This window comes from Eulemur rufifrons, chromosome 14 (assembly GCF_041146395.1).
Source record: "Eulemur rufifrons isolate Redbay chromosome 14, OSU_ERuf_1, whole genome shotgun sequence".
Taxonomy (NCBI): domain Eukaryota; kingdom Metazoa; phylum Chordata; class Mammalia; order Primates; family Lemuridae; genus Eulemur; species Eulemur rufifrons.
In genome coordinates this window covers 16,947,225-17,087,469 of record NC_090996.1, presented here as the reverse complement: position 1 = coordinate 17,087,469, position 140,245 = coordinate 16,947,225, and the positions used below count along the sequence as shown (strand labels likewise).

Here is a 140,245-nt window from a genome sequence, read left to right as displayed (position 1 = left end):
GGGAGGCTTTTGTTCAGAGCATTCCAGAGTGTGCTCAGGACTCACTGTCGTGGCCCAGCTGGGTCCATGTGCCCTCAGAGAAGGCCCTGCTCACTCTTGCGCATGCTCTGGCGCCGGGTTGGGTTACGGTGTGGGTGGTTTTGGTTCCTGGCCTTTGACCAGCACAGCTTCTAGGACTGTCAGCACGTGAGGCAGCTGAGCTTGGAATTTGCCCTTCTCAGGTAGCGTTGCAGTGAGTACGGCTGCGTGGATGCCGTCTAGTTATGGTAAACCGCAGCCGTCCAGGTCCTTGGACCTCTAGTCAAGTGTATTCTCAAGTGCTTGGGAGAATCTCTTTTCCCAGGTCTCTATTTGTATTTTGGTTGTTCATAAGGCTCTCATGCCAGTTAATAATAACCACCTTGGTTTTTCAAAGTAACTTTTTATTTAAAACAGTTTGACTCACAAGAAGTTGGAAAAAAGCACACGGAGCGTTCTGTGCTCTTCAGTGGCCCAAGTGCCTGTCTGCGTGTGGGAGGCAGTGGCCTGTGGGGGCACGGGGTGCTGCGCCCTGCAGTGCCAGGTGCTCTCCGCTCACTCACCTGCTCATTCCTTGTTCCGTGGCGGGAACCCAGTGCCGCATCCTGTTAGTCCTTCCCATTTTCAAACGGGAATGAGCCCCCTCTGAGTCCAAGTGAGTAAGCACATAGTGGACACTGCCGATGTGCAAACCCCTTCACCTGGGAGCTGCCTCGAGTGTCAGGAGCGGCTCGCAGCCTGGTAGAGCCACCTCACCCTGAAATGCCAGGAAGAACGTTCCCCTCCTGCTCCCCTGGCCGCCTGCTCTGGGTGGGGCAGCCCCGTGGTGCTGCACATGCTCCAGGGCTCCCGAAACCAGGTTGGGGCTGGGTTCTTCTCGGGCTCTGCTGGGACACCTGGTGTGTTTTTAAGCTGGTTTCTTCCCCTGTGGGAGGTCGTAGGTAGAGGCCTACATGTAACTTCTCAGACAGCAGCAGGACTGGGGGGCCCTGCTAGCTTCCTCCAGCATCTGTGGGCTCTGGGACCCGAGGCCCTTGAGGTATGGCCTCTACGCCAGCACTTCCTGGTAGCCAACAGCTTGTTGAAACACCCAAGTCGAGACAGTTCCCAGCCTGGCCGGGAAGTTTTCACGCAGAAGACTTTGTAAACATGCCTGATCTCTGAGGCAGTGGCCGAGGATCCTGCTCTTGCCAACACAGGACCAGGCCAGGGCCCAGGGGACACATGTGACCCAGCCAGACTCGGCAGTGTCGTCTCTGCAGGCCTAGCCAGAGGTGCACTGGTGGGTCAGCTGGAGGGGAGGGGCCCGGCCCTGGGACCTCGGCTTGGAGGCTGGCCCAGGACCCTAGACTATGCATTTATTTTAGGACGATGTCCACAGGGTGGGACTCGGAGCTGCCTGATGAATTCTTTGCTCAGTGCGAAGCCTTTCTCTTGCACATAGGTCCGCCAGGCGGTGACCTCCGTGGTGGGGAGCTGGCTGCTGGAGCTGCGGGACCGCTACTCCTTCTTTCACAAGCTCATTCCCTTGTTGCTGAGCAGCTTTGAGGACGAGATGCCTGGCGTCAGGTGAGTGGCCGTGGTTCTCCAGGGGTCCGCGGCCCTTTGTGCTCAGAGGCCTGGAGTCTGTGGCCGGTTACGCCCTGCAGGCTCTGGACAGAGCTGTGTCTTCAGTCAGCAGCAGCGGTTTATCAGGGACTTGTTTCCCTAAATTGTCATTTGTGACACTCAGAATCTGTCACAGATTCCTGCCCTTCTCCCTCTGTCTGTGTGTTATAAGACTGTGGCTGCACAAAAGATCTCTGTGATTTTTAAAATGTTATTTTGTATCTTTTTAATACTTTGGGCCTGTGGAGAGGAATCAAGCAGTCACCTTTTAGTGCTGTCAGGAAAGTGACGAACAGAATTTCTGGTCTCCTCGGGGACGGGGGAAACACCCACTCGTGTGCCCAGTGGAGTCTGCTGACACAGCCCCGCACCCTGGCTCAGTGAGGAGCGGTTCTCTGGGTCCCCCCACATCTGCAGGGGCTCCCAGAGCTCTTCCCGCAGTGCGCCGGCTACACTGCAGGTTGCATCTGCCTGTCTGCTGCAGGGAGCTGGCCACCAGCCTCTGGGAGAAGGTCGGCCTGCAGTGGCAGAGGGAGAACGAGGACGACCTGAAGGACAAGCTGGATTTCGCCTCGCCGCCCCCAGCCCATTACCCTCTGCATGGTGAGTGCCGCCTGGAAGGGAGGGACGGGCTGGGAGGTGGCTCCCTGTGCAAGAGGGAAAGGCGTTTCTGGGCCCTGAGGGAGTCGTCAGCGCCCGCAGTTCTGTTGGCCCAGGCAGCTGCTCATCAGGAAGGCAGCAGGCGTCCCTTGTGCCCCCGCTGGGCCGGAAGTCCTGCCTGCCCTCAGGAGCCAGTGCTGCCCCCTGTCCTGGGCAGGTGGCACGCCTCTGTCCTTAGTGTCCTCCTGGTGGTCTCCTCCCTCTTCTGGGCTTTATTTTAAAGAGGTGAGTGGGCTTCTGGAAGTATCCAGATGTACCCCTGGAAGGCCTGCCTCGTTCCCTTCAGAGTGTGTGTGAGGATGTGCTAAGCACGTGCTGGAGTCCTAGGCAGCTCCGCCAGTGGTGGTGGAAGTTTTGGAAATAGGCACGATGAGGCTGCTTGTCATTTTACTGAAAAAGAGCTAAGCATGTAGGTCACAAATGAGATGGAGCCTTTTATTTCCACGTAATTTCCACACTTGGAGCAGGGTCTCCCGGACCACAGCCTCCCTGTCCAGTTTGCTTCCTGGCTGGGCAACACTCACCCTCATTAGTGAGTCTGCGGGAGGCTCTTCACGTGTGCCATCCAGTGCTTGTATCACTTCTGTCTGTGTGCAGGGTGTTTTCTTAAAACCGAATTATGGATACACACTGACGAGGACAAAAAAGTAGGTAAAAATGCAACCAGATCATATACCTGTGAGAGACTTACAGTCTCAAAACCTCCGACATCACCTCTCTAGGGGCAGGTCTTTGTGCCAGCAGGGACTGTCGTGAGCTGTGACATGTGGCACTACGGCAGCCTCCGGCGTCCTGTGTCTGGTGTGATGTTGAGTTTGCGGCCACAGAGCTCCTGCTCCCCTCAGCCCGTGAGGCAGGTGCTCCTTTCCCATCTCCGCTCTCGCTGTCCCCACGCTGTGAAGTGGGGTGAGGAAAGCACACAGACCTTGGAGAAGGTATAAAAATGAGTTGCTAACAAGATTTACTCTGATTGAGTAAAGTTAGTTTGAGAACACACCATCTTTTTAAAAATGTGGAACTTAGACGTAAAGATTGCTTTTGAATTCGTTTTTAAACACGCCCTCTGTACCTGCGACGGAGGCAGGATTCCCCGGGGTCTGTTTCCACGTCCTGTGTGTGCTGTCTCCTGTCAGCCGTCAGGGTCGGGAGTGAACTAGAAGCCAGACTGTCGTGTGTGTTTCTGACAGATTCCACCTGGGTTTTGTTCATTGATTAGGAAATAATTCTCTTTAGACGTGAGGTCTAGTGTGTCTGCCTAACAAGTTCTACGCCGGACCTGAGCTGCGTGTCACACGTTTCTTATGCACTCACTGTCGTTCACCCTACGCAGTCGGCAGAAAGTGTTCATCAAGTACGGAAGGAACAGAAAAGGTTGTCCTTGTGATGTAGGAAAACTCTTGTCCTTGCCAGTAAGCCTTGGGTCACCTAACAGATCCTGCTGTAGAGAGAAGGAAGGACAGGAGATGGGACTACTCTGGAGGATACAACCCTTGGGATGTGCTAAATGACCGGGCAGAGTGAGGCTGCGCTAACACCCTCCCTATCTGCCCTCTGGCTGTGCAGGCACCCCGGGAGGGGCCGTGTCCATCGGGGGGAAGACGAGCTTTTCGGGTGCTGCCTGACTTAGAAATAGATGTTACTGACATAATATAAAAAACTAGTTAGTATTCCTTCGGCGGCTTGGAGAATGTTATGCACGGAGTTTTTGTTTCACTCAGAGCACGATAAATGTAGAATTGAATCACAACCAAAGTCAATGGCATAATCACCAGATTTTATTAGATTTTTGGCATTTTCCTCTAAAATTATTTTTCTTCAGTTTATAGATTTGAATTTTAAATAGAATTTTTCAGATTTTTTTTTTTTTTTTTTGCAGTGTTTCAAATGTCAGATAGTGTTAGTTTCTTCCTCAAAGCCTCACCCCACCAACACCCTCCCCAGGCCCCTTATCTGGGGTCTGTGACTTCCCTTACCCCAGGTGGCTGCACCCCATGCCCCCCCAGACTTGACAAGCACCACCTCTGCCGGGCAGACATGGGGCACATCCATCCCGCAGAACTTCCCTCCAGCACTGGCCCCTGCCACTCTGCCTTCCGTCCGTCTAGTTCCCTTCCCGGGACATGGCGTGAAGGAAATTGTACCGAATGTGGCCTTTACATCAGCGAGATTCACTGGAGGTTCCTTTTGCGGTGGTGGCGGAGGCAGCCACAGTGCCCTCCTGTCTAGTGTGAGTAGTGTTCGTCCCTCTGGGGGACCAGGGGACCGCAGTTGATCTAGTCACCAGCCAAAGGACATCTGGATGGTTTCTAGTTTGGGGTGATTACCAGTAAAGCTGACGTAAGCATTTGCATACAGGTTTTTGTGTGTATTTATGTTTTTATTCTCTTGGATGAATACTTGGGAATGGGATTGCTGGGTCACATGGTAGCTGTTTAACTCACTGCGCTGCCCTGTTCCTCAAACACCCTGCGTCACTTTGCATTCCCAACAGCACAGAGAGATTTCCAGTTGCTATGCGTTCTGGCCGGCAACTGACGTGGTGGGGGACAGTGGTTTTTAGCCTTTCTAATTGGTGCGCAGTAGATTTAATTTGCAATTCCCTGATGATAGCTGGTACTGAGATCTTTTCAAATGTGCTCATTTCATGTGCCTGTCCCTATGCCTTCAGTTAAGTGTTGGTTCAGATCTTTTGCCTGTTGGGTTCTTTGTTTTTGTATCATGGAGCTCTGAGAATTCTTCATGTGCTCTGGATGCAGGCCTGGCTCCGGCCTGTGCTTTACAGTCTCTGGGGGGGCCATCTTTGAGTTCCCCTGCTTCTGCCTGCAAGGGGCCCAGGTCTCGGCCCCACCTCCTCTGAGCTGGCTCTGGCAGCCGCACTCCCTTCTGCGCCCTGTGTCCCGGCAGAGGTCGTGCTGTTTCTTACTGACTGGTGCTCTTGCTCTCTCACTCCCAGAGGACAGTCTTGTCCACTGCTATGTCCCAGCACCGGCAGGTGAGCCAGGCACAGAGTGGCTCCCTGAGAGGTGAGCAAATGAGCGGATGATGTGCCTCTTGCCTGCAAGAACAGACAGTGTGATTGTGTGGTTGGATCAGAGAGTGTGAACGGACAGAACTGGATGACGTTTATAGATCACTGCGAATATACACTGTGCACAGGTATAGTGACCTAGCAAATAAAGAATGCAGGTAAGCTAGACCTGGATCAGAAGTTTAACCAGAGCCCAACTTTCCTCTTTTTCCTAAGAAAATAAGGTGTGCGTTGGATAGAAACATAATTGACAGCACATAGTTTGTCCTCAGCTTTACAGACACGACATAAGTTTCCTGTTACAACACTGAAAAAAAAATTTCCACTTTTAAAACCAAGCTACGTGCTAGGAAGATTGGAAGGGCTTCATTTGTCTACTTCAAGTCAGTTATTTACCTGAACAAAGCGCCCTTCTGTCCCAGAAGCACAAGTTCATGCTTGACACGCATCTGACAGTCGAGCTGCAAACCGCCAGCAGCAGATTGCCTGCTGACAGTGGGTTCCGGAGTCCTTTCCACTTTGAAATTATCTCTCTCCTAAGATTGTTTTCCTTGGCAACGCCTGAGTGCAAAGGAAGCGCCTCTTCGTAATGGTGAATGGCTTGCCAGATCTTTTAACACAGGAGAATAGAGTTGGCTTTTTAAAAATCTATTTTAGAAATAAGTAGAGTTCCCTTGGAATACATATCATTGTAATGCAGATTGTCTTCCACATAAAGCCTTCTGTGTTTCCACATTCTGCCTGAGCGCTCATACCTGCTCCACTTTGCTTGTGGTTTCACCCACATGTTTAGAAAGATGTGACACTTGAGTGGAGGTTGTCAGAAATGTTAAATTGTGCAGGGAATGAAAGGCGAAACAGGCTGGAAAACCTGGTTTGTGTTGTTTGGAACCAGCAAGATCCCACTGCATGGAGACGACCCACTCCGAGTTAGCTTCCCGTGTTGAGGAAGAAGGAATCTTGGTAGCTGGGAAGACAAGAAGAGCCTCTGTCATTTAGAGGGTGCAGGGCATATCTCATTTAACACTGAAACAGATGTCATTGTCCTCACACAAATAAGGAGCTGAGGACTGAGGGGCTCAGTGGCCGGCCCACTGTCGTCAAGTCGGTGTCTGCACCTGGACCGACCCCACCCCGCTGGCCTCACCCTCTCCATCGGGTCTCCATTTCCTCCAGTCACTTCCTGGACCCCTCAGAACCTGCCGCAGGACACCAGTGTCCCTGCTGCCTGTTCGTGATGGTTTGTAAACACGGCAGAGGGGCGACCTGACATCAGACTTGGGTAAACAAATTAAGAAATCAATGAACTGTTGTTCTGTCTGCAATTACATTACACTTAGTCTAATTGTGCAAAAAATAAGGTGATTTAATGTTCCATCTGCATCTGACCCCACTTTCCACTGACTGCTCCTTGATCCGAAAGGCAGGGAGAGTCGTGTTTAACACACGAGCGGGCAGGAGGGCCCTGACCTCTGCTTCCAGACCAGGTCTCCCGCAGAGCTCCCGGGGCTGCCTCCCCCGGCTGCACTTGGTGGCAGATTTGGGGTGATCAGCACCAACTTAGTGGCCTAGCAGATCTATAATGAAGCCACTTATCAGAAGTGACTTTAGGGTTGGAAGGAAGCTGTGTGGTGGCAATAGCATGAGGTATAGACACAAATAGGCCACAGCACCTGGAGTGCCTAGCGGGTCCCCGGGTACCTACACTACAGTGGGAAGCGGAAATGTGCATTCAGAACGCCAGGTGTGCCAGTGTCTCCCGCCGGTGCGAGCCTCAGGAGGGCAGGTCCTCATCTGCCGCTGACGGCGGAAGAAGAGGAGCTGCGAGGGGTTGTGGCTGCCAAGGCCACGGACGCTTCTGGGACCAACAAGCCCTCAGAGCCTAATTGGGCATTCTGTGTGGTGAATATCTAAGCACTTTGCCTGTGTGACAGATGGGCTTGTAATTTGGTAGTGAGATCCATCATCACCCTGCAGAACACACCACGAGAGCGTTTATCGGAACATAGTCACTTCTCTGTGGTCGCATTGATCTGCACTATGTGCCAGGTTTGTTTTAATTATTAATTCTCAAGTGTCCTAGTCTTTCTTGCTGGGAGTTACCAGTGGTGGGAGAATAAATAATAGCTTTTAACGTCTGATCCAGAGCAGAGGGCAGAGCCCATGTGCTCGCTCGCACAGCCGGTCAGGACATTGGTGGGAGAAGCCTCCTGGTTGCCGCGAGCACCCTCAGTCCCCTGCAGACACCCTCCTGCCACTGGGCAGGGCTGTGGGGTGACAGCAGCCACCGAGGAGAAGGAAAGCCCTCACCTCGGCTTGGGCTGGGGGCGAGCTTTGATCCTCAGACCCTGAGGTTGTATACCCCTCCTACCCAGCTTATGTCTAGAAACTGTGAACTTTTAATCTGTCCTCACCACCTTCCCAAATCCTACCCTTTTCAAATGGCGTCTGTCCCCTCTGTTACACAGCATTGGGTTTGTCACAGTGCGTCCTCACCTCTGCCAGCGGTTTTTAGCAAAGTTTAGCAAAGTTAAACAAATAAGTTGACCTTGCAGATATTTGCGTCTTCTCTGATAAGTCTTGTCACCGGGGCTGACAGGCGGGTTCTCCCAGGGCTGAGCCTGTGGGCGCTTGTGTCTGCTCCACTTAAATTGTGTGTTCATGCTTTTTTCTTGCTAAAGTGCTGCAATTATGTTTTCAAAGAAAAGATGAATAGAGAGTTGCTGAGCTCTCTGGACACCTGACCTGGCAGTTCTGGGCTCTGGACCTGAGTTAATAATGGCCTGCGGCCCCAGGGCACTTCTCAGTGTTTGCTGCTGCCAGGGCTGCATGATGGATCTGCGGAAGCAGCCACCTCATATTCTGGTTCATAAATCAAAACATAAATAATCCAACCTGGAAAGGAATTTGGATTTGGAGAAATTAGAGCCCTTGTGCATAGCTCTTGGAAGGGCAAGATGGTGCAGCCAATTTGGAATAGTCGGCAACTTCTTAAAATGTTAAACACACACTTGCCGTGTAATTCAGCCATCCCACCCCGGATTCATACTCAACAGAAATGAAACTACGTCCGCCGAGATTCGTGTGTGACTGTTTACGGCGGTGCTATTCATAAGAGCCCCAAAGAGGAAACAGCTCTCCCTGTCTGATGACTGAGTGAACAAAGTAAGGTAATGTCCAGACAGAATGTCATCCAGCAACCCAGAGGAATGGAGCACTCACGGGCAGCAACGTGGGTGGATCTCAAGCAAGCTAAGTAAAAGAAGCCCATTTATATGGAATTTCTAGCAAAGACAAAGCTATAGGCTCCAGAAAACAGATCACTGGTTCCCTAAGGCCAGACGTGGGAGCCAGGACTGACTGCCCGTGACACTACAGGACGCATCAGGGTGACAGCAGGGACCTGAACCGGGCTATGGCGGTGACTGCACAGCTGCGTGAATTCCCCACCACTCACACACTTGGGATGCGCAAGGTCCGTGACATGTAAATGACACCTCAGGCACGCGGTGTCAAGAACCTTGCTCAGGCCAGGATCAATTCTAAGAAGTCTGTGCATTTAATGAACATTTATTGAGGACGTCCTCACAGAAAGGGAGTTGAACTCCCATCCTGCCTCTGTACCTGAGCAGCACGTGGGCTGCAGTCGGCAGGACAGGCAAGGCCTTCCCAGGGGAAGACAAGACCTTGACAGCAGGGTTCCAGGGGTGGCCAGGCTGAGCGGCTCTGGGAAACAGGAGCTGGGAGGGGAGAGGCCAGGCCCTTCCTGGGGGAAGCACCTTTGCCACAGGCCCTCTCACTCGTCCTTGTCAGTGGATTCGCATGATTTTCAGTACAAGATAATTTTGTTTATGCCTCAGTTCTGTTTACTTTGTGGATACTTTCAGGAGGAAACCGCTTTGGGCACACAGAGAAGGTTGAATTCTGTCAGGCTGGTAATTTTGGAAATTGCTATTTTGGAAGCTTTCAGGTACCAGTTGTTTGAATTCATCCAATAACCCAGGTGTTTGATTTCAGCCTGGTGTTCAGCACACTCTTTTTGTTTCTAAGCACAGTCTTGGACGTGTCAGGCAAATAATGCTTGAAAATGCTAAAAATTTAGGTAAAGAAACATACATATGTACTTTGACCCAGAAATTCTGTGGGATTAGGAGTCAGTCCTGTAGCTCTGCCCACCCACGTGAGCGAAGTCCTGTGTGAGCACAGTCGCAGCACCTGCCTACGGCAGCCGCAGGTGGGCTGGGAAATGCCGTTGTGCACTCACAGACATCCCAGCTACCTGTCTCGGCTACTGGGGAAAAGGTCAAAACAAACAGAATGAAAAACCATTTTTAAAAAATAGCCCCGAGCTCATACCCACGTGTCAGAGCGTAGATGGGTGCAGGCTTCCCGGGGAGCAGCTCCGTGGTGCGTTTCAGGACACTAGATGCCGATGCCCAGTGGCCCAGTGGTTTATCCTAGGATTTAACCAAGTTAAGCAATCAGAGATGTATAAAAATATTTACATACAAAGATATCCATCCTAGTGTTAGTTATAAGAAAGTTGGAGGCAGTTGGGTCAGTAAATGCTAATGCTCTGTTTCATGTGGCTAAAGTCATCCTCTAGAGTCTTCTCTAGTTTTCTAGGGCATGTCTGGCCAGCGGAACGTCCTGTGGTAACAGACACTGTCTGCTGTACAGTAGCCACTGGCCACATATGGTTATCGAGCACTTGAAATGTGGCCAGTACCACTAAGGAACAGAACGGTCCATTGCATTTAAATTTAATGAACTTAAATTTAAAGAGCCATATGTTCTAGCAGCCACTGTACTGGAAAGTGCAATTCTAGAGTCTAGAATAAGAGTTGGCAAACCTTTTTCTGTAGAAGGCCAGATAGTGAGTGTTTTAGTTTTGCAGGCCACGTAGTGTCTGTCACGATTGTTCCTCTCTGCCGTCACCGCGTAAAAGCAGCCGTGGGACAGCAGTGAGTGAGTGAGGCTGTGTCCCAGGAAGACTTTATTTATAAAGATAGGCAGCAAGGTCAGATTTGGCTTGTGAGCCGCAGTGTGCTGATCCCTGTTCTAGACGGATATTATGTCTGCTTTATTACGTACAGAAAAACAGCTTCAGAACCACATACGGTCACCTGCTGCATAACCGTGTTTTAGTCAACTGCAGACTGTGTAATATGACAGTAGTCCCATGAGATTATTTATTATACTGTGTTTTTATCGTAGATTTTCTATAAAATACTTACCAATGTCTTAAAACTGCCTACAGTGCTCACTAACATGCTGCACAGGTGTGTAGCCTGGGAACAGTGGGCTGGCCTATCCAGCCTGGGTGTGCAGTAGGCCAGACCACACGGCCCGGGCATGCGGCGGGCTGTGCCAGCTAGGTCTGTGTACGTGCACTCTAGGGTGTCCACACAAGGGCAGAGTCACCTAACAACGCGTTCCTGTCATGCGTCCCCACCATGAAGCGATACAGGGCTGTACCAGTATGGTCCAGTATCTCTCTGAGAACACCCCTGCAGTCCCACGCGTCTGCAGGGCTGGTCTGTTGCACTGGTCGCAGGTCCCAGCCCAGCCACTCCTGATTGCACGTTTCCCTCGTTTCACAAACTTGCCACGGTGGGTGTGTCATCCTTCAGGAAGAAAAGGTGTATTTACACTTGGGCTTTTTGTTTGTTTTTTACAAAATTATGACAAGCTCACTTAAACTGCCAAGAGAATTTGAATGGTTTGGAACTCATTCTCAAATATAGCATAAAAACAAAAGTAACAAAGTAACGAGTAAGTTGTAAATGAGGTCTCACGATACAAGCTGTTCTTTTTATTAAACCATACCCTTTAAATTCTTTTTTTTTTTTTTTTTTTTTTTTGAGACAGGGTCTCACTGTACTGCAGGGGCTGGAGTGCAGTGGTGTCAGCCTAGCTCACTATAGCCTCAGACTCCTTAGGTTTAAGCGATCCTCCTGCCTCAGCCTCCCGAGTAGCTGGGACTACAGGTGTGCGCCACCATGCCCAGCTAATTTCTTTCTATTTTAGTAGAGATGGGGTCTCACTCTTGCTCAGGCTGGGCTCGAACTCCTGGCCTCAAGCAAACCTCCTGCCTCGGCCTCCCAGGGTGCTGGGATTATAGGCATGAGCCCCCATACCCGGCCTGTACCCTTTAAATTCTGACACGTCATAGTTGCATTTGTATCTTTACAATTGTTTTGAATTTTTAATATCAAAATCTTTTAATCAGAATCTTTGAAGACTTATTTGTAGAAATTGACAAACTGATTCTAAACTTCACATGCAAATGCAAAGGACCCAGAGCAGCCGTAACTTTGCGCAGCAGAGTTGAGACTGGCACTCCCTGCTGGGGAGACTTACTGTGTAGCTGTGATGATGGAGACAGTGTGGTGTCGGCAGGAGGACAGATGAGTGGGACAGCAGAGGCCAGGAGCGACCCCCACGCACGGAAAGCTGACCTCTGGCAGGTTCCAAGGCAGTTTAGTGGAGAGAGGATGGTCTTTCAGTAACGATGCTGTAATGGGTTATCCATATGCCAAAAAAGATACGTGGAAATTACATACATATATATGAGGATTTGTCTCCAAAGTACAGAAGAACTCTTGGAACTCAGTAAGAAAACAATTCAAATTTTTAAATGGGCCGGGAAAAGATTTGAAAAGACACTTCAAGAAAAATGACATAGACAGCAAATAGGCACCTGAAAAGATGCTCGTTGTCATTAGTCATTTGGGCAAAGCGGATTAATACCAGGAGGGAAACACACTGTCCCTTCTCAGGCCGGGTTAAACTTAAGACTGACTGTGCTGAGTGCTGGTGAGGACGGGAGAGACTGGAACTCTCACCCACTGCTGGTGGGAGTGGAGCGGTGCAGCCGCCTTGGGAAAAGTGACATGTGCACCTGCGTCTGGTCCAGCCATTTGACAGCTGGACACTTGCCCAGGCAGCGTGAGAGCACATGTCCCCACAGAGACCTCACACGAACGGTCATGGTAGGGTTGTTTGTAATAGCCCCAAACTGGAAACAACTGCAACATTCATTGCAGACGAGGGGGTAAATAAACTGGAATGTCCACATTGTCGAGCACTTCTCAGCACGAGGAGGAATGAAAGCACGCTACAGCACGGGTGGGTCTCAGCATGATGGTGCGCAGTGAAAAGCCAGTGTCTGACACACGGCTCCACTCACATAAAATTCCAGGAGATGCAGCCTGACCCGTGGCGACAGAGGCAGGTCTGTGGTCGTTGGAGGGGTGAGGGCAAGTGGGTGGCCTCATGAGAGAGGCCCAGGAAACTTGGGGTGATGGTGTTTTTGCAGGCATGTTCCTGTGTCAAACGTACCAACTCTGTAGCTTGCTACGTGTCACTCACACCCCTGTAGAGCTGTAAATATTTTTAAAAAATTATGGCACTTTATGGCTTCGTTTCTATCTTGAGCTGTTTTGGATTTTTAAGATCTCAAACTGGTAGGTGCACCTTAAACAAGGTCTGTAATAAATTACTTTTCCTGTGAGTCGTTGAGTTTTTTTTTGTGAATTTCTCGTTTTTTTTTTTTTTTTTTTTTTTTGAGACAGAGTCTCACTTTGTTGCCCAGGCTAGAGTGAGTGCCGTGGCATCTGCCTAGCTCACAGCAACCTCAAACTCCTGAGTTCAAGGGATCCTCCTGTCTCAGCCTCCCGAGTAGCTGGGACTACAGGCATGCACCACCATGCCCGGCTAATTTTTTTTTTTTTTTCTATATATATATTTTTAGCTGTCCATATAATTTCTTTCTATTTTTAGTAGAGATGGGGTCTCGCTCTTGCTCAGGCTGGTCTCGAACTCCTGAGCTCAAACGATCCACCCACCTCGGCCTCCCAGAGTGCTAGGATTACAGGCGTGAGCCACCGCTCCCGGCCTCTCGTTTTATTTTATGATCTTTTTCACCCCCCAGAGAGCCGTCCTGTGCTGGGCTGTCGGGAGCTCGTGTCCAGGAACCTGTCCAAGGTCCTCCCCGCCCTCTGCCGAGACATCTCCGACTGGGTGGTGGCGACCAGGGTGAAGGCGGCGCAGCTGCTGCCGGTGCTGCTGCTCCACGCCGAGGACCACATCACGCAGCAGCTCGAGGTGGTCCTGAGGACGCTGCTCCAGGCCTGTGCAGACGAGGAGGCGGCCGTGGTCAGCAGTGTGAGTTGCCTTGTTCTGGTCGTGTTCGCAGAGACCTGACTCGAGCTCGTGCAGTCCCCGCTGTGAGTGTGCAGGCCTGTCCTGATGACAGGCAGACGGGTCATGTCGTCACCACCACAGCGGGGTGCTCCCCTCACCCTCAGGTCACCCACCCAGGCGACTGCTGGTCCGTTTCTGTCCTGTAAATGACAGTGTTGAAGGTGAATTTTCCATGCTTGTCTCCAGGCACAGTCAGACGTGTGATTCTGTGTGCGTGTCCTGTGAACCTGTCGTTCAACAGACACAGTGGCCGTGTCCCAGGACCGGGCTGCTATAGAGACGGAGACCCTGGGAGTTCATCTTCCTTGCGTGGGGCGTTCAGGCCCTTCCCAGCCTGTGAGGATGGTGGGTGACCCAGGCAGACATACTGGCAGCCCCAAGTGTCCAGCGGGTGGTGTCCCTGGTACCTTCCTCTTTTTCACGGCCCGTTGACAGCTGGACTGCTGGTCAGCGCCCTTGCACTCGTGTGAATGAGAGCAAGGGAGCCCACGTCCAGCCCACACCCTTCTCACGTGACTGTCGGAGCAAGGCCACCACATGCCCTGTGCAGACAGGAACCACCCGTGGGCACATCCTGGTGCTGGGGGAATGACTGAAGCTTTTACTGGAGGTTTTAGTCCAAATTACCCTTCTCGTCTTAAATCTCAGATTCCATCACACAGAAACTTTTGCTAACACGTTTGATTTTTACTGTTCTAAGTAATCGTTATTGATTTAGAGTAAATGTTGCAATTTCCACATTTTAGAAAAAAGCCGTTTTAAGCCTATTCTTTACATGGCATGGGTTGTTTGGTTTTTTTACTTTTCAAAAACTATCATCAATTTAAAATCCTTGTATATAAACCTTTATGTGGCATATAGCTTCAATTTTTGGATATCAGGTTTGTCACTATAGCAGCCAAACTTTGTGCAAGTTTTCTTTTTTGTTAACCATATCCTTCCATACAAAGCTCTTGAACTTCTGTTTGACGTTATTCTATAGCCCCAAGCTGATTTTATACAGGACGGGAAAACTAAGTGATGGTTAGCATCAGCGAACGTTCTCTGAGGTTGGCCGGGGCTGGTGGGGATGTCAGCCACACAGACTGACTTGGAGAGAGAACGTGCCGTGTCACGCAGGACACCGGTCCACGGAGGGCACGTTCCGGATGAACCCAGTTAAGGGTAGCTGCAGCGAGTTCCCCAGCACGGCCCCTCTGGGGGCTCAGTGAGCAGAATTATACTCGAACACCACAGTGTGCAGGCTCCCCGCCGCTCTGCGAGCACCATGCCCAAGCCAGAATTCTGGGAGACTTTGGAATTTTCTAGAGAAATGACCCATAGTTTTAGTTGAATTTTCAAAAGGATTCATTTCTCTACCAAATAATAAAGCCGCTGTGCCCAAACACTTGACACACTTCAGCACAGTGTGGCTGCAGCCGCTGCTGTTTGATGGCTGCAGCCGCTGCTGTTTGAATCAGCACCTCTGTGCTCCCTTCCCGCTGTCTGGGGTGCGTGAGCCTGTCACGGAGGCTGGCATGCGCCCGGGGACCTGGTCCTGACATGTTAACTAACGATAGTTCCTAGAAGAAGGGGGCCTGGCTAAGTAAGTTTGGAAACATTAGTTTAAACACAGTTAAGGTTTCTTTGTTGTAGAACGGTTCAGAGTGTCTTGTGCACAGTCAGCCTCCGAGCACGTGGTCTGCAGGGCGCTTTCAGGACTGAGGTTCCGCGGTGGTGGGCACAGGGCAGCCTGCGCTCGGGGCCGCGGTGAGGGTGAGCAGGAGGGAGGCTGGTCTCCATTTGGGTCCTGCTGTGGTGGGCGGGCCGGGGCCCTCAGCCTAGCCTCAGCCTCCTAGGCCCTTCCTGACGGAGCGTTGGTGTTGTGACTTTAGTGTTGTGGTTTTTACTTTTTATATGGAAATCCTCACCCACATAAAAACAGAGAGCCCTGCATTGAGCCCAGGAGCTGTCCCAGCTTCACCCACTGTTCTTGCTGTGCCGTCCCATCCTGGGTCATGTGAGGCCTTGGAAGCAGATCAAGCCCTTGACTGATTCTGCCTGAGTGTCGAAGGCCTTTCCTTTCTCACGCCGGTGCAGGGCCACGGCCACACGTAGCTAGGCGACTGACAGTTCCCGCACGTGTCCAACACCCGGTCCAGTTTCCTAGGTCTTTTTGGCGCAGGTTGGTTCACATTGAGATCTGATCACTGTTTCCCTCTTCCACTGGGTGAGATGCCAGGGGATGGGGGCTGGGACCCACCCAGCATTTTGAGCTTTTTGTGCCCACCTTGATGACACTGGCCTTTCCTCTTTCTTTGTCCTATTGAGCGGCTTGTGGCCTCCTGGGTTCCGATGACTTCAGCTATAGAGCACGTCAGATTCCCACCTCCACCTCCCCCACCAGGCCCAGCTCTGTGGACCCGGAGCTGGGACAAGTCACAGTGGTGGAGGGGCAGAGATGGGAGAGGTCGAAAGACAGGGAGGAGGAGAAACCCAGCTGGGACCGCAGTGCCACGGAAGCCATGAGAGCCAGGCCGGGTGGTTGGGGTCTAGCCTGGCCACTCCTGCTGGTGTTTTCCGCTCTGCACATGCAGGGGCTCCAGCAAGTAGGAGTTGGGGGTCGGAGGCAGCAGGTAGGCAGGGTGGGTTCTCATTTTTTTGTTTTGTTTTTTGGGGGTTCTTTTAGTTTTTCATTTAGCTTTCTATTTTGAATACTTATGGATTCCAGGAAGTTGGACAGCGTGCACAGAGAGGTCCCTGTGCCCTCTCCCCCACCCAGGGTCTCCGTCTGCATGACTGTCACACACTGTCAAAGCCAGGAGCCCGGTGGTGCCTGCTGCTGGCCCGCGCAGGTGCCTGGCCCCACCACAGAGCTCTTCCGCAGCCCTTTCTACTCACCCCTTCCTGGCATCCACTGGTCTGCTCTTATCTCTGTAGTGTGTGGCCTTGGGGACTGGCTTTTGTCGCTCATCACAACGCCCTGAGACCGGCCAGGGTTGTTGCGTGGATCAATAGTTGTTCCTTTTCATAGCCAAGGAGCTTTCCAGGGCGAGGAAGTGCTGGTGTGTGTTTATCTGTTTGTTAATAAGACGTTTAGGTCACTGGTATCGGAGGAGCGGCACGCGGAGGGAGCCCAGCTGCTGGGATGCGGCCTCCCGTGAGCCAGGCCCTGGCTGCCTCGAACCGTGTGTCCCATGCACTGGCCTGGGGCCTTCTCCCATGGGAGTTCTGAGGGACACAGAGGACGAGTGTGCTGAGTGCTCTCGAGAGCACGAATTCCCACTTGGCCCGTCTCTGGTGGGCAGGCAGCCCTGCCAGGCCAGGCCCGAGGGGCGTGGAGTGGGCAGTGTTCTCAGACCCTCAGCTTCCTCACGTTTCCCTCCCGCAGTGCACGAGATCCGCGAAGCTGATCGGGACGTTCGTCAGCCCGGAGGTGTTCCTGAAGTTGATGTTGGCAACACTGAAGAAGTCGCCCTCCCCCTCCAGCCTCTTGGTGCTGGCATCCGCCATTCAAGGCTGCCCCCAGGAAGCCCTCCAGCCACATGTGAAGGTCATCGCCACAGAGCTGGCACAGCCCCGTGTCTGCCAAGCATCTGAGAACGTAAGAGCACATGGGAGGGGGCAGGAAGCAGAGGACAGGGGTGTCTCCGAGCGGTTCTGGCCAGACAGCGGCCATCAGTCTGGCCTGGTGCTATGTCCATACCAGGCCCATAGCATAGCCTGGATGCTTGTGCCAGTGGCCTCTGGTGTAGGGACCTCGTTCTGTTCTGTCCAGCACTGTAGCCACTGGCCACAAGTGGCCATTTAAGTTAATTACAGTTTCCCCTTCTTGGTCGCCCAGTCACATCTCACGTGTGGCCAGAGGCTGCCTTGTTGGACAGCTCAGGACAGAACACGTCTGCTCTGAGGAAAGTTCTGCTGACCCGTGTTGCTGCAGGTGGTCCCAGGGCCTGTGACTGGCATTGAGGGCAGCCGCGCCTCCCACTGCCGACAGACAAGGCCCACAGCTGCCTGTCCCGCCCGTGGGTCCCCACCGTGCTTGGTCTCAGTGGTCATTCATTGGGAGATCGTTCTGCACCCACATCACTCGGCAGCTGATGCGCTTAAAGTAGCCGACCTGAGGTTTGCCAAACACATTTGTTTCATTTTAAATTGAGCAGTAAATCCATTACATCTGAAGGTGAAACAACCTAGATAGTTGGGCTTAATCATCTGGAATAATTTATAATTGTTTTCTATTGGAGAAAAAATAATGACTTTGGTTTTTGTTTGGCTGTGATGGGCGTAACCCCTGTCCCTTAGCACTAGGCTGTGCGCTGACCTTCCTGCAGTTCCAGAGCACACACGAGTCTGCCCTCCCTGCCATCCTCTGCAGTGACGGGGCTGGCACTCACTGCAGCTTAGTGGTTACGGCCACAAAGCTGGGGGGCAGCTCTGCGCTCAGCTTGTCCCTGTCCTTTGTCAAGGCCCTTTCTCTGCCCTCAAAACAAGAGGGTGGCACAGTTCACAATCGTGTTTGTAAACCATTTTAGTAAACCTGTAAGGCCATTTCCAAAATACACGGAGGGAGATCGAGCTGCAGTTTTGGGAGGGGAATGGGGTAGGCTGTGCGCACGTGGTGTTTGCAGCCTCATTTCAGCTTTTCCCAAAATGCATTTTTAACGTATCCTCGAATCTATGTAAGTTTTGCGTTTTTACTCACAGGTGGTTCTGAGAGTGATTCTGATTCCTATATATAGATTTGCTAGCCAGAAGCATTCTTTTCTAGAAGGGTGTAACTTGAACATATATATAAGTGTTTAAATACATACCTTACAAACTTTACAGTGAAGAAAATGTGATTTTCATATCTTAATGTTGGCTACAGAAAAATCTAATCACCTGATTTAGCAAGTTCAGGTCTTGTGTTTGACCACCCCTCGTCTTCCAGTTTTGTCGAGGAAAATTTACTCAGTCTTTTAGAGGAAGAGAGACCCTTCTGACCAAGTCCAGTCACACCTGAGGGTCCCCAGTGAAGCCAGCCCTGCATCCTTCCAGAGTATGGGTGTATTCTAGCCCTTTGGCCAGGCTGAGGAACCAGTTGTCGTAAAATCCTAAGACATATGTTCTACTCCTTTCTTTCCTCTTTTCTTTTCTTTTTTTTTTTTTTTTTTTGAGATAGTCTTGCTCTGTCGCCTGAGCTAGAGTGCTGTGGTGGTCAGCATAGCTCACAGCAACCTCACACTCCTGGGCTCAAGTGATTCTCCTGCCTCAGCCTCCTGAGTAACTGGAAGTACAGGCATGCGCCACCACGCCTGGCTAATTTTATTTTTTGTAGAGACAGGGTCTCGATGTGTTGCTCAGGCTGGTCTCAAAACTCCTAGGCTCAAGTGATCCTCTTGCCTTTAAGCCTCCCAAGTAGCTGGGATTATAGGCGTGAGCCACCACGCCCGGCCTGTTTTACTCCTTTCTTAACAGACTTAAATTTTTGGCAAGAAAGGGTGAACACACTCAGGTCTCAGCCAGTCATCTGTTTCGGAGTCAAGCCCAGCTCTGTGTCCTTTTCCATGGCAGGGTTGAGGGAGACTCACACACTTTGTTTATATAACGTCATTTGGGAAGTAGTTTATGTTTCCCACAATTATTTTTCAGTAGCTGTAAGAAAAGGTTAAGATACGGCAAGATACAGCATTCAGAATAAACTGAAATTTTTAAAAATCCTATTTTAGGCAAAACAAAGTTCGTGAAGATGTATTCTAAACTGCAAATCTGACTCAAACTGCATCTTTGTGGTTAGCAGGAATTTGGCTTTTTAGTAAAAGCTGCTTCCCCAGGTGTCCTGGGCTGAGCATTGGGCCTGGAGCACAGCGGAAGGGACCCTGCTCCTCCCCAAGACACGTTTAGTGACAGGTGACTGAACACAACATGGCTCATCGATTCCTGCCTGACTACAGGAAAGCAAAGTTCAGGGATAGTGTTGCCGTGACTGGAATATGAAAGTCTCTAGTACTTTATCTAGTGAATTAAAATTTTTACGATCTTAGATAACATTGTTTCAGGAGCAAAAAAATATTGAGTATTATTTCCTGCCGTATCTTTTTTTCTTTTTCATTCTCTGGGTGTGTGTAGGCAGACATTGAACAGTCTCTGGTTAAATATAGAGAAATCTATAAATGTGAAGCCTTGTTACTTCCCCAGAGATGTTGCCGTATTTGCAGCGCGAGGGTGGCACTTGCTGTGAGGACACAGGGTTCTCATGCGCCCGGCTCGCGGGCGTGTAGCGAGCAGCTCAGCAAAAGCACAGTGGCCTAGGTCTTCTAACAAACTATTCCTTTTGATTTTAATTGAAAAATGAAAAGGTCCTTAAATTGGTAGTACAAGTCATTCTAGAAATTTGCCAAGATCGTATCCTCAGAAATCAGTCAGTCCAGGCCTAAAAGAAATTGGGCCGTGAGAAAGTAAGGGCTGTAATAAAAACATAGACCTGTGGCTTGTCCTGGGAGTTGGGGACGCCCAGTTGTCCCAAGACACGCCATGCGGGTCTGCACCTTCAGTGGGTTGGGCAGGGCAGAGTCTGGGAGTGCGTGGACCAACTGCTGTCATGCAGTGAGCATTTTTTGTCTAAACTTTGGTGCTTTCTGTATACCACTGGTGAAAGAGTCACAGGATTGTAGAACTGATTCAGAAATTTAGGACCAATCCACTGTCTAGCCAAATAGCAAACTTTTTTGAACTCATAGCCCCATCAGTAAGAACAAAGTTTAAGCGTATACCTCCAATCTATGCACTTGTTTATAAATCATATTTATAAAGTACATACATGAACACTGTCCTGACTCATTCTGACTTATGAAACATAAAGGAGGGCTGTTAGAGGGTGTCATAAGAAGTAAATACAGGCCGGGTGTGGTGGCTCATGCCTGTAATCCCAGCACTCCGGGAGGCCGAGGAGGGAGGATCCCTTGAGCCCAGGAGTTCAAGACCAGCCTGAGCAAGGGCAAGACCCCATCTCTACAAAAATAGAAAAATTAGCCGGATGTGGTGGCCACACATGTAGTCCCAGCTACTTGGGAGACTGAGGCAGGAGGATCGCTTGAGCCCATGAGTTTGAGGCTGCAGTGAGCTATGATGATACCACTGTACTAAACCCAGGGTAACAGAGCGAAACTCTGTTTTTGGGGTTTTTTTTTGAGACAGAGTCTCTGTTGCCATGGCGTCACCCTAGCTCACAGCAACATCAAACTCTTGGGCTCAAGCGATCCTTCTGCTTCAGCCTCTCGAGTAGCTGGGACTACAGGCATGTGCCACCATGCCCGGCTAATATTTTCTATGTATTTTTAGTTGTCTGACTAATTTATTTCTATTTTTAGTAGAGACAGGGTCTCGCTCTTGCTCAGGCTGATCTCAAACTCCTGACCTTGAACTATCCTCCGTCCTCGGCCTCCCAGAGTGCTAGGATTACAGGTGTGAGCCACCACGCCCGGCCGAGACTCTGTTTTTAAAAAAAAAAAAAAAAAGTAAATATAAGTGGAAGCCTCGGGAATTCCTCTTGTGTTCCCTGGCACGCACCTTCCCTTGCAGGCTGTGGCTTCCCCGGTGAGTAGTGGTGGCCGCTGAAGCAGGCTGGGCCGTGATTTGACCAGCCCACCTCTGGAGCAGAGCTGAGACGTCACCCCATCATCAATCAGGAAGCATCTCTGAACCATAGACTTGTATTTGTTTTTTGTTAAAACTTAATGCTACAGAAATATTCAAAAATAGAAGTAGGAAGAACAGCAGAATGGGCTTCCACGCACCTGTCACTGGCTTCGGTAGTTACCAACTCTTTCGCGTTGCTGTCACATCTGCCTTGTGCCACTTTTTTTTTTTTTACTTTGTGGGGAGTGAGGAGAACTCTGCGGTGTTGTAAAGCAAATCAAGGATGTGCTATCATTTCACTTATAAATACCACAGCATGTCTTGCTGCCGTGTGAAAACTTTTTAAAATATTAATGTAACTAAAGTACCATTAAGCATTTCACAAAATGAGTGTGAATCCCACAACCCCCTATGTTCTGTCTCCCCTGCTGTCCCAACACACCCTTAATGTGGTCCATGTGCCTGAGTCCGTGGCCTGGCACCTGGGATTAGCGCAGTGGCTCTGTCCCCCTCACCCGTGAGCCTTGGGGGTGGGATGGGGCCAAGGCCTGACCCTGCCATGTGCTGCTCTCTTCCCAGGACCTTTACCTGGAGCGCCTGCTGCTGTGTGTGCAGGCCCTCGTCTCCGTGTGTCGCGAGGACTGTGGCGGGTGCGGCTTGCAGCTCCTGGAAGTGCTGGTGACCATCACGGCTGCCTCAGGTGCCACCGGCCTTGGTGACAAGGTAAGGTTGATGGCACCTGCCGCTGTGTGGCCTGGTGGAGCTCACACCTGGGAAGGTGTACAGCAATGTAACCGTCTCCTGTAAACCTCCTCCTCGGCACCTGCCTGAGCTGAGCAGCAGGGGTGGAAGAGCTGTCCCGAGGTAGCCTTTGGGGATGTCCCTGCACCTGCCAGCGCATGGTAGCGTCTGGCGCGAAGACAGCTGTTTAATCTCGGAGTCGGTGGCAAAGAAGCAAACAAGAAACAAGACCGTCGTAGCCTTTGAACCTACACTTTGGGGTGGGGTTTTAAAGAATGTGCGTGTGGGACTGAACGTCTGGAGAGAGAATACTGCATGGTTTTCCTACTGTGATTGCCTTACAGAATTATTTCTATTCCACTGGCTCAATATTTATGCTTAAAATTCTTTTTACCCCAAGTTGCCCGTGGGCTCCCAGGGCCGTCTGGACACTGGGTGTCTCGCTGCTCAGAGCTGAGACTTGGTTTCGCTGGATGTTGTCAGCCAGATTCTCTTTGGGAGATTTCGGGCCGAAAGCTCCAAAGGGAACCTCGAGTCGGGGAGGCCTACTCCCTCCCTCTCCCTTCTTGGGGCCTCTCTAACCTTAGTTTTATTTCTCTCTTTAAAAACGACCTTTCCAAAGGGCATGTGTCTCAGCTGACAATTTGTCACTGGTAGGGCTGTAAATATCAGCAAAAGCGGAGTCTTCGTTGGGCCCCTGAATGACGGCAGGACAGGCTAGTCCGCAGAGCAGCCCCCAGCCTCAGAGTGGGGCCACGAGAGAGCCTTGAGCACTTGATGTCCTTAGACCACAGCAGAAAGGCGCAGGTTGCAGGGTGGCTGGCCAGCTCATCGCTACTCACCTCCCACCCTCTGCCCCTCCAGAGCAGCACTGGCCAGGGTAAAAGCTGAGCTGGGAGGGCAAGGCTGGTCCTGGGGGACGTAGTCTGCGTTCAGCTCCTCAGGTCCCCCCACACCAGCCTCAGAGCTGTTTGTCCTCTGCTCGATTTGGGTAAACCCAGGGCTGGCACCGCGATGTTCAGTAGATGCACATTTGCCCGTTTCATCGTCTGCTGTATAAACAGCATCAACACAGGTGGGAACCGAGGCCACAGCTCTGCCGCTGCAGCCCACGCTCTCCCGCAAGGGTTTCCATGGTGCGGTCCCCTCCTGGCGGAATGTTCCTGGTGGGCCTAAGTGGTTCCTACCCTCAGATGAGGCTCCAGGAGGAAGTTTGAGCCTTAACAACGGCAATGGCTGTCATCTCAACGTTTGACTTTCCCCTCCAGGCTGGGGAGGCAGTGGCTGCGCTGGCCGCAGTGGAGAGCGTCAGCGGCAGCCAGGACCTGTATCGCAAGCACATGGGCCCCCTGCTGGAGCACTTGACCGCGTCACACGGCGACTGGACCGTGCACTCTCCAGAACTCGCGCAATTCAGCGTGGTCGTCTCTCAGTCCGGTGAGTCCCCATGGGGCCGCGGCTGCCGTCATCTCAGACACGAGAGGTTTCTGTGAACCAGAACTAACTGAGCTATTTTTAACTGAGACATATTTTTTAAAAATAGCTGATAGTCCCTCTTGCTTATGGAGAACAAGCATTTTAAGGAACAAAGCCTTTTAAAATGCTAAGGACATCATACTGAAGACTGTGACGTAGCTCTTTAAAGTGTGCCCAGGCACACATTTTTTATGTTAGACCTTGAAAATGTGATTTTTCATGGTCTCTTTTGTAGCTGGTATTCTTCAAATACATCTGAATTTTATTGCAGAATTTAGCACATCCAACCCAAGTGGTGTTTTGAGCATGTGAGTTAGAAGGACGTGGCCCCAGCCCCTCTGAAACGCCTGCATTTTTATCAGTTCTCCATGCGCTTCCAAATTCAGGCACGTGCTGAAATGAACAGTGTGACCGACTTTATGATACTTTGTTACAGATGTAAAATGCACACTTCAGATTTTAGTGAAGTTTTCATTAAAGAAATTATGATTTAGTGCATATATCCTGTACTTTTCCAAGTAACTATAAACACGTCGAGCTTGATGGTTTTTTCTTCACTTGCCTCCATGGTTCTGTCGTGCACCGCACCCTTGTGCACCTCTGAGTGGTGTCACCACCCCTTTCTGGTTGTGTAAAGTGCTGTAATTATGCTCTGGGTCTAAGGATACATCGCATTAATGTGTGACTCCTGCACATTGCAGAGATTGGTCGTCACTGTTGGAGGCGGCCCAGGACCTGCCAGAGGGTTGATCTTGGTGGCCCAGTACTGAAGCCCAGGTGAAAACCCAAAATTACTCTTGTCAAGTGTAGTCAGGACCATGTTTCCATATAAAGAAAATGCTAATGATTGCTAACAGTATGACACACTGGTGTGCCAGGCACCGTCCTAACTGCTTCACAGACAGCGTCAAATCCTCATCGCTGTTCTGTGTGGTAGGAACTGTTGACCCCATTTCATTGACAAAGACACTGGGGCACAGAGAACTTCATTGACCTGACCAGGGGCACACAGCTGATAGACTGAGCAGGACCCCAAACCCTCCACCCCCCCCCATGTCTCTTGGAGATGGGGGCCCAGTGTATTTAGTTTTGCATTTTTACTGAGTGTCACCCATAGTAATCTCACAAATCACATTACTCCAGTCTTCACAGGTCAGAAAACCGGCGAGCAGAGCCTGGGGCCAGCCTTGCAGCGAGGACTTGCGCTCACTGCGCCTGCAGTCGTCTCGCTAAGATTCGATATTTCTATTAGCAGTTTTTCTTACGATGTTGGTATAGCTGATTGGCAACTTGGAAAACAAATTTATCTGGGCCCACGTCTCACATCACACACCAAAAAACAGGAGAATTGGCAGCACCCTGCCCGGGGACAAGAGCTGGTCGCAAAACCACGAGTCATTAACCCAGCGATTATCTTAGTTCTTCTGTGCACACGTGTGTGCAAAATCTCAAAGGAAATATAACACGATGTTTCCAACACAGGGTCCTGGGAGCACAGATGATTTTTGTTTTCTTCTTTCTTCTTTATTTTTCTGTATTTTCCAAGTTTCCTATAATGAACACGTACTACTGTAATAAACAGACAAAGCACAAGGATTAAAATAAATTTTTTAAATACGAGAAATTTTTTTTTTTTTTTTTTTTTGTTGAGACAGAGTCTCACTTTGTTGCCCAGGCTAGAGTGAGTGCCGTGGCGTCAGCTTAGCTCACAGCAACCTCAAACTCCTGGGCTTAAGCAATCCTACTGCCTCAGCCTCCCGAGTAGCTGGGACTACAGGCATGCGCCACTATGCCCGGCTAATTTTTTCTATATAGATTTTTAGGTGTCCATATAATGTCTTTCTATTTTTAGTAGAGACGGGGTCTCGCTCAGGCTGGTCTCGAACTCCTGACCTTGAGCAATCCACCCGCCTCGGCCTCCCAGAGTGCTAGGATTACAGGCGTGAGCCACCGCGCCCGGCCGAGAAATTTTTAATTAAGCTTATTTTCAGAAGTTCTCTGAAAAGGTAAGTTTAAATGTAATTATTTTAAGCATACAGAAAGGGAGAACCACAAAGGAAAGATACAGACTTGGCTGTGTACATCTAGAGCCAAAACAAAAGGAAAGGAGCCTTCAGAAAACATTTCCGGTAAATGTGGCAGTGTAAGATCTGTGTTAAACAGAGCTCACACAAAATGAGGATAAAAGCATTAACCCCAAACAAATAGGCAAAATATCTAGATTATATTTTTTTAAAAAGAGTTAATTCAACTCATACAGAGTGGGAAGGTCTTCTGCCCTTCTAACAGTAAAGAAATACGAGTTAAAGACTGTGGGTGCCACGTTTGTAACCTAAGGTTGGGCCACTCGCCACAAGCTCACGCTCCGTGTTGTCCAGCGGGAGCCTTGAGTGTTGCTGGCAGCGCCGTGAATGAGCATGGTTCTTCTGGAAAGCAGTTCTATAGTACACTCTGGAATTGTCAGTGTATTCACACCCATTTATCTAACAACCAAATTCATGAGAATTTATCCTAAGGAAATAATTCTTCTTATGGGAAAACTTACGTACCCAAAATATTCAATAGGGCATAATTTGATAACAGGAATCCGAAGTGACCCAAGTACCTAACAGGAAGTTAAATACGTAAAGATGTTTCCATTAAAGAGGTTCCCGGGCAGCTGATAGAAATAGTTGTCCTATACCTGGTTCACAACACGGGAAAACACGCATGGTGCAGCCTGAAGGGACAGGGAGACTGGGCGTGAGCAGGAAGGTCAGTGCTGGGAAGGCAGCCGTCAGCGTGGCAGGTTTGGGGTTTATCATGTTCTAGAAATGGTGGCCCGCATCAAAGATACCTCCAGAGCCTGGGAAGGAGCTGTCGGCCTGACTCTTCAGCAGTTGAGCATCACCTGGGACTTCAGGCTCTTTTCTGTATTTAGGCCAGAAAATGTGTGTTCTTTCCAGTTAAAATGTAGGGAGTGTTAAAAAGGCAGAAATGGTGTCAGAAGTCGCAGGGCAGGAAAGCCCTTAGTTCTGGGGCGTCTGGCCGTGCTGGGTCAGGTGTCCTGCCAAGGCCCTGGGTGCCGGTGTCGTGGGGAGGCCACAGGAGTGGGCGTCAGGACCAGTGCGCAGGGCCCTTGGCTCTCGGGTCCAACCTTGAGTTACAGCAGACACAGGCAGAGGCAGTGAGCGTGCTCTGAAAGGAGTCATGCCCCAGTAAACAGCAACAGACAGATGGTGCCAACGGAGAGGGACCCACATCCTTGGGGGTGGCCCAGCCACATCTGCCCAGCCAGGTCCTGAGTGCTGCGTGCTCAGGGTCCACGTGGACAGGCAGAGGTGGCTCTCCTTTCGGTCACAGCACCTTCCTCTGTGGTCACATCCCCTCACACCCTGGACCTGTAGGGAGGCAGCACACATGTGGGACATCTATGGGGCACCAGGTGTGTCCTTACCTTGTGTTTTGTTGAGGTTTGCTGGGGGCATAGGGGACACTCCTGCAGTGGGGACACCACCAACTTCAGGGGTTCCTGTGGCTTCAGCAGCAGCATTTGGGCAGGTGCCTGCACACATTATCTAGACAGGGAAGCAAGACCCAGAGAATCCAGGCACTTGTCCAAGAAGCTGGGGTTCTAGCCAGGTGCAGACACCGCACACAGCTGAGCAAACCCAGCCTCAGCCTGGCCTTTAAAACTCTGAACTTAGCCTATCTGTGGAAAATATTTTGCTGGATATATTTCATTTTGAAAGGCAATTCTTAAAAATCAGCAGTGATTTTCAGACCCAGAGTGCCCAGTCCAGCTCGTGTAGAGGCTGCTGCTGTGCAGTGTGGCAGTGACGCAAACTGTGGTGACGCTGATGCCGTTCACCGTTTCAAATGATTGAGAAGGCCGACGAGGTGGCTCACACCTGTGACCCCAGCACTTTGGGAGGCTGAGGTGGGAGGATCACTTAAGCTCAAGACCAGTTTGGGCAACATAGTGAGACCTCATCTCTATAAAAAATTTTAAAATTATCCAGGCATGGTGGTGCACACCTGTAGTCCCAGCTACTCGGGAGGCTGAGGCAGGAGAGTCACTTGAGCCCAGGAGTTCAAGGCTGCAGTGAGCTGTGATGATGCCACCGCACTCCAGCCTGGGCAACAGAGCGAGACCCCGTCTCTAAAATTTAAACAAAAATGTTTGAGAAGAGGAAGATTGGCTGCATTAGAAACATCCTGTTTTTTGGTCTTCCTTCCACATTGACTCGAGTCTGAAAGGCAAACCCCATGCTGGTGAGGATTAAACCACATGGAAGGGAAGAAGCCACTTCAGGGAAATTTTGGCGTATGGTTTTGCATATATTCTTTTTATTTTCCTAAAAGTGTTTTGACTTCTTGAAGCGTAAATGTTGTGTATCCATGCCTTTTCTCTGTGCTCAGTCCAGAACGGGTTCTGGGTGCTCCTCGCAGGGCTCTACCCCGTAGGCTTCTCGCTCACTCTGCGGCCGTGACCTGCCGTGGGGGTGGCTGCACTTGCTCCCAAGGTGGTGGTAACACATCGCGGAGTGCTTAACGTTGAGTGTGCTGGCTACCAAATCCACCTGTCTTTTTATACCATAGGCAATGACAAATGTCCTACATTTTTGAGAAACGTTTTTTCTCTTTATTAGGGAGCATTTGTTTAACCCAGACTTTTAAGTATTAAAAATAATTTCAGACCCAGTTTGTAAAGAATGGCTGTTGGAGTGCACAGATTAAAATTTTTCTTTGCAGGAGGGTACTTAAGACATGGTTGACGCTCACTCTTTCCTCTCATTTATGGATTTCATCTGTTTTCCTTTGTGAATACAATGCTTCAGTCTTGGGAGATTGATACTTCCTGAATGTTCTCTCTCCTTCTGTGATTGACACGTTTCCAGGGTTTTGGGCGATGTGGCAGAGGGTCCAGGCAAACCCCTGTGCTCACGTGCTGGAGGGATCCTGCCGGTCAGCACAGCCACGCGTTTTCACACCGGCTGGCGTTAACACAGGTCCTCCCTTGTTCATTTTGCAGGCATTTACGCACAAGGCTTCAGGCGCTGTATCTTAAAGTATAAAGGTTTAGGTTGCTTGGCTGCCCCTCCAGCTTGTTAAGAGTTGGCAGAATGTGTTACAAAACAGAATCGTTTGAGGGTGGCCACTCTAACGTAGGAAGTTCTGTTGTTGGCACGAGGCAAAGCAGGGAAGGTGTTCTGTGGCCTGTGCACTTGTGAATCGCAGCTCGTGTCTAAACACCAGTCACAGTGCAGTGAGTCCCAAATACTAACTGTTACTACCTGTGCTTGAAACCTGCTCACAGCACGGGGAGACTCGCACCCATTTCTTCATCTAATGATACGTTTCTGTGTTTGCTTTACCTTGCAGCTCCAGCGCAAAGGAAGTAATACGTTTAAAAAGGGATGATGGCTGCAAAGTTTAATTTGATCAATTTTGGTTATCTTTAAAATGTGGCTTGACTTTAATGTTTTAAAAGAATTTGGAAAAGTATAAGGAAAATAAAAAGTGTATATATTGAATGACGAGAGGGATTTTGAGAGGCTAAAGTTTTCTCAGTTACTTTTCTTTTATTGTTACCTCAATGATCCGGAAAGGAGAGGAGGTGATGTGGGAAAGGTTGACAGGAGCCGTGTGAGTGTCTGTGGAACGTCTGTCCCCAGAGTGGGACGTGCCCCTGGTCTGTGTCCTGTGCTGAGAGCACAGGCCGCCTCCAGTCTTCAGAGGCTACACAGGCACAGCGTGGAGCCCCGGGGCACCATGGAGCCAGCTGCTGCTGTCTGTCTTCCAGGCCCTGCCCTCGGAGAGGCTCTGCAGCACGTGGTCCCCACGCTCAGGGCCTGCCTGCAGCCAGCCAGAGACCCCCAGCTGCGCCTGAAGCTCTTCTCCCTCCTGTCCAAGTTGCTGCTGCGAGCAAAGGACACCGTGGACTCCCAGGGGTAGGTCGGTTTCTGCGTCTGTGTGGCTCCACCTGGGGGCTGGGCCGGGGTCCCCCACCTCCCTCCCCTCACCCCGAGGTCTGAGGGAGCATGGGGTGACCCCTGGGCTTCTGGATGGCCTCTGGGCTTCTGGGTGGGCTGTGTCCGGCGACACTCCTGTCCTCGCTGGGTAAACAGCAGGGTTGCTGGCAGTGAATGCACTGTACAGAGAAACACTACATCAAAGTCGATGTAGTATGGTCATTAAAATTCCATTGAATGAAAAAGTTTCAGGGAACATTAACTATTAATGGCTTATATATTGGCTATTCTCAGGTTTAAAAGCATTTTGGTACCTTTCAAACCTGACAGAATTGATTGAGTTACCACTGATGGTTAAAACCGTAGAAATATTCTTCTGTTCCATAAAAGAACTTGTAGTTAGCATTAGAACATTAAGGGCCTCCGGTTTTATGGCTGTGCAGTAACAGAAAGGGCTCAGAGAAGCACAGGGAGGGAGGAGCGAGTACTCGGCTGGAACCTGCTGCCGGAGCCCTCAGGACGCCTCCTCTGGGGTGGCTTCCAGGATGCAGGGGAGTCCAGAGTTGCTGTGGGGGCACAGGCCCCACCCAGTGCCTCTGGGGCTGCTCAGGGCCCTCTCAGTTTCCTCTGTTAAGTCAGCAGGTGTGCAGGGTCACCCTGGTCACACCCTAGCTCCCCCGCCAGGTCTCAGCAGGACAGAGATGCTATGGGCTCTGTCAGCACCGGGCCCCTACCCTGAGGCAGTGGACTGTCACAGTGTGGTGACACACTGACGTTTCTCATGCAAAGAACCTGGTCCCGCAGACTTCCCTCCTCTGTCTGTCACCCCCACCTCTCTGCAGTTGGGTGTCAGCCATCACACGGCAGGAATCTTGTTTCCTGCTTGTCTGCAAACCTTCAAGGCTTAGGAGGGACCACAGGACACTGACTGAGGACACTGGCCACCATCCTGCTGGCGGCAGATAGCCATGTAGACAGCACACAGGCAGGTGGCGGGGTCCAGGTTGTACCCTCCCAGAACTCAGCCGATTCCGTGAGGAGCAGTGAAACAGGTTCTGAGTGGAACAGAGTTAACAGATACAGCTTTCAGGCTTGAGCTAAGTTCCCAAAAGAAACTGCACTTAAAGAACTTCTTATGGAAAGAAACTGGTATTAGAAGTAAGTTATTCGAATTGCAATGATTTTAGTCAAATTATTAGCCTTTTTTAACAGGCAAGAAAGATTTTTAAAATCCATTTGGTTTTGATCTTTAGGATTATAAAATGATAGATTAGGTATGATATCTCATGGCCCTGTTAAATAGAAACAACAGGAAGGGAATCGTGCCAACCACTCTGTATGGGGGTCCCCCATTCTGTGCCAGCAGTGTAGACGCTCGCCATGGCGGGTGCTCGGGAGGTCTGGGTGCCCGAAAAGTCGGTTTCCACCTTGGACTCACGTGGATCGTTAAAGGTTCCACGGTCGTCCTCATACGCGTTGGTTACCCTTATCTGAAATGCTTCGGACCAGTGTGTTTCATGTTTTTTTGGGATTTCAGAATATTTGCATCATACTTCCTGATTGAGCACCTTTAATCTGAAAATCCAAAATGCTCCAGCGAGCATTTCCTGTGCACGTCATGTCAGCGCTCAAACAGTTTTGGATTTTGGACTTTTGGATTAAGGATGCCCACCCTGTATCTGACAGAAGTGCTAAAGAAACAAACAGCCTGGAGATTCAGGGCAGGGGCTCCTGGTCTGAGAATGTGCCCATTTTGGGGACTGTAACCCTCTAGTTAGCTCACGATCCCCTCTGTAAATAGGAGGCCCTCGGATGCAGAGCCCAGAGTGTCAGCTGCCGCGTGGGCCTCTGCTGGGCTCGCTCTGGGCTCCTGGCTACGGTGTCGGGTCCTGCAGCCCTCACTGGGCCTGGGCCACCTGTCCCAGGTCATGCCTTGTGCTGTTGCCAGAGCTGCTGTTGAGATGCCCTTGGAGAATCCGACGGAGACAGGCGCAAGGGGGCGCCATGGCGGAGACGTCCTCCCCAGGGCTCTGTTCCTGTGGGCTGAGACCCAGGAAAATGTTGACAGCCTCAGAGTAAAATCACTTGCTGGCAAAGGCAATGTGCATGATTTTAATGAGCACTTTGCCCACTTAATGTGGTCTCTCGACAGCAGGGCCCCCGCATGGTGGTCGTGTTTCGAAGGAGCCTGTTGGGCAGGTTTCCCTGGCAGATCTTGTCTTAGAGGGACCTGGTCCGGGCCCAGGTGTGCAGCTTCCCGTATGCAATAGAATTCATTGTTTGAAAGTAACATGCTGCTTTTTTTTACTCTCCATCATTTGGCGGTTCAGGTGGCAGGTTCCAGCCGATGCTAGAAGAAGCAGCGCCTGTGTGACTGCAGCCTGTCATTCTGTATCGTGGCCCAGCCAGCACTTGTGCCCTTAAGGCCATGGCTCTCCCCAGCCACCTTGCATGGGTCACCTTGGAGCTGGGCGCAGGGTTAAGTCATTCCAAAGAGTCCTCTTGTAAATCGGTGTGCAGGAAATGGCAGCTCTTTGTGTAAAAATTAAAACACATTAAAAACCTAATTAAATATGTGCAAATCATCCTGCACCAAATCAGCTTTCCAGATTTGTTCATTTTCCCTTTGCTGTTGGTTCTGAAATGCCTCTGCCGGAAGCCAACACAGCCAAAGCCAAGGGGCCACGATGGGCAGGGGTCAGGGACGCCTCTGGGCATGTGGAATAGTCTCTGGCACATTCTGGGATTCAGCTAAATAGCTGGTATTGGAGACTTGAGCCACCTTGGAAATGTACTTTGGAATGATGTCAGGATATGAATGATTTGTTCAACTAAACATGTCTTTGATCTGCCAGTGGAGGCCTGTAGGTGCAGTGGGGCTGGTAGGAAATACGAAGGCTTCTCTTGCTGTAGTTTTTAACAGGGCTCTTGAGGTGTGGCACTAACGCAGCGCCAATCCAGGCAGGCAAAGTGAAAACACAGGGCTGGGCATTCTTGTTTTATGTTGCTTTATTTTTGTCTTAATGGAATGTTAAGCTGGTTGATCACCATCGAAACGAAGTCACCCGACTGTTGGCAGGAATGTCCCATCCCCGAGTTGTTGTGTTCAGGGCCCTGGGGCCTCACCTTGTGGCCGGAGGCACCCGATGGGCCTGTGTCTGCAGGGTGGGCACAGGTGGGAATGGGGCTGCTAGGCTCAGCCGTCCTTGGAGCGAGGAGGAGTGAAAGGAGAAGTCTCTGGCGACAGAGCCAAGAAAGGCTGAAAACACACCCTTGGGCTTGCCGGGGTCCCAGGAGGGGCTGCTGCAGCCCTGGAAGTGCAGCCCCTGCTCTGTGACTGCAGCTGTCTCCCCTCCCCACCGTTGGAACAGCCCCAGGCCCTGCAGGCGGCTCCCCGGGGAAGCGCAGGTGCCCTCGATTCTGTCCAGTCCTCGGTTTCCATCTGGCTTCCCCTCAGCCCCGTTCATTTCCCAAACTAAACATGTCCTCCAAAGAGAGCGTCTGCCCTGCTCATCTCTCTCTGCACTTGGCTCCAGGCAGTTTCACAGCTACCTCGAGACAGTGGCAAAGGACATCCTGGTCCCCAATCTGCAGTGGCATGCGGGGAGGACAGCCGCGGCCATCCGCACAGCTGCCGTGTCCTGCCTCTGGGCACTCACCAGCAGCGAGGTCCTGTCAGCCAAGCAGGTACGGCTCCGGGAGCGTCCTCAGTGGGAGCAGGGGCGCCAGGCCAGGGCCCACCGGCCTCCATGGTGCCCCTGGCAGACCTTGTGCAGTGAGGAACACGCAGGGGGTTGGGGGCAGCAGCTCAGTCTCCATTTAGGGGAGCTGTGTGGGCAGAGGCCGTGCTCAGAAGGGGGAGGCAGCAGGGCCTGCAGTGTGGGTGGAGCGGGTGCGACAACAGGAACGGAGGCGCCAGGACCGTGAGTTGGTGCTAACATTTTGTTTCCTTTGATAATCTGGGGATTCGATGAGGATTTGGTCACCTTTTGTTAGGATCATGTAATGAATGTTCCTTACAAGACCAAGTTTTAACCGTCAGGCTGAAGAGGACAGGCTCAGGCTTCCTGCACCATCTTCACTGGTACCTCCAGCTCACACAGGAACTAGGAAACAGACCAGACACATTAAAGCCTCGATATTTCTGCTCTTGCTTTTATTTGTACTTTGGTATCACGATGTGAGTAGTCTGGGACACAAGAGCTCCGGGGGAAGATGCGTTGCCAGGCGCCTGAGCGGAGCGTGAGCACCACCTCCTGGCGTGCAGGCGTCGTTCCTTAAGTTAAACAGTCCAGAAACTATCAGACACGTGCACTTGCACTGTATGCAGGTTTTAGGCCTCACTAAAGAGAGGTAAATATGTTTTTAAAAAAATCAACTGACCGAGTTAAATAAGAATTGTTCAAATTATCTAAATTTTAAAATCAAGAATCCAGTCTACTTCCTAGGTGAGACATTTTTAAAATAGCATTCCAAACTCCACTGTATTTGTATCAAAATATACGTAAAAGACCAAAACCACGCCTTTTACTGGCAGGAGTGCACAGTGATCCTCGTCCTCGGATGGATCTGGCTGTGACTCACCCCGCTGTGTTTGCTCATTGCAGATTCAGGACGTGCAGGAAACGCTGATGCCTCACATTCTGACCACCCTGGAGGAAGATTCTCAGATGACTCGATTAATTTCATGCCGTATTATTAATATATTTTTAAAAACCTCTGATGACGTGCTTGATCCGGATAAATTCATCAAGATTTATCCTGGTAGGAGATTTTTGTTTTTCTAAGCATGTGTGTATAGAGTCGGCCCTCTGTATCCAGAATTCTGTCAGCACCCATGGATTCAACTAACCTTGGATCAGAAATATTTGGGGAAAAAAATTCCACAAAGTTCCAAAGAGCAAAACTTGAATTTGCCACACACCGAATACTATGTTTAGTCCACGTGAATGAAGTGATGTGTAGGCATTGCGTTAGACACTGTCAGTAATATAGAGATGATGTAAAGTATATGGGAAGTTGTGCACAGGTTATATGCAAATACTCCTATTTTATATCAGGACTTGAGCATTTGGGGATTTGGGTGTCCACGGGGGTCCTAGGGCCACAGATACCCAAGGACGATTTTATTTAAGTTTGACAGAGGTTTCTTTTATAGAAAAAGTAGAAAATGCTACTTTTTGACTTCTAGTCAAGTTGGTACTATGAGTCCAGACACAGCTAAGACAGATAAAATGTCACTAAATAAATAGCATTAACACAAGAAAACAAGGAAAACACCTTCTGGGTTTCAGGACAGGAGTTAGCCCTAGAGAGGGTGGAAGAGGGCTGGGATAGGGCAGGGTGTGCTGTGGCTGCAGATAGATACAGCTGTTACTTTTTCTTTTTTTAAGAGATGGGGTCTTGCTGTGTTGCCCAGGCTGGTCTCAAACTCCTGGGCTCAAGCAATCCTTCCACCTCTGCCTCCCAAGTAGCTGGGACTACAGTTGTGCCACCACACCAGGCTCGTTATTTTTTATTTCTTAAAACAGGAAATGACTACACAGGTTTTCATTATCTGTACTCTTTGTATGCCAAAAATATTTAGTAATCTTTAAAAGATGGTTTTTAAGAATTCCTCGAAATGAAGAATAGTCACTGGGATGTAAAACTTGATGCATTGGATAAACTCCAGGCTAAACGTGGCTGAAAACGGAGTTAGTGAGTTGAAAGACCGTAACTTTGAATTTGCTGAGAATAAGCACAGAGGAGATGGAAAGTGTGGGGAAGGAAGCAGGACGGGGAGTGGGAATGAGAGGGTCCCAGGACAGTGGGGGCCAGCGGGATGGTGGGGGACAGCCTTGGAGGGGTGGTTACTTGGAATTCCCGGAACTGGAGACAGACATGAACCGGCAGGTCCAGAATCCACGCGCTGCGCGGGGTCTGGGCGCCTTCCCACACATTCTCTCAAGTTTGGTTTTTTGTTTCTATTTTTGTAACAACAAATGTCTTGTTCCTACTGCAGTCTTTATAGTCCTATTTTTGAACAAGTTCCATCAAAGTGATTTCTTGGCTGTCAGGACTGGTTGGGATTTCACTCACTTTTTAAAACAAAAGTTAGTGAAAAGATTGCACATATTTGGGCATTTTTCCTACAGTTTACGGCAAATCCCAGTGTAGTTATTTTCATTACAAAGGATTCCTCTGTAGGCTCCTTTGTTTCGCAGTGCCTGTTCTGTGCTTCTCCAGGCCACGTGTTTGAAGAACTGTCGCCCACGTGGCTGGGCAGGGAAGGTGCCCTGAGACGTGAGCACAGATGCCCCTTGGACCTCCTGTGACGATCCAATGAGCGCTGGTATCAGAACGGGCCCATTTGTGCCCGAGTTGACGGCTGCTCAGAAAGGGTGGCCTCATGCTGTCACGAAAGTGGACTTTTAGGTGGCGTTTTCTGTTTACAGCTAGAGAGGGGGGAGTGACATCCTAAACACAGTAGCAAAGGCCTCCTGTGACTCCAGAGTTGGCCTGAGCCCATGAGAAATGCCCTCGGAGGAACGTGTCCTTGCTCTTTTGCTTTTGTTTGTTGGCTGACGTTGGACGGGATGTAAGTCTCTGACTTGGGTCCTTCATCCCTGAGGTGTGTGTAGTGACAGCACTGCCTCGCAGGGCGTCTGTGTTGAGGGTGCTCAGACGGTGCTCCGCAGAGGGCCAGCCCTACGGTGGCTTCCTTTCCTGTACCTGCACCAGAGGTGGTGACCAGAAGCCCAGCACCCTCAGGGAAGGGTCTGGGTGCTTCCCGGGAGTTGACCCAGTGGGTCCCATCTCACAGCCATGTCGTCCTGGTGGGACATCCGATCTTTGGGTGCTGTTCATGCCTTTCAGTAAGCCAGGAGCAGCTTGCTGCGGGCAGAGCATGCCCTCCGAGTGTGAGGGCAGCCCGCGCCCACCCCAACCCTGTGCGTGTGTCAGTGTTCACCTGCTGACTCATTTTACGGGCTTGATCTCTGAGAATGTCCAGAAGATAACGTGGTAGTAGGTGCCAAAGATTTTTTTAAGATGATGGGAGAAAAGCGTAAATTTGATAAAAATCTTATCCAAGTTTGGGCACATGGCTCATGCCTATAATCCCAGCACCCTTGGAGGCTGAAGTAGAAGGATCACTTGAGGCCAAGAGTTCAAGGCCAGCCTGGGCAATGTAGCAAGACCCCATCTCTATAAAACATAAAAATAAAAATCTTATCCATCAACTTAAAAGTTTCTACCCATCAGCAAGGGTCATTCCTCTGCTTCCAGCATCAGAATGGTCTTTTCACGGAGGCTCAGCAGAAATACAAGTGGCTGTCCAAGCCCGCTGGGCAGGTTATCAGAGGGGCCTCAAGGGGCTCAGGTCACTGTCTTCCACCCTATCTGCTGGGGCCTAGGAGTCCCAGGACACCGGGCACACCCTGCGGTGGGCTCTAGGTGCACGGAAGTCTCCCCATGAGGTGTGGGTTTCCTGGGACCTGAGGGCGGGTGCCTCACAGGTGTGTGAAGGGGGCACCTTCAGTGGAAGTTTATATGTGAAATGTCTGCTCCAGAATCTCACACACTCTCATCCTGGCCCCCTCCTTCCAGAACTCCTAAAACGTCTGGACGATGTCTCCAACGACGTGAGGATAGCAGCTGCCTCTACCTTAATCACCTGGCTGAAGTGCATCAAAGGCGCCGATGGGAAGTCTTACTATCAAAGCAGCATCCAATACCTGTATAAAGAACTCCTCGTGTACCTTGACGACCCAGAGAGTGCCGTCCAGGATGCAGTTTTAGGTAAGATTTCTAATGACCTGTATGCAATTCTGATACCTGTGCTGAGTGTGTCCGTCGGGGTCCTCCTGGCTGAGCAGTTTGAGCAGCTGCAGGGAGCGCAGGCGGCCCCGGGCTCAGAGGACCCGGCCGTCCCTCAGCAGCCTCAGGGCCCCGCACGCTCGCACGCCAAGGCTTAGTGGGTTGTAGCCACTCATATTGACTATGATAGAAAATAAAATTCAGAAAAATTTTAAATACTTGTTACTTTGTTTAAAATAACAATAGTACCCATTCTATATTAACACAACATGTGGTTTTTTTTTTTTTTGAGACAGAGTCTCACTCTGTTGCCCAGGCTAGAGTGAGTGCCGTGGCGTTAGCCTAGCTCACAGCAACCTCAAACTCCTGAGCTCAAGCGATCCTCCTGTCTCAGCCTCCCGAGTAGCTGGGACTACAGGCATTCACCACCATGCCCGGCTAATTTTTTCTATATATATTTTTAGCTGTCCATATAATTTCTTTCTATTTTTAGTAGAGATGGGGTCTCGCTCTTGCTCAGGCTGGTCTCGAACTCCTGAGCTCAAACGATCCGCCCACCTCGGCCTCCCAGAGTGCTAGGATTACAGGCGTGAGCCACCACGCCCGGCCACAACATGTGTTTTGAAAATGTATTTTCCAAAACAAAATAGTTAGCAAGAAGAGTGGCATTGTATCACGTTTTTGCAAGTCTCTTGATGTCTAGCTCGGAAGACACCCAGATCTGCACGTCACTGCCGCAGTGGGTCAGTTATGAGACACATTGTTTTGGCCGAAATACATGGAAAAGGCTTGGCCTCACCTCTGGATTCATACGTAGTTGGGAAAGAGAAGAGTATTTTATTAACAGTGGCCTTTTCTGGTGCTTGTGGGTTGTCCTTGGTGCTGTGCCGACAGCTGACAGGTGCAGCTTCCCAAAGGTACCTGCAGTGTAGACTCTGAAACCTGTCAGGGAACCTTTCGTGCTCATTATAAAATCCACTGGTCCCTCTCACACTTTGAACGTAGCGGCTTTGCTTTTACAATGTCATTTGGAAAATATTATGTGTATCTTCCCAATGTGGATACGTTTTGTTGTGCAATGTCAAAAAATCACACTTGTTAGCATTGATCTCGGAGTCTAAGAGTCTAAGCTCATGGTGACAGAGACAAGTTTTTTATAATTCTGATTTTTTGCTGGAAAGTTTGAATTTTATCCTCGGCCACAAATACTGTCACTTGCTCTCCTTGGGGTGATAGACTCACTTGACTCATTTTCAAGAAAATGTTCTGCCAAGTACCAGGTCTGCACTTCAAGTTTGTCGTCGGTCAGCCGAGCTCTCGAGGAAAATCAACGCTCCTGGGAGAGCCGCCGGCTCAGCTCCCAGCTTGGTCACACCTCCCCGTACCAGCGCTTCGTGCAGCACTCACCCCACACGCGTCTTAGCCTGTGTGCTCACGGTGAGTCTGCGGCAGGGAAGGCCGTGGGCCTGAGCCGGCTTCTGCACCGTCAGTGCCAGCGTGAGCGCAGTGACAGGCGGGTAACTTCGAGTGTTACTGTGAACGTGGCTGTGACTCACAGGCTCCCCCAAAGGGTCCTGGGGCCCCGGGATCCTGGAAGCACGCTTTGAGAACCTCAGCCTGGAGTTGCGCGGTCAGATGGTCTGCAAGTGAGTGAGTGCACCAGCACCCGGGTTACTCGGCGGCGGCATCGGTGCTCCCCGGATAACGGAAAGAAGGCGGGGATCAGAGTCATTGGAAATTGCCTGAAACGACAGCAGCGGCCAGTGCTTGGGCCCAAAGCTGCCTCCAGCTTCCTGGTGGGCACCACTGAAGGTCCGGTGGGCACCACAGCCTTACTGCTGGAACCACTGCCCACCCTCCCTGCAGGGTCCCCACAGCCCCTAGTGGCCATCTGTCTTCGAGCTGCAGGGCTGAGACTTGGGGTCCTGCTGGGCCCCCCCTTTCACAACCATCGGCAGAATCTGGTCATCTCCCGCCTGATCACCGCAGCGGCCCCCACCATGCCCCTCACTGCCTCGGCCCCCCTGCCCTGCAGCACCCACTGCCTGCCTTGGCTCCGTGTTTTTTTCCATCTCACATGTCACCGTGAGCACGCCACACGTTTGCCTTCTTTTTTTTTTTTCAAGACAGAGTCTCACTTTGTTGCCTGGGCTGGAGTGAGAGCCGTGGCGTCAGCCAGCTCACAGCAGCTTCAAACTCCTGGGCTTAAGCAATCCTACTGCCTCCCGAGTAGCTGGGACTACAGGCATGTGCCACCATGCCCAGCTAATTTTTTTCTATATATATTTTTAGTTGGCCTGATAATTTCTTTCTATTTTTAGTAGAGACGGGATCTTGCTCTTGCTCAGGCTGATCTCAAACTCCTGACCTCGAGCATCTACCCGCCTCGGCCTCCCAGAGTGCTAGGATTACAGGCGTGAGCCACCGCCCCCGGCTACGTTTGCCTTCTTGATTCTGGTCGTTAGCCACCACTCCCCTGCTGAAACGCGAACTCTACAGGATGGAGTTTCGTTTCCTGCTGTGTCACAGCATCCGCACGCAGTAGGTTTGCAATAACTATATGTCGCATGAATCAGCATCAATAAATATAAGGAAATTGTTATTTTTTAAGCCAGTTTGTTAATGCAGAAAGTGTTCCGGAGGCCAAAAATGCACCCTAAAGACCCTAGGGCCGTTTGGAAGGTGCCTCTATTTCACGGTCTGCCAGCAACTCTAGGGAGATGATTTTCTTTAAGTTTTGTCCATATTGTGACTGTTGTGTACTAACTCAGCAGCATCGGGAAAATTGAAAATGCTCTTATAGGTGTTTTAAGTTTGATATTAAGCTGATGTGCACGTACCGGCAGGACTGGTTTGATGTTTACTCCCGGCATCTTCGGGTGTTCTGCTGTTTTACAGAGGTCCTCAAAGAGGGCAGCGCCCTGTTCCCGGACGTCCTGGTGAGGGAGACGGAGGCCGTGCTCCACAAGCACCGCTCCGCTGCCTACTGCGAGCAGCTGCTGCAGCACCTGCAGGCCGTGCCCGCCACACACTGATCAGCGCGGGCTCGTGGCCGCGAGCTGACGGCTGGCATGGGAGCCAGCGCCACGCCTCTGTCCTTGCCTGCACTGGAATTTGTGGCCTTTAAACCTCGTAAACAGGGCAGCTTTTTGTCAACAGCCAGGACGTGTCACAAGCAAGACTCTGACAGCAAGAAGACTGTCCTTCCCAGGAGACCTGCGCTCAGAGTGGATTCTGTCGTCTTACATCCTGTTCACACGGTTCACTGAGAGGTCTCCAAAAATCCACAGCTAATCTGAAGTTAAGATAAAGGTCTGCTGCTCATGCTGGCAGCCACATTAGCTGCTTTTTTTTGAGCCTCCCCTGCCCTGCTGGGTTCATGGATTCTTGGTTATATCCTGCTGAAATGCCCACCAGGAAAGATCTTAACTATTGAACAAAAAAGGGGGGGAAAAAGCCAAAGTGATTAAAAAGAAATTTCATCTTCCTTTGGGTTCTGTCTCCTGAAATTTAATATCTCAGTGAACAGACTAAAAAGGATTTGAAATCTTAATAGTTGTTATCAATGAAATTTCTCCCTTAAATATACTGGAACTTTATAAGTTCCATGGATATGTGTTCCACGGTATTTTTTCTTAAATCAGTATGCTAGCAGTGTTGAAAGTAAAATATTTAATCAGATCTAATTTTGGTTGTTCTAAGTAGCAGTAAAGTAAAATTGTTATTCCCTAGCACTGTCTACACCCAAGTGCCTAAAAGATTTCATTTTAAGTGGGTATTGTTACCATAAGCCATTATTTATATTAACACAAGGGAGAAATGCTGTGTATATTTTCTAACAATCAAATATTAACATTTATGCTTTCATGTTTGAAAATGTAATTAAAAATATTTATTATAATTATTTTATATGCCTGTCTTTGCGGGGATTTGTTAATTAATCAACGTTTTATGAAACAGCTAGTTTTTCCTTACATTGAGCCTCATAGTGATCCCAGCCTTGACAGTTCCGGTTCCTCTGAGAGGGGCGTCCAGGGCTCTTGTGGTATCCTCTCTGGACACCAGGTGGCAGGAGCTCCCTAACAGTTAGGGTGATCACCAGGGGTTGTAAGGCCACCCATGGGCCCACCTTGAGTGGACACGGGTGCTGAAGGACACGCTCCACTCCTCACCTGTGCCGTCCCACCCTGCCACGTGCTGGCTGTAGGTCTGAGCGTGACAGTCGGAGGAGCTCTCAGCAAGGCCGGTCAGTTCCTAGACGTCTTTAAATGGAGCAAGGTGACACCAGTCCACAGGTGTGTCCAGAGAAAGACCACAAGCCTCCAAAGGGCTAACAAATGTCTGAGAAGGGTTACGTTCCTCTGTCACTTAATTCTTTGAAATTCTGGTAAATGCTCTCCAGTCAGCGTCTACGGAGCCCTCTGCCAGGCGCCGGTGGTGGAGCGGCAGCGTAGACACTGTGCCCCTGGCGTGGGCTTTAATGGTGCTACGGATGTACGATTTACAGACTGTAAAATTCACCCATTCTTAGTGTATGATTAGGTGAGTTTCACTAAATTTAGAGCTGGGTGACGATCACAACCCAGCGTTAGGACACTCCCAGCACCCCAAGGCTCCTCAAGCCCATTGCAGTCACCCCCGCTGTCCACCCCAGCCCCAGGTAACCACTCATCTGCTTTCTGTCTTGATGGCATTACCTTTTCTAATGCTTTACGTGCAGATGGAACTGTGCATTCTGATATTTTCTGAGGCTATTTATCCATTCACTGGTCCAGGGTCAGCAAGACCATTCACCAGGTGATGGATATTTAGTTTGGGGCCATTATGAGCAAAACTGCTCTGAGCTCTGTGTCCCAGTCTTATGTGGACATGTTTCTGTTGCTCTTGGATAAGCACCTCAGAGTAGAATTACTGGGTCATATTTGATAAATGTTTGCAGTCCCTGATCAATGGATTGCTGTTTTTAACTGCTTTATTGAGTTATAACCGACCCACAATTAGCTGCATAGATTTGAAGTGGGCGATTGATGAGTCTGACGTGTACACAGCCACGAAACCACCACCACGATCAAGAGAGGGAACCTCTTCACGATTCCACCCTTGTAGTCCCCTCCTGCTGCTCCCACTCCCTGGTCTCTAGGCAACACTGTCTGCTCAGTCACTATACAGTAGTTCACAGTTTTTAGAGTTATATATAGATGGATTCGTACATGTACTCTTTTTTTGTCTTCTTTCACTTGGCAGTTATTTTGAGATCCATCCACATTGTGTCCATCAATAGTCCACTCCTTTTCATTGCTGAGCTGTGGCTATGCCACAATGCGTCCACTCAGCCACTCATGCACGTCTGAGCTGTTTCTATAATAGTTTTTGGCTATTACAAAAAAAAAAGCTGCTTAGAACCCATGTGTATGAGTCTTTGTGTGTGTACAGATGCTTTCATTTTTCTTGAGTAAACATGTAGGAGTAGAATGACAAGCATAGTAGATGTAGACATAGCTTTTATTTAAGGAACTGCCAAACTATTTTCCAGAGTGGTTGTACCATTTTATGTTTCCACCAGCCGTGTATTAAGACTTCCCGTTCTCCCATTTTTGCCAACACTGGATATGTCTGTTTTTGCTTTCAGCCACTCCATTAGGAGTATTGTGGATTTAATTTGCATTTCCCTAACGTCCAGTGATGCTGAGCATCTTTTCTTGTGCTTATTTGCCATTGGTGTATCTTTATCAGTGAAGTGTCTTTTAAAAACTTTTGCCTATTTTAACAAAACTGGGTTTTCTTTTTCAATATTAAAACATCTTCATATATTCTAGATGCAAGTCCTTTGTCATATATGTGATTTGCAAATATTTATCTCATTCTGTAGCTTGTCTTTTAATTCTTTTAACATTATCTTTTAAAGAACAGAAGTTTTAAATTCCTAATGGTCTAATTTATCAATTTGTTCTTTCATGGATTGTGCTTTTGGTGTTATATCTAAGAAATCTTTGCCCAACCCAAGGTCATAAGGTCACAAAGGCTTCAGTTCCTGAATTTTAAGAAACTGAAAAAGTGACTGTCATAAAGATAATTCATGTATTTACTGCAACCTATACCATGGCTCAAAGGCAAGTTTTGCTTTCCTTTGAAATACTTCTGTGACCTAAATGAAGATATGTGATCCCACAAGGGTGGGAGTTGCTTGAAGATAAAACCACCACCTCCCTTTTAATAGCTGAAGACAGTTCTGTACGTCAGTATGGGGTGATCTCCAAAACATATTGTTAATTTCTAAAAACAAGGAGCACAGTGTTGTGAATAAAAATACCCCATGCATAGAAGAACGGCTGGGGAGCCGCCTACTTGCTTCTATGCGTCAAATATTTCTGGAAGGGACAAAAAAGCTAGTACCAGTGGTGGCCCCTGAGAGGGGACACGTACAACTGAGGGACTGGAGATGGAGTTCAGTCTTTGCCTCTTGGTACCTTAGAATTTACTTTGTAGTGTGTGTATCACCTAGTCACAAACACAACTCACAAAGACTGTTCTGTAATCAGAAACCTGATGCTGGGCGACGCTCTCAGCTCCCAAGTCAGCACACCTGTTTCTTCTGTCCAGAGAACCCGTGGCCCAGGGAAGGATATTCAGGATGTCAAAGCAAAAGGTTTATCAAAAAGTTGTCTTGTTGAGAAATGAAAATGCCAAGACTTGTGCCTAAGCGTTCATAGCAGCTTTTTTCTAGTCCCAAACTGGAAATAACCCAAACATCCATCAGCAGTAATAAATGGATAGACAAACTGTAGCATAGCCACTTGCAGAATATTGCACTGCGATCAAATGGCTGCTACACACTGCAGCAAGGATGGCTCTCAGATGCCAGGCTGGATTAAACAAGCCAGACATTAGAGAGTGCATACAATCTCTTTCACGTGGAATTCTAGAACAGGCAAAGCTACTCCACGGTCGGTACTTTTTAAATCACTGGAGCAATGAAGGGTCTAAGGGGGTTCATTATACTGTTCTCTCTACTTGTGTATGTGTGAGTTTTGCGTGAATTTTTTTCATAATGAAAAATATTAAAGCTCTGAGAACAATCATCCGGCTCAGCTCGAAGGCAAAGGCCGAGGCTGTGTGTGCTCAGAGGCTGCCTCCTCCGGGCAGGAGCAGGAGTGCGGTGCCCTTTTACCTTGCCTTCCCGCCACCAGTTGCCTCCTGACCAGCCTGGGAACTTAAAAGTCACATTTTCTCAAAAGATAAATCTTCCTTCCTGACTGTTCCCTATTTTCCGGGATGCTGGAATGCCAACATCATTCTGACATCAAGGCATTGCCTGTGTGATGTCAGACATAAGTGAAGGGTGGTAGAGTATGAATACCTTTTCTTTTCCAGGCTTTGAGTCATTTATAATTTTCAAAGCATCTTAAGAGGCCACAGGCAGCACTGCTGTGGATGGTGCCTGGTATCCCAGAGGGAGGCTGCAGCCCCCGCTCACGCCAGGCCTCTCCATCTCCTTCTTTTGACCTGGGCATATCCTTGGCCTTGTACACAAAGGGTCTGAGCCTCTTCCTATAAGCACGTGACGGCTCCAGGAGCTGGCCTGGCCGCTGAGGCACAAGCACTTGCTCATCTGCGCCTAGGCGTCTACTCAGACGTTTCCTAATGCCTTGGAAAGTGTAATTTGAAGAGACAAGGCAGCGCCCCGTTCTTGGCTGACAACAAACACAACAAATGGTAACTGTAGACAGAAGAATCCATTCACAAGTGGAGGTGTTCTCTTCCTGGCCTAATTGCTGCCACTTTTATCCTCTAAGACCTTAGGTTTCCTCCTATTTCTGTTCTTCAAAAAGTGGCCTGACAGTTGGAGAGTGGAGGGAGGGGAGACCACAGCGGACGTCCCTGCGGGGAAGAGCCACTAAATCAGCGTAGGGGACCCGGTGGATCATGAGCACTTTCTCCAGGTCTCCCAACAACAGACTTTAGAGCTGAAGTTTCATCCTGGCGAGTTACTCGGGTGTGCCCCTGCCTGAGTGTTCCGGTTCAGTATATAGGGCTCACACGTCGCACGGCCGCGGCACAGGGTGACGCAGCCCACCGCGGGCCTGGGCCTGTGCTGCCCGCCCCCGCTGAGGACTCCAAAGCGGTTCTCGAGCGTGTGGCATCTCCCCGCACGGTACACATTAAACGGGGCGCGCGGGGGGAGGGGGTGGAGAGCAGTATAGTTCTGGGAGTGCACAGCCGCTTCCTCTCACAATCCCGCCTGGGGCGGGCGGAGGTCCCCAGTCAGGCCACTGCGATACACATCGGTCCCGTGGCTGCCCCGCGCATGGGCACCGTGGGATCAAGAGCCCTCACAACAGGGAGTTTCCCAGCCGCCCTTGCGCGAGGGCGTGGCACGTGACTGAGAGTCGGCCAATCAGGAGCGCCGGGGCCACCCCGGCCTCCGGGCGGGCATGTGCAGAGCACAAGGCCAGGGTGGCCTGGCAGCCAGACGTGTAGAAGCGATGGCAGCGCTGGTTAGCTAGACGGCCTCCTCGTATGCTCCAGGAAGCGGCCCGCAAGGTCGCCTGGGGCACCCGGGGCTGTGGCCGCCACCCAGGGCACCAGGCCTGGCCGTGAGTTCCGATCCCTGCAGTCCTTACAGCTGGTGCTCCAGCGAGGGGGGGGGGGGGGGGCTGGGGCTGGGGCTGGGGCGGGGCCGGCCCAGAAGTCCCGTCTGGGGAAGCAGGCGGCCTGGCCAGGGCGGCACCGTCACCCCAGGCCTGGAGCAGGGCCCGGGTCGCTCTCGGGCGCATGTCTGCAACCCTCCCTCACGGGTGCTCAGGGAAAAGTCGGAGAGCTGCCCAAGGACTCCGCAGCCCCAGGGCGAGACCGACTTGGGCCACGCCTGCAGACGCCTGCAGACTCCGACCTGGACCGGATCCCAGCCCGGGGTCGGCGGTATTCGGGTGACAGGGGGCCAAAGCAGGGCCCGGGACCTGGTGGTTTCGGCGGCGTCAAGTGCTGGGTCTCAGGGCCCCAGGCGCTGCCTGACCCCCAGCACACAGTATGGGGAGGCCAGCAGCGTTTGCGAAGAATTTAAAGTAGAAACCACCCCCTGGAAGTTGTTCTGCCTTTTGCTGAGACCACACACCAGCTGTTCTGCAGTGTGGGTGATGAAATACTCCCGGTGGAACTTTTTGTTAGTCTAAGTTTTAATCTAAACAGCTGCTGCAGTTCTTGGTAAATTACAGTAATAGAGCTTCAAAGGCACACATTTTAAGTACAGTTGACCTTTCAACAGCCACCCGCGGACACCAAGACCCACCCATCCTCACGATGGAGACTTTTATGATGATCCACTTAATAGTAAATATATTTTCTCTTCTTGATGGTTTCCTTAGTAACCTTTTCTGTAGCTTATTATAAGAATACAGTACATAATATATATAATATACAAAATATGTGTGAATCAACTTTTTGTTATCTGTAAGGCTTCTGGCCAACAGTAATTATTAGTAGTTAGGTTTTGGGGTGTCAAACGTTATACATGGATTTTGACTGCATGGGGGTCACTACCCCTAAGCCCCACTGTGTTCAAGTGTCACCTGTACTTATCCTTTAATAAATGGAAGTAAAGTCAGAGAATGTCCAGTTATGCAGGTGGATTCCATCATATATAGACCCAGCAACACACATTCCTTTAGAGAACAAGCGCTTTGTTTAGTAATCGCTGGGGCTTTCTCTGGGTATAATCCACATCCCCAAACCCCGTAGTACTACACATTTCTGTGTTTAAGCATTAAATTCGAACCAAACCATGTTTACACACACTGGTTGTAAACACAAAGTGATAGAACTTGAGATGCTTCAATGCTGTTATATGAATAAGCATGTTTTTATTTGCGTTTAAACTTTAAAACAACAGTGCAAGCTGCAAGGTGTGGTTATTTTTGTTTGCTAAGTGCAGATTTTAGTTTAATCATGAAATATTTTGCAGAATGTCATGTGTTTAACAGTAATAAAATAATAATTCTTTTTAAATTGTTAATTATGAAAAAACTAAAGAGTAAGAAAATAACAAAATATTATTACATGAGTATTTCTGAGATAAATTTGTCACATGGAGGAAGGAGGTGTTTAACATGATCCACCCCAGGTGTCAAGTACGAAGGACACGAGGTTTGCAGTGAGCAACCTGGACTGATGCCAGAGCCGGTCTGAAGACGGATGAACATGCAACTGGGACAAGGAGGTTGGTTCCCCATCTGCTGTCAGGCCGGGAAAACCTTCCAGCCCAGCTTCTGTCCCTCCCCTGTGCGCACCGATGAGTGGTCACCACCTGTTGATCCCATCCCTTCAGGCATGTGCCTACATAATGGCCACTTTGTGTGTGTCCAGACTGGAAGACTCCCTCTCGCTGAGGGTGTGCACCAATCTAGCAGCCTCTGAATGGTTATTTAAATTGTTTATTAAGAGCTCACTTCATTCTGCTGAGGATGAGATGGCTTCCAGCAAGAAGACAGGTACAAAAAGAGACAAAATCTGGATCAAGAAGAGAAAAGCAGCTATGTGGAGCTCAGACCCCAGCTGAGATTGGGCCCCTGTAAAGGAGGCAGAGCACCAGCTCCTGGGAGCAGGGTCTGCTGTCCACCAAGCCAAGACAGTCATTTAAAATGGCGGTCCCCAACCTTTTTGGCAGCAGAGATGGGTTTCATGGAAGACAATTTTTCCATGGACGGGGAATGGGGGAGGCGGAGCTCAGGCAGTGATGTAAGCGATGGGGAGGGGAGTGGCTGTAAACACAGATGAAGCTTCGTTCCCTTGCCCGCCACTCACCTCCTGCTGTGTGGACCCCCCTTTCTAAGTTTCATGGAAGATAATTTTTCTGCGGACCGGGGTTGGAGACCACAGATTTAGAGGACCCAGTGGGAAAGAGATGCCTGTCCTTCAGAGCAACTCCCGGCCTCTTGACTGGCATCCATGAGAAATGTTTCACCCGAACAGTATGATCATATAATTCCCCTGGGAACCAAAGGGTAATAGGGTTGATGGTGAGTCTGTATTTGTTTAAACATTACATGACTGTTGGGTGAGTTTGCACTCCACCATGGTGTAGTGCCCCTGGAGCTTGTGTGGGATCTTCCCCACCTCTGGCTCCAGAGGTGAGTCCTTAAAATCTACCTTACTCTCCCTGATAGTCTGAGGCAGTAGTTCTCAAACACAGATCACTGGGCCAGAGCTTTTCATTCAGGTCTGGGGTGGGGCCTGAGAATTTGCATTTCTAGCAAATTCTCAAGTGATGATGTTGATGGTGACCTGGGGACCACACTTTGAGAACCACTGGTTCAAGCCAGTCACTGGACAGCATTTCTTCTCCCAAGTGATGGGCCATCGGGGGTACTCCAGTCAGAGCAGAACACTGTTTATTTTGTTTGCATGTTGTTGTTTTTGATGATTACATAAAAGAGAAAAGATTACTCTCTATGTCCAAGACATGGAGCCAGAACCCTGATCAAACTGTACCTGCAATCCACCCCAAGTCTTTCAGCTACTTCAGCCACTAAAACCTATACTGTATAAGCCGGTTTGAGCTGGTGTGCTATTACTTACAAAACAAAACATCAGAATTAAAACAGAATTAGAGATAAATACTGATCAGAATGACCTGGATAAAATGAAATTTGTATATCCTAAGCTTATGACTAAGTAAGAGAAAGTGGCTGAACCACTAGGAATTAGACTCCCCCTCCTCTAACTGTGGCTCACTTTCCTCCGTCCCCAGTACCCCCAGAGATCTGGCAGGAGACCTGTTGAACGTGGGCGCGGAGAGGGAGTTCTGCTGACAGATTGGAGCTACACACTTGGCAGCTGGTCCATCCTCTTCTGGTGATGCTCTGAGATCCCGCGGACTGTGCTCTCTGAGTACATCTCTGCACCCCAGACGCCACACCTGGGGAGCTCTGACGGGCCCAACATGGCTGGGTGTGACCCATGAGAAGCCCACCCTCCCCCCCCCATTAGGCACATGCCTCCTAAAGGGAGAATACCAAGCAGGGAGACATCCCTCTCTGAGGCCAGGGAGCAAGAATGAAGGCAGCAGCCGGTTCCTTCCCTCTGCACCACGCTTGATTCCAGGGCTGGGGTGTCATGTACTGCTGGGAGGTGAGGAAGTGCCCGAGAGAGCACAGAGGCACACAGCCCTGAAGGCGCCCCTCGTGGGCAGAGCTGGAGCGATGTGAGCAGCGAAGCAGTACTGCTACTGGACTGTAAGTTGCGGAGCGACAGATGCCCATGGGGCCACGGGGACATAGATAAGTGGGGGAGAAGGGACAGCTCTTCCTTACAGAAATATGCAATTGATAGAAGTAGCAGGAATGAGGGAAGGAGAAAATTAGCGTTTGGCAAACACCACAGCGGTGACCATTGGAAGCAAGATCCACTTCGGGATGCTGAAATTACTAGGCTGAAGTTTTGAGACCAACAGGTGGTGGTTGTTTGCATAGTTTCCTGTATCTCCCCCAAGATATTTCTTAATTACAAGGGGAAAATAGTAACTTTACAGTAGAGAAACTCAGCCAACTCGACCCCCACACCCTCAACCTCGGGCCGCTGCTCAGCTGGCCCGTGCTGGCCCTGCACGAGGTCTCCTTCCTCTGCTGAGCTGGGTTACGAGCAAGTCCTCAGCAGGGACGTCTTACAGACCTAAAAGTGCCTTTAGTTTTGTCCTGGTAACTGGGCATCAATTTCCAGATCCAAAGTTTTCCCTGAGAATGTTAAAGGCATAGATCTGTTGTTAGAGGGTTTACCTTTGTGGGGGTCCCGACTCTCATCTCCAGATGCTTTCGGGATCTTGTTTTTAATCCGTGATATTTGGAAATTTCCCAAGAGGGCTTCTAGATGGTGTCTTTTCTCTGTTTACCCTGCTCCTTGCTTAACGGGGACTTTTACCTTCCACCGGTTTTCTTCCTCCCCCCTCCCCCAAGACCTTCCCTTCCGATCTCTCCGTTCTGTTTCTAACGCTTCTGTTCTCCACTCCCTGGTTCTGAAACATCTGTTTCTGGTGTCGGACACCTCGGACCCGTCCTCTCGTCCCACCATTTCTTCCCGTTTTCCTCTCTCCCCTCCTTTCCGTCACTCTCCGTCATTTTTCCTATGTCCGGGGAGAGCTAATTGCTATTTCCACCCCTTCATCTGACCTTTCCATTTCTTTTATTTTTTTTTTAAGTTCCTTTTTCTTTAAATCAATTTTATTGAGATTTAATTGACATATAATACAATGAAATGGTTCTGTTTTAAGGGTGTATGAGGAGTTTCGGCAAGTACATGCAGTTATGTGATCTCACCACGGTGAGGCATTTCTGTCACCTCCAGAAGTTTTCCTGGCCCCTTGTGAGTCAGACCCCAGCCCAGTCCTGGCCCTGGGCCGCCCGACCTGCCTGCTGTGACAGCAGAGGGTCGTGTAATGGAGTCACACAGTGTGATCTTCCATGTCTCCTTTTGCCCCCCAGTCCTGTGGTTGAGACGCACCTGTGTTGTTGCGTGTGTTAGCGGCCCCTTCCGTGTCTTTGCAGAGCCGGAGACCATTGCACGGATCCTCCTCAACCTCCCCTTGGCCCCCTGAGGGGCGCTTGGGTTTCCTATTTTGAGTAATGCTGCTATGAACATCCATATGCAAATCTTTGTGTGGACACATGTTTTTGTGTCACTTGGGTAGGTACGGAGGAGCGGAACTGCTGGATTGCATAGTAAATATGTATTAAAAACATAATAAACTCCTCATCCGTTTTCCAAGGGAACTGCACTGCTTGACATTCCCACCAGAAACGGAGGCGCATTGTTGCTGCTCTGATCTGTCCCATTGCTTGGCATGAGATGTTAGCCATTCTAATGGGTGTGCAGTGGGATCCAATTTTTTTCTGTCACCCAGGCTGGAGTGCAGTGGCCTCATCACAGCTCACTGCAGCCTCAAATTCCTGGGCCCAAGCGACCCTCCTGCCTCAGCCTCCCGAGTAGCTGGGACTACAGGTGCCACCACACCTGGCTCATTTTTATGTTGTTTTGTAGAGACAGGGTCTCGCTCTCACTCAGGCTGGTCTCAAACTCCAGGCCTCAAGCGATCCTCCCCCCTCGGCCTCCCAGCATGCTGGGATCACAGGCGTGAGCCACCACACCCGTCCATAATTTTTAAAATTTTGATGAAGTCTAATTCATCAATTTTTTATGTCCCATGTTCATTAAACTTTTGTTTTTCAGAAGCTCTTTCTTATTATGCGGTTATTTCTTCTTCACAGCATCCTATTCTTGTTTCAAGATATCATATGTCCTCAAATCTCTGAGGATTCCAATTAGAATATTTTAAAAGTTCTCCCTGGTCCCTAATCACCTTGTTCCCTGGCTGTCGTCATTTCACTTCCTGGCACTTCTGTTTCGTGCTGCCGGCTCTCCTGGTGTCTCGCGGTTAAGAACAGGGAAACTGCTCAGTTGTTCCCGGTCACTCGGTTTCCTCCATCGGCCTCTCTCCTAGGCAGAGTGGTGGAGGGAGCCTCGTGCCCAAGGGCGAGCTGTGGGAAGGAACCAGACTGAGGGAGGAGTTCCTGGGAGGCCTCCCAGCGGTTTGCTCCATGTCTTTGGAGAGGAGGCGTCCGGCTTCTTGACTGGGGGACATGCCAGCTGCCAGCTGCTCTGGGGCCAGGTCTGGGAGGGAGCAGCTGCTCCAGCCTGAGCTTCACTTAATCCCCAGCCAGCCCCACCCCCAGGCCTATCCCTCTGGGCCACAGGTACCACTGGGGAGCTGTGTCCCCACTTCTCCCCGCCAGCCTCCGGTGGGGGTTGCTTCCTCCTGCCTCCTGACGCCACCCCACTCTCTCTGGGCGTCTGCACCAGTCACCGCAGTGAGGCCGTGGGTGGAGGGTGCCGCCCGGGCCCAGAGCTTCCTCATGCACCAAGATCCCGACTCTGTCTGTGCGTGGGGAGGAAGGTCCCTCTGTTGTCAGGTAGAAAAAGCAGATTTTAACTTAGCATCTGCGGTATCCACTTTTGTAAAAATACATGTGCATATTTGTAGGAAAGTGACAGAGTAAACATAAACATGTTACAGGAGTCACCTCTGGGGGGGTAGAAGTAAAGTGATCTGTGTTTGCTTTTAATTTTTAAAGTGCTTTTGTATGTTTTCTAACAACTTTATGAGGAGCATGGCAGTTTGCGACGTGCTAATGCCTCAGGCTGTGGAGTCACGGAGGGCTGGGTCTTGGGGGTTCCATCTGCCCCTCACTAGCAGAGCCAACGTGGGAGAACTGTCTCGGTGTGCCGTTTGTCAGGGCTGGCGTGAGATTCAGCGAGAGCCTGTGCAGGGAGCCCCGGACGGCAAGGCCCACAACCCAAGTACCCGACAAATGATGGCTATTGTTATTCTATTTAAGACAAAAAACAGGTGGTAAACAATTTAGATCATCAACTTTGAACAAATGGCTTTCCTGAGCACCCTTCAGGGTGAATCGACTACAGAGGGCACTGCCAGGTAGCTGGACCCATGAACTCCTGTGGATAAAGCAGTTAATATGGGAACCGCTTTGATCACTCAGGTCTGGAGGATTTTGGCTTGAGAAGAGTCAACTTTGTGTGTTGCATTGTGACATCATTGGGCTGCCTGGACCAGTCCTGTTGAGACCCTTCCAGAACACCCCATTGGTTCCCTTTGCCAGGGACATCCGGCCAGGCCCCCTGAGGGGTTCACGTCATCGTCAAAGTTACACTCGTGCTATGACCTCACCAGCAGGAAGACATTGCCACCCCAGAGCGCGTTGCTGGTGTGTCAGGAGCCCCTCCTGCGTCCCCGTCCTGCAGGGGCTAGAGTGAAGGTTTTCTCGGTCACGTGACTCATCCTGCAGTGAACTGTGTGTCACACAAGTGGCTGACGAAAGTTAGTAAAAGCTGAAATAAAGTCTTAAATCGTCCTTGGCAACTTTCCCTGCAAAGAGAGGGAGTGACAGTGGTCAAAGCAGAACTCCTGCCCTGCGTGAGAGATGGGACAGGAGCCTGAATGCCTGACATATGTTGGGAAAAGCTGACATAAAACTTTGCATTAGTTAAATATATGTATGTATCTCCTGACGTAACATTTTCAAGGGAGCGTGTGTGCTTGCAAATGCTTAGATCCAGAGTCCCTGCATTCTGTCAAGCACTTTGGGCACCTGGTGTGAGCCAGGCCCCCAGCTGGGCCCTGCGGACCCGGTAGTGACCAGCCAGCACCTGCCCGGCCTCAAGGGCCACTTAATTGCCTGGTTCGCCGCTGTCCAGCAGAAACGGAATGCTAACACATGGCGAATTTTTCTAATAGAGACCTTAAAAAATAAAAAGAAACAGATGAGATTGTGGTAGTATATTTTATTTAGTTCCCTGTATCAAAGAACCATTTCACTATCTAATCAATATAAAATCTAGCGAGGCATTTACATTATTTTCTTCATAGTGAGGCTTCTGAGTCCGGTGTGTATTTCACACGTCAGCGCTTCTCCGTTACAGCTGGTGGAACTGTCACCAGCCTCGGGTTCTGGGACTGTCCCGGGAGCCCATTCGTGAGATGCAGAAAGTCCTGGATTTCAGTGGTAAGTATGGAAGTTGGAGCGTGGGGGACTACAAAACCTTTTGTATTTTATATAAAAAATTTTTGGTAGCCCAAAAAGTGGGGGCCTAAAGCCACATAGTTTTTAGTGTCCAACAGATGCGGCCCAGATCGTCCTCTTTACGTGGTCACTGCTGCTGCTTTTCCCAGTTGTTGATGTTGGCAGCGATGACTGGGTCACAATGACGAGTGTCCTGTTGCTCCACTCTGAGGGATGTGACTTACTGGTGCAATTTAAGTGCTTTCTGACCATAAGCGTTAACTGTTAGTCTTCGACGTTGCTTGTGGGTTGTGCTTCGTACTGAGATAGCGCTGGTTTAATTCTTAGCATGGTGAGTGTGGTGACCATGTTTTCTAAGAGTTCAGATAATGAGATGGAAGTGATTACCATACCAACGCCACTGTGACCCAGTCATCACCGACGGAGGAGCCCAGCACCTGTCAGCTGAATTAATAACTACAGAAGGACACACAACCGGATTTACGGAGGTGAGTAACCAACACAGAGCATCCTACACAATTTTTGGAAAAGAATTTGGGGTTGGGCGTGGTGGAGAAGGGAGTGAAAGTGGGTTTGGAGACGCAAGCTCAGGTTCCCGACGAGATAGGCAAGATCTTCTAGATCAGTCTCCAGCTTTTTCATCTCCTGAAAAGCCGCCAGCGCTCCATCGGAAATGCTGGCCTCTGGACCCGCTGGGCCCACCACGCTCGTGGTCATGCAGCGTCACCGCATTCCCGCGATGGCCGTGGGAAGCTGAGGTAGGAACTCACATGTCCCGTGGGGAACAATAGGGGACACTTTGATGACAGTGTGGAGCTGAGCTGCCGGGTGTCACCAACGGTGACGCTTTCTATGGCGTGTCTCGAGGCCCTGCGAGGAAACATTCTCCAGCTCTCAGTTACTTCAGCTTGGAAAAGGGAGTTTCAAATCACCTTCTCCATGTCTACGAAGATTTTAATGAAACCACAGAAGGCATCAAACAAACGATTGCTGACGTCTTGTCGAAATGCAAACTAGACTTTGCTCGTCTCTCTGCATATTTGGCAAATGTAAACGCTGGGAAAGTGCCTCAGTCTGTCGTCTGGTTACCACAGGCAGTGAAAATGTTTTACCTGTCCAGTGTGCTGCACACCTTGTGCACAACACGATCAAGGTGAGATTTACTTCCCAGTGGCACTGGGGATGTCATCATGACAGTTTTGGTCACCTTCTAGGTTCCTCAAAAGGTGTAGGTACAGTGAGATTTTTGACTTTATAGAAATGGAAAAAGACGGCTGCCTTAACATTTCCTACACGAGAGCTGTCACTGCTGCTGGTAGAAAAGACGTGAAGATGTCTGCTTGTCGGAAAATCTTATTTTTCAAAGTATGGGACAAGAAGAATGTCCTTCTCCACTTTGGAAATACACAGATTTGAAAACGGAGAAAGGGAAACAGAAGTTTTACGCTTTTTCTCCAGAACTGTTGGATGGTCTTTGAAGAGGAAACGTGGATGCGCTGACGGCATCTGAGCTGTTCGACGTCCTCAGTAGGCTGTGACGGTAACTACGGAGAAAAGACAGCTCATTTTGGGGAAGTCACGACTGCCTTGGATCTCAAAAGAATGTCACCAGAAAAGGACAGCCAAGCTTAAAATGACTTTCTCATTCCTTTGCCAACTTTGATTTCAAGTCTCAGTTACCTCTGCGCTTTAAAATGATTTTCACTGAGAAAGAGAGGTTTAACATACGGTGACTTCCAGTGGGCTTCGGAGTGTTTAAAGATGGACACTGTAGACATGGACAGGCAATGCCATCAGTTTATATATGGAAAGGACTTGATTAAAAAACAGCTGGTTTATCAAAATAACCCGTAAATACAAAGTGGATGGACAGTTTTTGAGAGATGGAAACTTATTCTCACAAGCAGTAAACCGGTGTTGCAAGCGAGATGTCGTCACGCTGGACTGACACGAGGAACGCACAGGAGCAGAGCTGCACGTGGCTGTGAACTAAACGCCTGACTGTAGAGAAGGTGTCGTGGCTGCAGGAGGGTCAGGACGTGTTGTTGGATGAGGAACAGATGAAAACACCCTGCTGGATCGGGGCAGAAAGAAACACGTCACTGCTATACTTTACCAAACATACGCAGTATCTGTTTGATTAGTCCTATTGTATTTGTATGCTACTTTTTAAAAGTCTTAGACTAAAGGGAACAAAATATTGACATACAAAATAACTCGGGTGAATCTCCAGGGAATTACGCTGAGCAAATAAAGCCGACCTCACAAGGTCACATGCTGTACGATACCATGTACACAGTGTTCTTGAAATCACAAAGTTTCAGAAAAAATAGGACCGATCAGTGGTTGCCAGGAGTTAGGGAGCGGGTGGAAGGTGGGGTGTGACTATGAAGGGGCCACAGGGAGAGCCCGTGGGGTCAGAACTGTCCGTGTCACCTCAGGGCGGACACTTGAGCACACATGTCAGACGCAGCCCCTAGAGCTACACATACACTCCAGTGAGCAGAGGTCAAAACGGGAAACTGAGTAAGCCTGGTGGGCTGTTTCAATGTCAGTGTCCTGGTTGTGACACTGTTGGGGACATGGTGTATTATTTCTTATAACTATGTGCAAATCTATAATTATCTCATTAACTGTATGTTTGTGTCTTCAGAATACATAATGGCAAAGCCTATAAGATTTAAATAGCCAATAAAAAGTTTTTAAACATTTTTTTTTTTTTTTTTTTTTTGAGACAGAGTCTCATTCTGTTGCCCAGGCTAGAGTGAGTGCCGTGGCGTCAGCCTAGCTCACAGCAACCTCAAACTCCTGAGCTCAAGCGATCCTCCTGTCTCAGCCTCCCGAGTAGCTGGGACTACAGGCATTCACCACCATGCCCGGCTAATTTTTTCTGTATATATTTTTAGCTGTCCATATAATTTCTTTCTATTTTTAGTAGAGATGGGGTCTCGCTCTTGCTCAGGCTGATCTCGAACTCCTGAGCTCAAACGATCCGCCCACCTCGGCCTCCCAGAGTGCTAGGATTACAGGCGTGAGCCACCGCGCCCGGCCAAAACATTTTAAAGAAATTGCTATATTAGAGGACAGAAAGAAACATTAGAAAAAACACAGTCATATTTCTCTCATTATTCCCAATATTACTACTAAGTGCCACTGTTTTAACTAGTCCTATGGTTTTTTTGTTTAAATAATAGCATTTCTCTAACAGAAAAGTAAATAATTCAGACTAATACATGTTTACAAAGAAACACCTTTGTTCATAGTTTGTGTTACAATAATAGTGTAAGGTTTTTGGATGGTCGGCGCCAGAGAAAGACGAGCAGAGTTGAAAGGGGTAAGCAATGAGGCTTTATTTGAGCGCTCCCGGGCGAGGGTAACGGGCCCCAAGAGAGGGGCCCGGGCGAGGTTCACAGGTCCCGAGAGAGGGGCCCAAGAAGTCACGCCGCCCAGATGGTTTTTTTTTTTTTTTTTTTTTTGAGCCAGAGCCTCACTCTGTTGCCCGGGCTAGAGTGAGTGCCGTGGCATCAGGGTAGCTCACAGCAACCTCAAACTCCTGGGCTCAAGCGATCCTACTGCCTCAGCCTCCTGAGTAGCTGGGACTACAGGCATGCACCACCATGCCCAGCTAATTTTTCCTATACATATTTTTTTTAGTTGGCCAGATAATTTCTTTCTATTTTTAGTAGAGACGGGGGTCTCGCTCTTGCTCAGGCTGGTCTCGAACTCCTGACCTCGAGAGATCCACCCGCCTCGGCTTCCCAGAGTGCTAGGATTACAGGCGTGAGCCACTGCGCCGGCCCGCCCAGAAGTTTTGAGTGGGCTTATATATGTATGTTTTTAGAGCTGGGGGATGGGGGTTTCCGGCGTGAAGAGTAAGGAATTTTCCATTACGGTTTTAGGGTGAGTATTGAGAACTAGGAGGGGCTGGTGGCATGTATAGATTCCAGGAACCGAGACCCTTATCAGGATAACCATCCAGATGTGGCTATTCTTTAACTGGGCCCTGCAGGCATTGTTTTTGGCAGGTCTCCTGGGCTTCTTCTTTTTTTCATTAGGGAGAGGAGGGGTGCCTGCCACCAGCCTTACAAATAGCACACCTGTGGATAATTATTTATTGTATTTTACATTGCTATGTTTTGGGGAAAGGGTCTGGTGTGGCTGTGTCCTGGGTTAGTGCTTGAAAACTTGGGCACCCTGGGCCCATTCCAGGTGCTCAGTAGCTTTAAATCTCGTGGTATCAGAAACAGAGTCTCAACCCACAGCCTGGGAAACTCCGCCCCATCAGTGTTTGTTTTCCAGAAGATGTTTCCTCCACTCACAGCCCCTCCCTTGACCTGGCAGTTCCACTTCCAGGAATTTATTCTAAGGAATACCAGGACACGAGGGCAAAGGTGGGCGTTCGAGGATGTTTCTCCAGCACCGTGGACTGGAGACGCCCTCAACGTTCACTCTTGGGAGATGCGTCTCAGCCGTCGTGACTCAGACCAGTGAAGAAGGCAGGTTTCAAAACAGTATGTGTGTGTGACTCCATTTTTGTCTAAAACAGAGAGGTATGTCAGATAATATCCAAAACGTGAATAGTGGTTATTTCTTATGGGTCACTATGGTGTTATCACGTTTCCCCCTTCATTCTAAGAGTTTTTTCCCAACAACACCCGGGTATTGCTTGTGAAGTGGAAAAATAATATTTAGGTCATTAAATATGAAATGTCTGATTTTGAATCAAAAGTGTAGTTTATTATATCTCAAACAAGAAACAGTACAGTTAATCAAAGTATGCACCTAAACTGTCCACACAGTTTTGCCATCTTAACAGTAGCTTGTTTATGCCAGCAACGAAGAAGCCTGGAGAGTGAGTGGCTGTGAAATCACCAAAGGCATTTTCCACAGCTTGTTGAGAATTGAATATTTTTTCCTTGCAAGAAGTGGTCCGAAGTCTAGAAGAAGTGGTAGTCAGTTGGTGTAAGGTCTGGTGAATACGGTGGATGACAAGAGTTTCCAAGTCCAGCTTCTGTGGTTTGAGCAGTGTTGTTTGTATGACATGTAGTCGAGCGTTGTCTTGCAAGAGGATTGTTCTGTCTCTAGTGACCAATCTGAGCTGCTTAATCACAAGCATACTCATCATTTCATCCAACTGGTTGCAGTAGACATCTGCTGTAATCGATTGACCAGGTTTCATGAAGCCGTAATGGATAATACCAGTGCTGGACCACCAAACAGACCCCATTAGCTTTTTTTGATAAATATTCAGTTTTGAACTGTGTTTTGGCACTTCATCCTTATCCAACCATTGTGACAAAGGCTTTCGATTGTCAACAAAAATCCATTTTCCATCAATGTAACAATACAGTGTAGAAATGGTTCGCCTTTATGTCGTGACAGCAAAGAAATGCAAGCAAGCTTGGAGATAATTTCTCTTTTGACGCTCGTTTAATGCATGTGGAACCCCTCTATCCAGCTTCTTTACCTTGCCCATTTGTTTTGAATGGTCCAATATTGTTTGAATAGTAACATCAAACCTTGCTGCTAATTCACGGGTAGGTTGAGATGGATTTGCTTCCACTATAGCTTTCAGCTCATCATTATCCACTTTGGGCTCAGGTCACCCACGTGGCTCATTTTCAAGATTAAAATCACCAGAATGGAACTTCTCAAACTACTGACATACTGTGCGTTCATTAGCCACATCCTTCCCAAACACTCCGTTAATATTTCGAGCTGTCTGCGCTGCATTGGTTCCATGACGGAACTCATATTAGAAAATAACAGGAATTTTTGACTTATCCATGGTTTCACAAAAATTTCTCTAAAAAAATTTTTGAAAGATAATCCCAATAAACAAAACAAGAAGTGACAAAGTGACATGTCATAGATATCAACTGTAAAACTTAGTACTCAAGGAAATTGGACACTTCATACTTAATAACCTATAACCAATTAGTCCAGTGCCATGATGACAGCTGCTCTTCTCCTTGGCACCTTGATCCCTGAGTGGACATGTCCCTTCAGGCTCTGCGGCGGACACCCCGCAGCTCGGCCCCAGGAACCCACCCTCCTGGTCTCTGCGGCTTTCTCTCTCCTCCCTTGGAGGCTGGTTTCCAGCCGCACGTTCCCAGGCCCCCGGATCCAAGGCACAGGTGCAGCCTGTTACTCTCTCCCATCCTGAATCACTATTTTCAAACTTGCCCTTTTTCCCTCGGAACAGGGTACAGCCCCAAACAGGTGGATTTTACATTCCAGTGGGAGGATTCTGCCCACAGGAAGACCTCGGGGGTGGCTCCCTCCAGATGGCCTGGGCAGCCCAGCTGGCCAGTTCTGAGCCCTCCCTCGCCTCTCCGGAACCCTGGAGGGCCTCAGGGGTCAGGGCGTCCACCCCTGCATCCCTGGAGAGGTACGTGTCTGTTTCCGGGAACTGCATGGAGGAGGCCACACGTCTACCCTAAAGGAAGGGCCTCTCTTCTCGGGCCTGGGTGTGACCATGGCACAGCTGGCCTAGCCTTGCCTGATACTCTGATTTTTAAAGAGAAATGGGAATTCCAGATTTTAAAAAATGTTTAAGCCTTTTAAATATTGGCAACTCATTCATGTTTTCTTAAAACTCTGTGCAGGGTCCAACAAACATGCCGCAGTCTGTGTTGAGTCCGCAGGTCCGGAAACTCAGAGCAGACACACTCCAGACTCATCCCAGACGCTCGGACCACCCACCAGGCAGTCGCTGAGGCCCCTGGGCACCAGGCTTGGGGGCCTGCAGCAAACAAAACAGACAAAAATCCCTTCCCTGGCGGAGCTTTCGTTTCGGTGGTGGGAAGACAGACATTAAACAAAGTAAATTAGTGAGAGAGTGATAAATTAAAACAAAGCCAGCAGGTGTGGGGGCGGACTGTGTAACTGCTTAACAGGTGCCAGAGGTCCTTTGGTGGGTGACAAGAAAGTTCTAGAACTGGGTAGAGGTCGTGACTGCACAGCATTGTGGATATACTGCATTCCACTGAATTGCACTCTTCAGAATGGTTCATTTTTAATTTTTAAGAAATGTGGTAAAATACACATCACATGGTTGAATGGTTTAAGTGATTAAAATACACATCTTAACCATTTCTACGTGCCCGGCTCAGCGGCATCGAGCACATTCGCGCTGTGGTGCGGCCGTCACCACCCTCCATCTCCAGGACTTTTTCATCTTCCTAAACTGAAACTCCGTCCCCATGAAACAAAACCGTCCCCAGCGCCTTTCAACCCACCTTCCTACTTTCTATCTCTGTGACTTTGACGGCTCCAGGTGTCGTGTGTGAGCGGAGTCACAAGTGTTTGTCCTTTGTGTCTGGCTGGTTTCACTCGGCATAATGTCCTCAGGGTTCGTCCACATGGTCACCTGGGTCAGAACTGCCTCTGTTTTCGAGGCTGAATAACCTTCCACTGCGTGTCCACGGTTTGTTTATCTCCTCTTTGTCGGCGGCCGCTGGGTTGCTTCCCTCTTTGGCTGTTGTGAACAAGGAGGCTACCGACATGGGCGTGCAGATATCTCTGGGGGACTTTGCTCTCAGTTATTTGGGTACATGCCGGAAGTGGCATTGCTAAATCAGATGGTAATTCTGTGTTTAATTTTTTGAAGAATCGCCACACTGTTTTCTGCAGTGGCTGCATCATTTTGCATTCCCACAAAATGCTTAATTTTATGTAACCTGAATTTCACCTCAATTAGAAAACACGGCCCTCTGGGCCGCTGTGGGGACTCAGGTTTCTCCAGAGTGACCTGGGATCCTGGCCATCGTCCATGGGGAGGGGCAGGCTCTGACAGGCCCCGAGTCTGTTGAGAAGAGTCTGAGGCCAGGAGTGGAAGCAGAGAGACTGGCTGGGAGGTGGCTGCCGCGTCCCAGCAGGACGGACGTGGGATGGGCCAGGGTGGGAGAGCGGAGGGGTGGGATGGGCTCAAGCTCTGGATGGCTTCAAAGGCAGAGCTGGAGCTCACCGATGAGTGTGGGGCCAGGAGAGGGTCAGGGAGGGCTCCAGGGTTGGGGAAATGAGGGACAGGAAGGAACAGGTGCCCTTGACTGACATGAGGAGGACCCGAGGAGGAGCAGGACTGGGCTGAGATCAGGAATTCCAACTCGGAGATGTCACATTGGAGATGCTGTGAATTCCCAAGAGGAGATGGAGAAGGGCAATCGGACACATGCACCAGGAGTTCTGGGCACTCCCGTCTAGAGACGTGGGTTTGGGCATCACCGGCTTACAGGTGGTATTGAACGTAGACAGAAAGAAGCCACCAAGGCCTGGAGGTCAGGGAGATGAGGGAGAACCAGTGCAGAAGGGAAGAAGGAGCCTCGGGCCAGTGGCGAACCAGAGAGACGTCACTGGGAAGAAGGGTGTGCAGGAGAGCAGTGGGAGGCAACCCTGGAGAGACCCGGGGGTGGGGCCTGAGAGCCACCCGTGGACTTTAGCAGATCGCAGGACAGTGGCCTTGACCAGGGTCATTTTGGCCTCATGGTGAGGGTGGGTTCTAGAGAGAACAGGAGGGACTGGGCGGAAAGGGGGAGCACAGGCGATTCTTTCAAGGAGTTTTGCTGAAAAGAGAAGAGAAATGAGGAAGCAGGTAGAGGGGAATTCTGGAGGCATTTTGTTTCTGTTTAGGGTGCAAACTATTTTATTTAGCAAAGAATCGGGCGGTGGGGCATCTCTGGGCAAGTTTGCTGAACAACTATAGTAGTTGAATGGTGCCCCCACCATTGTGTCTTGCTGGAGCCTCAGAATGTGACCCTATTTGGAAAAGGGTCTTTGCAGAAGTAATTAAGGTAAAGATCTCAAGACGAGATCATCCTGGCTCAGAGCCGGCCCTGACCCCAAGAACAAGTGTCCTTATAAAAGAGCAAGACAGACAAGGGGAGAAGGCAGCGAAGACAGACAGAGATTAGGGAGAGAGCGCCACACACCAAGGGACCCAGGAGCCCCAGGTGCTGGAAGAGGCAGGAAGGGGCCTGCCCTGGAGCCTGTCTGGGTCCCTGGGTCAGCCCTTCTCTTGAAGTCCCCACGGCCATTCTCTATCCTCATGAGGGTGGAGCCTGGTCTCCCCTCCTGTGTGTCTCTCTGCAGCTCTTGTCACTGTTGCTTTAGGGGCGGGTGGTGAGTCAAAACAGAGACAGATCCCTTGTCAACAGTGACAGCATCTGGGTATGGAGTTTTGGATTCTGGGTTTTGGAAAACCTGGGCGAAGCGGGGATTGTTGCAGCTCTCTGACATGCTCCTCTCACCACTTCCTGCAGAGGCACCAGCCCTGAACCCACATGGGGACCAGGAGCGGAGGAGCCGGCCTCACCGGCCGCAGGGTACAACCACCAGCAGCAAAACCATTTCCTTTGTGGATGCTTCCTGCCCAAAGCAGGAACCAGAAGCCACAGGACGGAGAACCAGCACGTGGAGAAGTCGAATTGCTTCCTTAAGAGAAAGGGATTTCCTGAGCCTAGAGGAGATGGCTGGGTAATTTTCCTTCACGCAGGCCCCTCCTCCAGGTGGCACAAAGCCTTAAGGCTTGGGTTTCTCTGGAGTCAGGTTCTGTTTACAACCGAAAGGCAGAACCCGCTGCCAAATTCAAGGGTGAGCTCACCCAGAAGAAAGTACTGCTATCTCGCGGGAACTCAGCAAAACAGGCTGGCCTGTTGTGCTCTGGAGGCACAGAACCCCCAGATGTCCTCCCTCCATGAGCTCCAGAGACGGAAGCCTTACAGGCTGTCCTGGCCCTCCAGAGTGGATGGGGTGGAGACCAGCCTGCTCAGGGATTGGTAGCACTTGAACGTCCACTTCTCCAGTAGGAGGCCCAGGCAGGGGCTCTGGGTGCACAGGGGCAGGACCGTCTGCCAGAATCTTTCCCCCACACAGATCAGTTTAAACAATACATCTAATTCAAGATTTTAATAGCAGTGTAAGGGCCATCGAAGTTCATATTCTAATATTTTTTTTTTTTTTTTTTTTTGAGACAGGGTCTTGCTCCGTAGCCAGGCTAAAGTACAATGGTGTCATAGCTCACTGTAGCCTCAAACTCCTGGGCTCAAGGGATCCTCCTGCCTCGGTCTCCCGAGTAGCTGGGACTACAGGTGTGTGCCACCACACCCAGCTACTTTTTCTATATTTTGTATTTTTGTAGAGACACGGGCTCAATATGTGGCTCAGGCTGGTCTCGAACTCCTGGCCTGAAGCCATCCTCCCGCCTCGGCCTCCCTAAGTGTGAGGATTACAGGTGTGAGCCACCTCCACCAGCCCCAAAGCTCTATTAAAAAAAATAGTTTATATATCTAAAGTGTTATGGAGAGAAAAGTGGAGAATAGATAATAAAAACCAAAGCACTATGCCTAAGAGAAACGTCTGCACAAAGACCTGCCTGTGGGTGCTTATAGAGGCTTTATTCATAACACCAACCAAAACCTGGAAATATCCCAAATGTCCAGCAATTGGTGCAGGGTTCAGCGAACCGGCCCACTGTCCTGGCCAGCCACCGCCTGTCTGTGTAAATACACTTACTGGAACATGTCTGCACTTTCGCTTCTGTGTGTCAGAGTTGAGGATTTGCAATAGAGATGGTGTGGCCCAAAAAGCCGAAAATATTTACTATCTGGCCCTTTACAGAAAAAGTTCGCCAACCCCCCAACTAGTGAAGCGGACGGATAAACCCTTGGAATGGGGAACCCTGCTCAGCAGTAAGAACATCCCCGTGCAGCAACATGGATGAACACGCCAAGTGAAGAACCTGGTCTCAGGAAGCTGCATCTGTGGTTGCGTTTAAGAACCTCCTGGAAAAGGGAAAGCTGTAGGACCACAAATTAGCGAGTGGGCCTGGGGAGGGGTGACTGCACAGGGCCTGGGCAGGGAAATTTTCCGGGAGGGAGAAGGAAACGTGCTGTATTTTGATTGCCACAACAGTCACACAGCTGTATATATTTGTCAAAACACATCGAACCACACATTTGAGAAAGGTGAATCTTACTTTACGTAAATTATATTTCAGTTAAAACATGCAAAGAGCAAAGAGATATTTGCAATATTTGGTGCAGTCCCAGCACGTGGAAAAGGGAACCTGTGAATTCCACGCAGGAAAAGCCAGCCCTGCAACCAGCCAGACGGAGCAGAAGGCGCATCCAGCTTTCTCCCAGTGCGGTCCACAGAGGTTGTCCGGGGGGCGGGGCAGTGCACTGGGGCCCCTGTGTGGACCCTGCGGCCTGAAGGGGGAGGGTGCACACAGTGGGCCTGGGGGACTGCAGAGGAAAGCGGTAGGGTCACGCGGTGGGCCTGGGGGGCTGCAGAGCAGAGGGGTGGGGGCACGCGGTGGGCTGCAGAGCAGGGGGGTGGGGGCACGCCGTGGTCTTGGGGGCTGCAGAGCAGGGGCAGCTGCGCGGGCAGGCCGAGGCTCCGCGAACTGCGGCTGTCTCCTGAGCCGCGGCGCAGGAGGTGCTGGCAGCCAAGTCTCCGGCTGCAGAGTCCCAGGGGCTGGGCGGCGGCCGGCCCCGGACCTGCCGCCCCTCCTCGGGATGCGCCCCCAAAAGCCGCCCCGCCCGGTGACGCGACCGCAGCCCCTCCCACTGCGCGGCGCCCGCGGCCAGCAGCCGCCCCGTCATTGGCCAGGGAGTTTCAGGTCGCGCGCTCGGGATTGGTCAACGTCTGCATTGCTCCCGCCCCGGCTCGGGGCGCGGCGTGCGATTGGCTGGCGCAGGCAGCGCGTCCTCTTGGGCCTGGGCGGTGCGGACGAGGCCTAGGGCGGCGGCGCGAGCAGGTGAGGGCAGGCAACCCGGCCGGGTCCGGTGGGGGCGGTCGGGGCGGGGGTCGCGGCAGGGGACGTTGGGGCCCGGGCTCGGGCGGGAACTGGAGCTGGGCGCGCCCGTCACGGCGGGCTGCGGGCCGGGCCGGCGGGGACGGGCGGAGCCGCGGGCCCGCCTGGTCCGCCAACGGCCGCCGCCGCCCTCCGCCGTGGCCGCGCTCTCGGGGGAAGAGCGTGCAGGGGTCGCTCTCGGGTCTCGGCCGCGAGGCCCTGGCTGGGCTCGGAATCCTGGGCGTCCCGGCCCCACGCGTCCCGCCCCGGGGCGTCTTTGCAGCCCAAGTCCCGGGCACGGTGCGCGTGCGGGTGTGAACCCCGCGCCGGGGGCGGGGCGGCCCCGGGGCACCTGCCGAGGCGGGTACAGCCCGGTCACTGCTGCTGTTGTGGTGCGTCCCCGCGCCCCGCGGCCTTGGGCGGTAAGACCTGGGCTCCGGGCCGGCCAAAGGGGTCTGCTCTCCCGGGGCGCTTCTTCGTCAGTTGGCCTTGGCTGTGTGATTCCCGCTGAAAACTCCTAATTTTGTCTTCTTACTCTGAGCAGTGCTGCTCTAATTCTAATCCTTGGCGTGAGATCCTTTGTACAATCTGCTTTTTCTCCCGCTTCCTTCGGGGCGCAGAAACGTGTTTTGATTCTCTTTTCGTCTGTTTTGTTGGATACTTCATAGTTCCTTTAATTCTGGAAACTCATGATCGTTAGTTCTGGAGAATTTTCTCAAGTTATTTCTATAATTCCTCTTCTTTGTTTACTTTTTTCTGTGTTTTGGAAATGCAATTATTTGGGCACTGGACTTGTTGGGCTGGTTTTCTAATTTTCTTGTCTTTATTTGTCCCATTTTCCATTTTTGTTCCACTTTCTAGGAGCTCTCCTTAATCTTTTCTTCCAACTCATCTATGTGGCATTTTAATTTGGCCATCATGTTTTAAATTTCCCAGAACTCTTTTTTTTCTCCTCTCAAATTTATCAACATGTTCTGACTTCATATATGCAGTATCTTCTCATTCTCCTGTTTTTTTTAATTGTGCTAAAATACACATAAAATTAACCATTTTTACCATTTTAAACTGTAGAGTTCAGTGGTGTTGTATTAAGTATATTCACAGTGTTGTGCAACCATCACCACCTTCTAGTTCCAGAACTTTTTCATCACCCTAAACAGAAAGCCCGTTCCCACGGAGCAGTCAGTTCCACTCCTCCTCCTCCCCAGCCCCTGGCAACCACTACTCTGCTTTCTGTCTCTATGGATTTGCCTGTTCTGGATCTTTCATATGAATAGAATCATACAATGTGTAACCCTTTGTGTCTGGCTGCTTTTACTTAAGGTAATGTCTTCAAGTGTTCATCCATGTTGTAGCATGTATCAGTGTTTCATTCCTTTTTATGGTTAAATAACTTTCCATTGCATATAGATATACTATTTTGTTTATCCATTCATCTGTTGATGGACATTTGGATTGTTTTCCACCTGTTGACTATTGTGAGTAATGCAGCTATAAATATTTGTGTATGGGTTTGAGCACTCATTTTCAATTCTTTGGGTATATACCTAGGAATGGAGTTGCTGGATCCTGTGCTAACTATTTTTAGCTTTTTGAGAAACTGCCAAACTATTTTTCACAGTGGCTGCACCAACAATGTGGGAGAGCTTCACTTTCTCCACATCCTTGCCAACACTTGTTATTTTCTTTCCTTTTTTTTTAAATTATGACTATCTTAGTGGTTAGTATAGTTATGACCATCTCATTTGGTTTTGATTTGCATTTCCTTCATGACATTGAACATCATTTCATGTCCTTATTTGTCATTTGTATATCTTTGGAGAAATGTCTGTTCAGGTCCTTTCCTTGTTTTTTAGTTGTGTTGTCTTTTTCTTGAGTTGTAAGAGTTCTTTATGTATTCTGGATACTAGACTCTCATTGGATGTATGATTTGCAAGTACTTGCTCCCATTCTTTGATTGTCTCTTTACTCTTGATAGTGCCCTTTGATGCACAAATTGATGAAGTCAAATTTACCTATTTTTTTCTTTTGTTGCTCATGTTTTTGGCGTCATATCTAAGAATCCTTTACTGAATCCAAGGTCATGAATATTTATCCCTATGTTTTAAGAGATTTATCATTTTAGCTCTTATATTTAGGCTTTTGATCCATTTTGAGTTCATTTTTGTGTATGGTGTGAAATAGGGATCTAACTTCATTATTTTCCATGTGGGAATCCAATTGTTCTAGCATCATTTGTTGAAGAGACTTTTTTTTGCTATTGAGTGGTCTTGACACCCTTGTCAAAGTCAGTTGACCATGGATGTATGGTCACATCCTGGACTCTCAGTTCTGTTGTCTGTATCCGTACTGTTGTGTAGTAAGTTTCAAAGTTGGGAAGTGCGAGTCCTCCAACTTTGTTCTTCAAGATTGTTTTTTGCTATTTGGGACACATTGCAGTTCCATAGGAATTTAAGGATAAGCTTTTCCATACCTGCAAAGAAGCCCCATTGGGATTTTGATAGAGATTATATTGAGGCCGGGCGCGGTGGCTCACGCCTGTAATCCTAGCACTCTGGGAGGCTGAGGCGGGAGGATTGCTCGAGGTCAGGAGTTTGAGACCAGCCTGAGCAAGAGCGAGACCCCGTCTCTACTAAAAATAGAAAGAAATTAGCTGGACAACTAAAAATATATAGAAAATATTAGCTAGGCATGGTGGCGCGTGCCTGTAGTCCCAGCTACTCGGGAGGCTGAGGCAGGAGGATTGCTTGAGCCCAGGAGTTTGAGGTTGCTGTGAGCTAGGCTGACGCCACGGCACTCACTCTAGCCAGGGCAACGGAGCGAGACTCTGTCTCAAAAAAAAAAAAAAAAAAAAGAAGAGATTATATTGAACCTGTACATCATTTGGGGAGTATTGCCATCTTAACAGTATTAAGTTTTTATGTCCATGAACATGGAATGTTTTTCCATTTATGTAGGTCTTTAATTTCTTCCAACAGTGTTTTGCCATTTTCAGTGTTTAAGTCTTGTACTTCTTTGATTAAATGTACTCCTAAGTTTTTTATTTTTTTTGATGTTATTGTAAAAGGAATTATTTTCTTTTCTTTTTTTGTTTTTTGAGACAGAGTCTCACTCTGTTGCCCAGGCTAGAGTGCTGTGGCATCAGCCTAGCTCACAGCAACCTCAAACTCCTGGGCTCAAGCGATCCTCCTGCCTCAGCCTCCCCAGTAGCTGGGACTACAGGCACGTGCCACCATGCCCGGCTAATTTTTCTATATGTATTTTTGGCTGTCCATATAGTTTCTTTCTACTTTTAGTAGAGACGGGGGTCTCGCTCTTGCTCAGGCTAGTCTCGAACTCCTGAGCTCAAACAATCCGCCTGCCTCGGCCTTCCCGAGTGCTAGGATTACAGGCGTGAGCCACCGCGCCCAGCCAGGAATTATTTTCTTAATTTCACTTTCAGATTGTTCATTGCCAGTGTATAAAAATGCAACTAATTTTTGTGTGTTGATCTTGTATCTTACAACTTTGCTGAATTTGTTTCTTCTAACAGTTTTTTGGTGGATTCTTTAGGATTTTCTATATATGAGATCAGTCATCTGAGAATAAAGGTAGTTGTACTTCTTCCTTTCCAATTTGTATGCTCTTTTCCCCCTTTTTTCTTGACTACTTGCTCTGGCTAGGACTTCCAGTGCAGTGTTGAATAGCAGTGGTGAAAGTGGACATCCTTATCTTGTTCCTGCTCTCAGGGGAAAGCTTTCAGTCTTTCACCTTTGAATATGGTGTTAGCTGTAGGTTTTTCATAGATGCCCTTTATCATGTGGTGGAAGTTCTCTTCTTTTCCTAGTTTGTTGAGTGTTTGCATCATGAAAGGTGTTGGGGTTTACCAGGTGCTTTTTCTCCACCAATTGAGATGATCATGTGGTATTACCTAACTGCTGCTTAAACAGACTTTCAGTATTCAATTCCTCCTGTATCTTGGTTCTATCTTACACCTTTACTTCCAAATGTAAACAGGTGCCACTAATTCTTGAGCCTGTTGAGGGTTCCATGATGAAAATTACATTGTGGCTCAGCGTTCCCATTGCAAGTTTACAATTCACATTTTTCTGGCCTGAGTCAGTTTTCATTTTCTGTCTAGCTTCCAGAAGTTCTTTACTATTCTCTTCTCTCCCTTTCTTTTTGCTCTCATTAATATATGTCTTTAAAAAGTAACCCCTTTTCAAAGGGTGCCTGCAAGAGAGTGGAAGCTAACATCTATGTTCAATACATCATTTTTAACTGGAAATTCTTGGGTGCCCTGTTTTCGAAGAATGCTGGTATTTAATGGAGTGTGTTGTCAGGTCACAACCATTGTTTCTGATCCTGAATTTACGATAATCAAATGGTCTCCTGAACAGTCCGCTTTATAGTGTTGCCAGATTCTGAAAATAAAGCCGATGTAAATTGGCTTTAAATTAATCGTAAATGCCATGCAGTGTTTTAGGAGAGGTGGTGACAAAGTGACACCATCCTTCTGCATCCTAATGCTTCAGGGTGAACCAGAGTCCAGGGAATTGTAGTGTGCCTCATAAAGCTCCCTGATGATTCAGCCCAGGTGGTCCTGAACAGATCAGAAGGTGTTCATCCGGGCTCTTAAGGCAGGCTGGAAACAGGACGGTCTCGGCTCCGGAGCACCGTGACATTGGACTCAACTTGTGGCTGCGAATGCTCAGTGGGTAGTTGTGCGGTTGCTGCCTGCTGGAGGGTTGCATTACCACTTGGTTGGTTGAAAACGTGCTCTAGTTTCCTTCTTCCTCTTGCTTCCTAAATTTGGAAATAATCGCTATTTTGGACCACTTACCTCCCATGGTATTCGGATAGAGGAGACTAGACCTGCTGGGTCTGTGTTGGAAGCATCCACTGGGCCAAAATAAACTTGGAGGTGACAGATGGAAAACAGAGAACATGAGGTTGCTGCTTATTATGTATTATTTATTTTGTCAGATGTTACAATTGGCTCTACTTCATTAAGCAACTTGTATAATTCTTCAGTTGGTCTTATAGTTTAAATTGTATCTGTAATTAAGCGTGCTTGTTAGGTTGGTGCTTTTGTTTTCATCTAGTTGAGTAGGTGAGTGGCTGTCGGTTGTAAATTTTTGTTCAGGCAGTGAGATCTGTGTGACAGGCATTTTTTGACATTTGTGCAGAATTAAACTGCCAGTCACAGACAAGTAGGGTGGAAGTGATCACATCCAGATGTTTGGTTCCCTGGTTCCCAGCGGGGAGGGAGAGGCTCCCTGGGGCATGTGTAGTTTGAAAACAGAGCAGCCCTTTTTCTGGTTGCTTTGTTCTTAGTCATTCTATTTATTTTATTTTGATCTTAAATTAACAATATTGGAAGATATAAGCTATAACTGGAATATGAAAAACAGATCAAGTTATGTGTTCTTTACTTGCCATTATATTTATGCTACGAACCTCTTCCAAACTGGAAAATGCTCACCTCTAGCCTGACACTTCATGTGGGAAGGACAGAGCCTCTTAAAGGCTGAGTTGGGAACAGTGTGGACATCTGTCAGAGCATTAAAGGGTGACGTGGGAACGGTGTGGATGTCTGTCACAGCTGGAAGTGAGACAGCCAACACTCCTGTTCTACTAGATGAAGAAATGTAAGAAAGGTTATTCTACTAGGCGAAGGAACAAAGAGGGCCCAAGTACACACGACCCGTATGGCTTTTCATAAATTCTTGTAGCACTTTGGGCATGATTTTTCTGGGGTGTGGTTGGGCACGGAGCAGAGAGTGGTGGGGCTGCAGGAGTGTGCAGCTCGGTGGCAGCTGAGGCAAGGTGCGGGGCAGCGACACTCCCGCTGTGCAGGCACATGCAGAGCCGTTGGTTCTGCAGGTGAGGGTTAGGTCTGCAGGAGACTACGATGGTACAGTTGCTGCCCTCAGAGTTCAAGGTCCAGCTGGAGAGAAGGAGTCATTAATACGTAATTACCACGGTTTGTGTTAAGTGATGGTGGGGGGGTGGGTACCACTGGCACTAACTGGGGTGGGGTGGGGGTGGCTCTGAGAGAGCTTCCTGGAGGTGGCATCTCTGCTGAAAGCTAAGGATGAGGAAGTTGGCTAGGCAGAGTTTGGGGTGTAACTAGACCAAGGGGATGGGGAAGGGGGTCAGGAAGTACAGAGGGGGCCTCCTGCAGCCAGGGGTGATCCTGAGGGGGTTGTGAGAGGTGGGGGCATTTAGACAAGGGCCACCTGTGTTGAGGGAGCCAAAGCAGAAGTCGGAGGGAGCGAGATGGTCATTCAGGTCCTGTTGCTGAGGATGGGCTTGCAGGGGCAAGACTGGAGATGGGGAGAGTCCAGGCCTGCAGGAGCCAGCAAGAGATGGCATGTGGGGGCAGGCAGGGGTGGAGCAGGCCAGGGTGACTTGGTCGTGTGAATCTGAGTGGAAATGCTCGGCAGGAAATAAAGCCAAGTGCTTGTCTCCCTGTGTATAAACTTGAGTTACAGATGGATGAATAAATTATAAATGGCTTGAAATGTAAAAGCCAAAGCAGCAAGAACAGTAGGATCTGTGGCAGCCAGTTCACATATTCTGGGCTCAGGGAAGGACCAGACACTGTGCGGTGAAATCACCTAGGCCCCGTGCACGACAGGTTGTCCCTGGCATGTATGGGATGTGTAAGGTTAATATCCTTGTGCGTGTGTGGTCCTATAAAATGGTGAGAAAAAGGCAGATCCCCTCATAGAGTAAGAAATACAGCGGACACACAAAGATGTTTCCAGTCATTGATAGCTAGGGAAATGCAAATTAAAGCCTGTCACAGTGCCCCTGGGGATCTAGCACTGTGTAGGAGGAGTGCTCTTGGGCGTGGCCACCTGCACAGCCTCATGTTTTGAACGCGACTGGCTGTAGACAAGTTCTTTCCAGTAGAAATAACGTGGGCAGCCTTCTGATTGTACTGGTTATGAGCAAATTTAGTGCACTCTAGGTTTGAGGCAAATACAATGAAACAAATTATTTGATGTTTCTGTGTTCCAAATTAAACCACTTAACTCTGGGCTTTTGCTGATACCGTGTGACTGTCACTGTAAGAGGAATCGGGGTTTTGATGAAGAAGATCTAGAGCCTTTACCATTAGGAGATGTCCCCGAGATACTCAGTCTTCTCGTGGGGATGGTTTTCCTTAGCATGCAGAGCTGTTTTCCTGATGTAAACAAACCCATCCAGCCTGTACCTCTTCCTGCTGTTTCTCATTTCCAAAAAAAGTAGAGATAAGAGACTGGGAAGGCTGAGAGGGGCAAAAGGGGAGGATGGAGAGAAGTGGCCAAAGGGTAAGACACAGCAAGACAGAAGTAGGTGTCAGTGTTGGACAGCAGGGCAGGGTGACTACACTTAACACAAATGTATTGCACGTGGGCGATGGACACCCTAAATACTCCGAGTTCAGCACTGCGTGTTATATACACATAACAAGATTTCACATGCACCCCATAGATTGGTACAAATAAAAAAAATGTAAAAGAACATTGATTGCATCTTGGCCAGAAATTCTCCTGGCACACACCTGCTCCTGACAGTGTGCGCTAGGAGGAGCGCTGAGCAGGCCCGGTGTATTGACCGACTCGACCCCCAGCAGGCGTCCTCCAGGCCAGCGCAGGCGGGTGGAGGCTCTGCCACCACTGCTGTGCTGCAGTCGGGGGGCACCTCTTGCTCCCAGGTTCTCACAGCTAACTCAGTGGAAGAGCTTGAATTGAACCCAAGAGGTCCGGCCACCCTGCACCACCTCACAAGTGAAGATGAAATTTGTTTGTTCTTTCTGAAAATAATATTTATTGGGTTAATTTTTAAAATTATGAAACCAATACCTATGCTTTCAAAAAATTTTCAAGCAATGCAGTAGGGACTAAATAAGAAGTAGAAGTCCCTTTCCCCAGAATTCACCATCAAATTTAGTGTATAGTTTTTCTAGAAGTTTTAAAAAACATATATTCATGTGTGTATGTATGTGTATATATAAAACACATAGCATTCTGTAAAGCCGTTTTAAATATTTTTAGGTTATAGTCATTTATTTCTGATTTGCTGTATTGAAGTTCGTAAATCATCAGTTTTGCATAAACTGACATTATTTTGCTCCCTCAGGGTGGAATTAGAGACACGGTGCCACTCCTGTGTGTCGCGTCGTAGGCGTGATCTCACTGAGCACGGGCTTCGGACAGCATTCATTTCTAACTCAATTGCTGATATTTTTAAATCTGTAGGTAAAATAACTACTGTTTTTATTAGTCTCTACATGATTTAGTTTTAACAGGATTAAGATCTAAGCACAATAATTATTTTAAGATTTAGTAGTGATTTTTAAAGGAGCACCTCAGAATTTTAGTTTTAAAAGAAATAATTCTTTACAATGGACGTTAAGAAATGAACTGCCTGATAGCGGCCTAGTTGCCCTTTGAAAACCAAGGGCTGGAGTGATTAAGGATTAGCTAGAGGGTGGAGTTAGAACCAGCGTCTGTGTGTGTGTGTGTGTGTGTGTCTACACGCACGCATGCTCGAGTGCGGGTGTGCATTGTGTCTCTTTGAAGGTCCCTGAGGGAAGGGTCAGGTTAAGCCCAGCCGGGGAGAGCCAGCGTCCACCCCCACCCGTCCCAGGCCCCTGGGAGGCAGGGCAGCCGCAGGGTGGGGCAGGAGCCTGGGTTGCCGCTCAGAACTCCCCAGGGCTCCCCAGGGCGTGGGGCTTGTGGCGGGTGGCGCTTCCTGGGGAGCTACCAGGGAGGGGCCTGTGTGTCCCTCCCTTGGATCAGTGACAGACTCATGTTGATGTTTCTTGAGAAACTACAGATGTGAGTCACAGGTTTTGTTGTTGCTTCTCTAGTGTTGCTGGGTCTTCACCCGTCCGTCCTACAGGAGCCATCTGACCAGCCCCAGGGGCTTCCTCCCACAGTCACTGCTGTGGCACCTGAGCTGGCCAGCCTGGGAGCCCGCTCTCTGGGGCCCAGCTCCCATCTCTGCATCCTGCACAAAGCTGGGTACCGGTCGGCCCGTGTCCTTCCTGCAGTCCAGCACACGCATGAGGAACACGGCTTCAGCAGGCTCCCACCGGGGCAGCTCTAGGGGCAGGGCAGCCAGGCAGGGCCTGGGCAGGCAGGGGAGCAAAGCCTGGCGAAGGCCTCTCCTCGTAGCACATCTGCGCACGGTGCTGACTTAAGATTCTCTCCAAGTGTGTCTGATGCCGTCGAAAACATTTCCAGTCCATTTTTTCACTTACTGTTTCACTGCTGTTCAGATTATTAATCAGGTCTCCCTTGAGTCCCTTAGACTGGGACCGACCCAAGCAGCCTCCCCTGCTGGGCATGATACACAGAAGAAGGCTCTCATGTTACATTTTGGGCTTTAATTAGTAGCAGTGTCGTTTTGAAAATGCTAAGTACTTAGTTTAGTCATCCATAGACCTGTGTCACAACAGCATTTTTGCTGTTAGGTGTTGACTTGCTGTGTTTTTTATTTAGGGCAGGGGTGAATGAGTATTCCGTCTCAGAGATTGCTAAACCAAAAGGAAAAACAATGTTTTAAAAAATTTAAAACATAGACCATATACTTTATTCCACAAGATAATCGTAGTGAACATCAGAGTGTGTTCTCTGTCAGGTGCTGCCTTGCAGGCAGGATTTCATTTATTCGTTTCTTTGACTTTATTTTTATTTTTAGTTTTATTTAATACCCAGTTTGTAGAGGACCTAAAGGTTAAATTTAAAATGTCATGATCTGTTAAGGGAGGAAGAGGAGGGAGAGAAGGCATGAGACAGGAGGAGGAGGGCGGGGCGTGGGGAGGAGTCAGGCACACAATAGTGCTGGGAGTGGTCTCGTCCTGTCACCCAGCCCTGCCACTCACGTAGGTAGCCAAGGTGGTGCTGAGCACCCTGCCTTCAGACCCTGGGTCCAGTTGTCACAGCCTCTGGCCCTGCCTCCTTCCGAGGTTCTACTTTGCACATGTTTGGCCTTTTGCACCTGTCGAGGCTGAGAAGTAATGGCCAGAACGTTCCCTGGACCTGTCTGGGATCCGATAAGGCTGGGGCCGAGACAGGTGGGCTAAGGGGCTGTTTCCTCGTTTTGAGGTATGAAGAAATGGGATGACGGGCTCTGCACACAGTTTTATGCTTCACTGCGTTTCACTGGAGAACAGAAACTTAAAAGTCATGTGAGATTATGAAAGTGAAATCGGAATGATGGAGAAAGATTAAGGGTCTATAATCTCATACTTTCTGCTTCCCACCTCCGCCACAGCTGCTGCTGACCTGTGAGTGTGACACCCTTTCCTCACTGCCCCCTTTCTTGCTTTCTTCTCCTCGGGCCTGGCTGCCCTGTCCTGAATTAGCCCACGTCCACCCTAGAGGTGAGAGCAGTGGTAGGTGTCACACTGCTCCTGAACCCAGCCCTGGGTGGTTGCTGAGTAAGTTGTCGCTGAACAGGAGCCCTGTCAGAACCCATTGTTACATAGCGGCTGGGGCTCTGATCCTTGGCGACAGTGTAAGCCAGGCCCTGCCCAGGTCACCAGCTGTGCCCGAGGGTGCCCTCAAGGAGCCGGGGCAGCCCATAGGTGGAGGGCTGGAGGCCAAGGGGCGGCTCCTCTGTGTGTGTGGCGGGGTCTGCATTTAGGTGTTGTAGTTAGGGTCAAGTAGACAAGAGAGAGGTCAGGCCGTTGAACAGGTATCACACATTACATGGATTATACAGTCAATTTTATTTGCAAAAAGACATTGAAGTTTAAATTAATACAAAGCTAAATAATAATGAATTGTACTTGTAAATGTGTGTTCTGGGTAGAGTCTGTGGGCTAGGTGTCTCTGAAAAGAACTGAAGAATTTTGAAATTTTTTTTTTTTTAATATAGGTGTGTTGTGCTATTTGTTGAAATTAGTAGGAGCAGTAGAATTGTTATGTATAAACGGTGGTCTTTACTTCTTTGTGTGCCTGATTTTTTTTGAGACAGGGACTCGCCCCGTTGCCCAGGCTGGAGTGCAGTGGTGTCATCACAGCTCACTGCAGCCTCAAACTCCTGGGCTCAGGCGATCCTCCCGCCTCGGTCTCTCAGAGTGCTGGGATTACGGGCATGAGCCATTGTACCTGGCCTAATTTTCAAAAGACTTTTAGAGAGTGTTATGAATCAATGTACTGTTGGCTTATAGAGGTCAGTCATTTATACACGCATATTTTTTTTATCCAGGATGTTCTTTAGTTTTATCTTCCTTATATTTTTCAACAACAGATTATGATTAACATTACTACTAAAAGGACTTTTTTTTTTTTTAATTTGGAGTGTGTGTGTTTGAATATTTTTAGCCAGAGGAAAGTTTGAGTCATTCCAAAGAAATCTAGATGACAATCTGAGAAACAGTATGCTCAGTACTTCATAATTTTTTAAAAATCTATGTTTACTTATGGGGGAAAAGTGTAAACAATGTGTTGATTTTATTATCCATCCTGCAGTTTGTTTTTGACTCTGAGGTGCTGGTGATAGTTTTTGTCTGGGAGAGAGAGTGCAGTGCTGCTTTTTGACCGTGGAACAAGAATCAGCTCTATTTTAGTTAATGATAATAATAATTTATTTCTGAAGACTAAGAACATTTTGACACTTTCAAGAATTAAAAATTCAGTTTGAAAAGGGTTCTGAGCTACTTTCAATATTTCTTTGAGAGTGCCCCAGTTTTCGTAATTATAAGTAGTCTAGGGTTTCGCCTTGTTACGTTTTCATGGATATGTTATGTTAGGCGCTGAATGTAACAGAAGTGTTCCTGGACTTGGAACCATGAAAAACCTGTCTCCTTTGTCTGAAAAAAATTCAGGAACACTACTGCTGGCTTTTTCATTGGTTTTGACTGTGACATTTAGTCTTATGTGTGTAGCACAGGTTGGCTCAAGCAGGTGGGACTTGTGTGTATTTTCTAGCCCTGTTAAACACTGTGCATTGCCTTTTTCTCCACCTTCTGCAGTATGACCTGAGGTCGTGAACATGGACTTTTCTCGGCTCCACATGTACTCCCCTCCGCAGTGTGTGCCGGAGAACTCTGGCTACACGTACGCGCTCAGGTGAGTGTGCGCCCACTCGGCGGCCTGTCGTCGCCGAGCCTGCTTACTGCCTGAAAGTGAAAGTCTATCAGCTTTGTTATGTTACGGCTTTACTAACCTGCGAAGTTGACGTGGACCTTGTGCGGTTGCTGAAAGCTGTGCATTTCTTAACCTGTTTGTTCTGGTGCCTTGGTGCTTAGTCACAGCGAGTGGCATGCTGTTTTAGACCCCACCCAAGTGGTTGTGATCTTGAGGGTAAATCTTTGTGGTTATGGGCAGTGATCTGGATTAATGGCTTGGTATTTTAAAGTTAACAGAAATAACAACCTTTCTGGAAGGAGGCATCATGCAATAATTTTGACCGAACCTGAGGTTTCAAGAGGCGCCCTTTGTCAGATGCTCAGCTTTTTGTTTTTATCCATCTTCTGATTTCCGAACCTTGAAGTTTGAGTCTTAAAAGTTGCTGACCTGCCCTTGACGTTTCTAGTTTATCAAGCAGAAAGGGAGATTGAATTGAAACTTACATATTAGAAAATGATAGGTTTATGCCCAAGGAAGGTGCGGGTTGGGCAGGTTAGGGTGTTAGGGGCTCACCAGGAAAATGCTCATGTGGTGTTTTCAGTGGCTTATCTTCTAAAGAGTGAAAACGTAATTGAAACCTTAAGAAAATTAGAAGATATTTTAAGAAAAATACTTTTTAATAGTATTAGTCAAATCTCACATTTGATGATTGAGTTTTTAGTCACAATTCTAGGTCACACTTTCCATAGCAACACACTCTGTTTTTGTTAAGAGTCTTGCAGGGTTTTAGAGCAAAATGGGTGGCCAACTCAGGTAAAATTACTCTTTTCTCTGTATAGTGGAGCATAAAAACAGTGATTGTTGATAATTTAGTTCTAGCTTTTCTGACTTATTTTAAATATAATTTTAAAAATGCCTATGTCTGTTTTCTACCTTGGGAGAGCAACGCTTAATGTCAGTGACAGTCACAGCCCCCCCCTGTTCTACTTGTGGGCAGACCCATGGCAGGTGGAGTGAGGAACGACAGAGGGAGGCCAGGGAGGGCTGGACAGGTGTGGTGTAAGCTGTGTGGGGAGCGGGACTTTGTCGAGGGGGAGTGGGGACCAGTGAAGGGTTTCCACAGAAGGAGCTTTGTGAGGAGGCCGCTGCAAGACAGAGGGTATCAGGGCCTGTCCAGGACACAGTTGAAGCAGGGAGGGGAGGCCCAGTGGTGGCCTGGACTGTGGAAGGGTCTTGCTGACGGACAGGTGCGGGCAAGGCTGATGTTCTCGTTGGTGGCTTGGGCAGCTGGGGGAGCAGAGGAGGAGAGGGTGGAGAACACCTGGCCAGTCCACAGGAGATGTGAGCTGAGGTCCAGAGCCAGTCATCAGCACGTAGCAGCTGACCCTGCGAATGAGCGAGAGGGCCGCTGGACGGGGGGCCAGAGAGCTGACTGGGAGGGCCCACCGTGGTGCAAGGGGGGTGTACACCCACGGCGGGGAGCTGGAGGTGGAGCCTCAGGGGCGCCTGGGCCTGGGGCTGGCTTCTTGGGTTCCTCTTGGTGTCCTCATGCAGTACAGCCCCACCTATCCTTCCTCTTTCCGTAGGCTCCTCAAATCCCAGCCTCTTCCCCGCAGCCCGCAGGTGGGGCGGCCACATCCAAACTGCACCCCTCCTACTACAGGGACTCGTTCCCTGTGTTCCTGGTGACCACTCAGGGTCCAGCACAGTGCTGTCTTAGTTGTTAGAAATTTTGATAAACACATAAAGGATCTTCCAACATCCTGGCAACACAGTTTGTTTAATTAAATTTTTTTTTCTCTTTTTGAAAAATGTCAAACCAGGTACAAATTGAGACAGTGACAGCCCCATTTGCCTGTCACTGGCTTCAGCTCCGTCCCCTCTCCACTGGATTATTTCAAAGCAGATCTCTAAAAGACAATGATGTTTTTAAGATAACTAACCAAACTACCAGTGTTACACCATAACAAGCCCGGTAATTTAAAAGGTTCCTTCATGTGTCATATTCACTCAGTGTTCCAATTTCTCAAATCCTTGAATTTTTTTTTTCACAATCAATTTGTTTTAATCAACCCAAACCGGCTCCTCATGTTGTATTTAGTTGATTTCCTTCTTATGTCTTAATCTGTGTTTCTGGTTAACTTGGTAGTTAGATCTAGAAATTTGGTTACTTTTCTGTTTATTTCTTTATGAGCACAACTCCACGGCAGAGGGTATCAGGGGAATGCAGCTCCCTGTCACCACCTTGGGAGGCCCACGGTGTTGGGCTGCCTGTGCTTTGGGAGACCCGGAGTTGGTCAGTGTTGTCAGCTTGAGCCACCTGTGACGAAATCCCGATCCATTGTTGATCACGGCCGTGGTCTTCATGGTCAGAGGAGGACTCCTTCCCTGCCTGCTCAGGTCAGGGGGCTGGAGACATGAGTGCTCGACTGTCCCCTTCTGGTGGGGGTGGGCGTTGCCACAGGAAAGAAAGGCGTGGAGGTGGCCACGTGGTGTCAGCCTGGAAGCCCGAGAAGAGAGGTTTTCCAGAAGAAGTGGGTGCTTGTCTCTGGGGCCCGGTGCTGCTGGAAGGTCCAGGAAGGCAAGGACAGGCCCAACTGCAGATCAGCTGCATGGAACCCCGGGGGCTGACAGGCAGCTTGAAGGCCTCGAGGACGCTGAGGCTGGATGCAGCAGCTCAAAGGGTGGGCAAGGAGACTGCATTTTGACCAGCCTGGCTTGGAGGGAGCTGGACGGGGCTTTGAGCGAAAGCTCTCTGTCTGTTTTTTACCGTGGGCAAGCTGCGGGCATGTCTAGTGCTGGTGGTAGGAGCAGCAGAGAGAAACTGGAGGCGGGGAGGGAGGAGGCAGTGACAGAAGAAGAGAGACTCTAATTAAGTGTGGGAAAGACTGTCCAGTGCACGGGTGTGGTTCTGGGGCGCCTCTTCCATTGGAGCAGGACGGGAGGTGTGGCAGTCAGGGCTCCCGAGAGAAACAGAACCAGCAGAATGCGTGCATGCGTGTGTGTATGTGCGTGTGTGCATGAGTGCGTGGAGAGAGACTTATGAAGAGGAATCAGCTCGTGCAATTTCGAAGGCTGCCGAGTCCTGAGATCTGCAGGGTGAGTCGGCAAGCTGGAGGTGCAGGAGAACCAACGGTGTAAGTTCCAGTCCAAGTCCGAAGGCCTGAGACCTCGACTCAGGCCCTAGCAAGAGCTGACGGTTCAGTTTGAGTCGGAAGGTAGGAAATTGGCACTGTTCTGGCTGAGGACCGACAGGCAGGAGGGCTCCTCCTTAATCGAGGGAGGGGAGCCTTTAATGACCCCTGTGCAGGCCTCCCGCTGGCGGGCTGGCAGTCTGCTTTCTGGCGTCTTGACTTAAATGTTACTCTCACGCAGAAACACCCTCCCAGACACACTCAGAATAATGTCTGACCCGGTGTCTGGGCACCCCGAGGCCTAGACAAGCTGACACGTACTGTTAACTACCACAATGGGTAAAGGGAGCGTGAAGGCAGGTCACCTCACCTGATGTGAGTTCTCCGACGGCATCTGGTTTTCCTGGGAAGAAGGAAATGGGGCCTTGTAGACAGATGGGCGGTGGAGGGAGGGAGATGGGGAAGTCGGACGTGTGAGGAGGGCGGAGAGAGTCTGAACCACCGCTGAGGACCAGGCACAGGAACCCGCACCCAGGAGCAGGCGGCAGCGCGGACGGTGGGGTTGCAGAAGAACGTGCCACCCGCCTGGTGGGACACTCTCGAGCTTACAGCAGTGTGGACCTGTGCAGAGAGCATTTGGGTCGGTCCCGAGCCTGGCAGGGATAGAGCCAGGCTGCTGGCTGAAGCCGCAGTAGCGAAAGATCCGAAATGATGGGAGAGCAGGAGCCAGGGGTTTGAGTTTAGCACTTCAGAGGGCAGTTAGGTTCAGATTTGCAACATTCTGAACCATGGGGTTTGACCCGACTCCTGGAGTGTGACTTGCTCTTCCCGCACACCCTTCCTGGTGACCATGAGCCACTCTTAGGACAGCACAGCTGAGTTGACGTTGGCAGAATGTCACCTGTGTGCTTTTTGTCAGGCAGAATGTCATACTCCCATGATTCATTGCTGCCTGGTGTCTATATTTATTTCTGGTTTTCAGTTGTATGTTTTTTTCAGTCTCTTAAAAAGTATATCTAAATAACAAAAATTCTAGAAAGCAGTGTGTAACTAATGAGAGAAATAAACTAAAATCTCACACTCTGAGGATGAGCTCCCTGAGTCATCCTCAGGGCCTTTGTCCTCTCCTGTTTCTATACCCTGGTTGTATCGCTGATTCTAATCCTGGATGGCACACCTCTGCTTTAAATTGTGTGTCCCCTGCGAACATGACAGAAAAATGGAGCAAGTGCTTCCATATCACACCATGATGGGGCTGTGTTGCCTCTCAGGACAGCGAGGGTCAGTGTCGCGTCCTCCTGTTTCTAGTGGACATTGGAGCCCTCCTGCAGGGGCTCTGGTCACACTCGTCCATGGAAAGCACGTCACAGATGGCTGGACGCAGCCTGGGCCTGCGAGTGCGGGTGGCTTGTGATGTCCTGAACTGCAGAGGTGGGGACTCACGGGCGCTGGAGTCAGGAGGGGCTGTGAGCTCACCGACGCGATGGACAAGCAGCCGAGACTCAGGATGTGCCTGAGTTGGGCACCTGCTTTCTGCAGGACGAGGACTAGAAATTCGGATCTTTGGACTTGGAGCCCTGGCCTTGCTAGTCCCTCATCTCCTCTCCTCCCTCTACCCCCTTGTAGACACCGCTGTGTCTATGAGCAGAAGCTCAGCGCCGTCCAGCTCAGAGCCAAGTGCCCTTGGGGCCATGTGACCAGCACGAGAGGAGCCTTGCAGATCTGTTCTGTGCTTTATCATGTCTGCACGTAGAGAACACAGGTTTTAGTTTACAGTTTTGTTTTAGCATCATTGGGATGACACTGGAGTACTTTCTTTTCCATGTAACAGTGTGGCTTGGAGGTCTGTGTGTGACAGTATATATAGGTCTTCTGTTTTTCTCGTGGCCTAACAGCATCGTGTCATGTAGGTGGACCCTGTGGGTGGACATTCCCCAGGCTCTTGCCACTAGGAACAGCAAGACATTCTTCTACACGGCTTCCTTCCCAGCCTCTTTCTCGCCAAACGAGCAAGTGTGTATAATGCCCTCTGGAGGGAAAGGCACCCCACTAGACCTGAAACCTAGGCATTAGATGAAGAGGATCAGAGTGATGAGCTGGTGCACACCTACGAGACAGATTCTGATTTGAAATGACATGATTTTCTTGGATTAACTAAAGTCAGGATTGCATAAAATATTCTTCCAGAAGAAAACTAACCGTGTTTTAGATCATGCTGAAATTAGGTCTAGCTTAGTGTCCATACTAAGGATTCAGCGTGCACTTGTGCCTTTTCTCTCGTGTCCCCACCCCAGCCCGAGTGAAGGAGAGCCTCTCTCTTGAACTGTGTGACACACGAAGTGCACATGACAACCTGAAGCAGTTGGTATTAACTTACTCTTGGTTTGATTGAACGTATTTCCTGGTGTCTTGGATCATTTGTGATGAATATATTTCTGAAAACATTTGTATAACGTAAAATGTAATGCAAAAATGCTTTTAAGCCGATTTACTTTACTCCGACACTCCTGGTTACTGTTGGTACCCGGATCCTTGGCCCGGCATGGCCTGCTGAGTGGGAGTTGCTTGTCGTGCCTCCCAGGTGTCCCATGGCATGTCTGCCTCACCGGGGACAGACTCCCCAGCAGGACCTGAGGCTTCTGTAGCCAGGGGGCTTCTGTTCTCCTCCTCCTTGGCTGTCCCCCAGCTGTCACCGTGCCTGCCTGTTTCCTGCCTCGTTTGCCCTCTCACGTCAGGGAAACGCTCAGCTCTCGTCTCCACACCACTCTCTGCCTGTGCGTCTCCCCAGGGCGGAATCCATCGTGCCTCTTCTGTCACGGTGCTTTGTGCCGCCCAGGTTACTCTAGTCTGCAGTGAAAGGGGGGCCGCCTGGACTGGGTGGCTGGGGTCATGTGACACCCGCCCAGCCAAGAATGGGATAGGTGCTCAGTGTGTGTGTTTTGATTTGGAAAAACTTGTTAGTCACACACAAGAGTACATCTTTTCATTTAATTATGTTAGTTTAGTAATGTAATTAAGTGGGAGGTGTTGGAAGTGGCTTTTCTTTGTCACAGACTCGAAGTGCTTCTGAGTTGGTCCTCAGCGCTGATGCTCAGCCACCGGCTCTCCCTTCGCTGCTCCGTGGGATTCACCCAGCGACGTGCTGGCATATTGGATTAAATTTCACGTTGTGGTCACTATCTTATTAACTGCTTTATCAGCCATAGTGTGTACTAGTAAATGTACTCTGATTTTTAATATTGTTGGCATAATTGCCTGTAGGTGGGGATTCTTAGGGATTTATCATGTCCTGAAGCAGTTCTTCTTGGGGTAGGTTCCAGATTTCCATCCCCAGGCACCCGGGGAGGCTGCTGTTGAACAGCTGCATGTGAAGTCAGAGTGGTTGGAGCAGGTGTAAGGTGCAAGGTGTTGGCTGGCTCATGTGCCTTCTTTCTCTTGCTTTATGGTAACGTTGTCACACAATAATAGTTGCTCTTTAAAATTCACAATAGATTATACTTCCTGTTTATGATTTATTCATTTTGTTTGAAAACTGGAGCTCTAAGCATTATTTGTCTCTGACAAGCTTTTTCCTTCTAGTTCAAGTTATTCTTCTGATGCTCTGGATTTTGAGACTGAGCACAAACTGGACCCTGTGTTTGATTCTCCGAGGATGTCCCGCCGTAGTCTGCGCCTGGTCACGACGGCACAGCCCCCATGGGATGGCCAGGCCATGGGAGCTCACTCTTGCACCAGCAGCGCTGGCTCCCTCCAGGATGGAGTGGCCAGGTGAGTGCCACTTAGCTTTGTCTTTGTGTGATTTCTGGTACCTGATAAAACCACACGACAACCTTTTTCTGGTGTGTAGAACCATGCTCACTCTCCTGAATTGAAGGATGTGTGTGTGTATGTGCATGTACACACACGCAGATCCACCACACAGTTATGGCCTTGCTACAGATGGAGACTGAAACTCACTCTGAACAGTTTAGAGCTTCATCATTCTTGTGCTGGGACTGAGCTTCCACTGTTGGGGAAGGAGGGTGTCCTAGAAGGTCACCACAGAGTGTGTTGGATGACCTCTGCATCGCTCATGATTTAAGTCTGTTTATGAGAATCTGTGTGTTCACTGACACACACATGTGAAGTCTAGCTGTTAGCCTGCATCTGTGATGCTGAGCTCTCCTGTGCCCGTCACCACTTCTTCACGGGAAGGAGCACAGTCTGCAAGGTCTTCATCCGTGTAGCAAGTGTGTGACCAGGACAGCCTACACTGGTCGTGTAAGAGTGACGCGTGTCTGATCTCTCTCAAGGATGAGACGGCAGCTGGGGCAAGTGGCTGGTGGGATTGCTGAGGTTGAGTGGCTCTGTGCAAGGATTTGTCGTGGCACCTCCCAGTGGGTGTTTTCGCAGCACCACGGTCACCTGGGCAGTTTTATCCAGAGCAGTGTCCAGAGCCCAGACCGCCCCCTGGGAGACTCATGGGTTCATGGTGGCCCCTGACAACCAGTTGATTGTGGTGCACAGCTCCATGTCAGCACATGGAGCACTGGTGCACTACCCAGCACCCAGCTATGCCTGGGTAGTGCAGAAGCCGGGGTTCTCTGTCACCTGCTGATACGGAGACCAGGTGTTGCTGCTCTGCACTCGTGTGGGCGGGTTTTCCACTGTTGTGTGTCCCTGCTGCCTTCTCCCACCACCAGTTCCCTCGGAGCGGGGAGGTCTCCTTCCATTGGCCTGCGTGTCCTGCTACCTACTTGATGGGGAATGTTTGTAAGACATTCATATTTGAGGGCGTTATTTTATTATTTGTGGTAAATAGAATGCAGAAATCATTTTAGATGACTATTCTTGCTGTACTTAACACAGTTCCATATTTACCGTGACTAAAAAAATAGCGTGGGATATTTATGTGTATACAGTTACTTGTTTAGAAAAGAAGAGGGGTTAAATTTATAAATCATAGAGTTTTTTATTTTTAGGATTTATGCATTTATTTATTTAGAGACAGGGTCTTGCTCTGCCACCTAGGCTGGAGTGCAGTGGCATGATCATAGCTCCCTGTAATCTCAATTTCCTAGGTTCAAGGGATCCTCTTGCCTCAGTCTCCCGAGTAGCTGGGACTATAGGTGTGCACCACCACACCTGGCTCATTTATTTTAAATGTTTTGTAGAGATGGGGTCTCACTATGTTGCTCAGGCTGGTCTTGAACTCCTGGCTTCAAGTGATCCTCCTGCCTCAGCCTCCCAAAGTGCTGGGATTACAGGTGTGAACCACCACGGCTGGCCCATTTTTGTTTTTAGATAAAATTATTTTTGGGTCATGGGGCCCAAAATAATCTGAAAATTATTTCGTGTTTACCATTTTAGAGGGAGTTCTTGAACTCCAGCTTAAAAATTCTTTTTTTAAATTAATAGATGATTCATTGCAACAGAAAAGGCATAAGAAAATGGTTTGCCTTAAAATGCTATGTTTAGTGTCAAAGACTTTGTGTTAGTAAATCTAATCATTTTGTGTTTACTAGGGAAAGCCTATAAACTTTTTTTTTCTTTCTTTCTTTCTTTTTTTTTTTTTTTTTTAGAACAGTAAAACAACGCAGAAGTGCAAGCAAAGTGGCTTTTAATGTCAACCACGTGTCCAGGCAGGTCACATCCTCAGGTGCCGGCCAGGGCGGCTCTAAGAGTCTGCAGGGTGCTGTGTCTCTGCGGCCTCCTGTGCTGGACGAGTCTCTGATTCGTGAGCAGACCAAAGTGGACCATTTCTGGGGTGAGTTACTGGGAGACACAGGTCTCATCGGCTGCAGTTTGGTCGGGGAGAAGGAGCTTGTGGCCAGGGTGTTGGCTGGTTCCTGGCTGGGGCAGGGAGGAGCAGCACTGAGGTTCCGGACTTGCCTTCAGACTCAGTGGGCAGTGCCCTGGGTGCTGTCCACCTGCTGCTCACCTGGTCGTGCTAGTGTGTGAGTACTTGCATGGCTTGAAAGATTAAGCAACCAGGTAGTCATCTGATAGGTCTGTTTTCCCAAATGCATTCCTTTTGTAGGATGTTTAAACAAAGGCCATGTAAAAATTTGCCAGTGTGTTTCCAGCAAGCTCTAAGCAACAAGGCAGCCTTTGGAGAGCACTCCAGCAGGGAGGAGTCGTTGCTGAGACACACCGTAGCCGAGCACATGCTGGCTTAGGGCAGAGGCCATGGGATTCCCATCCTCGCTGTTGAAATGTGTGACATCACCGTGCTGTGCACAGGGAGGGAGCACTCCCATGAGGAATGCACAGCGCCTTGTGTTCGGTTTATGTTCTGGTTGGCTCTTTGAGACAGATTAGTTCCAGAGATGTTGTGTGCGAATTGTGGGAGGCACTGGTGTGCGTGCTGGTTGCTTTGCTCAGCTGGTGAGAGTAGTTACCAGGCAGCGAAACGCACGTGCCACTGTCAGTGGGGTTTCCGCCTCGCTGAGTGGGAGCGCTGAGCGCGGGCTTCTGTCTGTCCAGTGCCCTCATGCTCCTACTCACCTCTGCAAGTCAGGTCGTGTGTGTTGGCACATGCACGTGTTTTCTCCAAAGATACACTTTCGCCTCGAATCACAAGATAGTGTCTGCATTTATCTGGAGAAATTTCCGTTAACTCTGGGCATCTCAGGAAATAAATCTTTTTTTTTTTTTTTTTTTTTTGTTGAGACAGAGTCTCACTTTGTTGCCCAGGCTAGAGTGAGTGCCGTGGCGTCAGCTTAGCTCACAGCAACCTCAGACTCCTCGGCTTAAGCGATCCTACTGCCTCAGCCTCCCCAGTAGCTGGGACTACAGGCATGCGCCACTATGCCCGGCTAATTTTTTCTATATAGATTTTTAGTTGTCCATATAATGTCTTTCTATTTTTAGTAGAGACGGGGTCTCGCTCAGGCTGGTCTCGAACTCCTGACCTTGAGCAATCCACCCGCCTCGGCCTCCCAGAGTGCTAGGATTACAGGCGTGAGCCACCGCGCCCGGCCTAGGAAATAAATCTTGACCAGTGCCATAATGCTGACTTGTTAGCCATTGTAATTAACCTTTACATTTTGTTTTTGGTGGGTTTTGTTCCGTTCTGATAAGTCGAGCTTAACAGCAAAAATACATGTGTGATTTTTTTAGGTCTTGACGATGATGGTGATCTTAAAGGTAATTATTTTAGTCCTTTTTCTCCCCTGCACTTTTCAAAATAGAAGTTTCAGTTAGGTATCTGCAGATTGTGATAAACAGGTCCTGTCTACTTTTTGAAAACTTTAGGTGGAAATAAAGCTGCCATTCAGGGAAATGGCGACCTGGCAGCAGGAGCCGCCGCACGCAATGGCTACATCTGCAGCGACTGTAGCATGCTCTCCGAGCGCAGGGACGCGCTCACGGCACACTCCACTGCCCACGGGCTGACGTCAAGGATTTACTCTAGGGATAGGGATCAAAAACGTAAGTCTCACCATTTTTAAAAGTTAGGAGAAGATTTACTGTCCAAATATTTCCTTTTCTTTCATAAACCTGATTTTATAAGGCTTAGTGTCTGCACTATTTCTGTTACAGCCTTGACCTCAAAGTTATCCTTTAAAAGACTGAGAAATTAGCTTTGTCCTACTCATCTTCTTTCAGCTTACATTTTATGTGCTTAGTATGTTTGTACCTAGAAGTACTTGAAATTCTGTCAGTGCAGACTAGGTAAGCAAAAGGAAATTCCTACTTACGTGAAACTCTAAAATTGTGTGGCTGCCTTCAGATGGCATTCCTTTACTTTTATAAAGCAGCACAGATGTTCACATGACTTAAGGAATAGCTTTATGATGGCACTTTCACCTGTACATTACAAATATTTTCTGTGGTCACTGGCATTGTGGTTATAGTGACAGCGGCCCTCGGAAAACGTTTGGGCTTGGGAGGGACACAGAGGCCTGGTTCTGTCTGGGAGGGCAGTAGTCGTTGCAGGGACCCCGAGTGGGCAGGCTTGCCTGGCATGCAGTGGAGGTGGGCTTCAGCGTCCTGGCTCCACTCGCTTGACCATGGAGGTGCTAGAGATGGCCAGGGAGGAGTGTGGCTGTCGGGACTGCCAGGGCCTCCTCCTGGGCCCACAGGCGAGAGCAGAGCCACAGACCCCTTTCCAGGGTCCAGGTGTGGCTGTGACATCCCTGGAAGCTTGGGGCTGCCATACCTTTTGTGACTGCCTGACCCATGGTCACTCTCACTTGCAGCAGGAAGAGGCGGGAGGCCTATGATATGGTGCGTGTGCTGCCTGCTGCCCAGGTCCTCAGTGTCTTGTCTGTTGAGGCCAAGTCCTGGAGTGCGTGGAGATGCTGGAAGCTTTAGGAGGGCGGGCTGTGTCTGTCTCACCACTGTGTTCCCGCCTGCACCTGGGTCGGGGCGCTTGGCCCGTGGTTTCAAATGACTGGACATAATGAAGGGTAACTGGGATAAGAATTTAGTCATTATTTTTTTATTTGTAGCATCTTATGTTCATTTTTACCATCTTATCCTTATGGCCAAAGCTTCTGGGTGTGTCTGTGGCAGTGTTATTGGCACTGTTAGCATTAAGACCACAGAGTAAGAAAGTACAAAAGGGGAAGGACGAGGCGGCAGAACCGGAGTGGTGGTGTCTCCTTTGTTACACCTGCGGACTGTCTGCTTGGGCCCCTGGATGTCGACCAGCGTCTCCAGGCGCTCGCTTTGGGCCAGGCGCTCTGCGCTGGGTACCGCAGCAGCCCCATTCTGTGGTTGAGCGATGAGGTTGAGGTGGCTTAGGGCACTTGCTGGTGAGTGAGAGAGCGAGGCATTGCACTCCAGGTGCCTTCACGCTGCCCTGCTCCTGGGAGTTCCTAGCGCTTCATGAGCACTGCAGGGCCAGCGCAGAGCTGAGTATAGGACCTAACTTACCTATGTCGTGTGCAGGTTCTGTGTGGTCAGGGTTTATTGAGGCTGCGTTTTGAGGCATGCCGTTGACAGGTTGAACATGACATTTTTCGTAGAGTAGAAGCATGTTCCACAAACTGTAACCTGGCAGAATAATGATGTCCACAGACGGTTCACTATCTATGGAAACATTTGCTGTTTTCCTGAGGCTCCTTAATCGTAGTAAATGTGTCTCTGTATAACCAGCCACTTTTGGACGGTGCCAGGGGTGGTGGACCCAAGCTTAGCCAGGCAGTCGGGTGTATCTTCAGATGGAAAAGTAGTGGTGTGGCTTCGGTAGTAGCCTCCTGAAATTCATTGCACAGAAAACAAGTCGCATCTTTTTTGCTTTGGGCTGCTTCTGTTAACGCCTGCCTTGCTGTCTTAGACTGTAACAGTGACTTGTGGAGCTAACACTGATTTATTACCCTGTAAAAAAAAATCTATTTCTAAAATGTGTTCATCAAAGAACATTTGAAAATCACAGAGATGTTCAGAGAAGAAAATAAAAATCACCTATAACCTACCACCCAGAGATAACCACGCTTTATGCATTAGGTCTGGCCTTCCAGGGATACCCTGTTACGTAGTTGGGATCATATTGCATGAATTGTTATATATAACTGTATTTACTTAAAACATGTGTGGCCTTTCTTGAGCAAAAATTAATTTTTCTCCACATTTTATTTTTGCTTTTACATATATTCTTACTGTAATTCTCATTGTAATAATCTCTAAATAGTACACATAAAGTAAGTCCTTCCCCACACAGTCCAGTCCCCTTCTAGAGGGAACTGCTGTGACAGGCATGGCTCAGTGTGACTGTGTCTGCTTTTTTTGAATGAGGTAAAATTCAAATAACATAAAACTAACCATTTTAAAGTGTACAGTTCAAGCTGGGAGTGGTAGTGGGTGTGCCTATAATCTCAGCTACTCAGGAGGCTGAGGAAGGGACGATTGCTTGAGCCCAAGGAGTTCTAGACTAGCCTGGACAACAAAGTGAAACCCTGTCTCCAAAAAAAGCAATAAAAAAAATGTACACTTCGGTGTCATCTAGTATACTCACAGTGTTGTACAGCCATCACCTGAATTCTTCTTTTATGTACTTACCATAATGTGTGTATGTATGTGTGTGTGTGTTTTACAAGTTTTTTCATTTTATAAGTTAATAGAGATTAGCTTCATTCTTTTTTTATTTTTTATTTGTTTTTTTCTAGAGACAAGATCTTGCTCTGTCACTTTTTTTTTTTTTTAATGTTTTTTAGAGTCAAGGTCTGACTCTGTCACCAAGGCTGGAGTGCAGTGGCACGAGATCACAGCTCAGTGCAGCCTCCAACTCCTGGGCTCAAGTGATCCTTCCGCCTCAGCCTCCCACATAGTTGGGACTATAGGTGTGCACCACCACACCCAGCTAATTTAAAAATTTTTTTTATAGAGATGGCATCTCGCTATGTTGCCCAGGCTGGTCTCAAACTCTTAGACTCAAGTGATCCTCCCGCCTTGGCCTCCCAAAGTGCGTGAGCCACCGTGTCTGGCCACATTACCTCATAATAAGACTGTTCTGCTATTTTTACTATCCTCTATATAAAGTTTGTGCTGAGGTGTAAAACTAAGTTGGCCCTGGGCTAAGCACCCCAGGCTTATGTTTTTTCAGTGTAGGATTCCAATTCACAAATAGCCTTTTGATATTCTTTTGAAAATAATAAAGCTCTAAATTTCTTTAAAATCATTCCAACTGGGACTCCACCAGTTCAACGTAGCCTCATGCCCTACACATACCCTAGCACTGTTGGGCTCAGCAGGGACCACCGGGAAAAACCAGGTCAGAAACACTTCCTGGGGCAGATGCCAGGCCTGCAGGACTCAACGGCATACACGCAAGCCTGCTTCTCTGTGCTCTGCTTCACGAAGAAACGTTTTTTGTTTTTTTAGGGGGGAGGGGCGGGGAATAAAAATTTCGAGCAACTATGACTTGTAGAATATCATGCCACACATTTACGTTAACAGAAAGAGTATCAGGGATCGCATCGTGTCTCCCGAAGCTACAGGCACAACTAGAAAGTAGCCGAGGACAGCGTGGTGTTCTCCTGTAGATGTTCCCTAAGTGGTCAGTTCCGAGGTGTCTGCTGCTCCCGGCTAAGGTGCCGCAGACCTCCTGAGAGTGCTCTGGAGCTCCCGTCAGCCGTTTTCAAATTGGTGGGTCAGAGGTCATCAAGAAGGTGACTCTTTGGCAAAATCTGAATATTGTGTATATGTGAACAATATTGGGTGAAACGACCTCAGATTGGCTATTTTGTAGGCGAATTACTGGCGTGATCAGGGTTTGCTCCACAGCTCCACCTCCTCAGGGTGTTGGTTATCCGTGTGGCTCTTCGCAAGGGGTGTCTTTGGTGTCCATGTAAAAAGTGCTTTGCCCCTGCTTTGCCTGAAATTAATGATTTGGCCATCAGACTTATCAGGGGAGTAAATGTTGGCTTTATGGGAAGAAGTAACATGTGTTCACGGTTTCTTAATAGGCGGTTCGGCTTTCTACATGGATAGGATTTTGTGGCTGGCCAAATACACTTCGTCATCTTTTTCATCATTCTTAGTTCAACTTTTTCAAGTGATTTTAATGAAGCTCAATTATGAATCAGAAATTTACAAATTGAAAAGTGATGAATCAAAAAGCTATGAGTCAAAAAACCATGAATCAAAAGGTATTTGAATAATTTTTTTTCCTTTTTCCACCAAATAATGCTTTCAAGGTGGAGAAAGCACTTTGCTTTTTCTTACACGGCGCTTCCTTTACATTCCTCCTCTTTTGATCTTGACACTGACTTCCTCCTGGCTGCTCTCTTTGGATCTTTTTGTTACAGGAGCTTACAAAAGTTTTAATGTGTCTGTATGTGGTTCAGTTTTCTGAAAGTTTATCAGTATTTAAACATTGTTAAAATTATTTTTTAAATGAAATGTTAATATACTCAATGTTTGCCTTTTATTACCCTTTTAGAGCAAAAAGTTTATTAGAATGGTATTTAGAATCATGTTTCAAAAGCACTTTATGCAGGCCAGTCTTTGCATGGTATTGGCTGCACATATTATTTAGCCAGATGGGGCTTTTGCATCTCTTCTCGTAACCAAGGCCCTGTCCCCTACGTTGTAGGCACCATCAGCTGCTCTGAACCTCTGGCAGTGGCAAGCCTGGCGTGCTCTCCCGTCACTCGGGCGTTGGGGTGTAAGGAGCACCGGGCTCAGCATCGCTGAGTTTTCTAAGCCTCTTTTGCATGTATTGCAGCTCATCCCAGTTACCGTGGGCGAATGAATGTAAAAGAGTCTCTCAGAGAGGATGGCCACCTCAGTGTGAATGGGGACTCGCTGTGTAAGTATGGCTTCGCTTTCCACACGGAACGGTCGGTCTTGGAGTTTGGTTCCCCCAGGTTGCACTCTCGGGTCCCTGGTCCTGAGGGACGAGCAGCCTGACACAGGCACCCTCACTGGCTAGGACGCGCTGCGGCACTGGTGCCGAGACACCTTAGTAATAGAAGCTAATAACCACCAGACTGCATTGGCTTCGTTTTTTTTTGTTTGTTTTTGCATGTAATTTGAGTTTCCTAGTTTTTCAAACTAGTGTCGTGCAGTTGCGATTGGCAGGTTTGCGTATTGACCCATCACATTAACTGCCTCTCACCACACCCGCAGGCGATGACTCTAAGGGGAAGAAGCACCTGGAAACACACACAGCCACCCACCCGCAGTGTCCACGGCCGCCAGGGCCGGCAGGGGCCCTCTGGCACGTCTGTGCTTGTGCAGGTTGTCTCGCGCGCGTGTCTGTCTGTCCCCCACGCTCCTCAGCGCTCGCTCTTCCTTGCTGGGTTTGTGTTGGGACCCAGGTGCTCTAAGGCCGTAAAGAACTTAAAATATGGAGAGTCTCTCTCCTGAAAAGCTTCTTTGGAAATTCATTTAGTATTAATTTGATGTATGAAAAGCAGTTTATTTGAAGTGAGATTGAAAATTTTGAAAAGGCAAATCACTAATTACCCTCCTGTGTTGGACTATGACCGGCGAGAGGCTGCCTGCCCCTCAGTTCTGTGGCTGGGAGCACCACACGCGTTAGAGCCGTCCTGTCCCAAAGTTCATCACAGGGAAGTTTGTATTAGAATGTGAGGTGTTTCCAGTCCATACCTGAAGCTTTCTTGGTGGAGAAACACCCTCTTTAGGTAGATTTTTTTTTTTTTCCCCCTTAAAGTTGAGCTTCAAAAATAATTGTCTCTTAACTGCTAATTAATAAACATAAAGCAATTAATTTGAAAAAATGCTCTTATACCATATTTCTTTGCTTATTAGCCAACATTGGAATTACTTATAGTTTCAGGGGTGAACATGCAAATTGTTAAGTCAATGTGAGCACATAATTTCCAGCAATTACTCTTGAAAAAAAATGGAACAAAATTGATTTCATAAGCAGTTTTCTCTCTTATATAATATGTGATGTTTGATATCAAGTTTATTGTAGTCTGTCATCCAGTGGTACTGCCAGTTGCCATTCTGAAATATTTCTTTACTGGGAAATATCAGCCTTTAGAATAATTGTAATTTGGGCCTTTGAGTAATCACTTTCTCACCTAAAACATGTAAACTGCTGGTGTCTATGAATTTAAATTTGCTTTGAAATATTCTATTTTCATTATAAATTCTGCTGGCACCAAGTGCCAACATTTATAGGGTAGTTTCCAATCACCAACTCCCCCTTGGGTTTTGTAAGGGGAATCTGCATTTTACATTTTAAGTATCTGCAGGCAGAAGTGAATGAAAACTATTTTTTAAAAAACCCAGAATTTTCATAAGTTAATGATAGCAAGTGTCTTGCTTAGACTTAAATAGTTTTTTTTCCCCCTTGAGACTCTTGACTTACTAATGTGGGAGTTTTGGTAAAAGTGTGACCTGGGAGTTTCTGTTGCACTGTCAGGGTGAGAGCTGGCTCTCTGGTGTCTGAGTGTGCCCTTCCGCACACGTCTTCTCTGCCGCAGGTTACTTCCTGATGCAGACGCTGCGAAGGATCGGAGCTGCGGGCTGGTTTGTGTCCAGGACGGTGTGGTCGGTCCTTTGGCTGGCCTTGGTCGCTCCAGGTGGCTATTTTGGGTTTCTGTGTTAGCATTCTCTCCAAAGCTTCTGGCAGTTAAGCACCTGCAGTAAATGATTTACCTAATGAAATACGAATTTCATTTTAGGTTCCCATGCTTCATCCTTGACGTAACATGTTTCATTCTTTATTACTTAGAAATGCTAACATTCTGTGCGTTTGGTTGCATGAGCATCCTTTGTTTCTCTGGTGTGTTGGGTTTGTGTAAGTTTAGCTGCTTAATTTCAGTGTAACTGAGAATGCACAGACTTAATGTCTCCTCTTCTGTATCTCCTTTTGTGTGTTTATCAGCATTACATGTTGCTTTTCCTGCCATGATGACTGGCATCATCTTAACGTACTTCATCTCTGACGTCATCTTTTAGTAAATTTCTTTTGCTTCTAGCTTGGCCTTCATAAAAACAGTCCATTTAGGAGATTGGTTTTGCGAAGAACATTTCCTGAGAATGTTTGGTGTTTTCTCTTTTAGGGAAGGCAGCCTCTGGAATGTTCTGGTGGCTAGGGGTTGGATGGTACCAGTTCGTTACTCTGATTTCTTGGCTGAATGTGTTTCTTCTTACAAGGTAAGGAAACTGATATCATGTCCACTTGGTGTTTAAAAGAACCAGTTTTGTGCCAATTGCAGGCTATTATGTGATTTATTATTTTATAATGATTTAGCTTCTATTTGCATAGTTTTGTAGTTTTATATTTTACAAATTGCTTTCATATACTTAAGTTTTTAAACCAACCTGTGAGGTAGGCTAGGCAGGCATGACTAGGAAACTAGAAGTGTGCCCAGGGGAGGCAGTGGAAGCTGGCATGGCTGGGAGGGTCTGGGCACAACAGGAATCTGGTCCCTGCGACTGCAGCCTGGGTGCAGTTCCCAGGGCACCAGTGGCCTCGACGGGGCCGGTGATCCCAGGTTGGTGGAGATTCAGGGCACCTTGGGCCTTTCCCTCAGCACCGGCGTGCACCTCGTACAGAGTCAGTGAAGGTGTTGGTTGTTAACATGGGCCTTGAGGATGCTGTTTTATAGGAATGTTCTCCTGTGCGTATCACAAACCTTGTAAATAAAACTGTAACTGCATTTCTAATGGCGTGGGATGGTATAAATTCTCTAGAGGGGGAAAGTAGAATGGTGAACCTGCCTTTTACTTTTTCCAAACTAAATGTTTTCATTTTTGTTCCTAGGTGCCTTCGGAATTTTTGCAAGTTTTTAATCTTGTTCATCCCACTATTACTTTTACTAGGTAAGTGAAATTTGCCTTAGTTGCTTTGGATGGTGGCACATACATAAGTGTCTGAGGTAGTGAAAAAATCGAGCATTTCAGTGCATTTTTGAGAAGCGGTGTGTGTGGTTTCTCCTTCAGCAGGTCTCTCCTCCTGGGGCCAGGGCGATTTCCTTTCATTCCTGCCTGTACTGAATTGGACAAACATGCAGAGAACACAGAGCGTAGATGACCCCGGGAACATATTTAAACCTGAAACTTCTTACCTGAACCACCCTCCACAGGTAACCAGTTGGAAAGTCCTCTTAACTGGCATTGCAAATATGTATTGTCCAGGGTAAGTTTTCATATTACTCACAATCAGGGTAGTGCATTCGGGTGCCCTAGTTCAGAAACTGTTGTTAAATGTCAGAGAAGCAAGTTTTATAGCTCCTCAAATGTTCTAAAATAGTTCAAATAATGCCCATTTAAAGTAATCTCACTATTCGGTTTTAATTTAGAAAACACAATAGTATTCATGACTGCAAAATAGAGAAAGAATAAAGAAGAAAATGAAAACCACTGTCATATCACTTAAGGACAAGCGCTAGTAATCAAGGTTTCATGGACTTCCCCTGAGCGTGTTGTGTGCCCTGTGGTTGGCATCTTGCTGTAATAGATGGTTTTGTGTCTCTGACTGACCCTGTGCTGTGGTCATTTGACAGCTGGGTTTGGTTTCTTTTTTGCCATTTCAGGGTGACGACGAGGCTTTTCGGTGGCGTTGGACACGTGATATGGAGCAGCAAGTGGCCTCTTTGTCTGGACAGTGCCACAGCCATGATGCAAGGCTCCGGGAGCTGACAACTCTGCTTGAGAAACTGCAGGCTCAGGTGGACCAGATGGACGACGGCAGGGCCGGGCTGTCTGCCTTGGTCAGAGACACCGTGGGACAGCACCTGCGGGAGGTGAGTGCTGCCTGACCCGCTGGGCTGTGTTGTGTTCTTTTGGGGGACAGAGGGAGTGGGAGAGCTGCCGCCATGAAAAGTGGTTGTACTTTTTGTTTTTCATTGTTGGGAGCAGGTGCACTGAGAGGGAGTGGGGTTTGCTGTCATTTGCCGATGAGTTGGAGCTGAGGCTTCTGCAGTGCACCGGGACCTGGGGGTGGGTGTGTGTGGGGTGGTCCCATACTAGGGGGAGGGGATTGAGATGTGTGTTACCCTCCAAGAGTAGAGTTTGCTGGTCGTGGGAGAAATACGGCCTTTTGCATCCTAGCCAGCACTTTAACTTTTGTAAATGTGTTGAACGTAATTAAATGAAAGTCTTTGCCTATCAACATTAATTTGAAAAATTCAGATTGGTGGTCTGAAAATATCTCAGGATTATAAAGTAGTTAAGAGTAGTTGCTCTTCCACGTGGAATGAAGGCCTGTGTGTAAATGTCTTGTTTACTTGCCATTCTCATGGAAAGACTTGCTAGTGCATTTTCCTCAAAACTGATGTTTATTTTCTTATGTTTCAAAATGATTTAGCTATTTTGGGTTGAACTCTTTGAATAGATATCATACCCTTGTTTCACCCATGAGCTTCTCCCTGGTGTCTCTGGTAGCAGTGAAGAACTGCTGTCCTCCCTGCTGCTCAATCCAGGAAAGCACGTTGATCCCAGATGCATGTCTTTTAAGGCAGCCTGAGACGAGGGGACCTGGCAGCCTTTGGTTATGGGGTTGCCCTCTCTTGTATGGAAAACAATTGACAGTTGTTCAAGGAAAACAAGATAAACAATAATTCATTTATCTAGTGTTCTGTAAACTAAATTTTATGAAGCTGGGGCTCATTTTAAAAGTAGGTTCCAGAACAGATTTAGCCTGTCCTTATTCAGTCTTCCATCATGTACCTGTCAGCGGGGGGACCATCGTGATTGTAATCAATGCAGGACAGAATCCTAGACTTCCTTCTGGAGCAGCCACACACCAGTGTCACATATCCAAATTACCCGATAATTGGCAATCTGTTATCTTTTCCCCTAAGCTACTGGCATATATTTATCTTCTATGGGCATTGTCTAATAGAATATACCCCTATTTGCATATGGCTAGGTAAATTTAAATGAATTAAAACTAAATAAACTTTTAAAAAATTTAGTTTCTCACTTGCATGGGCTACATTTTAGGTGCTCAGTAGCCACATGTGGCTGGTGGCTCCCCTGTGGGACAGTGCATGTACAACACGTTCCCACCCGGTACAAGGTGCTGGACAGTGTCTTGGAGGTGGTGAGGACCTCAGGGTCTTGGCCGAGTTTGGTCGCCCACTTGGTGTGTGTCAGTGCCCTGGGCTCATCTCTCCAGCTGACTGTCGTCCCTTCATCCCTTTGCTCTGGTTTATCTCATTTTTAATCTTTTTTTTTTTTTTTTTTTTTTTTTAAGAGAGAGATGGGGTCTCACTCTGTTGCTCAGGCAGGAGTACAGTGGTGAGATCACAGCTCACTGCAGCCTCGAACTCCTGGGCTCAAGTGATCCTTCACCTCATCCTCCCGAGTAGCTGGGACCACAGGTGTGCGCCACCCCATACCCAGCTAATTTTTAAATTTTTTGTGGAGATGGGGTCTCACTATGTTGCTAAGGCTGGTCTCGAACTCCTGGCCTCAAGCTATCCTTCTGCCTCAGCCTCTCAAAGTGCTGGGGTTACAGGTGTGATCCACTGCACAGCATTGTTTTTAAGTTTTTTATTTGTATATATTCGTGGGATACAAGTGCAATTTTGCTACGTTGATATATTGCATTGTGGTAAAGACAGGGCCTTCAGTGCATCCGTGTCTAGAGCAACACACAGTTTACCCACCAAACAACCTCCCATCATCCACCCTCCACCCCAACCCTGCTGAGTCTCCATTGTCTATAGTTCCACCCTCTGCTTCCACGTGTGCACGTTGTTTACTCCCACTTATAACTGAGAAGGTGCCTTACTTGTCTTTCTGTGTCTGCTCTGTTTCACTTAAGAAAATGGCCTCCAGGTCCGTCCATGTGGCAGCAAAAGATGTGATTTCATTCTTTTTTACAGTTGAAAAGCATTCCATTATACATACACACCATAGTTTCTTTACCCAGTCCTCTGTTGAAGGATGCTTAGGTCGATTCCCTGTCTTTGCTATATTGAATAGTGCTGCAATAAACATGTGAGTGCAGGTGTCTTTTTTATATATTGATTGCTTTTCCTCTGGGTAGAGACCCGTAATGGGATTACTGGATTGTATGGTAGTTCTATTCTTAGTTCTTTGAGAAATCTTCTTACTGCTGTCTGTGGAAGTTATGCTAATTTACATTCCCACCAACAGTGTGCAAGGGGTCCCTTTTCTCCATGTCTCCACCAACATCTGTTATCTTTTGTCTTTCTAGTAATAGCCATTCTGATTGATGTGGTTTTAATTTGCATTTCTCTGTTGATTAGTGATGTTGAACATTTTTTCATTTATTTGTTGGCCTCTTGCTTGTCTTTTGAAAAATGTCTATTCTTGTCCCTAGCCCACTTTTTAATGGGTTACCTCTGAGTTTTTTGTTGCGTTGAGTTCCTTGTAAATTCTGGGTATTAGTCCCCTGTTAGATGCATAGTTTGCAAGCATTTTTTCCAATTCTGCAGGTTGTCTGTTCTCTCTGTTGATTATTTCTTTTGCTGTGCAGAAGCTTCATAGTTTAATTTATAAAGTCCCGCTTGTCTATTTCTGTTTTTGTTGCCTGTGCTTTTGAAGTCTTAGTCATGAATTCTGCGCCTAGACCAGTGTTCAGAAGTGTGTTCCCTAGGTTTTCTTCTAGGATTTTTATAGGTTCGGGTCTTACATTCAAGTCTCTAATTCCACTCGAGTTGACTCTTGTATATGGTGAGAGACGGGGGTCCAGTTTCATTATTCTGCAAATGGCAATCCAGTTTTCCCAGCACCACTTACTGAAAACGGTGTCCTTCCCCACTGTATGTTCTTGTCACTTTTGTCAAGGATCAATTGGCTGTAAGTACACGGCTTTATCTCAGGGTGCTTTTTGTGTTCTTTTGATCTGGGTATACTGGCTTCATACCAGTGCCTTGCCGTTTGGGTTATTGCAGCCTTGTATGATAATCTCATTCGAAGTCAGGCAGTGTGGTGTCTCCAACTTTGTATTTTTTATTCTTCAAGATTTCTGTGGCTGTTCGGACACTTTTTTGGTTCCATATGAACTTTAGAACTGTTTCTTCTAAATCTGTGAAAAATGATGTTGGTATTTTGATAGGAATTTCATTGAACCTGAAGAGTGCTTTGGGCAGTATGGTCATTTTAACAATATTAATTCTTCTGATCCATGAGCATGGATGTTTTTCTCTTTGTGTCATCTGCAGTTTCTTTCATCAGTGTTTTGTAGTTTTCCTTGTAGAGATCTTTCATTTCACCTCCTTGGTTAACACATTGACTGCCACAGTGTTTTATTATGAAAATAGAATAAAAACTTTGAAAACAAAATGATCCTTTCTAATTTAATGAAAAATTTGTTTGTTTTTTTTTTTAAATTGTTTTCTGAACGTGAGTTATGTGCAACTTGAAAAATAGTTCTCGAGGCTCCTTAGGTGAAGAGATGTGTGAGTTACACATGCTTCAGGAGGCCCCAGTCTCAAAACTAGCATGAGTTAAATACAGTTCACATGACAGTTAATGTGTTAAATATATTCCTAGGTGTTTTTTTTTTTTTTTTTTTTTTTTTTTGAGACAGAGTCTCACTCTGTTGCCCAGGCTAGAGTGAGTGCCGTGGCGTCAGCCTAGCTCACAGCAACCTCAAACTCCTGAGCTCAAGGGATCCCCCTGCCTCAGCCTCCCGAGTAGCTGGGACTACAGGCATGCACCACCATGTCCGGCTAATTTTTTCTATATATATTTTTAGCTTTCCATATAATTTCTTTCTATTTTTAGTAGAGATGGGGGTCTCGCTCTTGCTCAGGCTGGTCTTGAACTCCTGAGCTCAAACGATCCGCCCACCTCGGCCTCCCAGAGTGCTAGGATTACAGGCGTGAGCCACCGCGCCCGGCCGGTATTTTATTTTTTTTTTTATAGCTATTATAAATGGGATTGCTTTCTTGATTTAGTTCTCAGCTAGATCATTATTGGTGTATTACAAATGCTACTGATTTCTGTGCATTGATTTTATATCCTAAAACTTTGCTGAATTATCAGATCTAAGAATTTTTGGTGGATTCTTTAGGGTTTTCTAGATATAAGAGCATATCATCAGTGAGCAGGGGCAGCTTGACTTCCTCTTTTCCTGTTTGGATGCGTTTTATTTCTTTCTCTTGCCTGATTGTTCTGGCAAGGACTTCCAGTATCATGTTGCACGGGAGTGGTGATGGTGGGCATCCTTGTCTGGTTCCAGTTCTCAGGGGAATGCTTCCCCATTCAGCAGGATGTTGGCTGTGGGTTTGTCATATATGGCTTTTATTATTTTGAGGTGTGTTCCTTTAATGTCTACTTTGTTGAGGATTTTTATCCAGAAGGGATGCTGAATTTTATCAAATGCTTTTTCTGCATCTATTGAGATGATCTTATGGTTTTTGTCTTTAATTCTGTTTATATGATACATCACATTTATTGATTTATGCATGTTGAACCATCTTTGGTTTTTAAACCATCCCTTGTTTAAAAAAAAAAAACCCACTTGATCATGGTGTATTATCCTTTTGATGTGCTGTTGAATTCGGTTTCCTGGTATTATTGTTGAGGGTTTTTGCATCTGTGTTCATCAGGGATATTAATTTATAGTTTTCTTTTTTTGTTGTGTCTTTGTCTGGTTTTGGTATCAGGGTGATACTGACCTTGTAGAATGAGTTAGGGAGAATTTCCCCTCAAGTTTTTTTGGAACAGTTCCGGGAGGATTGGCATTAGTTCTTTGTATGTTTGGTAGAAATCAGCTGTGAATTCATCTTGTCCAGGCCTTTTTGTTGTTGGAAGATTTTTTTATTACTGATTCAACCTCGATAGTTGTTACTAGTCTGTTCAGAAGTTTTGTTTCTTCTTGGTTCAATCTCTGGAGGTTGTATGTTTCCAGGAGTTTATCCATTTCTTCTAGGTTTTCTGGTTTGTGAACATATAGTTCATAATAGTCTCTCATGATCTTTTGTATTTCTGTGGTATCAGTTATAATGTCTCCTTTTTCATTTCTGATTTTATTTGGATCTTCTCTCTTTTTTTCTTGGCTAATCTAGCTACTGGTTTGTCATTTTTTAATTTAATTTTATTTTTATTTAGCATAGAATGTCAAGCAATAGTTTGTCAATTTTGCCTATATTTTCAAAGAACCATCTTTTCATTGATCCTTTGTATTGGGTTTTTGTTTTGTTTTGTTTTTGGTCTCTATTTCATTTAGTTCAGCTTTAATCTGTTAACTACTTTTCTTCTAACTTTGGATTTGGTTTGTTCTTATTTTTCTAGTTCCTTGAGGTGTGACTGTAGTTTGTTAATTTGTGATCTTTCTGCTTTTTTGATGTAGGCATTTAAAGCTATAAACTTCCCTCTTAGCACTGCTTTTGCTGTATCAACAGGTTTTAATATGTTATGTTTTCATTTTCATTCATTTAAAAAAAAGTTTGAATTTCTGTCTGCATTTCTTTGTTGACTTGGTGGTCTTTGAGGAGCGTGTTTTTTAATTTCCATGTATTTGTGTGGTTCCTAAAGTTCCTCTTAGCAATTTCTAGTTTTGTTCCATTGTGGTCTAAGAAGATACTTGAAGAAGATATGATATGGATTTTTAAAAAATGTGTTAAGACTTGTTTTGTGGCCTAACATATGGTCTGTCTTGGAGAACGTTCCATGTGCTAGTGAAAAGAATACGTATTCTGTAGTCGTTGGGTGGAATGTTCTATAAATGTCTGTTAAGTCCGTTTGGTCTGAAGTCCAGTTTGTGTCCAGTGTTTCCTTGCTGATTTTCTGTGTGATGATCGGTCTGATGCTGAGTGGGGTGTTGACGTCCCCACTGTTACTGTGTTGTCTGACTCTTTAGGTCTAGTAAAAACATGGAACGTGTCACCACTGTGCATGTCATCGTTGTGCAGGGTCCATGCTGTTCTTCTTTGTGTTGTTCCAATATTGGTGTGTGTGCTGCTGAAGTAAGTGTTTTGATTATGTTTTAGAATGAGATGGGGTATAAATATCAGGATATCATATTACTCTATACTTCTCTCTGTGACCTGGATTTTAGTCATTCAGAAGGTACAGTCCTTTCTTTGCCATCGTGTGATTAGCAGTGATTTTTCTAGACATTCCCGGGAGTGTTTCCAATAATCTTATTATGAGTTTATCTTCCTAAGAATTGATTGGTAGAAACAAACTGCTGTTTTTCAACAGGTAGCTTATGTTGCAAACACTTTGTTCTTTTTTTTTTTTTTTTTGAGACAGAGTCTCGTTCTGTTGCCCGGGCTAGAGTGCCGTGGCGTCAGCCTAGCTCACAGCAACCTCAGACTCCTGGGCTCAAGCAATCCTCCTGCCTCAGCCTCCCAAGTAGCTGGGACCACAGGCATGTGCCACCATGCCCGACTAATTTTTTCTATTTTTAGTTGTTTGGCTAATTTCTTTCTATTTTTAGTAGAGATGGGGTCTCACTCTTGCTCAGGCTGGTCTCGAACTCCTGACCTGGAGCGATCTTCCCGCCTCAGCCTCTCAGAGTGCTAGGATTACAGGCGTGAGCCACCGCGCCCGACCAACACTTTGTTCTTCACTAAGTGGGCCCCTTGGTTGGTCTTGTCACTTGTCCCATCAGCTGTGTAACACATTACTTAAATTGTCTGAGGAAGCCTTGGTTCTCAGTGGTATCATCCAGTATTCTGGGGAAATGTTCTGGTTGGTTTATTCCTAATAAATGTTTATATGTCATAACATTTCATATGATTATGAAATGATCAAGGGGGAAATAAGTGTATCGTGTATCTTAATCTGTGGTTATTTTACTTGAAATCATCAAATATAGCGGGTCCCTAATGAGTGTGTGTTGGGTGAGTAGTAATTGCTCTCTACAGAGTGTTGTCTGTTGTTTATAGGACGTCTTTGTCAATGTTCTTATATAACTAGAAAAGCTATTTGTGCATTTTAACACAAGGTCAAGATCTCTGAAGTCAGAGATGAAAATAAGAACAGTACTAGGCGATTACTCCTTTAAGAGGGCTGTGCCAAGTTGGGACCAAATAATCTCCAATTTTTAAATATTCTGTGTAGAAATGACCTTGCCAAAGTTGATACGTTTTTGTTTGTTGCTTAACTTTACCATTTGTTCATTCATTTTTTTTTTTTCTTCTAAGACTGACTTTATGACTTTCCACCAAGAACATGAAGTCCGTATCTCAAACTTGGAAGGCATTCTTGGAAAACTGACAGAAAAATCTGAGGTATTTATTCTTGACCTTATAATTATAGTTCCCAACAAAGTGATTTTTTAATAAGAGAAAAATCAATTATAGTTAATATTTTAAAATTCCTTAGCCATTTAATGTGCCTTCTTGTAGGGTATTTGCTGGTGTCCTTGGTAATACTGAAAGAAACGTTTCCATTTTCCTCTGACAATTTCGCTTTCTTGCTTTAATGTTCAGTCGAGGTGCCTGACCCACCAGCTCCATGTGTCTTTTGAGGGTCAGAGCAGGGCTGTGGATGAAGGGGGAGCCTCTGGATTCTAGTCCAGCTATTCCTGGTTCCAGAGTCCCTGTGTTTCCTCAGGATCACATGGTCTCCACCAAGATTACACTGTGTTTAGAGGGAGAATAAAGAACCTGAACCTTTTGATGGACAGCATTAATTTTGGGTCAGAAAGTCTGTTGCTGTTAAATGTTGGTAAAGCCAGAGGAAGAAGGCCAGAGTGTTTGTGTTGATCTGAGCTACAGAGATTACGAAGTGTTCAAGTTGGGGTTCTTTGCATCTCCAGTGCTTAACCCAAGCCTGGCACGTTAGATATTCATATGTTCATTCAACTAAGTTGTAAACGTGATGAACCTAAGGATTAGATTTAGTGTTCAGGGATCTCAGGATGAGCTCTTGCATTACAGAACCTGTGAGAGTCAGGGGAGCTCAGCTGAAAGGAAGGTGAGGGGCTGAGAGCAGCCAGCCAAGGGCAGGAATTAGCTCACCTGTGAAAGGGTCTAGCATCCATTTCATCTGGGGATGCCTTGTCCTGTGTTGGAGTCGTGAAGACCTCTGTTAAGTCAGAGTTTGAACAGATGCTGTTATTTAACGTAGTATAGTGTTGTTATCTCAGGCATCTTTGAACAGACCATATTAAGTCACATCTTCATGTGTAAATTTGTCTTTTCCTTTTCCTTCCACATTTAAAGTATATTCTCCAGAGGTGGTGGCAGTGTGCTGTCTCTCACCCTAGGTACTGGTTATAGGAGCTGTGAATTTTGAAAACTCATCAAGCTGTCCCTGGGAGATATTTGCGCAGGAACATTTCTGAGTGCACGTGATCCCTGATCCCTGTGAGATGCACACACGGGAACACGTCTGAGTACACGTGATCCCTGTGAAATGCACACACGGGAACATCTCTGAGTACACGTGATTCCTGATCCCTGTGAGATGCACACACAGGAACACCTCTGAGTACACGTGATCCCTGTGAGATGCACACACAGGAACATCTCTGAGTACACGTGATCCCTGATCCCTGTGAGATGCACACATGGGAACACCTCTGAGTACACATGATCCCTGTGAGATGCACACACGGGAACATCTCTGAGTACACGTGATCCCTGATCCCTGTGAGATGCACACATGGGAACACCTCTGAGTACACGTGATCCCTGTGAGATGCACACATGGGAACATCTCTGAGTACACATGATCCCTGATCCCTGTGAGATGCACACATGGGAACACCTCTGAGTACACGTGATCCCTGTGAGATACACACACGGGAACATCTCTGAGTACACGTGATCCCTGATCCCTGTGAGATGCACACATGGGAACACCTCTGAGTACACGTGATCCCTGTGAGATGCACACACGGGAACATCTCTGAGTACACGTGATCCCTGATCCCTGTGAGATGCACACATGGGAACACCTCTGAGTACACTTGATCCCTGTGAGATGCACACATGGGAACATCTCTGAGTACACGTGATCCCTGATCCCTGTGAGATGCACACATGGGAACACCTCTGAGTACACGTGATCCCTGTGAGATGTACACACGGGAACATCTCTGAGTATACGTGATGTCTTTTAAAGATTTACTTTGAAATGTTAAATATACATCTCCCACTTGTGAGCCAACTGGCAGGTGTGGACTTTGAATTAAGGGAGGAAACATCCAGATAAAAAATGTTTTTTTATTTAATCAAGTATATGGTTTTATGGAGTCAGCATATAACTGTGAATTTAAATAGATTGTTTCTTACACTTTTTAGGCCATCCAGAAGGAATTAGAAGAGACCAAGCTAAAAACAACTAGGTAGGATAATTTCAAATAATTTACTATTTTGTCTTCTGTGTTTCTCCTTTTGGTTATTCGGAGCGGCAGCAATAATAATGAGGGTGCTGGTTTGGTCACCCACCTGGCATCACCTGAAGTATCTGATCTTTGTGGTTGAAACACACCCAGCTGTGTGTCCTTCTGGGGACCCTTCTGGAGCCACACGAGGACAGAGGGGTCCTGAGGGGCCTTTCGCATCCCCCTCTCCACGTAGACTGTCAGTTGTTCCCCACGCCCAAAGGGGACAGTGCCCCTGCCTGGGCGCGTGTGGAGGGCCAGCCTCGGAGCTCATGTCACAGTGGACTCCAGGCCGGGCCTCTGTTGGCATCGAGGTGGACCTGCCCCACAGCCCAGCAGCCCCTCAGCCCCTCTGCAGGCAGGACCCCTGCCTCTGGAGAGCACGTTCCAGGCCAGGCCTGTTAGCAGGCTGCACTCCCAGACGGTTGCCAGCTTTTCTGCACTTGACGTCAGCAGCTCTTGTGCCTCTGCTGAGGCATTTCTCTGCCGAGCAGTCGGCCTTATCCCTCTGCAGTCTCCTGGGGACCTGGTGTTTGGCTCCTCACTGCCAGACCACTTCGCCTGCGTGCCTGGCAGTTTGCCTGCAGCCCCGTTGAAGTGTAGTGCTTCCCTTTCACTGATACTCCCCGAGCTGTGTCTTTTTTCCCCTACCTTTAATTTTAGCCCAGAGCAAGCTCTCTCCACACCCCTTATCCCCTTTGTCTAAATTTGCTTTTTTGGTGATTCCAATAATTCCCATGGCTGGATGCAGGGGTACTGCACAGAGGAGCTTTAACTTGGTAGCGTGTCCTCCTGTGCTTTTCTCCTGTGTGTTTCTGTGGACCCCGTGTCATGACCTGAGACCCTGTACCCCTCTAAAGGGGGATGTAAGTATAGACATGAGATCCTGTACCCCTCTGAAGATGGATTTAAGTGTAGACCTGAGACCCAGTGCCCCTCTGAAGGAGGATGTAAGTGTAGACCTAAGACCCAGTGCCCCTCTGAAGGGGGATGTAACTGCAGAGCATATTTTTCTTCCTCCCAGGGCCTCTGTTTCAGTTAAAAGTTGCTCTGATATGCTAATGTGCAGCCCCTGAAGTGTTTATCCAGGAGTGTGCTTTTTCAAGAGATGAATTGTTAGTATCTCAACCACTGTCTCTACCTATAAACAAATATAAATACATTACAGTATTATATATTATAATATACAGTACCTACATAAAATAGAATTATTAAAACAAACCCTGAAGCCATATATTTTTAGTGTGATTATTCCATTAGCATGAAAATTTAGATTCAATTTTATAATGATTATTGATGAATATTCTCATTTCTGATGTCTTATGTATAATTTTAAGGAAATAGATACAGCTTTTAAATACTACATTGTTTAACTGTAACTAAAAAGATAGCCACTGCTGATAGCATTTTGGTAGAGAGCCTACGTGTGTGGTATTGTGTATTTGTATATTAGGCACCCATGGGGGTGTCCCTCTGAGATTTTGATTTGCAAGTGACACTAAGTGTCCATGTCAGCGCAGTATAGGTTGGTATCTTTACAGTGTTGACTCGTCTAGTGTGTGTGGGGAGTGTGTAAGCACAGGTGGCTCAAGGTGTGTAACTCGTGTGTGCTGATCGCCCAGTTCCAGCGGGGCCGACGAGCAGCAGCTCCTGTCCACCGTCAGGCGTCTCGAGCTGGAGCTGGGTCACCTGCGGTCGGAGCTGTCGAGTTGGCAGCATGACAAGACCAGCTGCGAGAAGGTGGACGTGACACGTGAAAAAGTACGTTTCCTCTGTGTTTGCTTCTAGTTTTATAATGGAAAGTAAGAGAAGAGCTGAGTTTGATGACTTAGGTTTATTAAGTTGTTTAATTTCACCTCCTTTAAAAACTTTTCAAAACCATTATTTGAAGTTTCTAAACATGTGAAAATAAGAAATTCAGATTTGCTCTTCAGATTTCCCCCATTCAGCAGCAACACGCCAGTACTCAGTGTGTGTCTTCCCATACTTCTTCACGTGCACACAGCCGTGTGCCAGCACTGGTCTGGGTGGGGTTTGTGGCTCTGCATCCACGTAGCCTCACACTGCACCTTCCACGGGCTCTCTTTCCTGCCATGACATCACCGACTTGCCCTGGGGCCGTCCATCCTTCAGTAGAGGAGAAAATCTAGACATTCAGAGCTGCTTGAGAATGAAAACACAAGCATTTGAATGGCAAAAGACGGAAGGCAGTTGATTAGGAAAAGTATTTGTAACACAAATGGTAAAATTTTCTCTAATGTGCAGAGAGCTGCTAGAATTGGTAGGAAGAGAAACAGTGGAGACATACAAAGCGTCTTACTAATTGGATTTGCAGATTAAAGCGCGCAGATCCACAGGAGTGACGACTGGCGCCAGCACTGACCCGGGGCAGTGGGCTTTCTTGTGGCCAGTGGGACTGTGAACACCCACAGCCTTCAGGGAAAACCTTGTGACAGTAACCAGTTACAGATACTCACCTGCTTTGAAACCAGCAGCAGCCACCCTCCTGGAAATTACCCTACAGAAACAAAAGTGCCGAGCACAGAGGCCGTCAGAGCCCATTGCAGTGCGGTTAGCGTGGGGGTGAGGGCAAGGAGGCGGCCAGAGCACTGACTCGGGAGTGTGGGCCGGACAGCGGCACGTCCGTGGAGCTGTTCCGAGGGAGCGCACTGCCCGTGCGCTGTCACGGAAGGTTGCGCTTTTCTTGTGCTTCCACCATACTCCATTCCTTACAATGCAAAAAGAGAAATGTGTGTACAGAATGATATATGTGCACAGAAATAATACAGACGTATTTAGCATACATAAAGTTACACTTGAGGTTTCTTTATATGCCTGTTTCCTTACGAGACCAAGTTTGCTGAAAGCAAGGGGCTCTTTCGTGCATCTCTGGCTAACCTGTGCAGGGCGCAGTGGGTGCCTGCCAAGGGGAGCACGCTGGCTGAGCAATGTGGACACAATCTCTCCTTCTTTAGTTACATGGGTATATGTTTCATTGATACCATGCTTTTGTCTATTCCTGTTCTCTTTAATATATTCCAACATTTTTAGAGGGGTTCTTAAATTTAATATGAAGGAAAATTGTGTCACATTTACATTATACATTTTGAGAGGATGTGTGATACTTCCGAGGTAGCTAAGATGATGTATGGGAGGAATCGAAATGATTTAGGTACGACAGTAAATTCATGTTATATTTACTAATTATATTACCAGGTAGATGCCCAAGTCAGAGAAACTGTCAAACTCATACTTTCTGAAGATCAGCAAGACGGTTCTCTTGAATGGCTGCTACAAAAGTTTTCTTCTCAGTTTGTAAGCAAAGATGACTTGCAGATTTTATTACGAGATTTAGAGCTGCAGATACTGAAGAACATCACCCACCACATTTCTGTGACAAAACAAATGCCCACTTCAGAGACTGTCGTGTCTGCTGTGAATGAGGCGGGGGTTTCTGGAATAACAGAAGCGGTGAGTCGGCACTGAGGAGTGCTTGATGCCCATGTTGTGCTGGGGCGGGTCACCGGGTTATTAAGCTAGCGGACTGTGATGTCGTCTTCTAAGAATGGGGTGCGGTGACGTAAGGTGATGCGAGGTGTGCTCAGCACGGCGCTGAGTTCAGGGCAGGTGGCCGCTCGGTGAGTCTTAGCTGCAGTGGCGTCGTTCAGCTGCTGCTTAGGAGTACTGTATCACTGTAAGTCTGTCTGTCCCAGAGATCCCGTCTACCTGCGTGGCAGCGAGTACCTTCCGATACTGCATACAAATTCCCCAGTAAACCCAGATTTCCCATAGTCCAGTCCCAGGGTCTAATCCTTGCTTCCTTCATGTTTTATGGCACCCAGAGGACTCCTCTGGTTCCAGGATTTACTGTGACTGTGGCTGAGCCCTGGGTGGAGAGGCTCTTGTGCCCCCTCCCGTCCCTGTCTGGGCATGGAGTTGCTGAGACACCCTGTGCCTGTCATCCCCCGCGTGGACCTCATTAAAAATATGCTCTTAATACGAGCACCCAGGCTTCCTCTGTGTCATTAAACCCGAGTCTCTTCTGTTTCACCTTGTCCAGCAAGCACATGTTATTGTGAACAACGCTTTGAAGCTGTATTCCCAGGACAAGACTGGGATGGTGGACTTTGCTCTGGAATCTGGTGGTAAGTTTATAGACATTCTCATCACTAAATTAAATGGCTACCCGTTATCGGGGGTGTGAACTTGAGAAGCTGTTACCTACCCCACTTCCAGCAGTAAGAACTTGTTAGAACTTAAAAAAATCTGAGACAAGAGCGTGATTCCAGGCAAGTCCCTGGTGTTCGTTCTTCCTGGCCAGTTGCTTTTTGGGCACAGGTCTTCCCTGGAAGGGTTGGTGGTGTGTGCTCATGGCTATGTCAGGGTTTACGCCACAGCTTGTGGGTCAGTCACCCACAACCTCCTGTCCTGTGGTTTGGGGATGGATTGTTCAGTGCCTGCAGCGGAGACACAAAGTGACCACCCACTCTGCCCTCGTGGGGCTTCCACTCCGACAGTGAGACAGATGATAAAACGAAGCTGTGCGGACAGAATGACAGGCGTGGTGTTCTGGTTCTTCAGAACACTGCAGGTGCACAGGCGTGGACCACAAGTGTTGGGGCCAAATGCATTTGAAAAGTCAGAATTGTAGTTTAGTAAAGTACTGAAGTCCACATGACACCCTCTGTGACACTGGGGACAGGACACCTGGGTCTAGCTCAGGAGCATCTCTGTGAAGAAACACACGAGATAAATAAAAACCATAAGTAACATCATGGGGGTTAGGGGAGGTTTTGCCACCATAAGTTATAGAAAAGTCTTGGTTTTTTTAATTAATTAATTAATTTATTTTTTTGAGACAGAGTCTCGCTCTGTTGCTTGGACTACAGTGCCACGGCATCAGCCTAGCTCACAGCAACGTTGAATTCCTGGGCTCAAGCAATCCTGCCGCCTCAGCCTCCCAAGTAGCTGGGACTATAGGCGAGTGACACCACGCCCAGCTAATTTTTTCTATTTTTAGTTGCCCAGATGATTTTTTCAATTTTTAGTAGAGATAGGGTCTCGGTTTTGCTCAGGCTGGTCTTTTTTTTTTTTTGAGACAGAGTCTCACTCTGTTGCCCGGGCTAGAGTGAGTGCCGTGGCTTCAGCCTAGCTCACAGCAACCTCAAACTCCTGGGCTCAAGCGATCCTCCTGCCTCAGCCTCCCGAGTAGCTGGGACTACAGGCATGCACCACCATGCCCGGCTAATTTTTTCTATATATATTTTTAGCTGTCCATATAATTTCTTTCTATTTTTAGTAGAGATGGGGTCTCGCTCTTGCTCAGGCTGGTCTCGAACTCCTGAGCTCAAACGATCCGCCCACCTCGGCCTCCCAGAGTGCTAGGATTACAGGCGTGAGCCACTGCGCCCGGCCCAGGCTGGTCTTGAACTCCTGAGCTCAAGCAGTCCTCCTGCCTCTGCCTCCCAGAGTGCTAGGATTACGGGCATGAGCTACTGCACCAGCTAGGGTTTTTGATTTTTAAAATGTAGGAATTGCACTTGAGGGCTGGTAGAACATGATCACTTGGGTGATAATGTGCTTAGTACACATGAGTGTGTGATGAGGTCACAGAGCCTTGCAGGGTGGTGGTGATTTTTGCAAACGTGCAGTCTATTTGATTTGCTTACCCCGCCCCGCCCACCCGCCCCGGAGTTGAGGAACTCAGGTGTGGTTGATCAGAAGCCTAATCCTGTCCTTACTGGCACAGTTGGATTTGGTTCCGTTTACTGTCTTAATGTGGTGGATGCAGACTGCTGTCACGTGAAACTGCCAGATTCTTCTCTGCTAGACGGATGTCAGTGAGGCTGCTGACTGTTGTCAATGTGTGTTTTGTTTGAAATTACTTTTTTAGACTATTAAATGCTTTTAGTTATATATTTGGAAATTCTGTGATTTATGAAGAAATTATTTTCATTTAAGAGGCATCAAATGACATTAACCATACAATATGGGCCAATAGTTGTCATATGTTCTTAGAATCATTAACTCAGGGCCAGGCATGGTGGCTCATGCCTGTAATCCCAGCACTGTGGGAGGCAGAGGTGGGAGGATCACTTGAGTTCAGGAGTTTGAGACCAGCCTGAGCAAGAGCGAGACCCCGTCTCTACCAAAAATAGAAAAATTAGCTGGGCATGGTGGTGCATGCCTGTAGTCCCAGCTACTCGGGAGGCTGAGGCAGGAGGATCGCTTGAGCCCAGGAGTTTGAGGTTGCTGTGAGCTAGGCTGACGCTACGGCACTCTAGCCCAGGTGACAGCAAGACTCTATCTCAAAAAAAAAAGGAAGAATAATTAACTCAGAATTCCAGTAATTCCTGGTAAGGCTGAACGGAAGGTTTTGTCACTAAACAAAACATTTATCAGCTTGTTGTAAGTTAAAAAAGCGAGTTACTCTGTTTAAGGAGGCTTTTTTAGAATAGGAATATTAGAATAGGATATTTCAAAAAGGTGTAGTAATTCACGGGTTCAGCAATTCAGTTCTCCCTCAGCTACATCAAAGTCCCCTTGTTTCATGTTTGAGACAAATCCCTGCCCCTCCTGCTCCCTGCATCTTACAAGTGCTCACAGCAGACTTAGGGCCACAGCTGCCAAGCACATTCCCCGGGAGCTTCCTTCGCACCAACTTGTTTGTTTGTGTTTGCTGCTGCTTCCCATGCAGACTTGTTTTGGGGGGATTTTTTTGGTCCTGCCTCGACACCAGTGTTCTGTCTGCCCAGTTTCCTATTGAGGGGCAAACTGGACTTTTTTCAATGCTGCTGCTTTTTATTATTGAGATACAGTCCACATAATGAAAATGTCACCATTTTAAAGCATACAACTCAGTAGTTTTTAGTATATTCACAATGTTTTGCAGCCCTCACCACTATCTAACCCCATAGTATTTCTCTCACCCCATGTAGAAACCCTGTACCTGTTAGCAGTCACTCCCTATCCCCTGGCACTTCTGTTTTAACTGGTAATTACCGTGATGTTTTGTCACTTGGGCTTATTACTAAATCTGCCCTCTAAGAGCTCACTTGCCAGGTAACACCTGTGCTTGGTTGGATTCTTCAGTCTTTATTTAGACAAACGAACAAAAATCCATTCAGAGTAGCTGTCCCTATAGTAGTGGGAAAGGAAAGCCATTATTTTAACTTTTCCGTTTCAGTAAGTACAGATTTTGTATCCCAGAGCAATTGCAAACTATTAGCATTGAATTTGGAGAAAGTAAAATTAATTACGAATAGGGCTGATTTTAAAGAAGTTTATTTGTACAAGTAAAAAACTTTAGAGTTTTAAAGATACTTTGATTAAATCCTTCAGATAAGGCTGATACTGCTTCCAAAATGCTGGAATTAAACACTAAAACCATCCTAAACTTTGCTTTAAGGTGGCAGCATCTTGAGTACTCGCTGCTCTGAAACGTACGAAACCAAAACAGCACTAATAAGTCTGTTTGGAATCCCGCTGTGGTACTTCTCCCAGTCCCCGCGCGTGGTCATCCAGGTGAGTGGGCGCCTGTCCCAGGGCTGCACTTGGTCCAGCTCGGGCTCCCGCCTCTGCCACCTGGTGGTGGAAGCCCCCAGGCACAGGCAAGGTGCTGGCCGTGCCCGGTTTACTGATGTATTTTCTTAACTTTTTATCAAGGTGTAATAAACATACAGAAAGTGTCCAGATCGTAAGTATACAGCTCAGTGAAATTTCATCAAATGAACACGTGTGAAACTAGTGCCAGGACAGGAAACTGCATCCCCAGCACCACGAGGCCCCCTCACATCTCCACTGGCCTCCAGGTTAGGGTTAGGGTTACCAGGCATGTGTCCTGCCTTGGTCTGAGCTTCAGGCAGATGGGACCGTGGTGTCACACTCACTCTGGCGGGTTTCTCTCCTGTTCGTCCGTGCTCTGTGTAGGTGTTTATTCACGCTCACAGCTGGGTGGTCTTGTGAGATTGTGAGTTGCCAGGTCTCGGTTTTCTGAAGGGTGGGAGTGGGTGGAGTGAGCATCAGTCGGCGTCCAGCAGGGGGCCCTCCTCTGGTGCTGGTGTTGACCGCTCCCCTTACGCACCGCTGCTTCCTCGTGCCTTTATGTTTTACTCTTGGTTATACAAACTTAAAGGACTGAAGGATGAAGAATTTAAATGGTCAGATACATTTATTTCGCCTTAGTACTAAAATACTTCCTAACAATCCTGGCATTTTTTGAAGAAAATTAAAATTTCTTTTATGCGAACATCCACCTGTTAGCTATTTTTCAGTTAAAAAACAAGTCCAGGCCAGGCATGGTGGCTCATGCCTGTAATCCCAGCACTTTGGGAAGCTGAGGTGGGAGGATCGCTTGAGGCCAGGAGTTCAAGACCAGCCTGGGCAACATAGGGAGACCCTGTCTCTACAAAACATAAAACAAAAAATTAGCCGGGCATAGTAGCACCTGTAGTCCCAGCTACTAGGGAGGCTGAGGCAGGAGGATCCCTTGAGCCCAGGAGTTGGAGGTTGCAGTGAGATGTGATGGTGCCACTGCACTCCTGCCTGGGCAACAGAGCAAGACCCTGCCTCAAAATAAATAAATAAACCACAAGTCCAGTCTTAAAGAATTCATGAAGTAAGTTGTGCATTAAGTATCAGTGAACCTAAAATTTAGGATCCTCTGGTACTGTCATGGTAATTGTCTTGTCTCCAGTGATTGCCCTTGCTGAAGTGTCTGCCACATGTAACTGTCTGGCTCCCTGTGGTCTCTAGTGAAGGCGCAGCGTGTGCTCGGCAGCCTCTGTGGACTTGCTCTTCCCTGCAGGCGGTGGGAGACGCTGGCTGCGACACTACAGTGCAGCTTGAGGCTCCCTTTCCTCCGTGCTAGTTTGCAAGAACACCGAATAGGCTGCCACCTGGCAAGGCAGACAGGGCACCTCAACGGTGCTGCCTTCTGCTGCTGGCCATAACAAGAGTCCTCAAAGGCCTTGGTGTTTCTGACACACCCCAGATGCCACACTGGTGCACAGCACTGTCACTGTCATTCTGCTGGGAGTGGTGATGGCGTAGTGAGTCTGTGGGTGTCTTAGATGCGTGTGAGGGAGAGAGTGGGACAGTTCCCTGTCGGAAGAATCGCAGGCAAACTGGAGTGGCGAACATTTATGTAAGGAATTGTTAGCTGTAACGGGATTGGAGTAACAAGCGATTGGTTACTGGGAAGTAAAGAAAATTCTCAAAGAACGTAGGAATGGCAGGAATGAGGACCAGCTCCCACCCCAGGACTGAGGTAGAGCACCCGGGAAGCATCCCCGCCCTGCCCAGGGCCAAGGTCCAGAGAGGGCCTGGCCACAGCTCACTGGACGGCAGAGGGAAGGTGCTGTGCTGCCTCGCTGGCGGAACCTGCCAGAACCCACTGGAGGCATTCTGCTGCAGGCTCCAGGAGGGGTGTCCCGGGCACGCCCTGCACTGACAGCTCAGTCTTTGGGCTGGCAAAGGGAAGGCAGTGACAGGGCCCAGCTCCATTTTCCCACAGCAGGCTAAAAGGATGGGTTTGGATTTGGGCTGACGGGCAGTAAATAGATAACTGGCACAAAGGAGAAAACAGAATGTGTACGGGCACACTGGTTCCCTTTTCTCTACAGACACAAACGTGCATGTGTCACTTTACTTCACAAGGGTGGGCTGCTCTGCCTGAGCCTCCTCCCCTGGCCACAGCTGCTGCCCCGGTCCACAGCCTATTCCGCTAGTCCCCATTCGTGGGCTTATGGGTCCTCTTCTGTCACAAGGACTCGGGCCACAATATCCTTATGCCTCCATCATTTTGTACTTTTGTCTGTGTATCTTAGGGTAGAAGTGGGTCACCAGGTGAAGGGTAAACGTAGGAGTGGGGTCGCCAGGTGGGGGGTAAACGTAGGAGTGGGGTCGCCAGGTCGGAGGGCAAGCGTACCTGCAGCGGTGCTGGGCATTGCCAGGCTGTGCTTCCCGGGCTGGTGCATTTTGCACGTCAACCAGCAACGAAAACGTGTGTTTCCCTACAGCATCCACAACCCATTCTGTCAAACTTTTAGATCGTCGTCAGTCTAATAGGTGAGAAATGGTAGTTCCCTGTTATCTTAATTTGTTATTTTCTTATTATTGTATAAGGTGCAGAGCATCTTTCCCTATGTTTGGGGACCATTTAAATTTACTTGTTTTTCTCTGGAAGGTACGTTTCTATCTTGCCCGTTTTTCTTTGTGGGTCTGGTTATCTTAACTTTTATGAAACTCAGGTGTTGGGGATGTGACCTTTGAGATCTTAGTCACAAACGCCTTTCCCCAGTTTGTCTCCTGATTTTGCTTATGATGATTTTTACCATGCAAAAATGCTTTCATGTTGACTTCTTTGTCAGTCTTTTCTCTTGTTGCTTGTCTCCGAAGTGGTTAAGAGCTTGTTCAGACTCTTGCTCTGGCATTTTGCCTTTCCCTAGCCCGACATGTACCCAGGAAACTGCTGGGCGTTTAAAGGCTCCCAGGGCTACCTGGTGGTGAGGCTCTCGATGGTGATCCACCCGACCGCCGTCACCCTGGAGCACATACCAAAGACGCTGTCACCCACGGGCAACATCACCAGCGCCCCCAAGGACTTCGCAGTCTACGTGAGTGCATTTGGCCAGCTCCTCCCGTCCCTTCCTGGGAATTCCCAAAGATGAACGTCCTCACAGCCCCTGACACGAGTGTGTTTCCGAGGGCAGCTGTCTCTCGCCCCCTGCCCTCTCACACTCACTGTTTCCAGGGAGGGTAACTTATAAATAGTGCATTGATTGATGTCCCATTTGTGTATACTGCTAAACAGATCAACTAAATGTGCCTGGCTTTAGAATTTTATTCACTTCTGTCTAGTCACCTATAGAGGATGTTTTGACAACTGTGTGAGGTTGAAGCAACTGAATGACAAATGATGAATTTTGCTTTCTTATTTTTAGAATTTATAGAAAAAAATTAAGAACACCCATAATCCCAGCACCTAGGGAAAGCCGCCATTAATATACTGTGGCACTTTTTGGTCTCTTTATTTTCCCCTTTAAAAAAATACAACTGACCAGCTTGGGCAATTAGTGAGACCCTGGCTCTCTTAAAAAAAAAAAAAAAAAAAAAAAACAGCCAGGTGTGGTGGTTGTACACCTGGAGTCCCAACTACTCAGGAGGCTGGGGCAGGAGAATGGCTTGAGCCCAGGAGTTGCAGGCTGCAGTGAGCTGTGATGATACCACTGAATGCTAGCCTGGGCAACAGAGCGAGACCCTGTCTCAAAAAGGGGAAAAAAAAAAAAAAAATACAGTCGCGACAATACTGTTATAAAACTTTGTTTCCTACCTTTAAAAAACAGTTTTATCATAAGCATTTTTGTACAGCAATTAAACTCTTTATAGACATCTTTAAATAGCACAAAATCCCATTGTACAGTTGAACTCCTTATTTATCTGACCAACTCTCCTGTTGAGTATTTCGATTTTCCACTTTTCAGTACTAGTGTGGCATCTTCGCATCTTCGGTTATTTTTGCAGACTAGATACTCAGAAGTGGTGTCACGGTGTCAGAGGGCATCAAGGCATCACGCCGTGCTGTGCGTGACTAGCATTTCCACGGCAGCACTGAGATGTGTGCTGACCTCAGTTCCCCTCCTAAGAATGGAGCCCTCTTTTTTTTAATCTGTGCTAACTTGATAGGTGAAAAATGGTATCTTATCTTAATCTGTATCTCTCTGTATTTCACATGCATGTTTTCCTTTTTGTAGCTTCTGGTCTTGTTTTTATTGATTTATCTTTCTGGATCTTAGTTTCCTTACGAATATTAGAGCTTTTAAATGCGTAAATATTAAGCATGTGTCATTGTGTTACAGCTATACTTCCCATAGTCACTCTTAATTTTGTATTTACTCACTTCTTATAATTTTTTCCATGGCATTTCTTATACCTAGAAAGTCCTTTCCTATTACGAAACAGACATTCAAATAATCCCCTATATTTTCTACTCGTTCTTATCTTTTATTGTGACAAAATATGTACAAAATTTGCCATTTTAACCATTTTCAGTACACAGTTCAGTGGCATTATGTACAGTCCCACTGTTGTTCAGCCATTGCCCCCATCCATCTCCAGAGCTCGTCCATCTTCCTAGGCTGGATCTCTGTCCCCTTCCCCAGCCTCGCAGCCCACCCCCCTTGCTCTCTCCCTCCAAGTCTGCTTCCCTGGCGCGTGCTGTGTGGTGGCTCTTCTCCCAGGCTGGTCCAGTGCTCCAGGGTTTCCATTAGGGAGTGTTGGGGGCAGCAGTGGGCCATGCGGGGTGGCTCGTGGTCTGTGGAGTCAGACACCGTTCCTTCTCTGCTGCTCGCTAGCCTCTCCTCTTTCAGCCTGGGTTTTCCTGCTCTGTGTAATGGGAGGAGTCACACTTACCTGGGGGTTTGTAACAGAATGCCCGCCCTTCCAGGGAAGGCCTTATCCCTGTGCTACGGAGAGGTGATCTTCCCTCACTCATACTGAAGGGAAACAGTCCTAATTAGCTCAGTGTCAGTCTCCTGTTACTTGATGACTGTATGTCTTGGTTCCAGGGATTGGAAAATGAGTATCAAGAGGAAGGGTGGCTTCTGGGACAGTTCACGTATGATCATGAAGGGGAATCTCTGCAAACGTTCCACGTGCTGGTAAGGACCATGGGTGTCCTGCTTCATGGTGGTCCCGGAGTTCCCTGGGCTTATTGTGACAGCAGGACCCTACTAGTGTTGAAAGTATAAAGACCAGCCTTTGAAAAAGTTAATCTTAGCTTTCTAGCTTTGTTTTTCTTTAATGAGCTTTTTAATGAGCTACACTTAGATGTGTTTATTGAAACTGAAATTAAATAATGAGTTCCTAGGGTTTTGCCCGAGCTTCATGTCCTGTGATAGATTACTTATAAAGTTTTCATATTGAAAAATTTAGTTTTCAACTTTGCTGCTTCCTATCAAACATCATAGTTGAGAAAGTGATTGGGTTTGGGGTTATTAATATGACATACTTGTGTTTTTTTTCCCTCAATTTCAGAAAAGACCTGATAGAGCTTTCCAAGTTGTGGAACTTCGGATTTCCTCTAACTGGGGCCATCCTGAGTACACCTGTCTCTATCGGTTCCGAGTTCACGGGGAGCCTGTCAAGTAAAGACACTACTTACTATTTTTGTATATTTTTGTATATACCGGACAGCCTGAAACACTGGAATCCTTCATGGGTGAGGGCGTATATAATAACAGGACAGTGTCACCCCTTAAATAAATGTTACTGACTACCAGCAGGAGGATGTGAAAATTTAGGTGACAAATGCTCTGACGCCCAACTTACTGTGTCCACTGAAACTGCATGTTGAGCGTGTTGTGTCCACAAAGATTGTCAGCAGCAGGGGAAATTCACTGGGATGTGTGGTTCTCATATGTACATTGTTTCTGAACATAAGGCTCTTTGTATTTGTATTAGCAGCAGGAACAAAGCAAGTGTAGTTAGAAGGCTTGACGTGTTCTTGAAGCTTTGATATTTAGCCTTTCACTGGCTCTTCTGAGGGGCAGATCTAGTTCATCTGTTAAATCCAACACACATTTCTTTCAGGGAAAAGCAGTGTCACCAAATTTTCAGAGTTCTAAATTCCTTTCCTTCAAGATGGGATTTTCCTTTATTCAGCAACAGTGGTTATAAGTCTCCGAGTGGGGAAATGACAAAAATGTGCTTTTCTGTTTAGTTTGCTTTTTCATCTGAGAAAGGTTTTCAGTCAGGACTCATCGTGCTAATATCCATGGAGGAACATGGAAGAGTTTCGTTCTTGTAGGTCAAAGTGAGTCTGATTTGAAAGGGGAGGTTTGGACCTAACCGCACCACACCTGGAGCTGTCTCAGCGAGGCTCTTCCCACTGGGGTGCACACAGAAATAGGAACCAGGAAGTCTTGGGTATTTTAGGTTTTGTTTTGAATTTTGCTGAAAAGGGAACACTACAATGCTCTGAGTCTTTCAGAGGCTGCATTGTTATTCTGCTGATGGTTATCCAAGGCATTGTCCAGGGTGGCACATTTGTGAAACCATCACATTTCAGGATCATGGTTTTTCCTACAGTAGCAGCACTTTTTCCTGGCTTCCAGTCGGAATTTGCCTTTTATTACGACTGTTGGGCACTCTCACTCGATTCTTGTGAGACTCATTCTGGTTATAACTAATATTTAATATTTAGACTATTTTACTGAGCAGACTTTATAAACGAGATATCTGCAAGGAACTTAAAGTGTTACAGATGTTTTACCTTAAGAATAATTTAAGTTTTATTGGGTTAAGACAGTTTTTGGTGTACCATAAATGTTGTATTTTCAGAAAAACATAAAATGATGGTGCTGACTGGTTTTCTGAAGAGTTTTATGTATATTGCACAACAGCCCTCAAATATAAAAAAACTACATATAGTAGCGTTTTTTTTCCCTCTCCTTAGAATTGGAACTATGCAGTTACAGTGGCTAAAACGTGTACAGATGTTTCATATATTACAAGTTATGTGTATAAATGAAAATTTCCTATAAAAACCAAATTTGGGAGTTGGGGTGGAAATATTTTGAATATTAATTTATTTTTAAAGATGCAAGATAGGACTTTGTGCAATGTATTTTTGTAAATGCCTTTTAAAATATTTGTCTTTGGTAGTGCTTCTTTTGCTGCCACCAAATTGATAAGATGCTATTAAGATGTTTAAATAAAGAGTTTTAATTTTTAAAAGTGCATGTGATATTTCCAATGAATAATAAACAGTGTATTTCTTTCTCAGTTTGTTCGTCTCTGCCCACGGGAGTAGTGGGGTGGCTGGACCTTAGTGGGCCTATGCCCTGAGGGTCACAGAATCGGGGGCTGGAGGGGACTGGAGCGCTCGCGGAGGAGCTGAAGAGGTCCGGGGGGCGCAGCGAGGCTGAAGGGGGCTGGGGCGTTGCGGGGCTGGAGGATGGGGGGGGTCCGCCCTCAGCTTCGACTCTCTCCGGAGCCTCCCCGGCTCGCACCTGCCTCCCAGCGGTCAGGTGCCCGCGCGGCCTCCCCTAGGCGTGGCCTCCGCGCGACAATCTCCAGGCGCGCGTGGGCGTCGCAGTCGCTCCAGCGTGTCTTGCTCCCAATCCCATGACGCCCGCCGGGGCCTAAGGGAGGAGTGGCGTCCTCCGCGGCGTCCGAACACGCCTAGGTCCCTTCGACCCCCTGGGAGCCGAGGCGCTCCCCGCTGCCTCAGTCTCCCCTCCGGCCCTTGGCCGCAGCCATTGTGGCGTCGGCGAGCGCCCCGCCCCCGGATTACGTGCCGCCCTCGCAGGCGCTGCGGCCCCGCCCCAGGGTCACGTGCCGGCCGCCCGCGCGCCCGCTCCCAACCGCGCGCGGCTCCTCGCGGCCACCGTAGAGGGCGTCGGGCGCCGCCGGGACGGAAGCCGGGAGGTGCGGCTGACCGCGCCTGCGACAGCGTCAGCCCTGCGCGGAGCGCCGGCCTGATGGCGGCGGCGGCGGCGGCGGCGGCGGCGGCGGCGGCGATGGCCGAACAGGAGGGCGCCCGGAATGGCGCCCGCAACCGCGGCGGCGTCCAGCGCGTGGAGGGCAAGCTGCGCGCCAGCGTCGAGAAGGGCGACTACTACGAGGCGCACCAGATGTACCGGACCCTCTTCTTCAGGTACCGCGGCGCCGCCGCCCGCCTCGGCCCCGCCGGCCGCCCGGCCCCCGCCGCCTGCCATTGGCCGCGCCTCCTCGCCCCGCGCCCCCATTGGCCCGCGCCGCTGCCTGTCGTGGGGGCCAAGTTGGAGCGAGGGGCCGCGGGGCGGAGGGTTCCGGCCTGTCCGGTCCGGCCTCGGCTTCCCCCTCCGGCGTCGGCCTCTCCCTACCCCCCCCCCCCCCCCGGCTCCGCTCCGCTCTCTCTCCCGGCCCTGCCCCGCCTCCCCTGCCCGCACCTACCCGGAGCTCGGGTGGCTCCAGAGCCCCACGCGAAGTCGCGGGCGTCCTCCCGCGGAGGGTCCGGTCATGAGCTTACACCCTGTCTCTTATGCCGCCCCCGCGCCCTCCGCGTTCTGTTTTGTGCTAAATCGGCCGTTTTCGCGGCGCTGCTGTTCGTGCGGTGCCCGCCCGCCCGGTCTTTAGAAAGAGACCGGTAACCTCGCAGGGGCTGCGCTGCACGCGCCCCGGGCTGGACGCACGAGCCCTACTCGCCCGGCCGCTCGCAGGCCGTGAAGCGCCGCGGGTTGCGCCGACCGTCCGTCACGCAGCTGCTGCTCCAGGTTTTGGTTCTGCGTGTGACATTCCTGTGCATCGCGCACGTCGCTGGTTCGGGGTGGTTCAGGCCAGAAAACAGTTGGGCGGCGGAGTGACCAGACCTTGGACGTGGTTTGGAGATAACTCCAGAGAATTTCATCTGTTCTGTGGAGAACCTTTTGTTTCTAAACTGCCACGGTACAGCGAATGTTTTGGTATAATATTTAAGGGCAAGAACCAGTTTATTTTGTTTTTAATAGGCTTTTTTAGAGCAGTTGTAGGTTCACAGCACAAATGAGCAGTAGTCCAGCATTTTCCATATACCCTTGCCCGGCCCGCAGCGTGGACACCCCCGGGAGGGGTGCGCCCTGCAGGGTGGACAGACCCGCACTGACGCTCCACTGCGCCGAGCCCGCGGTGCACAGGTGTGCTGCATCCTGTGGGTTGAGTTCCGCTGCCCCAAAATCCTCTGTTAGGCCCAGATTTTAAGTTTTTCTTTAAATAGCAAGTTGTATCATTGTGTTGAGAACTCTAGGGGTGCTTCTGCTCTGGTCGTAGTTTGCTAACTTGCATTTGGATTAAACACTATCCGTGAGCGGGACCAGGGCCCCGGGTCGGCGAGTGACTTGGCTAAGTGGTGAAAATGCACTTACTCTAAGTGAGGTGTGGGATGACCCGTCAGTCCCCGGCGTGTAACAGGTACCATGGCCTTACTTAAAACGCTTATCTGTGCTAGAAAAAGAAAAAAGACGAATGTTCAAGTGAGTAGTTCTCGATCTCAGCTGACTGGACAGGTCTGGGAGGAGGCGGTGCTGTCTTACATGTGGAGGTTTTTCTTGTTATTTGTATAGACCCTCCTGTGCAGCCAGGGCTAGGCACTCTGGTCTGGAGTCCCTGACTACAGGCTTGTGGAGAGGGATTAGTCACTGTTCTGAGTGAGTGTCCTGAAGGGCAGCCTTGGTTCTAGAACTTTCTAGGCATTAACTCCTGACATTCTATAAATACAAACCAGTCTGCATCTAGCTTTATCATTGTGTTGAAAGTGGTTTAGAAAGAGATTTGCTTTTCCCTTTACTTGGAGACTATTTAAGTTTATCTGTGGCAGAAACAAGTCTTTAACGTGTGATGTTTATAGTGGTGAGTTTTAATGTTAGTTGAATTTGTCACTGAACAGTAACAACTTCCCATTGTAGTCTCTGAAACCTGATTGTCCTTCAAGGAGCAGCCAAAGATGTAAGCGGCTCCTGACTGTAGGTAGCAGTGAGCCTTCCAGGTGGGTCGGCCAGCCGTGACTGTGTGACGCGGAACTTTTCTGTCGTTCCAGATATGCCCTGGTGCTTGGCTGTTCTTGAAGTTTTGTATATAAATATTTGCCTGGTGATTACTCAGCAAAAGGGGATCTTCCCAAAAATAAACATGATGTTCCTTGTTTTGAACCAGTTTGCCGCAATAAGGGATTTAATTGTTGATTTAGCTTGTAAGTGACGAGTCCCCAGGTGGAGGGAGTGTTTCGTAGGGAGATGGGTGATGATCTGCATCCCCCACACTCTGTACCAAGTGTGAAGGTGGTAAGGAGCTTGCACTGTGAGGGTTAACCGGGAGGGGCCCAGGGCTGGGCTCACTCCTCTTCGTGGGACCTGGGGCCCAGGACAGACACGTTGAACCTGTCTGAGCCTAGGTTCCCTCGTGGGTCATTACCTCACTGTGCCGCCCAGGAGGTCAACGTAGCAGTAGCGCCTTTGTCCACCCAGGGCAGAATTCCACGCAGACTCCCAGCCCTGCCTTAAAGCACTCCATGGGTGTGCAGCTTGTGGAGAAGTCAAATTCCCCAAATCATGCTAAATTGTTTCATGTCTTTCTATCAACAAATATGTATTTGCATATTTACGTAAAACGTACAATTTGATGAGCTTTGATGTATTAATGTGAATGCACCCATGAAACTATCACCAATCAAGATAATTGAAAGTACCCATCACCCCTAAAAGTTTTCTCCTGTGCCTTGGTAATCAGCCTTCCTCACCCCTGCCCCACGCAACCACTGATCTGCTGTCCCTCATTTAGAATAAATTGCATTTTCTAGAATTGTATGTAAGTGGAATCACAGTATGTGCCCTTTTTTGTCTTTTTAGATTCATTCAGTGTGATTATTTCGAGGTTCATCCATGTGTCTATGGTTGATTTCTGTTGCTGAGTGGTATATTCCATTGTGTGCTTCTACCACAATTTGTTAATTCATTCAGCTGTTGGATAAATTCACCAGGTGCCTCTACTAATTCACTTACGTCCCACAGCAGTTTCAGGTGGAGGAGAGGGAGGAACTGCGCGGCCCAGCAGAGTGGTCTCACAGGGTGTGTGTCCCATAGAAGTTGAGCAGTAGTTCCTGGTCCACCTGGTTGCATTGGAGGCTGAGAGGGTTAAGAGAGTGTTCACCTTTGTCCTGTGGATAGTGCTGGTTAGGGGAGGTCACCTTCTCTCTCCAGACTTCTCTCTGCCAGGACGGGGAGGGAGTCCATTTTCCAGGCCTGTTGGATTATTGGTGCCTCATGAAGTCAGTAAATCTCTGTGGCTGTGTGACAACTTTGCCAGAGTGGCCCCAGTGCCACCCTCTGGCCTTGAGGGGCCTCACTGTTGGCTGCAGTGTTTGCAAATTTGCTTTTAAAAACTTGATGTGGTTGAGAGCCCAGCCCAGGTGGCAGTGATCCGCGGCGTCCACTATCAGAACTGCTGGGCCTGGCGCCTGCCCTCCACTCCCTGCCCAGTGTTCCTGTGGCCCTCCGCCCCACCACGGAAAGTGAGTCTTCCTGCCACGTGATTCTTCCTGAGATTTGTTTGAGTTGATTGTTGTGGCCTGAACCGTATTTTGCCTCTTAAGTCATATAAAGTAATTTTTTTTTTTTTTTTTTTTTTTTTTGAGACAGAGTCTCGCTTTGTTGCCCGGGCTAGAGTGAGTGCCGTGGCGTCAGCCTAGCTAACAGCAACCTCAAACTCCTGGGCTTAAGCGATCCCACCGCCTCAGCCTCCCGAGCAGCTGGGACTACAGGCATGTGCCACCATGCCCGGCTATTTTTTTCTATATATCTATTTTTTAGTTGGCCAGATAATTTCTTTCTATTTTTCGTAGAGACGGGGTCTCGCTCTTGCTCAGGCTGGTCTCGAACTCCTGACTTTGAGCGATCCTCCCGCCTCGGCCTCCCAGAGTGCTAGGATTACAGGCGTGAGCCACCGCGCCCGGCCTTTATAAAGTAATTTTTAAAAAGAAAAACTTACGGTGTGTGTTTTGAACATGCCTGAATCCAGTGCCTAAGATAAACTTTCTCCTAAAGGAGCTGTTGGCAGAGCAGGCAGCTGCCCCTTGTCAGTTCAGGTGTTGTCCTTGCGGCGACCCTTTCTGAAGCAGTGTGGCCTCCGGTCCTCTCCTGAAGGCAGGCACCAGCCGACCCCATGTCCAGGTGTGGGTGTTTTAACGTGACAGTCAGTGTGGGGACTTTACTGTGCAGCGTGTAACTGTCCCTTGTCGTTAGATGCTCTGCTGCATCACAGTGTTTCCTACACACCCTCCAGGCTGGAGCACAGCAGCCTCCGGCTGGTGAGGGTGACAGGCTGGAGATTTGCCCCACGAGCTCTGTCTTTTGATCCACACAGTTTTTATCGCTAGTATTAATACTACTATTTCTGTGTTCTGCTCTTGTGTGTGCGAGAGAGAAAGAAATAAGAGCAACATAAACTAATATTTGCGCAGACACGCTCTATGGATAAAGATGCTGCCATTTTTAGCTGGCAGCACCAACGTGCACCAACTCGGAAAGTCCTTCTTCCGAGGATGACAAAAGTCCTATTTCAGTGTGTAAAGGTGCTTTTGGGGTGTTCATGTGGCATATCCAGCAGCTGCAGCGGTCAGGACTGTGTGGACAGATTGGGGAGGCCACCCGGGCTCTGCTCCAGCCACTCTCGACTCTCCTGTGGCCTCAGGCCTCAGAGGGCACCAGTCCCTGCTTAGTCACCCAGAAACAAAAATTCCCAGGGCCCGATTCTTCAGTGGAAAAAGCAGCATATCGTTTTCGTGTTTGCCTCGGACTGTTTTGCCTTTACCAGGTGTCATTGGTCAGGAAACACGTGGTTTCCACGAGGTGACGGCTGTGCGCATAGGAGCCTCACCATGTCCCTGCCTCTCCCCTCTGGAGCTTGCGCTGCCCTGGGAGCAGGAGGCGCAGGGGCCGTGGTGGTCCAGGCTGGCTGGGGGAGGGGGTGTTGCCGTAACCATCTGCAGGTTCTGTATATCCCAGGAATTTGGTTTATCTGCCTCTCAAGTTTTTTTTCTTTATCTGTTTTTCTAAGAGATTATCTTTTACTGTACCTTAGATAGAAGAGTCTAGAATTCCGTAGTATCACACGTAAGCAGGAACAAATTGGCCGGTCACGTACAATAAGTGCATACAGTTCCGTAGTGTCTGCAGACGGCAGCGTGTGGCTGTGCGCTGTGAGTACTTGTTCTTCGAGACCCTGCTGCCGCGCTGAGCAGGCGCGTGGAAGGGCTGCGAGATTCTGCAGGGTGGCTCCCAGCATCCTGCGGGAGTTAGGCAGCAGCGCTGCGGGACAGGATTTAGGAATGAGGATGGCTGGTCACAGGATAAATGGCCCTGTCGAGTGCGATGGGGGAGTGGGTCCCCACCCAGGTTTGGAGCCTGAGAGAACAAAAGACTGCTGATGGCCTGACAGGTGGCATCTTGCTTGGGGTGTTATCTTTTACCTCTGGGTGGCCACCCACAAAATGCAGCCAGATGGAGTTTCCTGTTGGGGGGCCTGTCTGCCAAGCTAATGGGATTCTCCCAAGGTGTCTGGTTGTGATGCCTTTTTGAAGAAAAGACCTTTCCTATGGTTAATAGAACAGCCAATGCTTGCGTTCCCTGCCGGCCGGCTGAAGTCGTGTTGCCCAGACTTGAGTTGTCTGCGTATTTCTGTATCTTTATTTCACCTGCATTGCTATTTACTTAATATTTTTCTTTAACTTGATTTGTTTTTAAATATGGCTCTGTCCAAGGAAATTTTGGCCCAGAGACACAGAGTTGATTGGCTGGTTATATTTTTTTGCTAATAAGATGACAGTAATCAAGGTGAATGTATAGCCAGTGAAACAAAGTGTTTTGGGAGGTGTGGCCTGTCTTGGCTGTCCCCACACTTTCTCCTCACAGGCAGGGCCCAGCTGCCTCCTGATGTTTGTGCTTTGCACACAGCCCCTCCTCTCCTGCCTGTGGCTCTGAGGTGCTTAGGTACCAGCCGGGCTTCTCACTGCTCTGTGCTCCTGTCCCTGTGCGGTTCGAGAGGTCAGCTTTCCCGGCTTCACAGGGGTGAAGGGCGCAGACGGGGCACACGTCCCGGGGCCGGAAGTGCATGGGATTCAGCAGGAGGGAAGAAGGTGAGGTTGCAGTTGTTGTCCCCAGGAGGACCCCATCCTGGGACCCCTGTCTCTGATCCCCGTGTGCCCTGTGGCCCCTCAGTTCTCAGATGTGTGTACGTCTGCTCTGCTCCTCCTTGGAGCACCTGCTACCAAGGCAAGGCCCGCCTTGAAGATGGAAGGCATGCCCTGCTGGGTCCCTGCTGCTGAAACCCGGGGGCTGCTCAGGGAGGGGCTGCTGTCTGTCTCCAGGACTGTTGGAGCACAGGTGGCCCCACCCACAGTGTCTTCAGGTGGGTCTGCTGGTCCTGCCAAGGCTCGAGCTTGAGAGAGCAGGGACCTGTGTGTCCAGAGGTGCTCCACACGGCCCTCTCGGTCAGGAGGAGCTGGGCCTAAAGGCAGAGGAGAGGCCCCTGGGGCGGCCACGCTGAGCGGGACAGCTGGACAGACTCTTCTTTTCCTTCCCACGGAGCTCATGTGCTTCAGGAGTTGCTGTTTCCATTCCTGATAAGAGGTGTGTGTGCACAGGACTGAGGCTCCCTCGCTCCCCTGTGCACCTTCAGCATCTAACCCCCAGACCACGCCCGACGTGGCAAGGGTAGCGATGAGAACTCACACACTCTGGGGAGCGTCTGCAACAGCTGTCCCTCAGCTAACAGCTTTTCTCCCTGTTGCAGGTACATGTCCCAGAGCAGACACGTTGAAGCCCGAGAGCTCATGTACTCAGGGGCGTTGCTGTTCTTCAGTCATGGCCAGGTGAGTGTGTCCTGCTATGGCAAGATTGCCGCCCTGGGCAGAGGGAGCGGGCTGGTGGCCGACGCCGGGCCATCCTTGGCTCCAGCCGCTTTGGCGGCAGGTAGCAGAGGGTGCTGGTGTTCCCGGCCACTGCGGGCCCCTCGTGCTGGGGCAGTGGGTGCTGCACATGTATTGTTTTAGTATAAACGGTCCTGTTTTGTTTGCTCCTAGGCCAGGGGTTCTCAGTTATTCTAAGTGACACGGTGCTGAGAACAGATTTCCTTAGCTTTGGTTTGTTCACAGACTTCTGTCTAAAAAACCAGAGCCACTACCTAGCTTTATATTATCTGTTCTGCACAAATCAGAGCTTTGTTCTCAACTGTGCGATTCTTGTTTCTTAAATGTTTTGTAGCAAAACAGTGCTGCAGACTTGTCCATGCTGGTCCTAGAGTCCCTGGAGAAGGCAGAGGTGGAAGTGACCAACGAGCTGCTGGGTAAGAACCGGCAGTGCTGCTTTGCCGGGCGCGAGGGACCGTGGCTGCTCTCTTCGCTGTTCTTTGACGTGGCGCCTCCGCGTCTCTTGCCTCCATTCCATGTCTGCTGGGGTCTCTCGTGTGCTGGGGTTGATTTTGCTGCAGAGGCAGCTGCTGCCCAGTCCCAGTGAGTCGATCCCGCAGGCAGCCCCACTCAGGCACTCTGGCGCTCACAGGACGCGCTTTCTGCACGGCATTGAGTTGGCGAGTGGGTGCCCTCTGTCCACAGGCCGGGCTCTGATCGGTGAGCCGATGGCAGAGCCCTCCGTGTGGGCTGGCAGGGGAGGAGGGTCCTGTGGGCCCAGAGGCGGCGGCTGTGCGGGAACCCAGCCTGCTGTTTCCGTCCCAGGCTCTGCTCCCACCGCAGCCCACCCTTCCGCCTGGCTGCCCAACTCGGGCTCAGCCATGAGGCTGGAAAGGTGTTTGTCCTTCCTTGTGCTCTGTGGCACACGGTGCTGCCTCTGCAGCAGAGCGGTCAGTTGGGGGTAGCCCTGGACAGCACTGGAGCCCGGAGACACCAACACATCAGTTCTTTTCAAGTTGAATAATTATCATGTTTAATTCATGTTTGTAAGATGTCCAATACAGAGAACTGGGGTGGCCGTGTGTTCCCCCGGATGAGGGTCTGTTTGTGTTATTTTCAGAAAACCTGGCAAAAGTATTCAGTCTGATGGACCCCAATTCCCCGGAGCGAGTGGCCTTTGTGTCCAGAGCCTTGAAGTGGTCCAGTGGGGGGTCCGGAAAGCTGGGCCACCCCCGGCTCCACCAGCTGCTGGCCCTCACCCTGTGGAAAGGTAGGCCCTGGGGCCCAGGAGGCGGGGTGGGTGGTGCTCTGCCCTGGCAGTGACGGGGCCTGGCAACAAATACAGCCTCTCTGCTCCTGGAGCCTGCGGTGGCATCATCTGTTTTGATCCGTTGGAATCGTCCACCACAGCATAGGAGGCAGGCTCTATGCTCTGAAACCTGGGCGGTTATGCTTTGAGGTTCAGCCACCCTTGCTTGAGGACAGCCCCAAGGGGGTGGGGTGGCAGCCAGGGTTGGCCCGGCCCATTTGTCTTCCTGCTCGTACCCGGGGTGCCCCCTACTCTCTCCAGAAGATGTGGACGTCCGTGCCCCAGGGGCCTGGTGCTGATCCAACCCGTGCTTGGCTGGCCGAGCTGTTTTCTCCGCAGAGCTCATCTCATTTTATGATTAAGCGTTTTTGGGGATCATTCAGTCCATGCAGTGGGGGTCCTGGAGGTTTGGCTTAGTGTGGTTTGTTTTGTAGCTCCAGATCTGCTGCTTGGGTACCAGAAAAGGTGCTTAGTAAATCTTGGTTGAGTGACATGTTGTTCGTTAGGGTTTGAAAAGGCTTCCTCCCGAGTGCGGTCCCCAGGAAGTGTACGTGGTACGTGATCTGGCAGCAGGCCTTGCCAGCCCGACTGCCTGCTGGTGCCCCCAGGCGTCCATCTGGGTGGCTTAGGTGAGGGAGGTGGAGAGGTATGGCCGTGTGGGGCACAGGCACCCCCTAGGAGTTCACATCTAGGCCGAAGGTGACTTTCCTCCAGAAATTAGTGCAGATCAGCTTTGTGAACAGGCTCCTCCTAGAAGGAGCTGTATTCTGACAAGTGGTGAAATTGGGTGAATATGTGTGTTCTCTGCAGGTCAGCAAAGCCAAAGTCCATCCTACGCTCCTCTCACCCATCCATCAAATGAACGCTGGGTGCCCAGCAGGCGCCAGCCCTTGTTGGTGCTGCCAGGCACTGCCCACTGGGCGGAGGGGACTGAGAGGCCACGCCCTTTCTCTTCACCTGGGGCAAGTTCACCTGGCTGTGCCCTGCTTTCTGTTGTCACAGAGGCTGTCAGCTCCCCTGGCACCTGTCATGCTTTCCCTGCCTTCACCCCAGAGCCACATGAGTGAGCGTCCGCCAGGTCTAAGTAGGATTCAGAGACCAGAAAGTTGAGGGAAGCTCCTTGGGGGAATCTGGCTGAGTTAATTCCTTGGGGTCCCTTTGGTCCTCAGAAGGGCAGGGACCTCCTCATCCTTCCCGTAGACACCGGTCCTGGCCATGCTGTTGAAAGCAGGTTCTCTGCTGCTTCCGCTTGTCTGTCTGTGCCAGCACCCCTCCCCCATAGCACACAGCCCTCAGGGGGTGAGCACTGCTGAGTCCCGGCAGGTGCCACTCTGCCAGGCGGGAGTGAGGTGGCAGAGGCCCTCAGACACACCCCCCCCCCCCACAGTCCCTGGGCCCAGACTTGACCTGTTACCTCGTCTTGCAGATGAGTCGGGCCCTGTGTCTGCAGGGGGTTCACCTCCATCAAGACGTTGGGCAGCAAGTGCTGCTGTGGCACCCTGTCTCTTCCGTGCCTGTGTGTGGGGCCCTGTGGGGAGGTGGCAGGCGTAAGGCGGTGGGCGTGAGCAGCCTGTGCCACACGTGTGCAGTGTTGCACAAGTGCTTGAGGCGTGTGTGTTCCATGTGACAGTTGTCACCATATATGAGGAGTAAAGTGTCTGTCATGGAGTCCCTCCCACCACAAGGTCGGTTGTGGTGTCCAGAGCACGTTGGGCGCTTTCCTCAACAATGTCCACAGAGACTCTGCTGAACACACTGGTGTTGGTGGCTGCCCCCCCCCCACCCTGGGGTGGGTGCAGCACTTGTCCCTGACTCTGGAAGTGGCCGGCTGGGGGTTCTTGGAGCTCACAGGGACTCCACGGGGGGCAGGGCTGCTGTTCCTGACAGCCACGCCCTGAGCCACCAGCTCTGCTTCTCCCAGGATACAGGTTACACTCTACTCCAGAGTGGTTGGCTTGCTAATGTCTGGTATAGTTCCTTCCATAATGTTTTTTTCCTGTGGAGGCCCTAAAACTAGAAGGTTATTATTTTGGAGGTGTAGGGAGACAAACAGAAGATAGGCAAACAACACGAGTCAGTACTCCCTGTCACTCAGACTGCCCTGAACGCAGCACCAAGGCCCTGGGCACTCAGGGCAGACAAGGGCTCCTCTTGGGTGGGTGAGGGGGCAAGGTAATGCCCAGATCTGGATGGGAAGGGCCGAGCTAGCACGGATGTTGGGGTGGCGGGGGGGGGGGGGGCGTGTGAGCAGATGTGGGGGTGGCCCCAAGGGTGGAGGGAATGTGTGAACAGGTGTAGGGGTGGCCCCAGGGGTGGAGGGAATGTGTGAACAGGTGTAGGGGTGGCCCCAGGGGTGGAGGGAATGTGTGAGCAGATGTGGGGGTGGCCCCAGGGGTGGAGGGGGTGTGTGAGCAGGTGTGGGGGTGGCCCCAAGGGTGGAGGGAATGTGTGAACAGGTGTGGGGGTGGCCCCAGGGGTGGAGGGAGTGTGTGAGCAGATGTGGGGGTGGCCCCAGGGGTGGAGGGAGTGTGTGAGCAGATGTGGGGGTGGCCCCAGGGGTGGAGGGAATGTGTGAGCAGATGTGGGGGTGGCCCCAGGGGTGGAGGGGGTGTGTGAGCAGGTGTGGGGGTGGCCCCAGGGGTGGAGGGGGTGTGTGAGCAGGTGTGGGGGTGGCCCCAGGGGTGGAGGGGGTGTGTGAGCAGGTGTGGGGGTGGCCCCAGGGGTGGAGGGGGTGTGTGAGCAGGTGTGGGGGTGGCCCCAGGGGTGGAGGGGGTGTGTGAGCAGGTGTGGGGGTGGCCCCAGGGGTGGAGGGAATGTGTGAACAGGTGTGGGGGTGGCCCCAGGGGTGGAGGGAGTGTGTGAGCAGATGTGGGGGTGGCCCCAGGGGTGGAGGGGGTGTGTGAGCAGGTGTGGGGGTGGCCCCAGGGGTGGAGGGGGTGTGTGAGCAGGTGTGGGGGTGGCCCCAGGGGTGGAGGGGGTGTGTGAGCAGGTGTGGGGGTGGCCCCAGGGGTGGAGGGAGTGTGTGAGCAGGTGTGGGGGTGGTCCCAGGGGTGGAGGGGGTGTGTGAGCAGGTGTGGGGGTGGCCCCAGGGGTGGAGGGGGTGTGTGAGCAGGTGTAGGGGTGGCTCCAGGGGTGGAGGGGGTGTGTGAGCAGGTGTGGGGGTGGTCCCAGGGGTGGAGGGGGTGTGTGAGCAGGTGTGGGGGTCGCCCCAGGGGTGGAGGGGGTGTGTGAGCAGGTGTGGGGGTGGTCCCAGGGGTGGAGGGGGTGTGTGAACAGGTGTGGGGGTGGCCCCAGGGGTGGAGGGGGTGTGTGAGCAGGTGTGGGGGTGGTCCCAGGGGTGGAGGGGGTGTGTGAGCAGGTGTGGGGGTGGCCCCAGGGGTGGAGGGGGTGGGTGAGCAGGTGTGGGGGTGGCCCCAGGGGTGGAGGGGGTGGGTGAGCAGGTGTAGGGGTGGCCCCAGGGGTGGAGGGGGTGGGTGAGCAGGTGTAGGGGTGGCCCCAGGGGTGGAGGGGGTGGGTGAGCAGGTGTAGGGGTGGCCCCAGGGGTGGAGGGGGTGGGTGAGCAGGTGTAGGGGTGGCCCCAGGGGTGGAGGGGGTGGGTGAGCAGGTGTAGGGGTGGCCCCAGGGGTGGAGGGGGTGGGTGAGCAGGTGTAGGGGTGGCCCCAGGGGTGGAGGGGGTGGGTGAGCAGGTGTGGGGGTGGCCCCAGGGGTGGAGGGGGTGTGTGAGCAGGTGTGGGGGTGGCCCCAGGGGTGGAGGGGGTGTGTGAGCAGGTGTGGGGGTGGCCCCAGGGGTGGAGGGGGTGTGTGAGCAGGTGTGGGGGTGGCCCCAGGGGTGGAGGGGGTGTGTGAGCAGGTGTGGGGGTGGCCCCAGGGGTGGAGGGGGTGTGTGAGCAGGTGTGGGGGTGGCCCCAGGGGTGGAGGGGGTGTGTGAGCAGGTGTGGGGGTGGCCCCAGGGGTGGAGGGGGTGTGTGAGCAGGTGTGGGGGTGGCCCCAGGGGTGGAGGGGGTGTGTGAACAGGTGTGGTGGTGGCCCCAGGGGTGGAGGGGGTGTGTGAGCAGGTGTGGGGGTGGTCCCAGGGGTGGAGGGGGTGTGTGAACAGGTGTGGGGGTGGTCCCAGGGGTGGAGGGGGTGTGTGAACAAGTGTGCGGGTGGCCCCAGGGGTGGAGGGAATGTGTGAACAGGTGTGGGGGTGGCATGGGGTGGAGGGCGTGTGTCAGCGGGTTTGGAATGGCACAGGGTGGAGGTTGTGAGCAGGTGTGAGGTTTGAGGGGGTCACTCATGGCTTTGCCTATTTTAACGTGAAGGAGAATCCTAGGCTTGTCCTTGCTGTTGATCTGAGGTTCAGGGTGCTGTGCTGGCAGAGGCTCAGGTGTTAGCATTTCCCATCATGTTTCTCCATGGGAAATTGCCATTTGAATAGGTCAGAAGTACCAGTGTTAGCGGTTTTTATGGTTCACCCTAATGTGCACGTGGACCTGGGCAGGACCTCGCGGCTTCACTAGCGTAACGCAGTGAGGTCTTCGGTTGGTGACCAGCTCTGCCCCCTCTCGCTGTTTGACATTTGGTGCTTTGAGCGAGAGGTGTTTGGTGAGTGTTCACCGTGAGCTGCCCTGAGTGGGCAGTGGGTCTACCTGTCTCCCCGTCCCCACGTCCTCACGCAGGGCTCCTAGCACAGGCGGGACGGGCAGCACAGTGCAGGCGTGTGGGCCAGGACGTCGGGAAGGGGAATCTCCTCACATCTTTGTGATGTGTTGTCCATGGTGTGTTCTTTCTGTCCCTTCACAGAGCAGAACTATTGCGAATCCCGGTACCACTTCCTGCACTCTGCTGACGGGGAGGGCTGTGCCCACATGCTCGTGGAATACTCCACCTCCAGGGGCTTCCGCAGCGAAGTGGACATGTTCGTGGCCCAGGCCGTCCTACAGTAGGTGCTCACTGTTGACTCTGCCAAGTCCTTGCTTCAGTCGCTGCCTGGGTTTTAGGCTGCCTTGGAGCAGGTCACTGTCCCCTCGAGTTCACTCCGGGTAGGACCCAGAGTGAATAATTTTTAATACATTTAGTAAGTTTTAAGAAGTATCTTGGAATGTGCAGTGCACATGCTTCCACAGGCTAGGTTTGTCTCTGCAGATGTTTCTCTGCATCTAAACTCTCAGTGCAAGCACGGGACCCCCGGCTGCATGTTGCCCCCCACCAGTTCCGTTGGCCCTGTAGAGTCCCTGCTCTAGCTGGGCCTTCCTCGTCCTTTTTCCTTTCCCTCAGTTATCTTGAAACACCAAAACATGCCTTAGAGTTCTGGAGTTGTTAGTGAACATCCGTGCCGCCAGGCCCTCCCCCCAGTTCCCTGCCAAGGTGGGGTGCGTGGGTCCGAGCGACCGGCCGCCTGCACCGCTGAGCACTCTGTGACAGACTCTGCCTTCCCCCTTCCCTGATCAAAACTGCTCACATGTGGTCCTGCCGATTTCCTGCCTCAGGAAGAGCCTCGATTTGGGAGGTGGGCACTGGGGCAGGACACGCCTTGCTCACTGGCACCTGCTGTTCCTCGCAGGCTGCGCAGCTGCAGGGCTCTGCTGCAGAGCTGCGGGTGTGAAAATGGAATCGTGTAAAATCTAACTCCCTGGCTTCATGACGCGTGGTGCACGTGTTTTCTCTGGAGCCCTGAACCCTTTCTCTGTACCCTCTGGCACTGCCTGGGTAGTGTCCGTTGCTGAGCAGAAGCCCGGGGTCTGTCCAGCACTAGCTGGTGTCAGGCCTGCGGGCTGAGCGTTCTTAGGCAGGCAGGTGTCTGGCAGGTCCACGCAGGTGGGGGCAAGTGGAGGTTTTAGTTCAGTGAGTGTCAGGGACGCAAGATCGGCTCTGGCGCCACCATTCGTAGCTCTCTCGCCCTTTGATGAGCCTGTCACCTGCCCGGTACTCTCACTACTCTTCCTCCGTGAATTGTAAAGCTCTGCAGCACTGTGCTGCCCTGAGGACGTCCGTGTGCAGCACAGGCCCTCTGAGCCCCGGGCGAGGGTCCTCTGTGGGCGCACGCTGGGAGGGACCACGGAGGCTCTCCGTACCTGCAGCAGCTTCCTTCGCTGTTTCCACCCACTAGGATGTTCTCACTTCCAGGTTTCTGTGTTTAAAAAACAAAAGCAGCGCATCAGTGGTCTTCACGACATACACACAGAAGCACCCGTCCATCGAAGATGGGCCTCCGTTCATGGAGCCCCTGCTCAATTTCATCTGGTTTCTGCTGTTGGCCGTGGATGGGTAAATCTTATTTGTTCAGGTGTGCACGTGTGAGTTCGTGTGGTGTGTGTAGGTGTGTGTGCAGATGTGTGTTGATTATAAAGATTTGCATGTATAGGTGTGTGCAGCTGTGTGCATAGGAGTATGTGCAGTGTGTGTAGATCTGTGTGCAGCTGCGTATAGATGTGTGTATGTGTGTGTAGATCTGTGTGCAGCTGTGTGTAGATGTGGGCAGCTGTGTGTTTAAGTGTGTGTAGATCTATGTGCAGCGCAGATAGATCCGTGTGCAGGTGTGTGAGATACGTGTGGTGCGTGTGCGCACTTGAGCATGTGGAGGTCTGTGTGGATACTGGGATGTGTGGTTTTCTCGTTTTGTTTTCCTTTTTGTCAGACGTAGGTCTGACGGCTTTCTTGTGCCCAGCGGCAAGCTGACGGTGTTCACGGTGCTGTGTGAGCAGTATCAGCCATCCCTCCGGAGGGACCCCATGTATAACGAGGTGAGGGCCCAGGGTGTCGGGGCAGGAAACCCTTGAGTCCACGTGCTGTGCTGCAAGGGCAGTTCCAGCACGCTCTGCGCCCTGGTGACCACACTGCCTTGGCTCTTGCAGTACCTGGACCGGATCGGACAGCTTTTCTTCGGGGTGCCACCCAAGCAGTCGTCCTCCTACGGGGGCCTGCTAGGTAAGCAGGCGGCAGAGGCTGCCGAGAGGCTCCACAGCAAGGCCTTCCTCAGGGAGGTTACTCTGAAAGCTGCTTCCTTTTCCTTCTGAGTTTTGCTTTTTCCTGTTTTATCTGTGTGGGGTCCATTTTTAGGGGAGGCGTGGGGTGGAGGCCCCTCCCTCACACCCACTGTCTGTGCCGATGGCCCCTGACTTGGCCAGGAGGGGCTCTCTCATCCTCCCTGAATTCCCGTGTGCAATCGGCCCTTGCGGGATGGCTCTCAGTGCGCACATGTGGCGTTGCCACATTTGTCAGGCTCTGTCTCTCAGTGTCACTGCTGGTCAGGAGTGTCCGGACGGAGAGTAGTCTGTTTTCCCGTCGGACTTCAGAACTGGCTTCTCCCCCGCCAGAGTGCTGTCAGCGTGCTCACTGGGAAGGAGCTAAAGGTTGCAGATAAGGGAGATTCTGTCTCTTTATATCCAAAGGACATTGTTGGGCTGGGTACGGTGGCTCACGCCTGTAATCCTAACACTCTGGGAGGCCAAGGTGGGTGGGTCGTTTTGGCTCAGGAGTTCGAGACCAGCCTGAGCAAGAGCGAGACCCCGTCTCTACTAAAAAAATAGAAAGATGTTAGCTGGACAACTAAAAATATATAGAAAAAATTAGCCGGGCATGGGGGCACATGCCTGTAGTCCCAGCGACTCAGGAGGCTGAGGCAGAAGGATTGCTTGAGCCCAGGAGTTTGAGGTTGCTGTGAGCTGGGCAGATGCCACGGCACTCTAGCCCGGGCAACAGAGCGAGACTCTGTTTCTTTCTCTTTTTTTTTGAGACAGAGAACATTGTTTAATTTTGCATTTGTTCTGTCTAGTTCATGGTTTGGTTTAAGGGGACATTTTGAACTTTTTGAGTGAGTTATTCTTTGGGTAAAAATCAGGTCAGTGGTGACCACACCCACAGGTGACAGCAGTGGGCATTTTTATGTGCAGACTTTGAAGCTTTGACACATCTTACTTATGTATAATTTTAAGAATATAACATTCAAGTGCTTTATGTTATAGCTTTCTCTGGTTAAAAGTGATATTTCTGTGACTTGTTTTGATAACTCCCTAGGCCTGTCCTGTGGCTGAACCCTGGCCCTACTGGTGGATATTTGGGGTTTCGTTCTTCCCTAAAGCCACGCAGCTGACATGTTTGAGCATTTCTCTCTGATCATCAGCTTTGTGTCCTCCAGAGAGTCGCAGGCAGCCCTGGAACATGCCCTGGCGTGGCGGGTGCACTCACGGTTGGGAAGGTGGGGCTGGTCGGGGCGACCAGAGAGCTGCTCTGGCACCTGCCACCTGGTGTCTCCCTCCAGGAAACCTCCTCAGCAGCCTCATGGGCTCCTCAGAGCAGGAGGAGGGCGAGGACAGCCCCGACGACAGCAGTCCCATCGAGCTGGACTGAAGCTGCCCTGGCTACACGGAGACCTCACAGTCGACAGCTCAAGGGATGATTTCAGACGGAGTCCTGGAGTGCGGCTCCTCACACCCGTGGGCTCGGCTCTGAGGCTGGCGGTAGCTGCGTGTGCGGTGTCTGTCTCTATTTATGTGCGGTGGCTGAGGGTGGCGTGGCCTGTGGCTGTGGCCTGCCTGTCACTGTGTGGCTGGGGCCTGAGAACGAGGCCCTGGGCTTCTGCCGGCTGCCTGTTCCCCGGAGATTGATCCACAATAAAGCACAGGCCTTGCTGCCGCCTCACCCTCTCCCAGTGCTTTGTTTCCAGTTCCTGTGGGGAGGGCCGAGGGTGACACGAGGAGGCCTATCCTCAGGGACTGGGCAAGTTGCACTCGGTATGTCCAGCGCAGCCCGTGGGGGCCAGAGGAGACAGTGGCCACTCAGACATGTGAACCCAGCTGCACCTCCTGTGGTCTTCAAACGTGAGCAGTTTTTTTTTTATCTTGTTTTTGTTTGAACACGGGTGGCTCTGTAATCACGGTGTGCTTGTCCCGGTCGCAGACGGCGAGCGTGCTTGCCCTGCCGTCATCCTCATGCTCTTGGGAGGTGGGTGAGCGCTGGCCGGGCAGGTGCCTGCGTGGTACTTGGCTGTGGCCCTGCCCACTGGGGTCTGGTGTGGCCCGAGGTGCCTCGGTATGGACCCCAAAGCCACACCCTGCTGGTCTCTGTGAGCACCAAGTTGCTGCTCTGGAAATGCTGTTTTATAAAAAGGGACACCGCAGGACTGTCCGTCTTTCATAATGCAATATTTATTTGTACCGGGTGGTTGATCCTTGGACCTAACGTTAGGTTTTAACCAAATAACCAGTCCAGGAATTGGCAGACTGTCCTTTATCACTGATGCCATTCCAGACGTTATCAGTATAATTATAAAAGGGGAAACATTTTATTTTTTCACGATTAAAGTGAAAGCTGTAGATTAATATGCAGTGATCATGCATGGGCAGGAGGGAGACATGCAACTTTATTCACTGTAAAAACGAAATTTAAAGGAAGGTTTGTGTCAACTGTGGAGCATAAATAAATCCTTTATACTGGGCTTTGCAGCACTGGTCCTTTCTGAATAGCTCTGGGGCTGGTTTCGGGGCTGCCCTGTGGGTCTTGGGCTGACCCTCAAATGCCGGTATGGGGGCCTCAGGCAGAGCTGGGCTGCACAGTGTGGGGGTGTCCACAGCCTTTAGGGCCCCCGGGGCTCTGAGCAGAGGCCTTGAGAGGCCTCGTGAGGAGGGTGGGCTGTGGCCAGTGTGTCCTGGGTTTGTCCAGACTGCTGCGTGGGGGCAGAGGGACATGCAGGCAGTGTTGGGGGCCGGGGGAGGGCTGGTGCCTGACTCCCCGGCTGTGACGTTAGGTATGTGCGTTTAATTGGGTTGAAATCTGAAAAAAATCAACCCAGCTATGGGTGTCCCAGCTTCAAAGAGCTGGCCCTCAAGTTGCAGAGGGGTGGACTGCGCTTTTGCACAGAGCCCCCCCACCCTGCTGTAGTCACCAAGGGAGGGGCCCAGGGGGTGCTCAGAGGGCAGCACTGCGCCCATGTTTTACCATAGCTTTTGTTTAGAAACCGTGAGTTTGATCCAACCCGATTGGTCTATTCAGGAACAGTTTGAGCAGTGTGGTGGACAGGCGGTTTTGCTCAGGATTAACGCTAGATGAACACAGAAAAAGCCAACCGGTCAGAGCCCTGCAGGACGCTTGCAACCACGCACCCTTGTGCTGCGCCGCCCACCCAGGTAACCCTCCTCCCTCAGTGACACCTGCTTCCACACACCGGCCTCGGGAGTTGCCACGGTGCAGTGCCGTTTTGTGCACCGGAAT

General features: G+C 49.3%; 3 protein-coding genes and 1 non-coding gene across 14 annotated transcripts in view; 3 read left to right on the top strand and 1 right to left on the bottom strand.

Moving 5' to 3' along the window:
- Nucleotides 1-40,540, top strand: part of DNAAF5 (dynein axonemal assembly factor 5) — a 46,742-nt gene extending 6,202 nt beyond the window's left edge. The window contains exons 3-13 of the mRNA XM_069485867.1: nt 1,463-1,587; nt 2,111-2,229; nt 13,251-13,483; nt 16,893-17,105; nt 21,701-21,844; nt 23,131-23,299; nt 29,124-29,271; nt 32,829-32,979; nt 33,900-34,056; nt 36,883-37,074; nt 39,991-40,540. Of these exons, the coding sequence (XP_069341968.1) occupies nt 1,463-1,587; nt 2,111-2,229; nt 13,251-13,483; nt 16,893-17,105; nt 21,701-21,844; nt 23,131-23,299; nt 29,124-29,271; nt 32,829-32,979; nt 33,900-34,056; nt 36,883-37,074; nt 39,991-40,127 (1,788 nt within the window). The 3' untranslated portion in view covers nt 40,128-40,540. The remainder of the gene's footprint in view (nt 1-1,462; nt 1,588-2,110; nt 2,230-13,250; nt 13,484-16,892; nt 17,106-21,700; nt 21,845-23,130; nt 23,300-29,123; nt 29,272-32,828; nt 32,980-33,899; nt 34,057-36,882; nt 37,075-39,990) is intronic.
- A 24,861-nt stretch (nt 40,541-65,401) lies between these two features.
- On the top strand, nt 65,402-121,045 carry SUN1 (Sad1 and UNC84 domain containing 1). Of its 6 annotated transcripts, XM_069486673.1 has the most exons (24): nt 65,780-65,891; nt 73,582-73,696; nt 77,429-77,525; nt 84,239-84,427; nt 86,221-86,405; nt 87,761-87,787; nt 87,896-88,072; nt 92,053-92,235; nt 92,814-92,897; nt 93,218-93,328; nt 94,546-94,644; nt 95,128-95,221; nt 95,832-95,890; nt 96,011-96,153; nt 96,604-96,813; nt 104,143-104,229; nt 106,249-106,292; nt 107,954-108,092; nt 109,548-109,802; nt 110,392-110,476; nt 113,740-113,855; nt 116,780-116,947; nt 118,898-118,990; nt 119,367-121,045. In XM_069486673.1, exons 3-24 carry the CDS (start codon nt 77,449-77,451, stop codon nt 119,478-119,480), a joined length of 2,739 nt encoding a protein of 912 aa, XP_069342774.1. In that variant the 5' UTR covers nt 65,780-65,891; nt 73,582-73,696; nt 77,429-77,448; the 3' UTR covers nt 119,481-121,045. The 6 variants fall into 6 exon arrangements, with proteins under 6 accessions (XP_069342773.1, XP_069342778.1, XP_069342777.1 ...); XM_069486672.1 differs by lacking the exons at nt 65,780-65,891; nt 73,582-73,696 and adding an exon at nt 65,402-65,433; XM_069486674.1 differs by lacking the exon at nt 73,582-73,696.
- On the bottom strand, nt 102,859-102,961 carry LOC138394922 (U6 spliceosomal RNA). The gene has a single exon (XR_011235439.1). It is a non-coding gene; the product is annotated as a U6 spliceosomal RNA (small nuclear RNA).
- Nucleotides 121,046-121,731: 686 nt separating the features above from the next.
- On the top strand, nt 121,732-138,681 carry GET4 (guided entry of tail-anchored proteins factor 4). 6 transcript variants are annotated; one of them, XM_069486661.1, is made up of 9 exons: nt 121,732-121,989; nt 128,634-128,712; nt 129,104-129,185; nt 129,869-130,018; nt 134,840-134,978; nt 136,163-136,303; nt 136,704-136,779; nt 136,891-136,963; nt 138,297-138,681. In XM_069486661.1, the coding sequence occupies exons 1-9, from the start codon at nt 121,814-121,816 to the stop codon at nt 138,383-138,385; spliced, it is 1,005 nt and encodes a 334-aa protein (XP_069342762.1). In that variant the 5' UTR covers nt 121,732-121,813; the 3' UTR covers nt 138,386-138,681. The 6 variants fall into 6 exon arrangements, with proteins under 6 accessions (XP_069342762.1, XP_069342763.1, XP_069342766.1 ...); XM_069486662.1 differs by lacking the exon at nt 121,732-121,989 and adding an exon at nt 122,462-122,776 and having other exon boundaries at nt 136,674-136,779; XM_069486665.1 differs by lacking the exon at nt 121,732-121,989 and adding an exon at nt 124,856-125,355 and having other exon boundaries at nt 136,674-136,779.
- Nucleotides 138,682-140,245: the final 1,564 nt, after the last annotated feature.

Coding starts and splice junctions, on each gene's coding strand:
- SUN1 (XM_069486672.1), top strand. CDS start 77,449: ATGGACTTTTCTCGGCTCCACATGTACTCCCCTCCGCAGTGTGTGCCG. Junction 77,526..84,238: donor GGCTACACGTACGCGCTCAG/GTGAGTGTGCGC, acceptor TTTTCCTTCTAG/TTCAAGTTATTCTTCTGATG. Junction 86,406..87,760: donor CAAAGTGGACCATTTCTGGG/GTGAGTTACTGG, acceptor TGATTTTTTTAG/GTCTTGACGATGATGGTGAT.
- GET4 (XM_069486661.1), top strand. CDS start 121,814: ATGGCGGCGGCGGCGGCGGCGGCGGCGGCGGCGGCGGCGATGGCCGAA. Junction 129,186..129,868: donor AGTGACCAACGAGCTGCTGG/GTAAGAACCGGC, acceptor TGTTATTTTCAG/AAAACCTGGCAAAAGTATTC. Junction 136,780..136,890: donor GGGACCCCATGTATAACGAG/GTGAGGGCCCAG, acceptor TGGCTCTTGCAG/TACCTGGACCGGATCGGACA.